The 125,197-nt window shown below is 37.0% G+C and overlaps 2 long non-coding RNA genes across 2 annotated transcripts in view; one reads left to right on the top strand and one right to left on the bottom strand.

The window, feature by feature from the left end:
* Positions 1-3,523: 3,523 nt before the first annotated feature.
* On the bottom strand, positions 3,524-79,610 carry LOC134484279 (uncharacterized). The gene is made up of 6 exons (XR_010061690.1): positions 79,174-79,610; positions 78,125-78,327; positions 68,602-68,684; positions 38,690-38,827; positions 31,274-31,389; positions 3,524-3,696 (listed from the first exon to the last, which is right to left on the bottom strand). It is a non-coding gene; the product is annotated as an uncharacterized LOC134484279 (long non-coding RNA).
* Positions 79,611-120,305: 40,695 nt separating this feature from the next.
* Positions 120,306-125,197, top strand: part of LOC134484390 (uncharacterized) — a 17,837-nt gene continuing 12,945 nt past the window's right edge. The window contains exon 1 of the long non-coding RNA XR_010061829.1: positions 120,306-120,438. This is a non-coding gene — a long non-coding RNA (uncharacterized LOC134484390). The remainder of the gene's footprint in view (positions 120,439-125,197) is intronic.

The following is a 125,197-nucleotide window of genomic DNA, read 5'->3' as shown; positions in this document are numbered from 1 at the left end:
TTCCAAGAGAGGAGTCAGTCTCCAGCATTAAGTTACTTTTCCCCTTGATCTCCAGCATTAAGTTACTTTTCCCCTTCATCATCATTAACATGGAGAGTGCCTTTGATCCTGTCCCCTCAGCAGCCAGTTTCTGCCCCTATGGTAAAAATGCCCCAGATTTGGGGACAGGGGGTGCCTAAAGTAGTTTCAAAAATGTCTACAGCAGAGTATGAGTAACTTTGTCTTTCTAGACAGAACAGGCTTTGCTCTAAGATGATAAGAGGTGAAAGTCTTGGCATAGGCTCTTCACCTTACTCCAATAAGGGGTTGTGACCAAGGTCAAGATTAATGTTTTCTTTTCCATGGGCCTTTAGCCCTCTGAGACAGTTTGATAAAGGGCCACTGTTGAGGTCCTGAAAGTCCCAGGTGAACTGGTTACAATTCTTTTGTCAGTCTTTTGATGAAAAAATCATGTAAAAACATTAAATGACTTTCAAAAGTTACTAGGAAGAATAAATTGAATTTGACCCTATATTAAAATGCCTAAAGTAGATTTACAACCAATCTATGAGATCCTGAAAGGAAATTCTCAGGTTACATCACCCTGTGCTGTAACCAAGGAAGCAAAATTATCCTTGAGAAAAGTAGAAGAAAGACTGGAAAAAGCAATGCTAAGAAGGTAAAAGGAAAAGGAGGTTCTCTTTTTGTGTATACTGAGAACTTTTCGTCAGCCTACAGGAGTGCTATGGCAAAAAGGACCACTACTGTGGATTTATCCCCATATTTCTCCGAATAAAACCCTTGAATATTTTTCCTCTGCTGTCGAACAGCTTGCTATGTTAGGTGTTAAATCTTGTATTCAGCATTTTGTTATTTTGTCCAAGAAAATTATACCATATACTACCACTCAGGTGGAAACATTGTGTGCCCTGATAGATGACTAGGCCATATTATGCTGTAGTTTTGATGGAGAGTTTGAAAATCATTATGCTAAGGATCGTTTGTTACAATTTTTTACTGAACATCCTGTGATCTTTCCTAAATTCGCTACCTCAGAGCCTTTGTCTGGAGCGTTAGATATTTATAGAGATAGCTCCAAAACAGGTGTAGGTGCCTATATGGTTTATTCTCAAGAACCAGTATTAATTCAGTACAGTCCAGGCACCCCCCAAATTGCAGAATGTAAAATTTTATTGGAAGTTTTTAAAAGATTTCATGATTCTTTGAATATAATTTTTGATTCTGCATAAGTAGTTAATGCTCTGCGCTCACTTGAAATTGCAGGGCCAATTATGTCGACTAGTACTGTGGGTCAAATTCTTTTAGTATTACAAAAATTGTTTTGGGCCAGAAAAAATAAGGTTTTCATACAACATATCCGAGCTCATACTAAATTGCCTGGTCCCATGGCCAATAATAACATCCTGATGGATGCTAGTACTCGTAGAGAGTTTATTTTTCATGCTGCTCTGGTTGATCTCGCTAGAGAATTTCATCAAAAGTTTCATGTTCCTGTTTTCACTCTTCAACAAAAATTTAAAATCTCTAGAGCTGCAGCTCGTGATGTTGTATAAAGGTGAGAATTGTGTTCAGTTTCACCTCCTTCCTCATGTGTGAATTAACCCTCGTGGTCTGATCCCGCGAAAATTTTGACAGATGGATGTCACATACATATCTCAATTTGGAAATTTAAAATATGCTCATGTTTCTGTTGATACCTGTTCCCGTATTATACATGCCCCTCTGATGACTGGTGAAAAGGCTCGTAATGCCATTAGTCATTGCTTACAGACATGGGCAGCCTGGGGAAAGCCTGATAGTCTCAATACAGACAACGGTCCTGCCTACACTGTAAACTCCTTTCACACATTTTGCCAGACAGTGCAGGTCAGTCATAGTACTAGATTGCCATACAATCCCCAAGGTCAAAGAATTGTGAAAAGAATAGATCGTACCTTAAAAGAGCTCTTTCAAAAACAAAAAGGGGAAATTGCCAATGGCAGAACACCAAGAGAACAGTTGTCTTTATCTCTTTTTACTCTAAATTTCTTAATTTTAGATGTGCATGGCCGCTCTGCTGCGGATCGCCATGCTGCTACTAAACCTATGGCTAATGCAGACTTAAAGTGGAAGGATGTTTTAACTGGTGAATGGTGTGGCCCAGACTCGTAATTTTGAGATCTAGGGGCGCTGTTTGTGTTTTTCCACAGAATCAAGACAATCCAATATGGGTGCCTGAATATTTGACTTGCAAACTGCCTCCTGCTATTCGTGAAGATGAGACTACGAACCCTACCATTACTGGTGGAAATGGTAATCCAGGTTGATTCACTCACTCTGTGTGCCATTGCCAGATACTGGCCAGTACTTATCCCAATTCACAGCAATTCTACTGTTTTCCAACTTTTTCTGTACATCCTGTTTGCATGATGTTCCTTGTATAGCGCCAAATGTAGAATTGCCCCAACGGTATACTGCCACTAATAATTCTTTGTTACATACATTATGTTTCACTCTTAAAAATTCCTCCCAGCATTTTATATGGTTGTGAAGGACCACATTGGCCAATTGGTTAGATCCTATGAACAATAGTGCTGTGGGCACTGGAACCATCCTGGCTGCTTTGAGTCAAATTGCCCAAGTAGCTTCTTCAGGCAGTGAAAACACATCAATCAATAATTCTGCTAAGTTGAACATTACAACTTTGATTGGGATACATAATTGTAGTTTTTCATGTATTGCTCTTTACAGGTTAACTTTTCTCAGTATTCTAACAGAACAAAGAAATCCCAAATTATCTAAAAGGAAACTGGTCCATGAAAGCAGAGCAATTATCAAGACAATTGCTGATACAGATTCCTGTCCTTAACAATACTAGAATGGAACCCATCACGTTTAGAGATTTCACATCATGGATTACCAATGCTCTCTTTTTTTTAAAGAATGGGCTAGCATTTTGCCTGGAGAGCCATTGTCCTCTTGGGATGTGGAGTATGTCTATGGCTCTTTTGCAGTTTACAACGAGAACATGACAGACACAAAGCGATTGTTTACCAGGCTATGGTTGCCATTGAAATTGGTGCGCCTCCCAATATATGGCAGGCCTCTTTAAAAAATTAAGAGTTTGCCCTAGACTATATTTTGTCACTGTCATGTGAAGTCATTATATCCAGAGACAGACACCATTCCTCAGGTTCAGACCAACCTAAGACAGGGGCTTGGTGTCAATAGGGTTACACAAGGACAAGTAAGGCTGAGTCCTGGAGAAGAACGACCTAAGACAGAAACAATGACATATACTGATGTGACACCAAGATCTAGACAGTCATTTTTAGAAAACAAAAAAGAGGGAGATGTAGGGAGTGTCTAAAGATGGCTCCGACACCTTGTGGTTGTTAGTGATAAACACCTACAATGTGCATGTATTGACATTTCTCCGGCAGTTATCAGACTGGAGTGATATTCACGCTAATAAGGTATTTCATACTCCACCAATCCCCAGAGGACAAATTTACAACCACAGAATTTCTTGTATTTAGGGGGAGTGCCTTTTTTCCCTCGGGGCCCCCCTCATCAAGAATGAGGTTTTCCTGAAATAAAGGCTGTTGAGAAGAATCCAACGGTGATGTGTCTTCCTTGCTGGTCGAGGTGGGCACTACACTAATAGAAGAAAAGATGGGGAAGAGTCTTCAACACATGGGCACTGGAGAAAGTTTCCTGAAAAAAAACAAAAAAAAAAAAAACATGACTTATGCTCTAAGATAAAGAATTGACAAATAGGACCTCATAAAATAGCAAAGTTCTGTAAGGCAAAATACATTGTCATTTAGACAAAACTGCAACCAACAGTTTGGGAAAACATTTTTACCAATCCTATATCTGATAGTGGGTAATATCCAAAATATACAAAGATCCTAAGAAGTTAGACTTTAGAAAGCAAAAACAGAATTAAAAATGGGGTACTGTGAGTTACAAAACATTCTCAGATGCAGGTTATCAAATGGCCAAAAAACACATAAATAAATGTTCAACATCCTTAGTAATCAGGGAAATTCAAATCAAAACAAATCTGAGCGTCTACCTCACACCAATGAGAATGGCTAAGATATAAATCTCAGGTGACAGAAGACGCTGGTGAGGATGTGGAGAATGAGGAACACTCCTCCATTGTTGGTGAGATTTCAGACTTGTACAACCCTTTGGAAAATCACACTGAAGTTTCCTCAGAATATTGGACATTCCATGAATGAGGACGCAGCTACAACTATCCTGAGCATATACCCAAAATATTGTCCAACATACAACCGAGAAATATATTTGTCTGTATTCATAGCAGCCATATTTAAAATAGTTAGAAGCAGGAAAGAACCCAGATGCCCTTCAACAGAAGAATGGATACAGAAATGTGGTACATCTACAAAATGGAATATTACTCAGCTGTAAAAACAATGACTTCATGAAATTCTAGTCATATAAAAGGAACTAGAAAATATCATCCTGAGTGAGGTTACTCAATCACAGAAAAACACACTTGATATGCATTCATTGATAAACAGATATTAGCCAAAAAGCTTGAAATACCCTTCATGCCATACACAGACCACATGAAGCTGAAGAAGGATGACCAAAATGCAGATGCTTCACTCCTTCTTTAAAAGGGGAACCAAAATACCCGTGACAGGGGATAAGGAGGCAAAGTTCATAAGAGTGACTGAAGGACCTGCCATTCAGAGCCTGACTCACATGTAGCCCATATATGTACAGACACCAAAACTAGTTAAGATGGATGAAGTTAAGAAGTGCAGGCTGACAATGACTGGATATTGATCCCTCCTGAGAGACACAGCCAGAATATGTCAAATACACAGGAAAATGGAAACAGCAAACCACTGAACCAAGAACCAGAACCCGGTTGGAGGAATTAGAGAAAGGATTGAAAGAGCTGAAGTGATTTGCAACCCCATAATAATAACATTGCCAACCAACCAGAGATACCAGGACCAAACCACAAGAGAAAGACTATACATAGACAGACCCATGGCTCCAACTGCATATGTAGCAAAGGATGGCCTTGCTGGGAAAAATGTAATGAGAAACTCTTGTTTCTACCAAGGTAGGACCCCCAGTGTTGGGGAAAAAGGGGAAGTGTGGGGAGGCCATGGGTGGGAATGTGAACTCCCTTACAGAAGAGTAGGGGGAAGGGTTAAGGGGCTTATGGACTGAAAACATGGACAGGGAATAACATTTGAAATGTAAACATGAAATCTCCAACAATGAGAGAGAGAGAGAGAGAGAGAGAGAGAGAGAGAGAGAGGGAGGAAGAAGAGGAAGAAGAAGAAGAAGAAGAAGAAGAAGAAGAAGAAGAAGAAGAAGAAGAAGAAGAAGAAGAAGAAGAAGAAGAAGAATTTGAAACAGAAATAGAACTAAAGTTCCATTCTTCTCCATTCCCTCTCTTCGTCAGCTGTTGTTTAGGCAGTAGTTTTAGTGAGATGATATAAGTGTAATTTCTGGTGTTACATTGAGACACCATCTCATAGAAAACTTTAGTCTCTTACAATCTTCATGCTCCCTCTTCGGTAATGTTCCTCAGCCTTGAATCATGTGACATTTTGTAGATATAGTCATTGAGACTGGGCTTGAAATTACTATCCTGCATTTTTTATGGCTGGGATTTTTACTGTGATGTTTGTTCCAGAGACTGTAATTAATTCTGTATATAAGGACACATGGCTTTGATTGTTGTTAGATATGATACTGGCTTAAGTAAGTAAGGGGCTGTACATTCTCCTTCGCACCCACAGCTTCAATAGTCTTATATACATGGCTACATTTCTACTACAAACGATTTTCATTGAACAGGACTTAAGCCAAGTTAGAGAGCTGTTGGCTATCACCAAGCTATTTATGCCATTGCACTGCCCTTATGGTTATACTGCATGTTTATCATTGTGTTTTACAGGCATGATGTGAACAATCATTTGAAACTGACAAGACTGATGATTGTAATAACAGGTTATACTAGAAATTTGACCTGTGCCTGGCACATCTTCCAGTATAAGAATATTGATTTTCTGATAAGTAGGGGGATGTAAAAGTTAAATTTTGTTTAACAAAAAAGAGGAAATTAAAATTTTCCTCCTATAACATGTTTAATTAACTGAAGCAAAATAAAATATATTTACTTGATGTTGGGGAAATATCATTTAACAATATAATTCTAACTCTTTTTTTTAATCTATTAGCCATTTCTGAGTTTTTTGCCTTTTTTGGTAGACTGTCACATTTTAAAAACAATTGTCAAAGTTTCCACTCCTTGGTTAGATTCTAAGAATGAGAATTGGCACATCTCCCTGGAGTAGGTCAGGCATTGCTCTCCTTTTGGGTATTTAGGCTTTCTTTGTGGGAGAGTCATGGGGATTGTAGTGTCAGAAGAGGCTCAACTCTTCTTTTGAGAATTTTTTTTAACTTGAGTGTTTCTTATATACATTTCGAGTGTTATTCCCTTTCCCAATTTCTGGGCAAACATTCCCCTCCCCCCTCTCCTTCCTTATGGGGGTTCCCCTCTCAACCATCCCCCCATTGCCGCCCTCCCAACAACAGTCTAGTTCACTGGGGTTTCAGTCTTAGCAGGACCCACGGCTTCCCCTTCAACTGGTGCTCTCACTAGGATATTCATTGCTACCTATGAGGTCAGAGTCCAGTGTCAGTCCATGTATAGTCTTTAGGTAGTGGCTTTGTCCCTGGAAGCTCTAGTTGCTTGGCATTGTTGTACATATGGGGTCTCAAGCCCCTTCAAGCTCTTCCAGTTCTTTCTCTGATTCCTTCAACGGGTGTCCTATTCTCAGTTCAGTGGTTTGCTGCTGGCATTCGCCTCTGTATTTGCTGAATTCTGGCTGTGTCTCTCAGGAGCGATCTACATCCGGCTCCTGTCTGTCTGCACTTCTTTGCTTCATACTCTAATTGGGTGGCTGTATATGTATGGGCCACATGAGGAGCAGGCTCTGAATGGGTGTACCTTCAGTCTCTGTTTTAATCTTTGCCTCTCTCTTCCCTACCAAGGGTATTCTTTTTCCCCTTTTAAAGAAGGAGTGAAGCATTCACATTTTCACCATCCGTCTTGAGTTTCATTTGTTCTAGGCATCAAGCATTTGGGCTAATAGCAACTTATCAATGAGTGCATACCATGTATATCTTTATGTGATTGGGTTAGCTCACTCAGGATATTTTTCAATTCCAACCATTTTCCTAAGAAATTTCATAAAGTCGTTGTTTTTGATAGCTGAGTAATATTCCATTGTGTAGATGTACCACATTTTCTGTATCCATTCCTCTGTTGAAGGGCATCTGGGCTCTTTCCAGCTTCTGGCTATTATAAATAAGGCTGTGATGAACATAATAGGGCATGTGTCTTTTTTATATGTTGGGGCATCTTTTGGGTATATGCCCAAGAGAGGTATAGATGGAACCTCAGGCAGTTCAATGTCCAATTTTCTGAGGAACCTCCAGACTGATTTCCAGAATGGTTGTACCAGTCTGCAATTCCACCAACAATGGTGGAGTGTTCCTCTTTCTCCACATCCTCGCCAGCATCTGCTGTCACCTGAGTTTTGAACTTGGTCATTCTCACTGGTGTGAGGTGAAATCTCAGGGTTGTTTTGATTTGTATTTCCCTTATGACTAAAGATGTTGAACATTTCTTTAGGTGTTTCTCAGCCATTCGGCATTCCTCAGCAGTTAATTGTTTGTTTAGCTCTGAACCCCATTTTTTAATAGGGTTATTTGTCTCCCTGCAGTCTAACTTCTTGAGTTCTTTGTATATTTTGGATATATCTGTTGAATATAATTTGGCCATTATCTGTTGTAGGATTGGTAAAGATCTTTTCCCAAACTGTTGGTTGCAGTTTTGGCCTAACAACAGTGTCCTTTGCCTTACAGAAGCTTTGCAGTTTTATGAGATCCCATTTGTCGATTCTTGATCTTAGAGCATAAGCCATTGGTGTTATGTTCAGGAAATTTTTTCCAGTGCCCATGTGTTCCAGATGCTTCCCTAGTTTTCTTCTACTAGTTTGAGTGTGTCTGGTTTGATGTGGAGGTCCTTGATCCACTTGGACTTAATCTTTGTACAGGGTGATAAGCATGGATCGATCTGCATTCTTCTATATGTGGATCTCCAGTTGAACGAGCACCATTTGCTGAAAATGCTATCTTTTTTCCATTGGATGGTTTTGGCTCATTTGTCAAAAATCAAGTGACCATAGGTGTGTGGGTTCATTTCTGGGTCTTCAATTATATTCCATTGGTCTATCTGAATATCTCTGTACCAATACCATGCACTTTTTAATCACTATTGCTTTGTAATACTGCTTGATATCAGGGATAGTGATTCTCCCTGAAGTCCTTTTATTGTTGAGGATAGTTTTAGCTATCCTGGGTTTTTTGTTATTCCAGATGAATTTTCAAATTGTTCTGTCTAACTCTTTGAAGAATTGGATTGGTATTTTGATGGGGATTGCATTGAATCTGTAGATCGCTTTTGGTAAAATGGCCATTTTTACTATATTAATCCCGCCAATCCATGAGCATGGGAGATCTTTCCATCTTCTGAGGTCTTCTTCTATTTCTTTCTTCAGTGTCTTGAAGTTCTTATTGTACAGATCTTTTACTTGCTTGGTTAAAGTCACACCGAGGTACTTTATATTATTTGGGTCTATTATGAAGTGTGTTGTTTCCCTAATTTCTTTCTCGGCTTGTTTCTCTTTTGTGCAGAGGAAGGCTACTGATTTACTTGAGTTAATTTTATACCCAGCCACTTTGCTGAAGTTGTATATCAGCTTTAGTAGTTGTCTGGTGGAACTTTTGTGATCACTTAAATATACTATCATATCATCTGCAAATAGTGATATTTTGACTTCTTCTTTTTGGATCGGAATCCCCTTGACCTCCTTTTGTTGTCTGAATGCTCTGGCCAGAATTTCAAGAACTATATTGAATAAGTAGGGAGAGAGGGGCAGCCTTGTCTAGTCCCTGATTTTAGTGGGATTGTTTCAAATTTCTCTCCATTTAGTTTAATATTAGCAACTGGTTTGCTGTATATGGCTTTTACTATGTTTAGGTATGGGCTTTGAATTCCTATTCTTTCTAGGACTTTTATCATGAAGGGGTGTTGAATTTTATCAAATGCTTTCTCAGCATGAAATGAAATGATCATGTTGTTTTGTTCTTTCAGTTTGTTTATATAATTGATCACATTGATGGTTTTTCGTATATTAAACCATCCCTGCAAACCTGGGATGAAGCCTACTTGATCATGGTGGACGATTGTTTTGATGTGCTCTCGGATTCGGTTTGCCAGATATTTATTGAGTTTTTTAGCGTTGATATTCATAAGGGAAATTGGTCTGAAGTTCTCTCTTTGTTGGGTCTTTGTGTGGTTTAGGTATAAAAGTAATTGTGGCTTCATAGAAGGAATTCGGTAGTGATCCATCTGTTTCAATTTTGTGGAATAGTTTGGATAATTTTGGTATGAGGTCTTCTATGAAGGTTTGATAGAATTCTGCATTAAACCTGTCTGGACCTGGGCTCATTTTGGTTGGGAGACCTTTAATGACTGCTTCTGTTTCCTTAGGAGTTATGGGGTTGTTTAACTAATTTATCTGTTCCTGATTTAACTTCATTACCTGGATTCTGTCTAGGAAATGTCCATTTCCTGTAGATTTTCAAGTTTTGTTGAATATAGGCTTTTATAGTAAGATCTGATGATTTTTTGAATTTCCTCTGAATCTGTTGTTATGTCTTGCTTTTAATTTCTGATTTTGTTAATTTGGACGCACTCTCTGTGTCCTCTCGTTAGTCTGGTTAAGGGTTTATCTATCTTGTTGATTTTCTCAAGGAACCAACTTTTGGTTCTGTTGATTCTTTCTATGGTCCTTTTTGTTTCAACTTGGTTGATTAAAGCTCTGAGTTTGATTATTTCCTGCCTTCTACTCCTCCTGGGTGTATTTGCTTCTTTTTGTTCTAGAACTTTTAGGTGTGCTGTCAAGCTGCTGACATATGCTCTTTCCTGTTTCTTTCTGTAGGCACTCAGCGCTATGAGTTTTCCTCTTAGCACAGCTTTCATTGTGTCCCATAAGTTGGGGAATGTTGTACCTTCATTTTCATTAAATTCTAAAAAGTCTTTAATTTCTTTATTTCTTCCTTGACCAGGTTATCATTGAGTAGAGCATTGTTAAATTTCCACGTATATGTGGGCATTCTTCCCTTATTGTTATTGAATAACATTGGCCGTGGTGGTACGATAGCACGCATGGGATAATTTCTATCTTTCTGTACCTGTTGAGGCCCGTTTTTTGACCAATTATATGGTCAATTTTAGAGGAAGTACCATGAGGAGCTGAAGAAGAAGGTATATCCTTTTGCTTTAGGATAGAATGTTCTATAAATATCTGTTAAGTCTATTTGGCTCATGACTTCTCTTAGTCTGTCTACGTCTCTGTTTAATTTCTGTTTCCATGATCTGTCCATTGATGAGAGTGGGGTGTTGAAATCTCCTACTATTATTGTGTGAGGTGCAATGTGTGTTTTGAGCTTTAGTAAGATTTATTTTACATATGTATTGCCCTTATATTTGGGGCACAGATTTATAAGATTGAGAGTTCATTTGGTGGTTTTTCCTTTGATGCATATGAAGTGTCCTTCCTTATCTTTTTTGATGACTTTTAGTTGAAAATTGATTTTATCTGATATTAGAAAGGCTACTCCAGCTTGCTTCTTCCGACCATTTGCTTGGAAAGCTGTTTTTCAGCCTTTCACTCTGAGGTAGTGTCTGTCTTTCTCTCTGAGGTGTGTTTCCTGTAGGCAGCAGAATGCAGGGTCCTCGTTGTGTGTCCAGTTTGTTAATCTATGTCTTTTTATTGGGAAGTTGAGGCCATTGATGTTGAGAGATATTAAGGAATAGTGATTATTGCTTCCTGTTTTATTCATATTTGGATGTGAGGTTATGTTTGTGTGCTTTCATTCTCTTTGTTTTGTTGCCAAGACGATTAGTTTCTTGCTTCTTCTAGGGTATAGCTTGCCCCCTTATGTTGGGCTTTACCATTTATTTTCCTTTGTAGTGCTGGATTTGTAGAATGATATTGTGTAAATTGGTTTTGTCATGGAATATCTTGGTTTCTCTATCTATGTTAATTGATAGTTTTGCAGGATACAGTAACCTGGGCTGGCATTTGTGTTCTCTTAGGGTCTGTATGACATCAGTCCAGGATCTTCTGGCCTTCATGGTTTCTGGCGAAAAGTATGGTGTGATTCTAATAGGTCTGCCTTTATATGTTACTTCAGCTTTTTCTCTTACTGCTTTTAATATTCTTTATTTTGTGCGTTTGGTGTTTTGACAATTATGTGACGGGAGGTGTTTCTTTTCTGGTCCAATCTATTTGGAGTTCTATAGGCTTCTTGTATGCCTATGGGTATCTCTTTTTTTAGCTTAGGGAAGTTTTCTTCTATGATTTTGTTGAAGATATTTACTGGTCCTTTGAACTGGGAGTCTTCCCTCTCTTCTATACCTATTATCCTTATGTTTCATCTTCACATTGAGTCCTGGATTTCCTGTATGTTTTGAACCAGTAGCTTTTTCCGCTTTACGTTATCTTTGACAGTTGAGTCAATGATTTCTATGGAATCATCTGCTCCTGAGATTCTCTCTTCCATCTCTTGTATTCTGTTGGTGAAGCTTGTATCTACAGCTCCTTGTCTCTTCTTTTTGTTTTCTATATCCAGGGTTGTTTCCATGTGTTCTTTCTTGATTGCTTCTATTTCCATTTTTTAATTCCTTCAACTGTTTGATTGCGTTTTCCTGGAATTCTTTCAGGGATTTTTGTGTCTCCTCTCTACGGGCTTCTACTTGTTCTCTAAAGGAGTTCTTCATGTCTTTCTTGAAGTCCTCCAACATCATGATCAAATATGATTTTGAAACTAGATCTTGCTTTTCTGGTGTGTTTGGATATTCCATATTTGTTTTGATGGGAGAATTGGGGTCCGATGATGCCATGTAGTCTTGGTTTCTGTTGCTTGGGTTCCTGCGCTTGCCTCTCGGCATCAGATTATCTCTAGTGTTACTTTGTTCTGCTATTTCTGACAGTGGCTAGACTGCCCTGTAAGCCTGTGTGTCAGGAGTGCTGTAGACCTGTTTCCCTGTTTTCTTTCAGCCTGTTATGCGGACAGAGTGTTCTGCTTTCGGGCGTGTAGTTTTTCCTCTCTACAGGTCTTTAGCTGTTCCTGTGGGCCTGTGTCTTGAGTTCACTAGGCAGGTCTCTTGCAGTAGAGAAGTTGGTCTTACCTGTGGTCCCGAGGCTCAAGTTTGCTCGCGGTGTGCTGCCCACAAGCTTTCTAGGGCGACAGCAACCAGGAAGATCTGTGCCGCCGTTTCTGGGAGCTTCAGTGCACCAGGGTTCCAGATGGCGTTTGGTGTTTTCCTCTGGCGTCCGAGATGTGTGTGCAAAGTGCAGTCTCTTCTGGTTTCCCAGGAGTGTCTGCCTCTCTGAAGGTTTAACTCTCCCTCCCACAGGACTTGGGTGCAGAGAACTGTTTATCTGGTCTGTTTTTTTCTAACTCCTTTTAAATGATTAAAAGTCACAGATAGTTCGTAGCTGTCATACTGTGTAATGATTGTGACGATGATATATTCTCTGTTTTATGCAAATGCATAGTAATAATGAAAAAAATTATGTACCAAGTTTCATGCTTTAGGTATCTAATTGCATGTATTCAATTGTATCTAAGATAATATCATATTAGCTAGGTATCAAATGCATAATAATTATGATTAAATTATTAATTATATATTAAAATAAGCATACTAGAGTTACCAAGTGGAAATGGAAAATAAAATAAATTAGAGTAAACAAAATATATTTATTAAAATCCAAATGACGAAAACATTGTATATATACAAGCACCCTGGAGGTATATGTCACCTTAAAGTTTTATAGTGTGTTCTAGAGAGGTGGCCGAGCAGATAAATTTTCATGCCATGAAAAACCAAGAATCTAAATTTGATACCCACACATATATGTTTTGAAGATTTTCATATTTACTACATGACCTGAGCACATAAAAGCTTAAACAGAATATTAGTAATGAGACTAATAAGAACAATAATAATAAGAAAAAGAAAAAAAACAAAACCCTATTAATATTTTAATACAATAATATATTGTATTGGCCTTAAAAAAGGAAATTCAACACATTTTCTTAGTAGATTAACTCTTCAAAGAAAAACTAAAAGTCTTTTACTTCATTCTATATGAAATAAAAAACACATGAGATGGATTGTGTAAAGGAAGAGAGAACAGCAAACTGTAAAATTAATATAGTCATTGCAGAGGAAAGAAAAAGATACTGAACCCAGGTTATATAAGTAAAAATTTGAAAGATTTACTGCATAATATTGACATATTTAATCTAAAACATCTTAAAAGATAAAGGAAAGAAAACTGGAAAAAAATGCCTGAATGTAGTCTCAGCACCGAGAAGGAGGCAAGATGTCTCAAATACAAAGATACACTGAAATACATGAGAAAATGATAAATAGGTTGATTTTATTATGGAATAAGTATTGTAGTATTGCCTTAGTGGTTAAGAGCACTTATTACTCTTTAGAGCAAACTTGTTAAGTTTACAACACCCATGAAGACACTTGCAACCAGCTGTAAAAGCATCTCCAGGGGATCTGATAACTGATCTCCCCAAGTGCCTGTGTTCATGTGCACAAATCTATACATAGACATTCACACATAACAGATCATTAAAATAAAAGATTCCTAAATATATTTTCTGCACAAATAATAAATAGTAAGCATATGACATATGAAAACACAATTGATGCAATGTAGTAAGAATGGAAAAAATCGCAAATAGTATGAAGAGTAAATTAAGGATTAATGCTTACACAGTTCAGTAAGCGAAAACGCTAAACTTCACAATTGAATTGCAATGTAGATGATAAAAAGAAACTAGCATTTGAATTAATGAGTGAAACTATTTTAAAAATTATTTTATTTATTTACATTCCTGCCATTGTGCTATGTCCTTCCCACAGTTCCTCATCCCATTCCACCTCTTCCTTCCCTGACTCGAGGAGGATTCTCCCCAGATCCTGCCAGGCACCATAATCCCTGTGGCCTCAAGTTTCTCAAGGATTACGCCAGACCAAGCAGTCCTCTGCTATACATGTGTCACGGCCTCCGATCACCTTAGGTGCCCTGCCTGTTTGGTGGATCAGTGTCTGGGAGATCTCAGCGATTCAGATTAGTTGTGACTGCTAGTCTTCCTATAGAGGATGCCCTCCTCTTCAACATGTTCAACCCTTCCACTAATTAAAGAACTGAGAGAAGTTAGAGATTGATACCTTTTTAAAATATGTGTACCATTTAATTTTGAATGGTATAGTATGGTTTCTCATATAAAATTGATGGCAATATATATTTATTAGAGTCTTCTGAAATGGAAACTTGGCAGTATTTATACAAGTATTACATTACTTAACAGTCTTGACATCATTCTAACAATGTGTTTTGTAATTTATACAAAATATAATGTAAATAATCACCATTGAGTAGAGTGCCTGAGTCAGTGTACTTTCTGTAGCGAACTTTAGTTAATGAAAATGAAAATGATCTGAATGGCACAATTAGATTATTATTTAAACAAATGAGTATACTACCATTTATTAAATGCATGATATTCCATGAAGAAATTCCCCATGCACATGTATTCAAGATATATTGTTAATTGAAAAACAAATGACAGAATAATGCATTATTTAATGAAACTTGAAAAACAGAATATTTACATATATTCTATAATTTTGTCAATATTGAGTAAACCTGATAAAAGAGCAGGGGATGCAGGAGACAGAACACTGGCAGTTCTAGGGTAATTTGAGCTACACAATGAGACACAATTTTTAAAACAAATAGAGCAGATTTGAAAGAATATCTCCCAAATTTTCTTTGTGGTTACATTTAGAAGTTTTAAGAAAGGAAGTTATTCTTTGACAATTCCATACATGCACAAAACATGAATGTAAGCCCTCTATACTCTCAACCTCATCCTCCCCAACCAACATAATCTCTTTGGACTAAATCCTGATAGCACGTGAATATCTTTATATTTTCCTTCATGAACCCCTGGATATAACTTGAGCCTTTTTGGTGAACAAGGGCATGAAGCTAAACATTTAACCCCTAGTAAGACACCAGTGGCTACATCATCTTTTATTTTCCAGCACTGCCCTTAGTAACTTTGAATAGGCAGGGTCAACATAATTTAGGGTCTGTTCAGATAGATGTAATTATTGCGAATTCCTGAGTGTCACAACTGAATATTGCTCAGAAGACAACACCTCACAGAACTCGTTACCTGTTAATTAGCCCTTTAAAGAAGCCAAGCCCTGAACATCACCTTATCTCTCAACCAGAAATTATCTCCAATGGGTAATAATTTGAAATGAAAGCATACTTTTCTCCAAGGGACTCTCACTGGGTACACAATTCAATTTTAAGGGTAGACTGCATAAAAAGCACTAAGGGAACTCAAAATTATCTTTGGAGAATCGTTGTCTCATAATCCACCAGGACATTTTCTTCACAATTTCTTTTACCTTATTTTAATTTGTTTAATTATCTATTAATTGCTACTCTGTATGATTTTGTATATATTGTTTCCTGGTTTTATGTTTACTTAGAATTATCCAGTATGTGAATGGAAGTCTGGGTCCCTGTGTCTGTACCTGATTCTTGTGCCTTTTATTGGCTCTTTGCTATCTGCTTGTTTTGTTCTACTCCAGTTCATTAACCTTTACCCTAATTTTGTCCCTTAGATGATTTTTTGTTATCTACTGAGAGTCAGAAGGAATGTAGATACAGGTGACAGGAGAGGTATAGAAGAAGGGGGAGAAATAGAGGGTAGAGGAACCGTAAAAAATATATTGCATAAAAAAGTCTATTTTAAAGAAAAGAATTTTAAAAACATACTTTATATGGCCTGTCTGCTCCCTTTTCTCAAAGTCCTAACTAGTTTCATATCAAAAGTTTTAGTCACTTTCCAACTCACAGAAAGTGATTTGTTTATAGCCAATCTGGAACTGCAACTATATGAGTGAAGCTTCTGCACGCTTAAAGTAATGCAGTCTTTAAATGCTTTCAGAGACATCAATCCATTGGGGTATAGTGGGTATTTCACATGATGGATGTTACACATTTTCAATGTGAAGATATACATTTTTGATACTTCAGTTTTCATGAAACTCTTCAAGTTCAAATTAAAAGTTGTATGGGATATAGGTATGTTCCTTTGAAATTTTCACAGTTTACCAAATAAAACTAAAATACCATTAATAAATCAGAATATATTGTATCCTAAGCCCATATCAATATAGCAATTAAGAAATAGAAGTAGATGTGAATTATTGGATAAAAGCTGTTTCTGGAGAGGCACTATTTTATTTCTGGCACAATTTCACTTCGGTGGTACATGGTTTAAATCAAACTTCTGTTAATGAAGGTCTTGCTGTAGAAGACCATTCTTTCACTAAGGGACTCTCAAAACCAGTTGCAAAGAGCGCTAGCATTTCAATAAATCATATGAAGCAATTTTGGCAATGTCTTTATAACACTAAAATGACTGCACAGGAGTTAGTCTTCATCAATATCTCTGCTTCAAAGGGAATACTCCTCATTTCATTGTGTAATAAAATTTCAAATTCAGTTTCATGTAAATTAGATGATGATGGTGATGATGTCATTGTTGTTGTTGTTGGTGGTGATGAAAATGATGAAGAAGAATTCAAAAAAAGAACTTTTGGGACAGAAAACAAAGCCCATACTATTTTCAGTGTTTTTCCTATCTTTAGTGTATATAAGATCGACAGTGAAAAATAATCTATAGTAAGTGCTATGTTGGGAAGGAAGAGGGTTAAGCTCATCAATAGCCGACAAACCAACAGAAGAGGAAGCACATTTTGTCATGAGAAATTTATAACTATTCTACAAAAAATCATTATCATAACCATAGCAATGAATAAATTTAATTTTGTGAGGGAGCAAATTGACTTTCAGAGTTTAAGCAATATACATAAAGTTATCATGGACAGAGTGCAATCCATAGCTGTCAGGACAAAAGCCCATGAATTTTAGATCTTGGTCTCCTAGGATTTTTAAAATGAATGACATAATGAAGGCAATGTGCAACCCTGAATGTCTTGCCATATAAGTCACAAAGACACCATACTACATGTTGTGTATCAGGATAGACCTTTTTTCTTCACATGTATTCAGAGTTTCAAAGATTAAAATGGTTGAGGTTAAGAAGAGGGCATTTTTCAGGTTGCATTGACCTCTCCAGTGTGCAGTTTGGTTTTGGTGGATCATTACAGTGTTTAATTTTATTTTATTTGAACAGGTGATAGAATTTATCTGTACAGATTAATGACCCTCAGTTTGATATTTCCATAATGCAGACACCATGCACTGAACTAATGTAACATTGACTTTCCTGCAACTTACCAAAAGTGAGGATACTTTTAGGGGAAAAAAGTGACTTGCAGAGGTTACAACAAGTCTTAATAGATTTTCAGAATTTTTTATTTTGGAATTTTTACTTAATCTTCATACATATATACAATGTACCTTGATCACACCTATCCTAAACTTGGTTCTACTCTTTCCAGAACATTCTCATTCCAGTTTCATGTTCTTTATATTTTTTTCTTTTCCTTGTAATCCATTGCTTTACTGAGTACTGCGTGCTGGGATGTTGCCTAATCTTGTCTTAATCATGTGCTGGACTTGTGAATACGAGGGTAGATGCAGTGAGTCCATAGGTCCAATAACTGTGTCATGTCCAGAGGTCACGATTGCATCCTCCCAATCCTCACATTCTTTCTTCTCATTTTCTGCAATGTTTCCCCAGCCGTATGATCAGCTTTCATCTTCTCACAGTCTTAGCACTTATACCAGTTACACATATCAGCAGTAATTGTTGCACAGTACACATACACATTTCTCTGACCACAGCTCATGAAAGCTGTAATCTATGGACAAAAACAATAAGAATTGGAAGACAGTTTGACAACATGGTCATTTAGCAAAACAGGAGTAGTAGGATCCTCTCTACAACCATTTGAGACATGGGAAATTTCGACCATGTTTACAACATGAGATCTGACTTCCCTTCTATAGAAGAGGATTCAAAGTCAAACAAACTGTAGTTGTCTACTTTCATAAGATTAAGGCATTTGTCCTCACAGTTCTATTCTTTTCAATTGGGACAATGATATCTAGCTTCATCAATATCCATTCCAATTATGTAATTTTTCTCTTTATCTGGTTACATAAAGGTCTAGTGTCTATATATGTCATTTATCCAATTTTGTAACATGGATATTGTGAACAGTGAGAAGATAAACTCATTTAATAAAGGTATCATAGAAATATATAGGTAGATACTTTCAGGTACATATTCTTTCAGTGGTACTATTGAATCACAAGTGATTTCAGTTTTTAGTTTCTATATCGATTTCTATAGTAGCTATATTAAAATTTAGTCCGAGCATCTGTATTCTAGGGTACATTTTTCAGCAACACAGTATAAACATTGTCATTTGTATTTATACTTAACCAATGATTTGTGGGTTTAGTATTTTTCCTGTACATTTTGATAATTTTTGTGCTATTATTTTAAGCATTTGTTCTAGTATGTAATATATTTTTGAAGAATAAGTTATTGGGTCTTATTCAATGGATATGATCCCTATGTCAGATAAAGAGTTGGAAAACACCTTCTTTAATGATAAGGTAAATCGCATGGTCATTGCACTGAATCTTCTGCTGAGTTTCAAGTGCTGTTCATGCATATATATATATATATATATATATATATATATATATATATATATATATATATATATATAAACTAGAAATATCTATGGGAAGTTGAAGGAAAGGAAAATGTAAGACCAAAAATATGTTATATGTTATATATATATATATGGAATCTTCTGTTCCTGTATTTGTTCATAATAAAAAGTCATGTTATTAAATGGGAAATAACTTTTCTGTTCACTACTCTAGCTCAATCTTCAATTTTCAGTTATATTTCGTTTGCCTACTCTCCTCGTTTGTGGTACATCTATGCCTGCCTTCTGAAGAAAATTGCAGTGCTAGACCCTTATTTATGACCTCTTGTGATAAGGAAAGTGAAGCTAAACAGCTATCCTAATAGAAGTCCACAAATAGAGATTGGATTTCAACACAGTATTTATCTACAGTGAGACTATAATCTAGGAGATTACTGAAAAAGATGTAGCAAATTTAGTAATTATTTTTTTTAATTTCCATACCAAACGCTGCCCCTCCCTTGTCACTTCCTCACAGAGTCTCTGTCCCACTCCTCTTCTCTCCTAAGATGATGACACACCTAGTTATGTCCCCAACTCTGAAACATCAAATCTCTTTAGAATTAGGCACATCCTCTCCAACTGCAGTTAGACAACGGAACCCTGTCTGGGAACAGATTCCTCGGTCAGGCTACAACTTTCAGGACTTCCCCCACTCAAGTTTTTGCGGAAGCCACATGAAGATTGAACTACATGTCTGCCACATATGCACCAGGGGCCTAGCTACACCCTGTGCATCATCTTTGGTTAGGGCTCAGGCTCTAAGAGTACCCCGGGGTATAAGTTAGTTGACACTGTTGTTCTTCCTGTGCAGTTTCTATTGCCTTTTGGGCCACCAAACTGTCCTCAAGCTCCATCCACTGTTTGGCTGTAGGTGTCTGTATCTGCCTGAGTCTGCTGCTGGGTGGGGTCTCTCAGTACAACATGCGCCTATCTGCGAGTGTAATAGAACAACATTAATAATGCCATGAATTGTTGCTTGACTATGGGATGGATCTCAATTTCACTGGCAAGTCACTCAGTCGCTGATTTTCTTTTAGACTTGACGAATTTTACGTTGAATGCTTTGTGGGTGTACTGGTGTCTTTAACCCTCCACTGGTGGTACTTCCTTGCCACAGGAGTTGACCTCTTCATGTTCCATATCACCAATGTAAGTCACAGCCTAAGAAACCCCCATTGATTCGTGGGTACCTACCCTATCCCAGGACTCTTTCTCACCCTGGATATTTCCCCTACGTCCTCATCACCATAAGTTCAAGATTTCCTTTCCTTCTCATGACTATCTGGCCTTATCTCCTGTCCCTTCCCACACATAATCCATTCTCTTCTCCCTTCCTTCTCCCAACCAGTTCCTTCCCTCAATCTCACTTCAAGACTATTTTATTCCCCATTCTAAGTGAGAGTCAAGTACCTGCATTTAAGCCTTTCTTCTTGTTTATCCTCTTTGGATCTATGAGGTTTGTGGAGGGTGTCCTGAAGTTTATGGATAATATGAACTTATAATTGAGCAATTTCAAAAACCCTGCAGAAACATATTTTTATAGTAGTATATCAACATTGAAAATTATATTTCAGTATGAGTGAATGTCAAGAGGGGCAAAAATTAAGCAAAAAGCAACTTAAAATATAAATCAAATCACATTTTTTCCAGCTGATATTCTTATAATAATAATAATCTTCTACCATAAATAATTATTACCTCACAGGCGATTTTTTAAATGATACCACAATTGGAAGATAAGTGATGTTTTTAACAAATAATTATGCAGAGTATGACTAAGATCAAATAAGATAAATATATTATTTTGATATCACTTGCTGGCATTTTATCTCAAACATGATGTATATTGCATTAAAAAATAAGGTCTTATCCCAGCTCCAAAAAAAAGAAAGAAAAATAAGGTATCAGTTTTCAATTTTAGTATTTATTTTAACCTAACCTATAAAGTGACAGGTTGCCTTATGTCATGTTTGCAGACATTGAACTTCATCCTCCCTCCCTCAGTTCTTTTTCCACACCGCTTCTATGCCTCTCCTACTTATACTATACTGTCTGCATCATTCTTACTTCTACATTCATATCCCACATGCTCGATATATTCCAAACCACACTGTTTTAACCCTACTTTCTAATCTCATGTGACCCATTCCTGTTTAATAAACTCAAACGACCCACAGCTTCACCTAAATGCAATTACATTAAAATTAAATTGCACATCTAAGACCCTAATACCGAGTTGCTGAATGATCTAGTCACATAGCAAGCTCTCTGAAGGAACTGAAAATAACAAATATTTGCTTTCATTACAGGAATAAAGAAAAGGCCAGCTCACTGCACAATCACTTGATATCATGGAACAATTCTGCCAACACTAAAAAGAGAAATCTCATAAAGAGCCCGGTACCCGAGTCCACAGTTTCTTACCTTCTGTTTCATTGTGCACACTCTGGCCACAATTTCATTACAACCAGTTTGAAACCAAAGGTATTCTCTGCACCAAGGATCCATTTCTATTATATTGTCATATTCAGCCATGTTCAGTTAAATTTAAGCACCGACCACACCAAAGGCCAGGTTTATAAAGTATCAAACAGAAACCTGAGAAGAAATGCTACAAAAATACATTCATAACTAGTAAATAAACAAAAGGTCTTTTACTAGTTTAAACACTGCATCTATCCCTTTACATTGTCTATAATGTTCCTGGGTATATTCACAAGCCAAGAAAAATGTGTTTAAGTCAAGAAACAACTTGTAAGATTTACTTTTCTCTGTCTATTATATAGACTATAAAGACTAAATTTAGATATCAATGCTTAATAGAAAGCAATCTTACCTGTTGTGTCCTTTCACCTGTTTCTCCAATGTTTCTTTTTTATAATTGAAAAAAAATATAGTTAACCCTGTTATTAAAATTTTCCCCGGTCCACTTCAATTTCTACTTCAATTCTGAGTGATAAGTCTAACTGGGATCTGATTACATATATTGGCCACATACGTATTTTTCTTAAAAATCCTGAGGCAATGTTTTATATGCCTGAAAGTATTCTTTTGCGAGAGCAGTATTCTGGAAATTTAGTTCATCACTTTACATGGTTTTCTCTGAATGAATTTATTATTTGCTAATTTGTTTTAAATTTTTAGGAGTATTGTGTGTGTGTGTGTGTGTGTGTGCCTGTGTGTGTGTACATACACACATACATGTATATGTATGCTTGCTAATTCAACTTTAATATGAGCATAGAAATTGCTTGAGTCATATTGATAATTTATGGAGATAGTGTATTTTAGTATATGCTGTACATAAACTTGAAAATACATTATGTATATTTCTTCAAATGCAATGTTTAAATATGTATATTCGATCTAACCTACTAATTGCAGTTTAAGCATTTTCCAACATTTATTTTATCTTATTAGGTGTCTAGAAAGAAATACATGGAATCATGAATCATCTCTTAACTCCAACTGTAGGTAGACTCAATGATATATCTTTTTTTTTGTTGTTTTTTTTTTTTCGGAGCTGGGGACCGAACCCAGGGCCTTGAACTTCCTTGGAAAGCACTCTACCACTGTGCTAAATCACCAACCCCATGATATATCTTGCTTTTATACATGATTGCTCACCTTTGGTTCATTAAGCATATATTTAATTTGCTCTATGTATATTATAATTTGTGCCACATTGTTTATATGTATTCGTTGATAATTTACTTCTGTCAACAAAAATTAAAAATAAATGATTTATATACATTATTTTCAAAATCTAAGATCATTCAGTTTCTTCCATAATCAAATACCATAATGCATAAATATCAGAAACATTTCTTGTTTGTGGCTATTAACAAAAATTATTTGATGTACCATTACTACAAACATATTTGATATTATCCATTGAAGTTTTTTCAAGGAGTTGTCTAACTTTTAATAAAGGGAAGTATAGTAAAATTGTTAGTATCTTTCTTTCTCAAATGATATCAGTATTTTTTCAATCTATATTCCTTTAAATTGAAAAATAGATTTTTGTTTATATAACTCATAACAAAAAGGGACATGTTGGGTATAGACAGCAAAAGAGACCAAAGGAAGTTAATGCCAAACTCTAACATTTGTGCCAATATCAGAAATGGGAAATGATATTTTACTGTATGATTAATTTAATGAGACAAAATGTCATTTTTATCTAATAACTTTCCTGACTATTTTATGTATTTACATTTCAAATGTTTTCTCTTTTCCTCCCTCTCCCATAACCCCCACCAGATACATGGCATCGCTGAAGATGTCCCCATTCCCACCAATCCACTTCAACTTCAATGCCCTGGCATTACCCTACATTGGGAAACAAGTCTTCACAGGATTAAGGGCTTTTCCTTTCAACGATGTTAGACAGTGCAATCCTCTGCCACATATGTGGCTGCACTCATGGGTCCCTCAATCTTTACTCACTAGTTGGTGGTTTGATCCCTCAAATTTCTAGTGGGGTCTGGTTGGTTGATATTATTGTTCTTCCTGGGGTTTTGCAAACCCCTTCAGCTCTCTAACAACTCCATTGAACCCCCCTTGTTCAGTCCAATGTTTAGCTACAATCATCCTCACCAGTGTCAGTAGGGTTCAGTCAGAGTCTCTCAGGAGATATCCTTATCTGAGTCCTGTCAACAAGGGCATGTTTGCATCAGCAATAGTGACTGGTTTGTGTGACTGCATATGGGACAGATCCCAACAAGAGGTAGTCTCTGGTTGACCCTTTCTTCAGTCCCTGGTTAACTCTTTATCCTTGTATTTCCTACCATGAATATTTTTCCCCTTCTAAGAAGGAATGTAACATCTGCATTTTGGTCCTCTTTCTGCTTGGGCTTCATATGACCTGAGAATTCTTTCTTGTGTATTCCACACTTTTGGGCTGATACACACTTCTAATAAATGTTTACCATTTGCATTCTTTTGTGACTGGGTTACCTCACACAGAATGATAATTTCTACTTCCATCTTAAGAATTTTATACAAACTTTGTTTTTGATAACTTAGAAGAACACAGGTGTGTAAATGTACCACATTTCCTTTATCCATTACTATGTGTAGAGACATCTGGTTTCTTTTCAGCTTCTGGCTATTATAAAAAAGAAAGGTGCTCTCAACCTGTAGCATCACGTGTCCTTCTTATATGTTGGAGATCTTTTGGGTATATATCCAAGAAGTGGGTTTGTGGTATCCTCAGGTAGTCCTATATCCAACTTTGTGAGAAAACTCCAGACTGATTTCCAGAGTGGTTGTACAAGCTTGCAATCTGACCAAACATGGAGGAGAGTTTGTCTTTCTCCACCTCCTTGCCAGCATCTGTTGTCATCTCATTTTTTTTACTTTAGCCATTCTAACTGGAGTGCGTGTAACCTTAGAATTTTGTGATTTGCATTATCCTGATGGCTAAGGATGTTGATATTCTTCAGTAGAGAATTCTTTGTTTAGCGCTATACAGCATTTTTGAAAGGACTATTTGAGTCTTTGTATAGATTGATTTTAGCCCTCTATCAGATGGAAGATTGGTAAAGATCTTTTCGTAATTTGTTGATTGTACCTTTTTCCAAATGCCACAGCCCTAGCCCTACAAGAGCTTTATGAAGTCCCATTTGTAGATTCTTGATCTTGGAGTAAAAGCCATTGGTGTTCTGTACAGGAAACTTACCCACTTTTTCTTCTATTAGTTTAAGATTATATGTCATTTTTTGTGGAGAAAGTGATGGCAAGGAAGGATTTCAAACCATAGTCAACTACATAATTGTGGACATTTGTTCCCAAAATTGTGGGTTGTTCCCCAGGACGATAATAGCTGGACTGAATCCACCTTTTATCTATACAAAATGGGGAAGCATGGACCTAATGGGAATAATGAAGACAAAAAAATAAAAAAATATCACAAAAGCGTAAACTAATAGAAGCAAACCATTACCGCAAACTAGCACAAACAATTTTATGTTCTAACCAGAAAAGGCATCAAAACTAAAGTCACATTTGTGCACCCTACGTAAAGACAAAAGTGAGTGGGGCATGGTCTTTTTTCCCTTTTTTGTTTTTCAAGTACCTTACAGAAACAGGAATCTCATACTGCTTTTTCCATGATTTATTAAAGGTTTTTAAGCCCTCATGTATTAAAGTACCATTTGAAAGTATTGATAGCTGCTGCCTAGGTTTTTTTTCAAGTTCACAAACTTCTTGGAATAATGTTCCAAAATGTAACTAGGCCCAACCCTGAGCTATAGAACTATGACAAGACGATAATAACAGATATTTTCAAGGCGCAAGCACTATAGTACTATACAATTGAGTATAGTAATCCAAATTAATTCAAATAGCTCAAGAGAGAAGGAAGATACATCTAAAAAAGGGTTAGAAAAGTGGTGAAGAATGAACTCCTTCATCGTGTATGCCAGCATTCATGGTTCTGCAGTAAGTCCTACGAGGCAGAATCCAAGTAGCAATGAGAGGAAAGAACTCAGGACAAGACAGGGAGATAAACTAGCATGGTGGGAAATGTTAGTGAAAAACTTAGATATGAAAATGTCTTGTAAAATTAAAAAGGGATTTTTTCTTTATTTTCTCATTCCAATCAAAACAGACATCCCTGAATGATTCTCCTCTAAGACTTCCATAAAAGAGGTAAAACAAAAGCCAACATAAACATTAAACGATTGAAAATGAAACAAAAGAAAAAAAAAAAAAACTTCTGTATGTTTCAGAGCAGGATCACAGGAAAATGAGCTGAATCTGGTCAAGAAGAAACCTAGAGTGGCAAGCAGGAACTAGAATTAAGAGCTGCAAGAAATAGGGAGGGGAGCAGTGACAGGAACATGGCCACACCTGAGAGATAAGGCTGGGCCCTTTACAGGGGCACAGAATGAGGTAAGAAAATATTTCAAATAAAGCAGCATCTATCCTTTCTGCTCACCTCAAGTAGCCCATCCTCGAAAAACCCCCATTTAGGGAATAATACAGAAGAGTTGTGGTATGTATGTCACTCACTTCCCATTTCCTTTTAACCCTGTCTCCGAAGTCAGGAAATATGAGCATTTTGTATTTCCAAGAAGAAAAAAACCTCCCCAGGTATAAGGACGTCCTGAGGACCATGTGACAAACTGAAATATGTGAGGGCAGAGAAGGTGGAGACGTCTCATTCCACAGAGCAGAAATGTGACTGCCCAAGTTAAAGGGATAAGGAAACCATATCAGGTAAACCAGGTCTCATAACATTAAACTTATTTATATTATTATTAACTATTCTTAGTTCAAATCCCTTTTCAGCTCAATCCTCATTTTGAATGAAGCTGATTTATCCTGCAATGTGTCTGTACCATTTTCTCTTCCTAGGATTGGCTTTCATCATGGGAATAATAGATGATTGTGGCAGCATAGGTGTTGGTTTTATCCCTATATATCACTTCCTTTACGTACTATATGTGTAGTAACATGTAATGACTTTCATTTGGAGGTATAAATGATTGAGCTAATATATATATGGTTTAAACCTCTATTGACAGTATTTAGAAAATATCAGGTATCCATTCTCTGTAAATAATTGCTTCTCTCATATGATAAGGAAACAATAAAATTTTGTTCTAGACAAAATAATCTCTATAATTTTAATATCTAATGATACAGAAGAACATTAAGATAATGTGGAATATTTAATCAGCTGAACTGCATATCATTTATTTAAGAATAATGAGAATTATTGATATGTTTCTAAATCTAATATAAGAACAAAAACCAAAGCATTAAATAAATAGTGGCAGAAGATCAGGGTCAATTTGTTAAATGTAGCTTACCTTCAGATCCACTGTTTTCTTTTATTTAGTAAAAATTTAAATACTCTTCTTCAGTATTTTTCATCCTGTCATTGACTCTATTTTCAAAGCACTATCCGATAACTATCATGATTGTTAAATTTAAAACCAAGAATTTTGCATGTGTCAATCACTTTCTGCATTTCCTTATTTGCGGTTTATTCTGTTCCCAATGGCCATGTTCGGTAGAACTCATGAAGAATTTCTGGCTCTTCTAATGAAAATTTTCTGAAAGCATATATTATTCATAGTTGTAAAATGCTGTGCATATGTTTAATAGTACTGGATATTATAGTTAAAATCATCTGGATTCAGAATTTCTGCATAACACACTAAAATACTAAATATAAAAACTAGAGGGGTTGGTGATTTAGCTCAGTAGTACAGCGCTTGCCTAAAAAGTGCAAGGCCCTGGGTTCGGTCCCCAGCTCCAAAAAAAAAAAAAAAAGAAAAGAACCAAAAAAAAAAAAAAAAAACTAGAAGAACTAGAATTTATTACATATTTTTTTCTCTTCTAGGGTTTGTAAATTTACAAAAACTAAGCAAATGACTTCTTTCTGTGAAATTCACATTCATGAGCTATTAAATACTAATCAAACAGCCGTGTCAACCCCCATAAACTTGGATTAAATTCTAATTGCAATCTAAAATGTTTGTAGTAAGTAAATGGGCAAATAACTTGCTGAATATACTAAATAAGCATGTAGTATAATCATAGGTTTGCTCTTTATTAAATAAGAACTCCCAGATATAACTTGGTAAATACAGATAATGAATTAAGTTTTTTCTTATATAACAGCTAATAATGCTCTGAGTAATGGCTTAAATCACAAAACCATGAACAGTAAGTAGAAATGTCTAGTGAGTTACAGGTTCTTTCAAGCATCTTGAAGTAAATCGATCTAAAATAAATTCCTTTAAAATTCTTCTAAACCCACTTATCATGAAATATTTCAAATCAGAGTAAATAATCCCAACACCTTTTCATTTGCTCAGAAAAAAGACATTAGCTTTATTTGATTCCTGCCCTCCCCACCCTCATTCTTCTACCAAAAACATCAATTTCCAACATAGCTCTCTGATATGACTCTTTTTCATTATCACTGACACTACTTCCAGATAGACTTCAAAAACAGCCTTCAAATCATTCTCTGTATCATTTCATAATACATAAGTAACCAGAGTCCCTTCCTATATACATAGTGAGTTAAACAAACTTATTTAAAACTATTCAATTATTTCTGAGATATTTTCCATAAATAAAAATTTATATCTCTTATATTGTTTCTGTAAGCCCATATGCTTTATTTGCCTAAGCTTCAGATTTATTTCGTCCTCTCTTCCATCACTTAATCTATACAACCTACTTTCACATTTACTTTTTGTATATGTCAAGCTCTTTTCCTTTATTGACCTTATATTTATTGTAATATTGCCCGAAATATAGTTCAATTATTTTTCATCTTATTTAACTTAACTGTCACTTTCTTAGGACAGTCTCCATGAACTTATTTCTAAAATAGATTCTTGAATTATTTGCATACAATCACCTGCAACACACTGATTTATGCATTCACTTCTTTCTTTTTTCTTATATCTTTATGCAATTTTTATAAAAGAAAGCTCATAATACTTTTTATTCATTCATAATCTATACCACTATTATGGACCCTGGTACATTAATGGAGACTTATTATTTATTACATGATTCAGAAAGTTGTAAAAATAAACTTTATGCTTTTCTTCGTTTTAATGAATATGCATTCCATGCGTTGGTTAAACTATCATGAAGTAATTAAGTGAGTTGATAAATATAATAAAATTCAATTACCTAGATGAAATTGTCTAAACATTTTTATTTGTCAACGATAGTCTATTTCATATTCAACAGCAATGCTTTGTTGACTGAGCAATTATCTCAGTTAGGAATACATTTGACATGTAATACTATGATACCTTATTTTAATGCATAGCACCCATGTAAAAATGCCAGGTGCCACTCATGTGTGGTCCCATCTCTGAAGATACAAAGGGATGATCATTCCTAGGGGCTTACTGGTCACAGAGTCAAATTTCATTTGTGAGCTGTTCCAGTGAAAGATTAAAAATCAAGAGGACCCAAAGCTATGTTTCCAGAGCTGAACCTGTAACTCACCTCTCTGTGCCCAGATACCACCAGGAAATGGTGGGATTTCCAGGAGTACTGACACACTCAAGATCACATTAGAAACTACCACTTCTCAGAGTCTTCAGAACCCAGGAACAGAGGGGCAGTCTGCTACAGGATACTTTTGATTTCTATCTATTCCTTGTAGCTGAACCTGTTCCATAGCTCTTGGTACACAAGATGCTTCAGGAGAGACCTAGTCTCCCTGGAGTGCTGACACACAGGCTTACAGGAGGATCAATCCATTGTCAGAGACAGTAAAACCAGCTAACCCCAGAGATAACGAGATGGCAAGAGGGAAGTATAATAGCCTAAGCAACATAAACCACGGCTACATGACATCATCAGAACTCAGTTCTCACAACAACGCAAGGCTAGGATACCCTCAACAGAACAGAAAAGAAAAAGAAATGTTTGTACTTCAAATCACTTAACATGATGATGTTAAAGGATTTTAAGAAAGACATAAATAACTCCATCAAAGAAATACAGGACAACAGATGTAAAGAGATAGAAGCCCTTGTAGAGGAAACACAAAACTCCCTTAAAGAATTACAGGAGACCATAATCAAACAGGTGGAGGAATTGAACAACCCATCAGGAAAAAAAATATTTAAACAGCAACAACAACAACAACAAAAACACACAAAAAGAGTCACTCTGGATATGGAAAACCTGGGAAAGAAATTAGGATTCAAGAATGCAAGCATCAAACAACAGAACATAAAAGATGAAAAGATTATCAGAGACAGAAAGTACCATAGAAAACATTGACACTACTGTCAAAAAATGCAAAACACAAAAACTCCTAACCCAAAACATCCCAGAAATCTCAGACAAAATGAGTCGATAAAACCTAAGGATTATAGGTATAGAAGAGAATGAAGACTCCCACTTTGAAGGGCCAGTAAATATCTTCAACAAAATTATACTACAAATGTTCCCTAACCTAAAGAAAGAGACAATATATGAGAAGTAAATAGTACTCCAAAAAATTAGACCAGAAAAGAATTTTCTCCCATCATATAATAGTCAAAGTATAAAGTCCACAAATCAAAGAAAAAATATTAAAAGCAGTAAGGCAAAAAGGTCGACTAACATAAAAAGGCAAACCTATCAGAATTCCACCAGACTTTATAAAAGACACAGATCCTGGGCATATATCACACAGATTCTAAAAGAACAAAAATGTCAACCCATGCTACTATAAAAACTCTTAACAACATAGATGGACATATCAAGATATGCCACACAATAGCAAATTTAGAAAATATACTTCCACAAATCCAGTCCTTCAAAAGATAATATATCTAATGTTCCAGAACAAGGAGGGAAACGACACCCCCACACAAAGCAAGAAAATAATCTACTTTGAAAAAACACTAAAGAGTTAAAGAAGATAGCCACAGAAACATAATTTGATATCTAACAAAAAAATTAACAGAAAAATGCAAATATTGGTCCCAAATAAAACAAAACACCAAAGGACTCTATTCTACATAAAGAGTGTGTGTGTGTGTGTGTGTGTGTGTGTGTGTATGCATATATATATATATATATATGTATATATATATATATATATATATATATATATATATATATCCCAGCATTTTGCTGCTTAAACAACACAATCCAATGACAAAGACAAATATATGTTCAGAATGAAAGGTGGGAAAAAAATTTTCCAGCCAATGTTCCCAAGAAAGAACCTGGCGTAACCACTCTAATATCAAATGAAAGAGACTTTCAAGGAAAAGTTATGAAAAATGGTAATGAAGGACATTTCATACTCATCAAATGAAAAATATACCAAGAAAAAATCAATACTGAATAATTATGCTACAAAATGAAGGGCATACTCATTCATCAATTAAACTTTACTAAGCTCAAAGCATACATAATTCCATATACAATACCACACTGTCATAAATGCACAGATCATGGAAAGAGAAACTAAGCAAGGACACAGAGAAACTAACAAGGTATGAACCAAATATTTTTAACAAATACCAATACTACCTTTCATCCTAAAACAAATAATACACCTCCTTGCCATGGGCCAGCCCTAAGATTGATCTTCTTTCTCCTGTTCGTTCTTCTTGAAGAAGCTGAGGATGAAGGGTGTTAGCTGAGGGTAAGACTTTGTCTTACGAAATATGTGGTAAGATTTTGTCTAACAAGATATTTTGGGTTGCTGTATAATAATAAGTTTACTTATCTAAGTTTAAGTTACTAAGTTTCTGTACCTGATTTACTTATCTATGTCCAAGTCAATATGCTGTGCTAGTGTAACTGGTCTGCCTTCTGAGACCAGAAACTGCAGTCTCTGGCACTTACCACCTCATTCTGAAACAGCAGGAGATAAAGTAGAAGATTACTTGCTGGAGCCTTTTCCATTTTGTCCTTATGCTTTTTGCTTGACAGGCTAGGGAGAAGCTTGGAGCCATCAACATCTATTAAACCATGAGAAGTGCATAGCAATTACAGAATTAAAAACTTTTACATAGACAAATATGCATAAATATATAATTTCACACCTGGATTCAATAAATGTGCATTGATACATTTCCCCTGAAATTCAGCTGGGCCCAAATTTCATGCAATCTCACAATTACATTATTTTTTTCTTTTTTATTAACTTGAGTATTTCTTATATACATTTCGAGTGTTATTCCCTTTCCCGTTTTCCGGGCAAACAACCACCTCCCCCCTCCTCTTCCTTATGGGTGTTCACTCCGAACCCTCCCCTCATTGCCACCCTCCTCCCCACAGTCTAGTTCACTGGGGGTTCCGTCTTAGCAGGACCCAGGGCTTCCCCTTCCACTAGTGCTCTTACTAGGATATTCATTGCTACCTATGAGGTTAGAGTCCAGGGTCAGTCCATGTATAGTCTTTAGTTAGTGGCTTAGTCCCTGGAAGCTCTGGTTGCTTGGCATTGTTGTACATATGGGGTCTTGAGCCCCTTCAAGCTCTTCCAATTCTTTCTCTGATTCCTTCAACGGGGGTTCTATTCTCAGTTCAGTGGTATACTGCTGGAATTCGCCTCTGTATTTGCTGTATTCTGGCTGTGTCTCTCAGGAGAGATCTACATCCTGCTCCTGTCAGTCTGCACTTCTTTGCTTCATCCATCTTGTCTAATTGGGTGGCTGTACATGAATGGGCCACATGTGGGGCAGGTACTGACTGGGTGTTCCTTCACTCTCTTTTTTAATCATTGCCTCTCCCTTCCCTCCCAATGGTATTCTTTTTCCTCATTTAAAGAAGGAGTGAAGCATTCACATTTTGATCATCAGTCTTGAGCTTCGTTTGTTCTAGGGATCTAGGGTAATTCAAGCATTTGGGCTAATAGACACTTATCAATGAGTGCATACCATGTATGTCTTTCTGTGATTGGGCAGGATGATATTTTCCAGTTCCAACCATTTGCCTACGAATTTCATAAACTCGTTGTTTTTGATAGCTGAGTAATATTCCATTGTGTAGATGTACCACATTTTCTGTATCCATTCCTCTGTTGAAGGGCATCTGGGCTCTTTCTAGCTTCTGGCTATTATAAATAAGGCTGCGATGAACATAATAGACCATGTGTCTTTTTTATATGTTGGGGCATCTTTTGGTTATATGCCCAAGAGAGGTATAGATGGATCCACAGGCAGTTCAATGTCCAATTTTCTGAGGAACCTCCAGACTGATTTCCAGAATGGTTTTACCAGTCTGCAATCCCACCAACAAAGGAGGAGTGTTCCTCTTTCTCCACATCCTCGCCAGCATCTGCTGTCACCTGAGTTTTTGATCTTAGCCATTCTCACTGGTGTGAGGAGAAATCTCAGGGTTGTTTTGATTTGCATTTCCCTCATGACTAAAGATTTTGAACATTTCTTTAGGTGTTTCTCAGCCATTTGGCATTCCTCAGCTGTGAATTCTTTGTTTAGCTCTGAACCCCTATTTTTAATAGGGTTATTTGTTTCCCTGAAGTCTAACTTCTTGAGTTCTTTGTATATTTTGTATATAAGGCCTCTATCTGTTGTAGGATTGGTAAAGATCTTTTCCCAATCTGTTGGTTGCCGTTTTGTCCTAACCAAAGTGTCCTTTGCCTTACAGAAGATTTGCAGTTTTATGAGATCCCATTTGCCGATTCTTGATCTTAGAGCGTAAGTCATTGGTGTTTTCTTCAGGAAATTTTTTCCAGTGCCCATGTGTTCAAGATGCTTCCCTAGTTTTTCTTCTATTAGTTTGAGTGTGTCTGGTTTGATGTGGAGGACATTGATCCACTTGGACTTAAGCTTTGGATAAGCATGGATCGATCTGCATTCTTCTACATGTTGACCTCCAGTTGAACCAGCATCATTTGCTGAAAATGCTATCATTTTTCCATTGGATGGTTTTGGCTCATTTGTCAAAAATCAAGTGACCATAGGTGTGTGGATTCATTTCTGGGTCCTCAATTCTATTCCATTGGTCTGGCTGTCTGTATCTGTACCAATACCATGCAGTTTTTATCACTATTGCTCTGTAATACTGCTTGAGTTCAGGGATAGTGATTCCCACTGAAGTCCTTTTATTGTTGAGGATAGTTTTAGCAATCCTGGGTTTTTTGTTTTTCCAGATGAATTTGCTAATTGTTCTGTCTAACTCTTTGAAGAATTGGATTGGTATTTTGATGGGGATTGCATTGAATCTGTAGGGCGCTTTTGGTAAAATGGCCATTTTTACTATATTAATCCTGCCAATCCATGAGCATGGGAGATCTTTCCATCTTCTGAAGTCTTCTTCAATTTCTTTCCTCAGTGTCTTGAAGTTCTTATTGTACAGATCTTTTACTTGCTTTGTTAAAGTCACACCGAGGTACTTTATATTATTTAGGTCTATTATGAAGGCTGTCATTTCCCTAATATCTTTCTCGGCTTGTTTCTCTTTTGTATAGAGGAAGGCAACTGGTTTATTTGAGTTAATTTTATACCCAGCCACTTTGCTGAAGTTGTTTATCAGATTTAGTTGTTCTCTGGTGGAATTTATGGTATCACTTAAATATACTATCATATCATCTGCAAATAGTGATATTTTGACCTCTTCTTTTCCGATCTGTATCCCCTTGATCTCCTTTTGTTGTCTGATTGCTCTGGCTAGAACTTCAAGAACTATATTGAATAAGTGGGGAGAGAGTGGGCAGCCTTGTCTAGTCCCGGATTTTAGTGGGATTGCTTCAAGTTTCTCTCCATTTAGTTTAATGTTAGCAACTGGTTTGCTGTATATGGCTTTTACTATGTTTAGGTATGGGCCTTGAATTCCTATTCTTTCCAGGACTTTTATCATGAAGGGGTGTTGAATTTTGTCAAATGCTTTCTCAGCATCTAATGAAATGATCATGTGGTTTTGTTCTTTCAGTTTGTTTATATAATTGATCACATTGATGGTTTTCCGTATATTAAACCATCCCTTCATGCCTGGGATGAAGCCTACTTGATCATGGTGGATGATTGTTTTGATGTGCTCTTGAATTCGGTTTGCCAGAATTTTATTGAGTATTTTAGCGTCGATATTCATAAGGGAAATTGGTCTGAAGTTCTCTTTCTTTGTTGTGTCTTTGTGTGGTTTAGGTATAAGAGTAATTGTGGCTTTGTAGAAGGTATTCGGTAGTGATACATCTGTTTCAATTTTGGGGAATAGTTTGATAATATTGGTATGAGGTCTTCTATGAAGGTTTGATAGAATTCTGCACTAAACCCGTCTGGACCTGGGCTCTTTACGTTGGGAGACCTTTAATGACTGCTTCTATTTCCTTAGGAGTTATGGGGATGTTTAACTGGTTTATCTGTTCCTGCTTTAACTTCGGTTCCTGTTATCTTTCTAGGAAATTGTCCATTTCCTGATGATTTTCAAGTTTTGTTGAATATAGGTTTTTATAGTAAGATCTGATGATTTTTTTTTTGTTGTTCTTTTTTTTTTTTTTCGGAGCTGGGAACCGAACCCAGGGCCTTGCGCTTCCTAGGTAAGCGCTCTACCACTGAGCTAAATCCCCAGCCCCCTGATGATTTTTTTAATTTCCTCTGAATTTGTAGTTATGTCTCCCCTTTCATTTCTGATTTTGTTAATTTGGACGCACTCTCTGTGTCCTCTCTTTAGTCTGGCTAAGGGTTTATCTATCTTGTTGATTTAATCAAAGAACCAAGTTTTGGTACTGTTGATTCTTTCTATGGTCCTTTTTGTTTCTACTTGTTTCTACTTCAGATTTCAGCTCTGAGTTTGATTACTTCCTGCCTTCTACTCCTCCTGGGTGTATTTGCATCTTTTTGTTCTAGGGCTTTTAGGTGTGCTGTCAAGCTGCTGACATATGCCCTTTCCTGTATCTTTCTGTAGGCACTCAGCGCTATGAGTTTTCCTCTTAGCACAGCTTTCATTGTGTCCCATAAGTTTGGGTATGTTGTACCTTCATTTTCATTAAATTCTAAAAAGCTTTTAATTTCTCTCTTTATTTCTTCCTTGACCAGGTTATCATTGAGTAGAGCATTGTTCAATTTCCATGTTAATGTGGGCATTCTTCCCTTATTGTTATTGAAGAACAGTTTTAGGCCGTGGTGCTCCGATAGCACACATGGGACTATTTCTATCCTTCTGTACCTGTTGAGGCCCGTTTTTTGACCAATTATATGGTCAATTTTGGAGAAAGTACCATGAGGAGCTTAGAAGAAGGTATATCCTTTTGCTTTAGGATAGAATATTCTATAAATATCCGTTAAGTCCATTTGACTCATGACTTCTCTTAGTCTGTCGACATCACTGTTTAATTTCTGTTTCCATGATCTGTCCATTGATGAGAGTGGGGTGTTGAAATCTCCCACTATTATTGTGTGAGGTGCAATGTGTGTTTTGAGCTTTAGTAAGGTTTCTTTTACGTATGTAGTTGCCCTTATATTTGGGGCATAGATATTTAGGATTGAGAGTTCATCTTGGTGGATATTCCCGTTGATGAATATGATGTCCTTCCTTATCTTTTTTCATGACTTTTAGTTGAAAATTGATTTTATTTGATATTAGAATGGCTACTCCAGCTTGCTTCTTCTGACCATTTTCTTGGAAAGTTGTTTTCCAGCCTTTCACTCTGAGGTAATGTCTGTCTTTGTCTCTGAGGTGTTTTTCCTGTAGGCAGCAGAATGCAGGGTCCTCGTTGCGTATCCAGTTTGTTAATCTATTTCTTTTTATTGGGGAGTTGAGGCCATTGATGTTGAGAGATATTAAGGAATAGTGATTATTGCTTCCCGTCATATTCATTTTTGGATGTGAGGTTATGTTTGTGTGCTTCCATTCTCTTTGTTTTGCTGCCAAGACGATTAGTTTCTTGCTTCTTCTAGGGTATAGCTTGCCCCCTTATGTTGGGCTTTACCATTTAATATCCTTTGTACTGCTGGATTTGTAGAAAGATATTGTGTAAATTTGGTTTTGTCATGGAATATCTTGGTTTCTCCATCTATGATAATTGAGAGTTTTGCAGGATACAGTAACCTGGGCTGGCATTTGTGTTCTCTTATGGTCTGTATGACATCAGTCCAGGATCGTCTGGCCTTCATAGTTTCTGGCAAGAAGTCTGGTGTGATTCTGATAGGTCTGCCTTTATATGTTACTTGACTTTTTTCCCTTACTGCTTTTAATATTCTTTTTTTATTTTGTGCGTTTGGTGTTTTGACAATTATGTGACAGGAGGTGTTTCTTTTCTGGTCCAATCTATTTGGAGTTCTGTAGGCTTTTTGTATGTCTATGCGTATCTCTTTTTTTAGGTTAGGGAAGTTTTCTTCTATGATTATTTGAAGATATTTACTGGTCCTTTGAGCTGGGAGTCTTCACTCTCTTCTATACCTATTATCCTTAGGTTTGGTCTTCTCATTGAGTCCTGGATTTCCTGTATGTTTTGGACCAGTAGCTTTTTCTGCTTTACATTATCTTTGACAGTTGAGTCAATGATTTCTATGGAATCTTCTGCTCCTGAGATTCTCTCTTCCATCTCTTGTATTCTGTTGGTGAAGCTTGTATCTACAGCTCCTTGTCTCTTCTTTTGGTTTTCTATATCCAGGGTTGTTTCCATGTGTTCTTTCTTGATTGCTTCTATTTCCATTTTTAATTCCTTCAACTGTTTGATTGTGCTTTCCTGGAACTCTTTCAGGGATTTTTGTATCCTCTCTATGGGCATCTACTTGTTTATTTATGTTTTCCTGGAATTCTTTCAGGGATTTTTGTGATTCCTTTCTGTAGGCTTCTACTTGTTTATTAATGTTTTTCTGTGTTTCTCTAAGGGAGTTCTTTATGTCTTTCTTGAAGTCCTCCAGCATCATGATCAAATATGATTTTGAAACTAGATCTTGCTTTTCTGGTGTATTTGGATTTTCCATGTTTTTTTTTTTTTTTTGGTTCTTTTTTTCGGAGCTGGGGATCAAACCCAGGGCCTTGCGCTTCCTAGGTAAGCGCTCTACCACTGAGCTAAATCCCCAGCCCCTTCCATGTTTTTTTTGGTGGGAGAATTGGACTCCGATCATGCCATGTAGTCTTTCTTTCTGTTGCTTGGGTCCTTGCGCTTGCCTCTCGGCATCAGATTATCTCTAGTGTTACTTTGTTCTGCTATTTCTGACAGTGGCTAGACTGTCCTATAAGCCTGTGTGTCAGGAGTGCTGTAGACCTGTTTTCCTCTCTTTCAGTCAGTTATGGTGACAGTGTGTTCTGCTTTTGGGCATGTAGTTTTTCCTCTGTACATGTCTACAGCTGTTCTTGTGGGCCTGTGTCTTGAGTTCACCAGGCAGGTCACTTGCAGCAGAAAAGTTTGTCTTACCTGTGGTCCTGAGGCTCAAGTTCACTCACAGGGTGCTGCCCACGGGCTCTCTGTGACGGCAGCAACCAGGAAGATCTACGCCACCCTTTCCGGGAGCTTCAGTGCATCAGGGTTCCAAATGGCCTTTTGTTTTTACCTCTTGCTTCCGAGATGTATGTGCAGAGAGCAGTCTATTCTGGTTTCCCAGGCTTGTCTGCCTATCTGAACGTTTAGCTTTCCCTCCCACAGGTTTCGGGTGCAGAGAACTGTTTATCCAGTCCGTTTCCTTCAGGTTCTGGCGGTGTCTCAGGCAGGGGTCCTGCCGCTCCTGGGCCCTCCCTCACAGGAGCCCAGAGGCCTTATACAATTTCCTCTTGGGCCAGGGATGTGGGCAGGGGTGGGCAGTGTTGGTGGTCTCTTCAGCTCTGCAGCCTAAGGAGTGCCCACCTGACCAGGCGGTTGGGTCTCTCTCTCACGGGGTCTGGGAGCAGAGTCACAATTACATTCTTACACAAACACACACACACACACACACACACACACACACACACTCACACACACACATGCATACATTCTCATAATTGCATACTTACACAGACATCAATACTTACATATGCATATGGTGCAAAAGACCAAGGACCAGTACAGAAAGATGAACTCCAATCTTTATTACAGAGAGAAAGAAATCGCTTCTACCCTTTTAATGCTAAGTGATTTAAACCCAAGTTTGTAAAAGAAAATGCCTCTTCCTTTTAACAAGACTAATTTTGCATTGCTATTAAGAAATGTCCTTTTCTGTCCCAAGATAAGGAGAAGCCTGCCTGCACCTTCTGTTCTTTCCAGCTTCTTCTTTTGTCCTCTTTTCACCTGCATTCTCTAGATTGCTCTCTTATGTTACATAAGTTATTCCTCTCTACATTACTTCTCAGCCCAGATCTTTTTGTCTTAGTTCTACTTACCTTTGTTCTCCTTATCTCAAACTGGTCTTTTCAGGTCATCCCCTCTCCTGCTCTGTCCATCAGTCTCTGTCCTTCCAGTTCAGACCCTCTGTCTCAGTCCTTCTGTGTGTCTTCTCTTTGTCCTCAGCACCTAAAAATCTTTCAGAATACATGATCAGGTGTTAAATTGTTCACCACAAGTACATATGTAAGATCAAAGCATAAATAGAAATACAAGTTTACAACCGAGAATGTTTACATGGATATCCATCAGGAGTAATTATCTGGCTAAACATTCATCACCAGTGTCAGCTCTACAGGTTCACTGAATGTCTAAAACCATAGTTGTTAGTGAAGTTATTTACAGATAAACACAGTCAATATCTTATCCCCTGTCCTTGCACCTGTAACAAATCGTTTATGACACTTGATAACTGTTTTTGCAACTTCTTGAATTGTGTTCTGAGTAGGAGAAAGTCTGTTTACTGTCTCAGAATAATTAACTGGTGACACCTGGGAGACTGGAGTTGTCACTGGAATTCTGACTATTAGAAAGAGACTTGTAGGAGTTCCACTATATAAGAGCTTAATAACCATTCATATAATTTTAGGAATTATTGTAGGATCATTATTAAGACTAAAGAATTCATCTATTTGTATGAATAGCATCACTACGGGACAGTGCAACTTCGTAGGCCTGCAGAGATCTGCTCCAAAGGGGTGTGCTCTTACTCAATGATTGCTATATATGTCTAATAATAATAACACGAATAGCATTTCAATAGAAGGAAACTTTCCAAAAATGAATCTCTTACAGAATTGCTTAATAAGGGCAAACCAGTTGTGGATTATAAAATAATCCAAGGCTGTCCATCTGAGGATGATCACCTGTTAGTTATGAGCTTGTCCTGATATGGCTCCTGACACTTTCTTCTCAGTCCTACATGGTACCTTCTACAAAACTGATAATATGATCCATCACAAAAAAGGCCTCAAAAGATGCAAGAAGATTGAATTAATTCCATGCAAACTATGAAATCACTAAGAATGGTCTTCAATAACAACAAGAACAACCAAAGTCCCACATATACATGGTAGAATAAGAATGATTTACTTGATGAGAACTTGTTCAAGGAAGAAATAAAGAAAAAAATTAAAGACTTTCTAGAATTTAATGAAAATGAATGCATAAATTGGGAACACAGAAAAGCAATGCTAAGAGGAAAACTCATAGCTCTGAGAGCCTCCACAAAGAAACAGGAGCTATGATACACTCGCAGTTTGTCCGAACACCTGAAATCTCAGAACCAATAAAAATCCAAATACACCAAGAGTACTAGACAGCAGGAAATAATCAAACTCCGTACTGAAATCAACCAAGTAGAAACAAAAGGAATTATGTAGAGAATCAACAAAACCAGGAGCTGGTTCTTTGAAAAATCCAGAAGATAGGTAAATCCTTTGTATTCAAATTAAAAATAACAAAATCAGAATTGAAATAGAGATATAACCATAGAAAATGAGGAAGCTCAAAAAATTATCAGATCCTACTATAAAAGCATATACTTAACAAAACAGGAAAGCAAGGATCAAATGGATAATTTTCTAGACAGATACAAGATACCAAAGTATCTTGAATCACGATCAGATAAACCATCTAAATACTCCCTTTACTTGTAAAGTAGTAGAAGCAGTCATTAAATGTCTCCTAACCAAGAGATCCCAGGATGAGGAAGGTTTAGTACAGAATTCTCTCAGACCTTCATAGAACACCTAATACCAATATTCTCCAAACTCTTCCACAAACTAGAAATAGAAGGAACACTACAGTCTTATTACTTTTCTGACACCAGAGTTATGTAGATTTTGAGAAAGAATTATAAGAGCTGATGCTGAGTTCAACCACATAAGAACAACAATGTCAATGAACTAGTATGTTCTGGATCTAAAAGAATAATCAAAGACTATTCGTGGACAAACCTATGGTTCCAAATGCTTATGTTGCAGAGGATGGCCTTTTTGGGCACTATTGGAATGAGAAGCCCTTAGTCCTCTCTAGGTTTGACTGTTAGTCCAAGGGACAGTAAGGCAGACCAGTTAGGGATCTTATGGACAGAAAAGTGGGAAAGGAAATAACATTTGAAATGTAAATATAGAAATATCCAAATAAAAAAGCAATGTATTTTGTTAAAATATTAAAAAAAATGAAAGAAATAAAAGAAAAGAGAACTTCCAGCTAATCACATCTATGGACTCAGAAATCAAATGGGTCACTGTCAGGGAATGGCAGTCAGAGTAATACTAGTCGAAATATTGAGATGATGAAGTCTGAATTAGAAGCACTTCTCTCTCCCAGATATCAGTGTCAGACACAAACTGCACAATAGGTATCCAAAGCACGGAGGAGTTTACTCTGAGCTGAGGACACAATACTTGTCTGTCTCTTCTTCCTTAGGAGGTTTTTCTTCTGGGCAAAAAGAGTAAAAGCCATGAGCTGTCAGGAAATCAAATGTGCCAAGATGAAAACCTGTCTTTTGGAATAAAGAAAGTAATAATATAAACTCTCTGACTTCCAGGAACCATAAAAACCAGGGATGTCAAGATGCTTCTGAGAGGCTACAATCTCTTTATTCCCATATGTGGAAGGCTCAGGTCTAGGCTATCTCTTCAGCGATTCCACTCAACTCCTACACAGGACTCACTGAGCTTTCCCATGGGCCACGTATTTCTTCCTTTTTTTAATAACAAGACAGAAGGCCAGGTTCCTTTTCCCCATCTCTGATCTCTTCATCATCTTTGTTCTCCTTCCCAAAGGCTGTTTACTCTGAAGTAGAGGCCACTATACTAATCCTAGACGTAAGGAAAGGATATCTGAGAGGCAGGATACAAGAGATTATTCAGGGAGGGACTAATGCTGATGTCACTGAAAGCTGCCATGGCCTACCTGCTGAACAATTTCCTGACCAGATTCAAGGTGCCCTTTCCAGGAGTGACTCCTGGTACACAGTGGAAACCTTCATTTACTAAATCTCCCTAAAGCTAGAGACTTCTCTGTGCTTTATTAGTGGTTACATGCTCTGAATGAAGAATGTTAGTCAGGGGCTTGGCATGGGTAGAAATGATTTAGGAACATGGAGTGGAGGAGATTCTTCCAGATAATATTTTTATTCCCAGTTTTATTACTGTGACATACAGTTCAAATTTCTAGGTTTTCTTTGTTTCCCAAAGGCCATTATTTTGCATACAGACCTTTAATTGAATGAATATGTATTTCACTTTTTTATTGTACAATCCTTGATTGGGGACTTTATAAATATTCCTCAATGTGTACTCAAAAATTCAGTTCTCCAATTCCATTTTCTGCAATGGTTTTGGCAACAAAGTGGGCCCAGCTCTAGAGTGAGTATAACAGTGTAAACATTGTGTACCTACTTCAAATGATAAACTCCCAAATCCTTAATTTATCCAAAGATTACTAGACATCAATACTGCAAAGGATCACATGGACTATAGAATTCAGTTCTCTATTCCCATTTATTATCAGTACTACAATAGCAACCTTAATGTGTTCCTGTGCAGGACTTGAGGGTTGGATATTTTACCATGATTCTTTGTTAAGGCCAAACATAAGATAATGGAGGATGAGCAGGGAGAAGAACGGCTAGAGGAGCAGTGAAACCTCATCTTCCATAGGTTCAAAAGAACAGGAGGGAGTCTATTTGACATTGTCATTTGTGGATTCTACATTCTTGACCTAGTTGCTCAGAATCCAAATTAAAATTCCACATAATGTCACAGCTGTAGGAACCAACAAATTATATATATATACTAAACCAATATTCAAAGACTATACATGGGTAGACCTCGGACTCAATTGCATCTGTAGCAGAGGATGACCTGTTTGGGTCCCAATGGAAAGAGAGGCCCTCGGTCCTCCCTAGTTTTGATCCCAGTTAACGGGAATGTGAAGGCGCAGTAAGTGAGCCTATAGAAGAAGGAGAGTGGGACCGATTAGGGATCTTATGGGCAAGAAATAGGGAAAAGAAATAATATTTTAAATGTAAATATATAAATATCCAATTAAAAGAGCAATATAATTTGTTAAAAAATGATAAAAAATGAAAGAAATAAAAGAAGAGAATCTGCCAGCTAATTAGAACTATTCATTCAGAAACCTAAAGTGTCGTTGTCAGGGAATGGTAGAGTAATACTAGTGGAAAGACTGAGATGACGAAATCTCAGGTAGAAGCACTTGTCTCTTCCAGATATCAGTGACAGACACAAACTGCACTATAGAAATCCAAAGCATGAAAGAGTTTACTCTGAGCTCAGGACACAATTCTTGTCTTTCCCTTCTTCCTAAGGAACTTTTCCTCCTGGCCCAAAAGGACAAAGGCCATGAGCTCTCAGAAAAACAACTTTGCCCTTTCCAACACTTGGCTTTTGGGATATGGAAATTAATGATATAAACTATCTGACTTTCAAGAAAAATAACAACAAGGGAAGTCCAGATGCTTCTGAGAGGCTCCCTGCTCCATATTCCCATATGTGGAAGGGTCAGATAAAGGCTTTCTCTTCAGTTATCCCACTCAATGCCTACCCATGTCTCACTGAGCTATCCCATAAACCACATCTTCCTTCCTTTCTTTATACAAGACAGAAGGCCAGCTTCCTTTGCCCATCTCTTATCTCTTCATTCTCTTTGTTCTCCTTCTCAAATGGCTGTTTACTCTGAATTTGAGGCCAATTCGTAAACCGTAGAGGTACTGAAGGAATATCTGAGAGGCAGTTGCAGTCACAATAGCACTTGTGACATCACAGAAGAAGCTAGGGCTCTCCAGGTTACAAGAGATTTTTCAGGGAGGGCCTAATGATGATGTTACTGAGAACTGCCATGGCCTACCTGCTGAACAGATTTCCTTACATTGACCAGATTTGGAGATGCCCTTTCCTGGAGTGTTTCCTGTGACATAGTGGAAACCTTTACATGCTACATCTCTCTAAGCTAGGGACTTCTCTCTGCTTAATTAGTGGTTACATGCTCTGAATGGAGAAGTTCGTCAGGGGCTTGGCAAGGTTAGAAAAGTAATAGGAACAAGGAGTGAAGGAGATTCTTCTGGCGAACAATTTTATTCCCCGGTCCAATCCTGTGACATTCAGTTCTATTCCCTAGGTTTCCTCAGTTTTCCATGTGCCAGTATTTTCCCTACAGACCTTTAATTGAGTGAACATTGTTTTGCATTATCTGATTGTACATTCATTGACAGGGGACATTATATATATTCCTGCATGTGTACTCAAAATTTCATTTTTCCAATTCCCCCTTTTTTTTTTTGCAATGAATTCGGCAACAAACTTGGCCTGGCTATTGAGTCAATATAGCAGTGGAAATATTCGTACATAATTCTAATGATCAACACACAATTCCTTATTTTATCCAAAAATTACCAGACATCAATAAAACAAAGGACCATATTGACTATAAATTCAGACCTCTAGTCACATTTGATATCTGTACCACACTATCTACCTTCCTGTGTTCCCATGGCCAGACTTGAAGGTTTTAGATATTTTACCATGATTCTTTCTTAAAGCCAAATATAAGAAACAGGAGGATGGGCAGGGTTAAGAAAGCTTGAGGAACAGTGAAACCTGAACTTCAAGTACAGGAGAGAGTCTATTTAATATTGTCATTGTAAAGTCTACATTCTTGACCTAGTTGCACAGAATCCATGTTAACATTCCACCTAACCAAAAAGCTGTAGGCACCAAAAGTGTGTATATATATATATATATATATATATATATATATATATATATATATATATATATCTGTCACCAATTATAATTGATGAAGCTAAGAAGTGCATTCTGCCAGAAAACGGATATAGCTATGTTGTGAGAGACACAGCTAGAGCATATCAAATGCAAAAGTGTATGCTATTGGCAAATCTGTGAAATGAAAATGGACCTCTTGTTGGTAGATTTTGAGAAAGGCTAACAAGAGCTGAGGGGACTTTCAACACCATAAGAACAACATTGCTAATGAATCAAAGTTTTCTGGTATGGGACTAATATTGAAAGACTAAACGTGAACAGACCTATGTCTCCAACTGCATATGTAGCAGAAAACGGCCTTGTTGGGCACCAATGGAAGAAGAACCACTTGATCCTCCCTTGGTTTGATTCACAGTTAAAGAGAATTAGAAGGGACAGTAAGGGAGTTATAGAAGAAGTGGAGAGGGACCAGTTAGTGATCTTATGGGAGGAAACTCTTAAAGGAAATAATATTATAAAGGCGAATATTGAAATATACATTAAAAAAACAAATAAAATTTGTAAAAAAATAAAAAAATAAGAAATAAATGAAAAGAAAACTGCCAGCTAAACACAGCTGTTGACTGAGAAATCTGATGTGTCAATGTCAGGGAATGGTAGTCACAGAAATAATATTGGAAATAGTGAGATGGTGAAGTCTCAATTAGAAGCACCTCTTACTCCCAGATATTGGCAACAAAGGGGGTACAGCTATAGAGTGAACAGAACAGTGAAAATATTGTGTGCCTACTTCAAATAATGAACTCTAAATGCATATTTAATCCAAAAATTATGAGACATCTGTAAAGCAAAGGACAACATGGACTTTAGAAAGCAGATCTGTAGTCCCAATAGATATAAGTTCTATAAATCTACCTTTGGTTTTCCCAGGGCCAGACTTGAGGTTTTTGGATATTTTATCATGGTTCTTTCTTCAGACAAAACATAAGATTCATTTGGATGGTCAGGGAGAGGAATGGCTTGAGGTACAGTTAAACCTCAACTTCAATATGTTCATAAGAACAGGATGGAGTTTATTTGGCATTGTCATTTGTGGATTCTACATTCTTGAACTACTTGCTCAGAATCCATGCTAAAATTCTACTTAACCTCATTGCTGTAGGAGACACTATATATATATATATATATATATATATATATATATATATATATATATATCACCAAAACTAGATATGATTGATGAATGAAGTACATGCTTCCAGGTACCGGATATAGATCTTTCCTGGGAGACACAGCTAAACTTATCAAATACAGAAGTTAATGCTAGTGGCAAACTAGTTTACTGACAACTGATCTGTTGAGATTTTGAGAAAGGATTACAAATGGTGTGTAAGTGAGGGTTCTGAAGGTACCTGGAAGAGAATGTGGGACAAAGGACGCAAGAAGGATGCCAAGACAAGAGCCTGAAAAAGGCATCTATTTTATTTTTCTCCAAGGCTGAATTTATAACATCACAGGGGTTACAGAGGGAGGGGGAAGTAGGAAACATTTACGCAGGGCAAGAACACAGGATTCATTTGGTTATGGAACTGATGTTGAAAGGACGTCAGAAAGTTCACAGGTTTGTTGTATTATTAATCAGCAGGACAACATTATCATATTATTATTTTTCTTGACCACCAGATTTGTATTAGTTTTCTTCAGCTGGCTGGGGATTTTTCATGAACCTAGTTAATTGTTAACTAGGTTAACATGAACCTATTGTTAATTCTAACAATAATAATAACATCTACACAATGGAGGGCTTCAAGGGCATTGCAATGGGTTTCTAGAGGGTCCTCTAGATTCCTTTCTCCTCCTAGAGCACCCTCTAGGGCCTATGGCCTGTGAAAACTAGCAAGTCATCCTGTCACAGCCGTAAGCCCCTAACAGGACCAATAGCGACTACCAAGTGGACTCTCAATCCTCTCCAGTGGTGACTCAAACACTTCAGCCATCAGAGGCAGACAACACAAGTCAACATGAAACAAAAACCAGACATGACACAGAGACAAAACAGAAAGTAACACAGAACACAAAACACAGATTTGCTTGAGCTTACCTCTGATCTCTTCGCCAATTGTGGTCTGGAGGGAACAGAGTTCCCTGTGATGGTCCAAAATGTTGTAAGACCCCATAGTGGACCACTTCTGGAGCACAATCACATAGCACAGATTGACAAAGTGAACACTGCAGTAACATGAGGGTATAAGGTTTTAAATCCACGTACGTGAGGTTGCTCATCCATACAAGTAGAGCCAACCTTGTACCCATAAACCACACAACATTTATTCATTACAGGGGGTAGACTTCAGTAAAAGGGTTAGCCCATCCATCAAACAATCACTAACTCTGTACTATCTTTTGAATCAGTTGTTCCCTCCTGGGGGAACTATGGACAAATATTTTTAGAAAATCTAAGATTTTTTTTAAAAATTTTAACCCTATTTGTGTCCTGAGTGACTCCCTGAGACATGTCACAAAAGATGACTGTAGAATGCTTGTTCCATCACTCAGCAAAAGCTCTGGGATGGGACGGGGGTGGGAGCAAAAGCTCCAAGGGGGAACGAAGGCTTCCACAAACAAAAAGACAGACCAGCCTATTCACAGTGATAGACGTTCTCCTCAAGAACATCTTCAAAGAGCTGCACATTGGTAGCCATTTGTAAGTGAGAGGTCTGAGGGTGCCTGGAATAGAATTGGGGACAAGGGTCGCAAAGAAGGACGTTAAGATAGGAGTCTGATCAAGGCAAATATTTTATTTTCCTCCAAGGATGAATTTATACCATAACTGGGGTAACAGAGGGAGGGGAGAAGTAAGAAACATTTACTCAGGCCAAAGGTACAGTATTGGTGTGGTCAGGGAGTCAGCTGATGTTGACATAATATCAGAAATGTCACAGGTTTGTCATATTATTAGTCAGCAGGACAACTTTGAAATATTATTATTTTTCTTGACCAACAGATGTGTCTTAGTATTCTGCAGCTGGGTGGGGATTTTCCATGAAAATAGTCATACTTAATTCTAACCATAATAATAACATAAACATTGGAGGACGGCAAGGACATGGCTCCAAAGAAATTGAAGGGGCTTTCAACTCCATACTAAAAGCAATTCCAAAGAAACAGAGATCTGGTACTAAACCAATATTCTGTGCATGGACAGAACTATGGCTCCAATATCATATGTTACAGAGGATGGCCCTATTGTGCACCAATGGAAGGAGAAGAACTTTGTCCTTCCCAGGTTTGACTCCCAGTTCAAAGAATGTCAAGGTGCAGTAAGGGAGGTTATAGAAGAAGGGTAGTGGGACCAGTTAGGGGTCTTATTGACAGGAAACTGTGAAAGAAAATAACATTTGAAATGTTAATATAGAAATATCCAATTAAATAAGCAATAAAATTTGCTAAAAAATGAAAAAAATGGAAGAAATAAAAGAAAAGAAACTGCTAGCTTATCTCACCTATTGACTCAGAAATGTAAAGGGTCACTGTAAGGAAATGGTAGTTAGAGTCATACTACTGAAAGACTGAGATGATGAAATCTCAACTAGAAGCACTTCTCTATCCCAGATATCAGTGTCAGACACAAACAGCACTATAGGGATCCAAAGCCTGAAGGAGTTTACTCTGAGCTGAAAATACAATACTTGTTCATCCCTTCTTCCTCAGGACCTTTATCTTCATGACAAAAAGAATAAAAGTCATGAGCTCTCAGGAAACAACTGTGCCCTTCCCAATATTGGCTTGTGGAATAAAGAAATGAATGATATAAACACTCTGACTTCCAGGAACCATAAGAACAGGGAAGTCCAGATGCTTCTGAGAGGCTCTCATCTCCTGATTCCCATATGTGGAAGACTCAGATCAAGGCTGTCTCTTCAGGGAACCAACTAAAAACCTACCCAGGACTAATTTAGCTCTCCAATGGACCACGTATTTCTTCCTTTTTTAACACCAAGACAGAAGGGCATCTTCCTTCTTTCCACCTCTGATCTCTTCATCCTCCTTTTCTCCCTCAAAAATGGCTGTTCACTCTGAATTAAAGGCCAATTAGTAAGCCCTAGAGGTACTGAAGGAATATCTAAGAAGCAAGTGCTGTCACAACAACACTTAATGACCTCACAGAAGGAGCTAGAGCTCTCAAGGTTACAAGAGATTTTTCAGGGAGGGACTAATGATGGTGTCACTGAGAACCTCCACATCCTACCTGCTGAACAGCTTTGCTTTCATTGACCAATTTTGAGAGTGCCTTTTCCAGGTGAGTCTTTTGTGACACAGTGGAAGCCTTTACATACTATATCTCTCTAAATCTAGAGACTTCTCTTGTCTTCAATAGTGGTTACTTACTCTGAATGGAGAAAGTTGGTCAGGGGCTTGGCATGGGTAGAAATGATTTAGGAAAATAAAGTATAGGAGATTCTTCTAGATAATATTTTTATTCCGAGGTTCATTCCTGTGACATACAGTTCAATTTTCTATGTTTTCTCTTTTTCCCGACAGGCAGTATTTTCCGTATAGACCATTAATTTATTGAATATTATATTACACAAATGTGATCGTGTTCTAGTTTTATTTTCTTGCATAGTGCTGAAAAAATGGTACCCAATGCTGTATTAGAACAAATATTACATAGTACACCTAAAGAAATCAAATTCCTCCCAAGGCCAGGGTAACATCATAAGTAATCAATTTCAATTTACAGAGAAATGTTTAAATATTGTATTATTTATCTTTAACAGTACTCAAGAATCTTTAAAAAAAACAGAAATCTAAATATCTGTATAAAAATGTCATATCTGCTTTAAATGATCAGAATGCACATCTGTGATTGGCAATCCTTATTAAAACCTATCAGGAACTGAGGCTAAACCTGGGACAGAAATCAGTCATCAACAGTTCAGCCTTTGTGACAGTCACACCATTAGCCTGTGCCGCCATTGTTCTTGATCCCTGACCTTAAAAGGTCCCAGCCTTTCCAAACCTCAAACTGTTACATAAATTTTTTATTACCTCAGAGTCAGTAGGGACAACATCTTAGTCAGCTTCACAAGCAATTTACTTTTCCAAATGTGTTTTAAGGTTGGCGGTCATCGCTGACCATTCTACATTTCCTCGGGAAATGATGGAAGCACTGATCTGCCCCAGAGGCAAATCCTAAAAGATCTTGACCACTGTTATTGCAAATACCAATGGCGCTGCCCTCTGAGTGGTGTGAAGCTCCATGAGGATTTTCATGCACTTCTTAGATTAAGAGAGATATTAGTGCAAAAACCGAGTGACCCTCTGCATGAAGTCCTCGTTGGGTTCCTGACTCTCCAAGGTCCAACGGGATTGGCGGAAGAGTGGGCCATACTCCAGGAGTTCTAAAGCTGTGCGCCATTCCTCCTTCACAGGCCTTGGCCATACTCCATTTCAGAACCAAATTTGAACCATGCTTTTAACCTGGATAGAATTTCAAATACTATACTGAGTAGGAAGTGTGGGCATCCTTACATTGTCCTTAACTTTAATGGAATTTCTTTATGTTTCTTTCCATTTAGGTTGATGTTGTGTGCTGGCTTGCTGTCCATTGCTTCTACTATGTTTCTGCATAGGACTGGTATCACTGATCTCTCTGATGCTTTTAACATGAAGGGGGGTTGGAATATTTTTGCAAGCTTTTTCAGCACCTAATGAGATTATTATGTGATTTTTTCTTTCAGTCTCATTATATAGTAGATTATATTGATGGATTTTAAGAAATTGAACCGTCCCTGCCTCCCACTAGATATTAATAATTACATAGCATAACCTACAGAAGGGATCTCATATTCTCACGCATACTCTTACAGCTCTCCAAAAAAAAAACCAAAAAACAAAAACATGCAAACAAAAAAAATCATGCACCCTACAGAACAGATCTAATACTCACAAAAACACTCAAACATCCCAATCGAAAAAACAAAAACCAAAAAACATGCAAGCAAAGAAAAAGCACTGCTCCTGTAACATCAAAATAGCATGAACTAAATATCACTTCTCATTAATACCTTTAAGCATTAATGGCCTCTACTCAGCAGTAAAAGGACACAGGCTAATACAGTTGATTTAAAAACAGGATCCATCCTTCTTTTGCACTCAAGAAACACAATCTAGCAACCGAGATAGACACAACCTCAGACTAAGGGATCGGCAAAGTTTTCCAAGCAAATGGACACAAGAAACAAGATGGTGTAGCCATTCTAACATCCGGCAAATCAGAATTTCAACCAAAAGTAATCAAAAGAGATGGGGAAGGACAATTCATATGCTTCAGAAGAAAAAGCCACCAAAATGTCATCTCAGTTCTGGATGTCTATGTGTCAAAGACAAAAGCAGCAACATTGGTGAGAGAAATATTCCTGAAGCTTAAATATCACATCGAACCTCAAATATTAATAGTGGGGAACATCAATGTCCCACTCTCACCAAGGACAGGCCATTGAGACAGAAACTAAAAAAATATAAATGATGTAACTAATACGGGGTTCAATTAGATTGACCTCAATGATATCTACAGAATAGTTTACTCGAACACAAAAGTACACTCTTTCTTTTCAGTACCTCATGGAACCTTATCATAAACTGACCATGTTCTCCCACACTAAACAAGCCAGATCAGATACAGAAAGACTGTGCTAACCATTGGATCTTTTCAGATCACCACGGATTAAAACTGGACTTCAACAATAAGAAAAAGTGTATGAACTCATTGAAATTAAATAGCTCGCAACTGAAAAACAACCAGTTCCGAGAAGACATGAAAAACAAAAAGGGTTCCTAGAATTTAATGAAAATGAAGGCACAGCTTCTTCAAACTTAAGGGACATAAGGAAAGTAGTGCTAAGAGGAACTTGCATATTCAGCACTGGGCACTTTCATAAAGAAACCAGAGAGACCACACACTAGCAACTTCACAGCACACCCTAAATCTCTAAAATAAAAAGAAGCAAATACATATTAAAGGAGGAGACAGCAAGAAATGATCAGACTCGGGGTGAAAGTGATCCATCAGAAACAAAGAGAATACAAAGATCAAAAAAAAAAAAAATAAACAAGAGTTGGTTCCTTGGAACATCAACCTGACAGACAAACACACAGACAGATAATCTAATAGGTTAAGAGAAATCATCCAAATAACAAAAACAGAATTGAACCAGGGAGCCGTATCAATGGACACTGATGAAAGTCACAGAATCTTTAGGTCTCACTTCAAATACCTGCTGTCTCAAAAATTAGAAGCTCTGAACAAAGTGAATGATTGTGTAGACTGATTACACTGATCATAGGTAAATTCAGGTAGGATAAACTATGTAAATAGCTCTATAACAACTAAAGAGACACAAACAGTAATTAAGTTTCCCCACTGAAACAGCCCCAGATTGTTTGAGTACAGACTCGTACCAGATTTTCAAAGAATTCTCAACCTACTCCAAAAAACAGAAACAGGAGGAAAATAGCCAAACTGATTCCATGTCACCACTGTCACCCTGACACTTAAATCACAAACGACTCAACAAGGAAGAATTTCAGACGAATTTCCCTTACGAACATTGGTGGAAAAATTACTAGGTAAAATGTTCCAAAATAATATCCAAGGGCATATCAAAACCGCCATTCAGTGCCATCATGTAGGCTTCCTCTTGAGGTTGCGGGAGTGGATCAATAAGGAAAAACCATCAAAGTGATCCACCATATAAGCAAACAAAACTGAAAAAAAAATATTCTACCCTCAGGATTTTCCATTAACATGCGAGCTCACTTGGAGTTAACTTTGTGGATGTTGCATAGCATGCAGTATATTTATATGTGTGTGTGTGTATATACATATATATATAATATTATATAATAAATTAATATATTAAATTATTATATACTAACATTATAATAATATAAGTAATATTAATATACTATATTAACATTTTAAATTGTTATATATCAAAGTTATGCTAATATATAATAAATATTACTCTAGTATATTAATATATTGAATTATATTATTATAATAAATAATAAATAAAGATATAGTACATTAATATATTGAATTATTAAATATTAATATCATGATTCAATATAATTAATATTTATATATTATGTTAGTATATTAAATTATTATATAGTAATAATACTATACCTCTCTTACCCTATTCTGACTCTCTACCTAACCCCATCCTCCACCCTCCATTATCAAATTTCCTCTCTGGCTCCCTGTCATAGGCTCTAGCATTTACTGAACAATTAAAATAGACAGAAGGTTCATATGTGATCTCCTTAATACATGATAGAGGTCTAGTTAGAGGCATCCTCCTTTGAGGAAGCTGATAAATATAAGGATACAAATACCGTTTGCCGGGGAAGATCAAAACTGAATAATGACATTGCATATCTATTCAGTGGATTCTGAAAGAACGAGGAATATTCTTCCTATAGACCTAGCTGTACTACTCCTGGCCTTATGTCTGAAAAGACATCTGCCATACCGCAAAGACACGTGCTCCATCATGTTCCTAGCTTCATTCTTCATAATGAGTAGAAAATAGAAATAACCGAGATGCCCCTCAATGAAAGAATGGCTACAGAATATGTGGTTCATTTACACTATGGAATACTACGCAGCTATGAAAAATAAGGACATTGTGAAGATGCGGTCAAGTAGATGGAATGGGAAAGTATTGTTCTGAATGAGGTAACTGAGACCCAAAATAACATGTACATGATTAAATTTAAGTGATTAAAAGAGGGTATTAGCCATAAAGTACAGAATTCACACGCTGCGATCTACAGAACCAAAGAGGCTAAACATGAAGAAAGATCCAAGAAAAATGCTTTGATTTCACTCAGAAGGAGGAATAAAATAATGAGAGGAGGCAGATGGAAGGAAAGGATTGGGTGGCTGAGGGGATGGGAAGGGATATGGGGTTTGAGAATCATTTCTTGGGAGAGGCGTGCAAAAGGGACAGAGAGCCAAGAGAATAAACTGAAATCAGTGACTGTCCAGGGTTGGTGCTATCTCTATGATTTGCCTGCAATCTGGGATGGGTGAGGCTACCCTGGCATCGTTGAGGGTGACTTTAGCTGAGACTCGTAGCAATGGGGATACAGATACTGAAATGGTCACTTTCCGTAGCCACGGAGGACCTATGGTGGAAGGTTAAGGACACAAACCACCCCCAAAATTTTGACCCAGAAATTGCCCCCTCTATAAGAAACACAGGGACAGAGATGGAAGAGGAAATGAGGGAATGGTCAAAGGATAAGTGGCCGGATGTGAGACTTATCCTATGGGCAGACGGCAAACCCTGACATTATTAATGGTCCTTTCTTGTGTTTGCAGACAGGAGGGTAGTATTATTTTCCTCTGGAAGGCACAATGGAGCAGCCGACTGAAACAGCTGCACAGATGCACGGCCAAACATTGGATGGAGCTCAGTGAGTTCCACTGGAGAGCTGAGGGAAGGGCTGGAGAAGCAGAGGAGCTTAACGGGCTTCACGATATTCCATGACAAAACCAAATTTACACAGTATCGTTCCACATATCCAGTCCTACAAAGGATAATAAATGGCTAAGTCCAACACATTGTGGCAAAGTAAAACCATAGATAAAGAAAGAAATTAAACTTTTCTCAACAAAACAGAGAAGAGAAGCACACAAACATAAACTAACTTCAAATTATGAAAAAAACAGAAAGCAACCATCACTATTCCTAAATATCTCTAAACATCAAAGAACACAATTGCCCCCTAAAAAGACATAAATTAGCAAACTGGATATGGAATGAGGACCCAGCATTTTGCACTACAGGGAACACAGCTCAGAGAAAAAGACAGACATTACCTCAGACTCCATATTTACACAATGTATGGAGAAGAGTAAATATCCCCTTTCTCCACAGGGGACTCTAGGTCATTCTGTCCAAAAGGAGAGGCTCCAAAATTTTCACATATACATCAGAGAAGCTAGAATTTTCCAAAACTAAGCAGGATTCTCTGAGTAGTACTCTATCTCATTAAGAGACGGTGGGACAAGAAACATATACTAAAGGAATTCTACCCACAGCCACATCTTAGAAACGGCTGGTTGATGTGACACATATACAAAAGATTTTCTTGGACATATTCCATCTGTAGAGAACATTATGGATCCAACTGTATGTGAACCAGGAGTGGTGGAACATGAAATGCAAACACTAGTGGCTGTAGCATCCTTGATATCTGAGGAAATTGATTCCTTGTTTTCCATTTGTGCAAAAGAATGCATATGACCTCTGCAGGTTTCACAGGGGACTATTTGAACTTCCTTATCTCCTCAAGATCAGGCCATCTTCCCCAAATACAGAAGATGCTACGCACTCTTCCAAATATGAACAAATGGTTGCCAGTCCTTTTTTATACCCAAAATCGGGCCCAAAACATCTGCAAAGTACATCAAAGACTTTGGATTTTACCTTATATTCTGAAGGGGCCTTGGACCCTGTTTTGCCTACCAGTCAGGCTTTGGAATCTGCCACTTCTACACAGAACTCTATTTCCACTTCTCCAGCAGAAGAAATTTTTTTGGAACTTCCTCAATTACACAAAAATATCTAGAAACATCCTTATCTGATCATGAGGCTCTCAGCCCTCTCACATATGTCCATGATGCTCTAGGAGAGGTCACATCTTCTGAGGTAGTTCTAATACCTACCCCCCCATTCTGATATCACAGTCAGCATTTCTAAACATATACACAGTACATTAAGACCTTCCTCATCTGAGAAGGATGTCTTAGGATCTACTGCATCTGAAAACCATGCTTTACAACTATCTCCATCTACCCAAGTAGATTTATTTCACATGTCCACTCTGGGGAGAAATAGTCAACATTCTCCCTCTACCAAAATGGACCACAGGCATCCAGTTTCTAGAAACAAAGGGTTAAGATTTGAACCTTCTGATGGACTCTTGAGAAATTTCTCCTCTAAGGAAGACAGTTTCAACATTACCCCTTCTGCCAAAAGGGATCCTTTGCCATCTTCTGCTGCCAAAGAGACACCAAAAGCTAGAATATTCCTCACGTGAGTCCCACCCGTTCTCCATCTGTCCAAAGGGTCTTGAAATTTTCCAAAAATGATGAAGGAATTGTGGAAATCTGCCAATCCTTACAAGGGCATGCTGGATATACCATATTGTCCCAGGATGCTCAAGTACCTCCGCCTTATACCAAAAAGGCATGTTCACCAATCTGCCCTAGGGTTTCAGGGAATTTCTTCACCCCTCTCTAGGGTTCCAGAAAGTGTTCTCCGTCCTCAAAGTAATTTGTCATTGTGAAAATTATACTCCAAAATACAATAACACTTTTTATATTTCCAAAGGAATGATGGAAAGTCCACATCGAAAAAAAATCATTTAGACCTTGTGCCATTAGCCCAAGTATATCAGAAAAATTCCATGATCTCTAAAGCATCAAAAAAATCAATCTGGTTCTATGACTCTTCCTGGGAAACATTTACCATCAGCAATAGAATCCCCAGGACCATCAAAATCTAAAAAGGGGTATCTAGAATATTTATCATCTGCCCAAAGGTCTTTAGGATGTTCAGCAACTTCTCCATGAGCTTGGTTAACCCATAGAACAAAAGAACTAAAGCCATCATCCCAGGGTGTTTTCACAAGAACCACATAGTTTTTCTTTTCTTTTATGCCAAGACATAAGGCCAGCTTCCTTCTCCCCATCTCTGTTTTCTTTACCCTCTTTCTTCTCCCTCCCAAATGGCTGTTTACTCTAAATTAGAGGCCAATTAGTAAACCCTAGAGGTACTGAAGGAATATCCGAGAGACAGTTGCTGTCAGGACAATGCTAGAAACATCACAGAACCAGTTAGGGCTCTCCAGGATACAAGAATATTTCAGGCAGGACCCAGTGATGATGTCAGTGAGAACTTCCATTGCCTACCTGTTAAACAGCTTTCCTTACATTGACCAATTTCGAGGGTGTCTTTTCCATGACTGTCTCCTGTGACACAGTGGAAACCTTTACATACTACATCTCTCCAATGCTAAGTACTTCAATTGTTTCATTAGGGGTTACATTCTCTGAATGGAGAAAGTTAGTTAGGGGCTTGGCATTGGAAGAAAAGATCTAGGAACATGGAGTGGAGGAGATTCTTCTGGATAATAATTTTATTCCCAGGTCCATTCCTGTGACATACACTTCAATTTCCTAGGTTTTCTCTGTATCTCCAAAGCAAGTATTTTCCCTACAGACATTCAATTGAATAAATATTGTATTAACTATTTTGTCTACATTCCTTGAGAGGGGACGTTATACATATTCCTGAATGTGTACTCAAAAATTCTGTTTTCCAATTCAATATTGGCAATGACTTTGTCAACAAAGGGGGCACAGCTAGAGAGTGAGTATAAGAGTGTAAATACTGTGTACCTTCTTCAAATGATAAACTCCCAAAAACTTATTTTATCCAAAAATTACCAGACATCATTAAAGCAAAGGAAAGCATGGACTATAGAATTTGGTTCCCTTGTCCCATTTGATATCAGTTCTGCATTATCTACCTTACTATGTTCCCATGACAAGACTTGAAGGTTTTTGATGTTTTACCCTGATCCTTTCTTCAGGCCAAACATAAGATTCAGGAGGATGTGCAGGATGAGGAATAGAGTGTGGTCCAGTGAAACCTCAGCTTCATTAGGTTCATAAGAACAGGAGAGAGTCTATATAGAACTGTCATTTGTGGATTCTACTTTCTTGATCTTGTATCCCAGAATCCATGTTAAAATTCCATCTAACTTCGTAGCTATAATTTACATATATATATATATATATATATATATATATATGTGTGTGTGTGTGTGTGTGTGTGTGTGTGTATACATATAAATGTGTGTATATAGATGATATAGATATATATTTGTATATATAGATGATATGTAGATATATAGATATATAGATAAACAGATATACAGATATAGATAAACAGATATACAGATATAGATATATAGATAATAGTTATATAGATATATGGATATATAGATATATAGATATATAGATATACAGATTATAGATATGGATATAGATATAGATATAGATAGATATATTAGCCACCAAAATAGATAAGATGGATGAATCTTAGAATTGCATGATTAGAAGAAACAGATATAGGTCTTTCCTGAGAGACACAGTTAGAGCATGTCAAATACAGAAGTGAATGTTAGTGGCAAACCAGTAAACTGAAAACGCATTTGTTGTTGGTAGATTTTGTGAAGGGTTACAACAGCTGAAGGGCCTTTTAATCCTATAAGGAAAACCATGCCATCGAACCAGAGTTTTCTGGTTGTATACAAATATTCAAATATTGTACATGGATAGAACTATGGCTCCCACTTCATATGTAGCGGAGAATGGTTTTGTTGTGCACCAATGGAAGGAGATGCCCTTGGTCTAAACTAGGTTTTATTACCAATTCAAGGGAATTTCAAAGAGCAATAAGAGGGATTATACAAGAAGGGTAGGGGGACTGGTTAGGGATCTTATGGACAGGAAACTGGGAAAGGCAAACATATTTGAAATGTAAATATGGAAAATCAAATTAAAAAAGCAAAAAAATCTTGCTAAAAATAATAAATATTAAATAAGTTAAAGATAAGAAAACTGCCTTCTAATCATACATATTGAATGAGAAATCTAAAGGGTCACAATCAGGCAATGGCAGTCAGAGTAATCCTAGTGGAAAGACTGATATGATGTACTATAAACATGTCTAACTCCCAAATACCAGTATCAGACACAAACTGCACCATAGGTAATCCAATAATTAAGGAGTTTACTCTGAGCTGAGGACACAATAATTTTCTTTCACTTCTTCCTTAGGACCCTTTTCTTTTGGGCAAAAATATAAAAGGCATGAGCTCTAAGGAAAAGAACAGTGCCCTACTCAACACCTGGCTTTTGTGATAAATATATTAATGATATAAACTCTCTGAGTTCAAGGAATCACTAGAAGCAGGGAAGTCCAGTTAGTGTTGACAGGTTCTAAGCTCCTGAACCCATGTGTGGAAGGATCAGATCAGTTGTATCTCTTCAACGTACCTACTCAACTCCTACCAAAGACTCAGTGAGATTTCCCAGGGTCGACATATTTCTTCCTTTTTCTTATACCAAGACAGAAGGCCATATTCTTTCTCCCCATCTCTGAGCTTTTCATACTCTTTGTTCTCACTCCCAAAATGCTGTTTGCTCTGAACTAGAGGCCAATTACTAAATCCTATAGGTACTGAAGGAATATATGAGAGGCATTGCAGACATGACAACATGATATTACAGGAGAAACTAGGGATCTCCAGGATACAAGAGATTTTTTCATGGAGGGCCTAATGATGATGTAACTGAGAATTTCCATGGCCTACCTCTAAACAGCTTTCTTTACATTGAGCAGTTTCGAGAGTGCCGTTTCCAGGTATGTCTCCTGTGACACAGGGGAAAACTTTATTACTCCATCTCTATAAAGCTAGAGACTTCTCTTTTCTTCCATAGTGGTTACATGCTCTGAATGGAGAAAGTTAGTCAGGGTCCTGGTATTGGTAGAAATGATCTGGGAACTTGGAGAGGAGGACTTAATTCCAGGTCCATTCCTGTGATATACTGTTCAATTTTCTAGTTTTCTCTGCCTTGTATAGCCCAGTATATTCCCTACAGACCTTTAGGTGATTGAATATTGTATTTCACTTATCATTTGTACATTCCTTGATAGGGGACTTTATAAATATTCCTGAATGTGTACTCAAAAATCCTGTTTTACTATGCCATTTTCTGCAATGATTTTGGCAATGATGTGGACCCAGCTATAGAGTGAGTATAACAGTGCAAATACTGTGTACCTATTTCAAATGATAAAGTCCCAAATCCTTATTTTATCCAAAGAGTACCAGACAACAATAAAGCAAATGTCCACATGGACTATACATTTCTGTTCTCTAGTCATATTTGATATCGGTACTACACGATCTACCTTACTGTGTTCCCATGGCCAGACTTGAAGGCTGTAGATGTGTTATCATGATTCTTTCTTAAGGCAAAATATAAGAAACAGGAGCATGGAGGAGTTTACTCTGAGCAAGAGACACAATACTTTTCCTTCCTTTCTTCCTTAGGTCCTTTTTCTTCTTGTGAAAAAGAATAAAGGTCATTTGCTCTCAGGAAAACAACAGTGCCCTTCCCATCACTTGGCTTTTCCAATAAAGAAATGAATGATATAAACTCTCTGAATTCCAGGAACCATAAGAACAGAGAAGTCCGGATGCTTCTGAGAGGACCCCAGTTCCTGATTCCCATATGTGGGAGGCTCAGATAGATGCTATCTGTTAAGCAATACCACTCAAAACCTACCGTGGCATCACTGGGCTTTCCCAAGCACACATATTTCTTCCTTTTTTTTTTTGAACAAGACAGAAGGGCAGCTTTCTTCTCCCCATTTCTGATCTCTTCATCCTCTTTGTTCTAACTCCCAGATGGCTGTTTACTTTGAATTAGATGCCAATTACTAAACCCTAGAGGTACTGAAGGAATACCTGAGAGGCAGATGCAGACTTGACAACACTAGAGACATCAAAGAAGAAGATAAAGCTCTCCAGGTTACAAGAGATTTTTCAGGCAGGGCCTAATGATGATGTCTCTGAGAACTGCCATGGCCTACCTGCTAAACAGCTTTCCTTACATTGATCAGATTTGAGGGTGCCCTTTCCTGTTATGTCTCCTGAGATTCAGTGGAAATCTTTATGTACTCCATCTCTCTAAAGCTAGACACTTCTCTTTGCTTTATTAGTGGATACATGCTCTGAATGGAAAAAGTTAGTCAAGGGCTTGGAATGGGTAGAAAAGATTTTGTAACATGGAGTGGAGGAGATTCTTCTGGCTATTAACTTTATTCCCAGGTACAATCTTTGAAATACAGTACAATTTTGTAGGTTTTCTCTATTTCCCAAAGGCCAGTATTTTCCCTACAGACCTTCAATTGAATGATTATTGTATTTCACTTTCTTAATGTACATTTATCGATATGGGACTTAATAAATATTGCTGAATGTGTACTCAAAAATTGTTTTCCAATTCCATTTTCTGCAAAGATTTTGGCAAGAAAGGTGGCCCAGTTATAGAATGAGTATAACAGTGTAAATATTGTGTAGCTACTTGAAATGATCAACTCCCAAGTCCTTATTTTATCCCAAAATTACCAGATATCAGTAAAGCGAAGGCCAACATGGACTATAGAATTAGGTTCTCTAGTCCCATTTGATATCTGTTCTTTATTATCTACCTCACTGTTTTCCCATGGCCAGACTAGAGGGTTGTGGATGTTTTACCATGATATTTTCTTGAGGAATAATAAGATAGAAGAGGAAGGACTGTGAGAGGAATGGCTTGAGGTCCAGTGAAACCTCAAATTCAATAGGTTCATAAGAACAGGAGGGAATCTATTTGGCATTGTCCTTTGTGGATTCTACATTCTTGACTTAGTTACACAGAATCCATATGAAAATTCCCCCTACCCAAGCAGCAGAAGGAGCCACCTACATATATATCACCAAAACCTGATAAGATTGATGAATCTAAGAAGTGCTTTCTGCCAGGAAACAAATATAGATTTTTTCCTCAGAAACACAGCTAGAGCATATTATATACGGAAGTGACTGTATTCTTGTAAAACTATAAAAATAAAAAGTAAATATTTGTTTTATCCTGCTAACTCTGGCACCGAAGTGTCTGAAATTCTCTGCTAGATATCTTGGCATAAACACCTTCCCACTCCTCAGCTACACAGTGTTTCATGCCGTCACACACTCTCCCATACTCAAACCCTCACATAAAAAACACACAGCACAATAATCTTTGATTTAGTTGATTAGATATAATTGCCCACTTAAACACACCACGTAGGGTACTAACCATCCCTTATGAATATTAAAAACGACTTGTAAATACACAGAGCAGAATCTTAAATTCACCTGCCATGGCTTCTCACTCTGTCATCTTACAATCCTCTTTTTTCCTCTAGTGTCCTCCTCTTCCTTCAAACATCTCTACTGACCATTCTTCCTTCTCCTCACAAATTAACCCTCCTTCTGTCCTGTTCCTGCCACTCACTTATACTTTACACATTCAATGGGGAGGTAGTTCTTGTGAAGTAACCTGAGTTCTGAGTACAGGACTATGCACCTGACTTTGAGGCAGTTGAATTAACATCAAACACAGAAAACTGCAGGGAGAACCACAAAATGAACCCTAGTGGCAAACCAGTGAACTGAAAACGAACTTCTTGTTGGTAGATTTTGAAAAAGGATTAGAAGAGTTGAAGGTGCTTTCAAACCCATAAGAACAACAATGCCAATGAAACAGAGCTTTCTGGTAGTAGACCAATATTTAAAGAATGAACATGAATAATCCTATGGCTCTTACTGCATATGTTGCAGAGGATGGCCTTGTTGGGTGATAATGGAAGGAGAACCCGTGGTTCTGCCTAGCTTTGACTCCCAGTTCAAGGGAATATCCAGCGGCAGTAAGGGTGGTTATAAGAGAAGTGTAGGAGGACCGGTAAGGGATCTTTCAGTCAGAAAACTGGGAATGGAAATATTTTAAATGAAAATTTAGATATATCCAATTAAAAAAGCAATAAAATTAGTTAAAAATTTAAAAAAAAATGAAAGACATGAAAGAAAAGAAATCTTCCAGCTATTCACACCTATTGACTCAGAATTTTAAGGGGTCACTGTCAGGGAATGATAGTCAGAGTATTACTAGTTGAAAGACTTATATGATGAAGTCTCATCTAGAAGCACTTCTCCCTTCCAGCTATTAGTGCCAGACACAAACTGCATTATTAGAATACAATGCATGGAGGAATTTACTCTGTGCAGAAGACAAAATACTTGCCTTACCTTTTCTGTTAGGACCTTTTCCTTTTTGACAAAAGGATAAATGCTATGAGCTCTCAGGAAAAACTAGAGTGCCCTTCCCAAAACCTGGCTTTGGGGATAAAGAAATGAATTATATAAACTAACTGACTACCAAGAAAAATAACAAGCAGGGAAGTCCAGATGCTTCTGAGGGTATCCCAGCTCCTGATTCCCATATGTGGAAAGCTCAGATCAAGGCTATCTCTTCAGTGAACCTACTCAACACCTACCCAAGACTCAAGGATCTTTCCCATTGACCACGTGTTTCTTCTTTTTATACCTAGACAGAAGGTCACCTTCTACACCCCATGTCTGATCACTTCATCCTCTATGTTTGCCCTCCCAAATGGCTATTTACAATGCATTAGATGCCAATTTGAAGACCCAAAGGTACTGAAGCAATATCTGATAGGCAGTTGCAGTCAGTACAACAATGGTGACATCACAGAAGAAGCGAGGTCTCTCCAGGATACAAGAGATTTTTCTGGGAGTCCTAATGATGATGTCACTGAGAACTGCCATGGCCTACCTGCTAAACAGCTTTCCTTTCATTGAACAGATTTGGAGTGCAATTTCCAGGAGTTTCTCCTAACAGTGGAAACCTTTACATACTCCATCTCTTTAAAGCTAGAGATTTCTCTTTGCTTCATTAGAGGTTATATATTCTGAATGGACAAAGTTAGTCAGAGGCTTAGCATGGCTTGAAACGAATTAGGAATATAGAGTGGAGGAGATACTTCTAGATAATTTTTGTTTCCCAGGTTCATTCCTGTGATACACAGTTCATATCCCAGGATTTCTCCATTTCCCAAAGGCCAGAATTTTGCCTACAGACCTTAACTGAATGAATATTGTATTTCACTTTCTCATTGTACATTCAATGATAAGATACTTTATTAATATTCCTGTATGTGTACTCAAAACTTCTGTGTCCAATTTAATTTTCAAAAAAGCAAAGGACAAAACAACTATGGAATTCAGTTTCTAGTACTTTTTAATATCGGTACTACACGATCTACCTTTTTGTGTTCCCATTGCTAGACTTGAGGGTCATACATTTTACCATTATTTCTCTGAAGGCCAAACATAAGATACTGGAGGATGGGCAGAAAGAAGAATGGCTTGAGAGCAAGTGAAACCTCAACTTCAATTGGTTCATAAGAACAGGAGGGAGTTTATTTGGCACTGTCGTTTCTGAACTCTATATTCTTGACCTAGTTGCTCAGAATCCATGTTGCCTCCACCCAACCACATAGTTCTTGGAGCCACCTAAAAGAGGATATATGTATATGTATATATCCTCCAAAACTAGATAAGATTGATGTCGCTAAAAAGTGCAATCTGCCAGCAACTGGACATAGATATTTCCTGAGAGACACAGGTAGATAATGTCACCTACAGAAGTTAATGCTAGAGCAAACCAGTGAACTGAAACAGACTTCTTGCTGGCAGATTTTGAGAAAGGATTACAAGAGGTGAAGGAGCTTAAAATCCCGTAAGAACAACAATGTCAATGAACCAGAGCTTTCTGATACTAGACCAACATTCAGTGAATGTACACAGACAGAACTATGGATCAAACTGCATGTGGCAGAGGATGACCTTGTTCATCATGAATGGAAGCCGAAGCTATTGGTCCTCTCTAGGTTTGTCTCCAAGTTCAAGGGAATGTGAAGGCACAGTTGGGGGTGGGGGTTAGAGAAGAAAGGGGAAGGATACGGGTAGGAAACTTTTGGGTAGGAAAATGGGAAATGAAATAACATTAAATGTAAATATAGAAATATCAAGTTAAAAAAAGCAATAAAATTTCTAAAACATAAAAAAATGAAAGAAATAAAAGAAGAAAAAACTGACAGCTAATCATACCTATTGACTCAGAAAAGTAAAGTGGTGGTCAGTGGAAATATTAGTGGGAAGACTGAGATGATGATGTGTCACCTAATAGCATTGCTGCTTCTCAGACTGCACTATAGATATGCAAACATGGAGGTGTTTATTCTGAGCTAGAGACACTATATCTGTCTCTACCTTTTTCCTTAGGACTTTTTTCTTCTTGTCAAAAAGAGTAAAGGCCATGAGCTGTCAGGAAAACAACTGTGCCCTTCACAACACTTGGCCTATTGAATAAAGAAATTAATGATATAAACTCTCTGACTTCCAGGAACAATAAAAACAGGCAAGTCCAGATGCTTCTGAGAGGCTCCCAACTCCTGATTGCCATAGGTGGGAGGCTCAGATCAAGGCAGTCTCTTTCTCAATCCCACTAAATCCCTACCAAGTACTCACTGAGCTGTTCCAAGGACCACTTATTTCTTTTCTTTTTTTTTTTATACCAAGACAGAAGGCCAGCTTCCTTTTTTCTTCCCATATCAGATCTTTTCATCCTCTTTGTTCTCCCTCCCAAAAGGCTGTTTACTCTGAATTAGAGGCCAATTAGTAAACCCTAGAGGTACTGAAGGAATATCTGAGAGGCAGTTGCAGACACAACAACACTTGTGACATCACAGGAGAAGATAGGGATCTCCTGGTTACAAGAGATTTTGGAGGGAGGGATTAATGATGATGTCACTGAGAACTGCCGTGGCCTACCTGCTAAACAGCTTTCCTAACAGTGACCAGTTTTGAGAGTGCCTTTTCCAGAAGTGTCTCCTATGACACAGGGGAATGTTTTATGTACTCTACCTCTTTAAAGCTACAGACTTCTTTTTCCTACATTAGCGTTTTCATGCTTTGAATGGAGAAAGTTAGTCAGGCACATGGCATGGGTAGAAATGATCTAGGAACATGGGGTGGAGGAGTTTATTCTGGATAAGAATTCTATTTCCAGGTCCATTCCTGTGACATACACTCAATTTCCTAGGATTTCTCTCTTTCCCAAAGGCCATTATTTTCCCTACAGACCTTTAATTGATTGAGCATTGTATTTTATTTTCATATTGTACTTTCCTTTATAGGAGAATTTATATATATATATATATATATATATATATATATATATATATATACACACACACATAGTTGTAGAAGACACCATATATATATATATATGTGTATATATATATATATATATATATATATTCCTGAATGTGTACTCAATAATTCCGTTTTGCAATTTCATTTTTTGCAATAAATTAGCAACAAAGCGTGACCAGTTATAGAGTGAATATAACTGTCAATATTGTGTTCCTACTTCAAATAATACTCCCAAATCCTTATTTTATCCAAAAACTATGAGACATTAGTAAAGCACAGGCCATCATGTACTATAGAAGGCAGATCTCTACTCCTATTAGATATCAGTTCTAAAACATGTACCTTCCTGTGTTCCCAGGGTCAGACAAAAGGGTTTAGGTGGTTTTACCACTATTCTTTCTCAGGTGAAACACAAGACTCAGAAGGATGGACAGAAAGAGGAATGGCTTGATGTCCAGAGAAACCTCAACTTCAATAGGTCCATAATAACAGGAAGGAATTTGATTGGCATTTCTACATTTTTGACCTAGTTCTACAGAATCCATCCTAAAATTCCACCAAACCACATAGCTGTAGGAGCCACCAAATATATACATATATACATATATACATATATATATATATGTACATACATACATATATTTATATATATATATATATATATTTAGATAGTTATATATATATATATATTTAGATATATAGATATATATATAGATATAGATATGGATATAGATATAGATAAAGATATATAAATATAAATATAGATAAAGATATACATAAAGATATAGATATAGATAACAAGAGACAGATATAGAGGTAGATAGATAGATAGATGATAGATAGTAGATAGATAGATAGATAGATAGATAGATAGATAGATAGATAGATAGATGGATAGATAGATCTGCCACAAAACTACATAAGATTGATGACGCTAAGACGTGCATGCTGCCAGGAAATGGATATAGATCTTTCCTGAGAGACCCAGGTAGACCATGCCAATTACAGATGTGAAGGTTATTGGCACACCAGTGGAATGCAAACAAACCTCTTGTTTGTAAATTTGGAGAAAGGATTACCAGGACTGAATGGGCTTTCAAGCCCATAACAACAATGCCAACGACCCATAGCTTTCTGGTACTAAACCAATATTCAAAGACTGTACATGGACAGAACTATGGCTTCAAATGTATATGTAGTAGAGGATGGCTTTGTTGGATATCAATGGAAGGAGAGGCTCTTAGGCCTACCAAAGCTGGAACCCCCAGTGTAGGGGAATGTCACGGGTGCTGGGAAAGTGAGTGGTTGGTGAGGGGAACACCTTTATAGAAGAACTGGTTGGGGAAAGGATAGGAGTCTTATGACTGGAAAACTAGAAAGGTGAATAATATTTGAAATTAAACAAAATATTCCATTTTTATAAAAGGAAAAATAAAATTTTAACCAACTGAACAGCCAAAGAGGAATCTCAATCCCACTTGAACGGGAGAAGAAATGAACCTCAGGAGGGAAGAGTGAGGGGCCTGTGTGAGAAAGGAGTCAGTAAGGGAGAGGGGAACATGTTCAAGTGTTGGTAGGGAATTTGACTGAAGTCTTGAGTGCCAGCAGAATGAATGAAAAGAGTCAACCTCATGAACTAAAAGTTTGGAGGTGGGGGTGGCTCTAGAATATTCCAGAGACCTGAGATGTAAGAGACTATCAGGACTCAGTGAAATGTCCAGGAGTAGGTAGAGGGAACTTGTAGAGGCTAACTCCATGACGAAGAGAGAGCATCAAGTGAGGGATAAGGTTGCCATCCACAAATCAAAACTCTGACCCATATTTGTTGCTGTCTGAAAGAATTTAAGGGACAAAACCAGAGAGGAGCCTGAGTAAAAGGAATTCCAGTGTCCCGCGATATCTGGGAACCAGATTAAGTAGAGGCCCCCAAGGCCTGACACTATTACTCATGCTTTGTCATGTTCACAAAACAGACCTGACATGACTGCATTAGCAAAGAAAAAACAAGCAGCTGAAAGAGTCAGATGCAGACATTTACACTCAGCCAATGAACAGAAGCTGCTAAGCCCTGTGGTTGAATTGGGGAAAAGCTGAGGAAGCTGAGTAGGGGAGCAACGCAGTCGGAGGACCAGCAGTGTTAACTAACCTGGACCTCAGTGATTTTTCAGACACTGAGCCATCAATGTGGCATCATGCACCAGCTAATATGAGGCCTCTAAGATTGGAGTGCTGGTTCTGGACACAACAAGAGAAGATGCACTTAACCCTCAAGACACTTGAGTTCCCAGGTAGTGGAGAGGTCTGGTAGACTGAGGGTGGAGTGGGAGACAGCTTCATTCAGTTGGGAATGTGGGGAGAAGGTATGGGATGTAGAACAGAATATGGGCTTTGAGAAGAATGAAATCTGAACTCTAAAATTTTATTAAGTAAAATTTTAAAAGAGAAAATATAAACTATAATAAACACTTTCTTCCCCAACTTGCTTTTTTTCCTCCTTGGTCATGGTATTTCATAAAAGTAATGGAAACTCTGGCTAAGACACAGTATTATGGGCAAAATTGTGCAAATGCTAGTTAGAGAAGTATGACATCTCTATGTAGTCCAGTTAGTTTATCAGATTCAAACTTCCTTATTCAGAGATAGCAACTAACAGAGAATTTCTAAGACTAAGTTAATTATCATGCCGTAGTGAACATTTTTAACCAAACCATTATGGGATCTGTGATATCCAAAAAGAAATCAAGAGACTAGGAATACTAAAAGGAATGAATCTTGTTTAAACATTCTTGGAAGAAATGAAATTCATATCTATTAGATTACCATAAAGGGATTGATGCTTTGGATTGTGGCCTGCTACCAAACACAATCCATATTCTCTTTTATTACTTTCAAAGTAATAATAGTTTAATTAATAAGATGTGAACTTAACTCCAAAGATATTACTGTATGTATGGGTGTATTTTGTTTACTACATTTATTATAAAAATAATTTGTGTAAGAATGTCAATTGGAATTGCTTGGAAAAGTTCCTTGAGTTTACAGATATGGTTTTACTTAAATGAGATTTTCTCTAGCAGTGAATTCCATTTGTTTATATCATGGTTCCTTCTACATATACTGATGGAAATGACAATAGTTAGATTATTTCAGAAACACCTGGATAAAATTTCACTTACCTAAGGAAATGATTATTGAAGAAGTGCAGCAATTTTCTTTCTCACTACTGATGTACTTTCTTCATGTACATTGCTATTGGCTTCTGGAAAAAGAAAGCAAAATTCATTTTTTAATGTCTCAAGTTACCAAAGTACTTTAGAAAAAAGTCTATCTTGTCTTATAAAGGAGATATTTATCTAATGCTAAATAAGAGTAAAAAGAATAGCTTTTGGGTTCTTTTTTAACTGTCCTACAAGAAATAAAATAAAATGCTTTTAATATACCATTTTTTATAGTGCTCAGCATCTCTGGTGTGTGTCTCTCACTCCCTCTCTTATCCAGATCTCTTTTAGTTTATGGAGCTGAGATGCCATGCATAGTAAACATCTTCATTCTCTCTCCCCCCAGGCTCTAAACCTCCTGCTTATTACCAGTGTTGAAAAAAACTTTATATTCACTGATATATGCAGGACCAGAAAATACCTGTCTTTTTGCGGTTAACTTGGCATTCTCAGGGTCCTTCCATGCAGGATACACCAAATGCTTGAGTGATATTACACCCCAAGGAGAGCCCACAGCTGATATCTCTTCAAACTAAAACTTTGTTTTTTCCAAATATCAATATTTGCTGATGCCTCTTAAAAGCTTTAACATCCTTTGTAGCCCTCCTCCCACCCAAGGTAAAAAAAAGAAGGATGGAAGCATTGGGTTTAGTGGTGGTGGCCCTGTTTAAATAGGTTCATTGGAGCAACTCCCATCTGTGTTGTCTGGATAGCAGAATTACATTACACAGTTTAGCAGAGGCAGCTTGTTCCATTAGCAAACATTTCATGAATACACTAGTAGTTCAATTTTGCAGAGTTGTCATAACAAACAGGAAACAGCAGCAGTGGCAGAAATAGAACAGCCAGGCTTCTGTACGTAGCCTGGACAGAGAGAAGTTCTATGCTGTGATTCTCTCAGGGAATTGAAATCAGCAGAGACTCAAGATCCACAAACATTGTTGCTGCTGCTTCATTTGTTTGCCATAGTCTGTGTAGCCAACTTTCCCTTGGAAAAAATAGCATATGTTTGAAATGTTTGCTGCTGCTACAAATACATTACTGTAGCTGAGTAATCCTGTACATTATTTTCTCTTCAGAGTGATTGACACTATCCAAATCCTTTACAGTTATTGCTGCTAATTTTGAAACGGGTAATCCAATATGTGATCAGTTGAGAAAATTCAAAACAGTGTACCTGCTTTGACCATGTTTCCAATATAAAAATTTAAAAACACTTACAACCTATGAGCTGTAATGGTACTGGAAACCCTTAACAACCATCTCAATAGCAGTTACATATTCTTACTCTTGTATAAAAAATAGAATTAATTGGCAAAAGGTGATAACAATTTGTTTTTGAATGGGCTAGCCTGTCGGTGATTTTGGTCAAGATGATAATTATCAAAAGCATGATTTCAAGCAAGTTTATAAAATAATGTGTTTAAGATATGGAGCTCATTTGCAAATTTTCCTATCCTGTTTGGCCAAATGCACATGCCATCTAGTTGTAGGGATTAATCTGGTTTATATTGTAGAAACTCAACCTAAATATACATGTTTTTTCATGCATCTACCAGCAGGGTCACAAACCCACAGTTTTATTTCAATTGTCATCTATAAAATTCCATCCGTTACAAACAACTGTCCCATGGTTGTTGGGAATCGGTGGTAGAGTTTTTATTTTTTTTTCTAGTTCTATGTTAAATGTAAAGATATGAAAGGTAATAAGTGTGTGGAAAAACAATTTGGAATTGTATCTTAATAATATATTTCCCTTGGATTTTACTTTGTTTTATGTTTTATTAAGAAAATTATTGAACTTGGTGACTCAAGACAGCAAGTATAATACATTTTTTTTCTATTTTCTTTTTTTCGGAGCTGGGGACCGAACCAAGGGCCTTCCGCTTGCTAGGCAAGTGCTCTACTACTGAGCTAAATCCCCAACCCCATATAATACATTTTTAAAAATGATTTTAAGCAATATATTATGTGAACTTGAATTTTAACTCCAGTACTCCTGATTCTCAAGGGGACTTTTTCACACTTTTCTTTCTTGAATTTGAAAAATGAAGTGTACTTATACGTAAATCGAGTTTTAGAGGAGCAAAATGATATAATTTGAAGGAAATACTTAGTGTAGATTATAGGATTAATAAATAATGATATTTGACTATATCCTCCCTAGATGGTGAAGCCCTTGAAGGAAAGCAGAAACTTCATTTTTTTATAAACCTATTTTCTAGACATGTACTGGAAACATAATAAGTAATCACTTATTTTTGGAGTAAGAGTTTGAATGAGTTAGAGTAGTACATATAATCTCCAATTACCAAAAGTCAGATTTGTAGAACCATCATCATGTTAAAAAAGAAGAAATGAATACTCAAACAGAGTCATTTGACAATAACATCATTTTTCTCTTATTTGACTAAACCATATACATTATGCCTAGGCAATTTCTTTCAAAAGCAAAGTTTTTGGTTAGTAAAGAATGTATGTATGTATATATGTATATGTGTATACATTTGTATATGTGTATGTGTACATAGGGACACACACACACACACACACACATATATATATATATATATATATATATAATTGTGTATGTGTACTTAAGGGCATATGTATATATGTTTATATGTATATATGTATATACGTGTAGGTGGACACATTTATATATATATATATATATATATATTTGTTTGTATGTGTATATGTGTTTATATATATATTTATGTAACATAAAATGCACTCTACTTTCTAACTTTATGCAACTTTTCACAGCTATACATTAGTACTCAAGATTTTTAAAAGCTGTTTCATAAATTTTGATTCATTGTAAAGTTACAGTTCAGAAAAGAGATTCAAGGTAGCTAATTAATTTTTATAATATCAAATTTCCTCATCTATTTCATAAAACACAAAGATTTAGTTTGGTAATGTGACTGTATATGGGTTTTAGCATGAGACATATCTAATTAACTTTTCCATCATGTGATGTAATTTCAGGATACTAAAGGACCTATGTGAGTTAGAAAATATAACAAATGGACTGCTATATGTGATAGATCAGAATGATAGAAAGATACATACATACATACATATTTACATACATGAAAGATCACAGATAAGTAGATTAATATCACATACTCAGAATCATCAATCATGAAATAATTATTAAATGTGAAATATCTTCTTATATGAAGCACAATTTTAAATGTGAATTATGTTCATATCTTAATACCTAAAGGAACATTTATCAGCCGTAATTTTAAAATAAAATGTCTATTTAACACTTCCACTCAGGTAATTAACAGAGATGAAATACTTAGATTCCTTTACATTAATCTGTCAAATTCTCCCATCATCTCGTCTTTGTTACTTAAAGGCATAACATCATACTTTGTCTCTATTTGCAAATCTTCAGCTACTTTCCACCCTGCTCTGCATTCTACCTCAAATCTTATCACTATATTTAAGTCTCTAAGAGATCCTCATGTGCTATCATGAAATTTAATCATGATCCATCATTTTTTATCTTTACTAACATTGCTCTCATATAGGTAATTATTATTTCTCTGTCACAAATGAGATCACTACCGCTTCCGTGTTTTCAGTACTATTTTCAACATCAACCATTTTATAATTGCTCTTTAAATGAGATAATAAAATGATCTATTTTCCCCCAATAAATTTCCACCAACAGTTTGTTCCATTGAATCTTTAGACAAGAAAAACAAAGTTGTTACAAAGTTCTAGTTCTACTCAGATTTAAAACAGAAAGCTGGCTATGTGACAAGAATCATAGGAAGAATACTTCTGGAAGAGAAAGCAGAGCTTGGAGAAGACCTCATGCAGAGAAGTGCTTCATGCAATTTTAAACAAAAAGTGTGAAAGACCTGAACTTGCATATTGAATATTATTTGTTGAATAATATTTACAAGTGATTCTGAGTGGACTACATAAGCATGTTTATTTATAAATCCATGGTAAATGCTAAAAAAAAATGACATCGACGTGTAATAGAGCAGAAAAGGAAATAAAGTGGAAATTTGGTACAGGTTACATTATGGATGTTATCAGTTTAAACATGCTGATTTCATGTGATGAATATCACAGATATACTAACAGTATTGCATGACTCTATAGTGAAATTACACAGAGTGAGAACACTAACAATAACCTGTGACAAAAATGGCTATATGCTTTAATATTTCTTTTTGAAAACATTCATTTCAATTAAGAAAATTCAATAAAGGAACCAAAGATAACTCTTTTCATCTTTTGCATATCCAATCTTTAAACAGACAGGAGTATACTGGATGAATTTTCTTCAAGCATTTTGCTACTCCAGTTATTATTAATTTAAAACAATATGCAGATCAGGGTGTCATACTTGTGGGTATTGGTTACTAAGACCCAATAATCTCCTCAGAAGGACATCCATATAAAGGAATCTAAAATAATTTCCATTTAAATATTAAAAATCTTAAATATGAAGACTGCTTATCATTTTCACAATACATACACCATTTGTAATTACTTCATTTTTACGTATCAGTATCAGTCACTCTACCTCTCTTATTTTGATATATGACAAGCTTAACAAAGAGCAGACCCTATGTTTCTCAGCATGCCTCACATTTCACCAATTTTCCACTGCATCTGGGCCATATTACAATCAATATAATTAATATTTTCAAGTAAATGATAATGGGATACAAATGCATATTTTGATATTTCCTACAGTAAAACAAGTAAAAAGATCCAATAAAAGAATAGGTACAGAATTTGTTTATATGAAAACAGTAGGTTAATAATACCTTATAATATCCACCCTAATTCATATTGAGTCAGTGCTGAAGTATATGTGTCAATGTTTATGAAAAGATTAAATATCTTTTATGTATCTTTCTAAAAACAATTGGACATAGTCAATAAAAAAGTGTCAGGCTCAGATAAGGTTTAGAAATAATTAAAATAAGTTCCAAAAAATATTCTAAAAGACAGTTATACAACATATAAGTTTAATTCTCAGGCTCCATAACTAGATAATATAGTACTGAGCAATTGTATTCAATTTGCACATACAATTTTAATTTACATAGGAAATAAATGTTTAAAATCTCAAAAGCTATATTTATTCAACAGTAAGATTTCAGAAGTGTAAGTTTATTCTTTTTTTTCATTTTCATTAAATAGGGTATTTCTCATTTGTATTTCAAATGTTTTTATCTTTCCTGGGTTCCTCTTCATCACCCCTAGTCTCTCCCACTCCCTCATTTTAGTGATTGTCTCCTCCACATGGACACTCCCTTCCTTACTGTCCCAGACAACCAAATATCCAAACTTTTAAAATGGGTTAGAGAGCTAAACCAAGAATCCTTAACTGATGTAACTCAATATCTGAGAAACATATCAAGAAATGTTCAACATCCAGAGTTATGAGAAAAAAGGAAATCAAAATGAACCAGAGATTCTACATTACACCAATCAGAATGACTAAGATAAAAAACTGATGCAGTAGCAGAGTGGTCTAGGATGTAGACAAAGTGGAACACTACTCCACTGCTGGTGGGATTAGTAGCTCTATAGCCACTTTGGATATCAAGGTGGAGGGTCAGAGAAAATTGCAAATAGCTTTACTGAAGACCCAGCTTTACCACTCACTTCAACACATATACCCACACTTGATCCACATATAACAAGGACATGTGCTTGAACATGTTCAAAGCAGTCTTACTCATATTAGTCAAATGCTGGAACCAATCGTGAAATATGTCATCCCCACTGAGGAATAAATAGAGAACGTGTGCTATAATAAAACAAAGGAACACGACTCAGGTATTAAAAATGAGGACACCAAGAACACTGTACACAAAGGGAAGAAACTGGAAAATAGTGAAGTAACAGAGTACAAAAAGGTCATATCATGGAATGTACTTAGGGACAATTGGATGTTAGCCACAAAGTTAAGAATACCCAGTATTCAAATCCTTTATCACATGGAGGGTAACATGAAAGAAATCCAATTATGGATGCTTGCAACAAACTTAGAAGGCAGAGGGATGAAGGGACCTAGGTAGAGGTAGAGAAGGATAGACAAAGTGGGGAGGGGGATAGCAACAATGAAAAGAGAAAAGAGAGAAATCCAGAGGAAAAGTGGAATAAATAACAATAATCATCAATGGTGGGTGGTGAACTTGGGTATCCCCAGGAAAGTCCCAGATTTCAAAAATGCAAAAGGCTCCTATACACCTACTGGGATGATAGTAGTTTAAATACTAAGCAGCAAAGAGATAGAACAACTAGAGACTGCCTCTTGTAGCTACAAATGACCCAAGTGAAGGTATGGTGCTACCCATGCAGCTCAAAATTTTTAACCTATAAATATGCAAGGCCTAAAAAAAAGTAAAAGAAAAGAGCAGAGAATGAAGAAAGCCCCTTCAGAGACTACCTCACCATAAGAATCATTTCATCCACAGACCTTAAATCCTCTAACTATTCCTGATGTCAAGATGTGCTTGCAGATAAGACCCTAATATGTCTGTCCTCTGAGGGGCTCTGCCATCATCTGACTGAGACAGATGCTGATACAGCTAAACATTTGACAGAAAACTGACAGCCACATAAGATGAGTTAGTCTAATGCCTAAAGGATCTTAAGGGGATTGGAAACAAATATGAAACACAAGAGTATCAAATAAGTTTATCCTTCAGAGTCTCAGGAAATTTACCAACGAGAGTATACTTGGCCAGTACATGGTTACTGCTATATAGATAGCAAAGCATATGGAGAAGACAACTGTCCAATCTTTAATCTCTGGAAAGGAAGGCAATCGGTCTTGTGGAAATGTCATATCCCAGAGAAGGGGGATGTTAGATGGCTAAAGTGAAGTGGGCATGTAGATGGAGGATCACCATCATAGAAACAAACAGCATCGGAAAGGCTTGGGGGATTCAAGAAAGAAAGAAGAGTTTGGGAAATGACTTTGAAATGTAAACAAATACATAGATTATTTTGCACTTCCAATGTTTATAATATAAGATATGTATGTTTCCAACAGAGATGTTCACATCTCTCTCCTTAATGAATATACAGTCAGTATTTGTAACATAGGTTTACTGAAAGTTGAAATCCAAAATTGTTGTGACTTACTTATTATTCGAATTTCACATAGATAAACCCATTCAATATTTTATCTTCTGCCCATGTAACTATAGCAAATATTTAGTTACTTGATAGAAAATTAAAAAAAAAATTGTCTTTCTACTCCATTAGTTTTCCATTCAATGCCTCAAATGTCTCTCAATTTAACTGTATGTACTACATTCCCTTCATTGTTGCTCTTTTCCCTGTCTCTTCACAGTTGATATTCCTGTTCCTGACTGTGTCCTTCAGCAATACATAAGTACACTTGCACTTCTCAAAATATATACAGCCTGTTTCACTAGACTCTTACACAAAATGATCATACAGATACACAGTTTAGAGAATTAACATTCAGATTAAAGTGAATATGTAATTCATTTTTTACTTTTTGATCTGGATTAACTCATCTAGGATGGCATTCACAAGAGGAATTCTGATTTATTTTCATTGATATTGGGTTTAAAATACTTGTGCATTATATACTTCCTACCTTGGATTAGTCCGGCATACCACACACAGAACAGAACAAATCAATTAATTGTAGGATATGTGCATGTATGTGTCTAGGTCATTCCACAGTAACTCATGCTAAATGTTTGAGTAGCAAATCTGTTCAAAGATAGAATGACCTCCCTTTTTTGCATGTTTCTTAAACATACCAAATCACCTCACATTGCACCAATTATTTATACCTCTGGGCTACAGATTAAATTCATTATATCTACCATTAATCTCTCCATAGGGATTAAGAGCTTATTGATAAATAATTTTGTAGTCTTTAGATTAGAATTTTGTCCCAAAACTCATTAAGTATTTATTGTTCTGTAAATTCAAACCTAAGTGGTATTTCAGAAATTTGAGTTTCATGGTCAGACTTCGTCAGCTAAATGCACTCTGTCCATTGTTGGCAAGTTCAAGCTATGCTTCCTGAATGTCATGTTTGCTGTGACTACCTAGTTGTATAGTCATGGGATACGCAAGTGAGTTCTCATATAGTTTTCTCAATACTAAATTGATCTGATCAGAATCTGTGAAGTGACGAATCAATCTCTTTGTGCTGAATGTAGGTTGCCAAACTCCCTCTGGATAATTTTTGAATAGCATCTTGTACTTATGCATATGCTTTTTAGGTGGTTTCTCATTATCTATTAACACTCCACATAGATCTGGAGCATTATATTATTGTAAGTTTCCAAGCCAAGTGATTACCTGTCCTGGATTAGAATCGTCTGTGAGTTTCTAGATCAATGTGTGTAATCCTAAGGGATTCTTCTTGATATATTATCATCTATGGATGGTGTAATATCTACAACGTTTGATACACAGCCTTTGATACACCTTCCTTCTGCTGTGTAAAATAAAATTATTTACAGCAATGGGATCCTGTAATATTTAGGCTACTACATGAATCCTTTAGTAAAATATATCTATGCATGCTTATTCATGCCCAAAAAGATCCATGGGGAGACCAACCTGGCTAAAAATGTCAATTGCTACTCAGATGTCCACTATGTATACAGTCTGAGGAAGAGTCAGTTCAGTTCAGGTGTGGAACTGAAGAATACTCAGCCATTTTCCAAACGAAAAAAAAATCAAGTGACTAAGATAAGGATTGTGGGAATGCTTTCATCTATGTAGAACATTAATTTTAGACTCACATACAAATGTGTGATGTGCAGTATTAACAACACTTTATTTCAGTAGGAATTATATACTTTTGGGTATGGTCTCTCTGGACTATTGTATGATATCAATATAGTTTGCTGTGACAGATTTTCAAGTACATATGAAATATGAGGACTCCAGCAGAGTAACTCTTGCTCAAGTAATACCCTTCATGTTATTTGTGACCCTCACTGGGAACACTTACTGCTATGTATCAGAGTTCTGATTCAATTTTAAGTCTTTTTTTTTGTTCTCATGCTAACTTTTGATGTTTCCTTTCTCCAATAGAATAGTTAGTCAATGAGCCTGTATACCAGACATCAGATGCAATATCAAGCATTGGTTGCAGCTTGCCCCTCTGCTGAATTCACAGCTATGAGGAAGTGTTTCTTATGAGAAGTAATTGATCTCTACAATGAAGATTATTGTTGTCTGTGTTTTTCTCTGACTTCCTCAGTACTCTTAAGGGTCATATGAGGGAAGAAATCACAATGAGAGTGAGAAGCGATCTTTCTGGATCCCAGGATAGACAAAATACACCAAAGTTTCCTTGCAAGATATAAGAACATAGTGGACAGGGTTTGTATTCAACTTAGTCAATGAAATGCTCTCCCTTTATACCCTGTATATGTACAAATATTTACACAATTGGATTGGCTTGTTAGCTATGCCTACTTACCCAGCCTGCCCAGTTTTCAGGCTGTGAAGAGGAGACTTTGTTCTCAGCAAGGGATCACCTGGTGGACAAACATCTTACTCTTGCTCACTGTTTCCCTGTTCCTCCAAGTTAAGCAGCTTCTTTCAAATGGATCGCCATTGTCCATATTATCCCTGACTTCAGGTCTGAAGCTATGAGCCCAGTCAACAAGAAAATCTCCATAGCTAAGAAAAAGTAAAATTTTTCATTTTTTAATGCTGAGGTCGAGGGGCAGATATTATGGTGACTTTCTTTATTCTAAGATCTTCTTCAAACAGGGAAGGGGGAAGAGCATTAGAGGAGGGTAAGTTTTGATCTATCTAGGGTTGCTTAACAATAATAGTAATAATAATAATAATAATAATAATAATAATAATAATAAGTAGTAGTAGTAGTAGTAGTAGTAGTAGTAGTAGTAGTAGTAGTAGTAGTAGTTTAGACTAGGAAGTTTATTCAGCATTTAAGAACACTGCCTGTCTTTCCAAATGTCATGAGTTCAATTCCAAGTGTACTCATCGTGGCATCCAACCATTCATAATGACAGGTGAGTCTGGTGAGTCTGACAGGTACAGTATACTCATAAAAATCAAATAAAATAAATCTTTAAAATAAATAAAAAAACAAAAGTTTACTTATCTAAGTTTAAGTTACTGTGCTTCTGTAGCTGACCAACTTTCTGTGTTCCTCTGAGGACAGAAAATGCATCTCTCTCTATTAAAATCCAGGATGAGAGCTCACACACTGCTTGCCATATCTCGTCTGTTATTTAAACACAGCTTCTGCTTTTCTGAGAAATGAAATAGCTTCCATTACACTCCTATCGTACCTTCAAGTTCTACTTTTGAGAGGCACATCAGAAAAGTGTGTTTGTGCATGAGGACGTTGGAGTTGCAGTTTCTTCTGATGTGAGAATACTGGGTTTAACACAGAGGGGTCAAGACGATCAAGGAATGACTGGGTGTAATAACTATCTTTTGTTCAAATTCTGCTGATGCCATGGGTCAGTATTCCTGGAAGTTTACCCAACTCACAGGTTTTCTTCTTGAGCTCAATAGTCAGTTTCTCCTACTTCTTAATCTGCTGAACTTGCTCATTGATGGTGGAAGGTTGGCATGATGCCTTCCCAGCAGACCCTGTAGATAAACACAAGGGAACATGCATATTAATGGCCCAGTCACAGGAGAGACCATTCTGAGTCCCCCAACAAAGCATGAGGAAAGGGGAAATCTACAGACACTTTGAAGCACTGAGAGAGTAAGAAAGCTCTTTTCAAGTTGGACCTATTAGCTACTCTCCTGCCTCCAACGATGATTGCTAGACATATGCAGGTAAGTTCTGTAGTCCATAGTTCTTAGGACAACCAAGCCCTAATCATGTATGTTCAAGAAAAATGAGTCTGAAATCTTGATACATTTCCAGGGGAGTATCCCTCTCTCTCTCTCCTTGTCACAACATGTCAATGACTTGAACAATAATCGTCTGTAGATGAAGTCCTATACTCTACCCTGAGAGTAGAAGATTTATCTGTGTGGCTCCTATTGGATATCTTTCTCATTCAGAGTGTAATTAAGGAACTCATAGCAAACTAACTGCATGCTTGTCAATTTCTGGCTGTCTGCCAAATATTCATCAGATATTCTTGTCGCTTGGTCCCTTCTTTAAAAGTTCAGATGTTTCAGACCATAAGTCCTGCTCCTAGAAGGTCTGACCCAAGCACAGCTTCTCCAGGAAGATCCCCAGTACTGGCTCAGGGCTTACTCTCTCTGCTTTACACCAGATTATTTATTTTGCATATTTACAACAAGAAAGAAGTCCTAATATCATTTTTTTCTCTCTCATCTCTCCATGCACTCTGTTTTTCCTGTAAATAACTCGATAATCCTAGAAAACATGTCTGTGTCTAAAACAATAAGCATTAACAAAATACCACAAGGGCAGCTTCTGTTTCCATAACACTAGTGACATCACAAAGAATACCATGGAATTCCAGGCATGCAATAGTGTACCAGAGGAGTGTCCCCTTCAACAGTACATAACTATCCATTAACCAGATATTCTCCAAGTCAACAAGCCAAGTTGGCCTTTCCAGTACCTTTGCTGAGACACAAGGGAAGACTTTCCATCACTCTACCTTCTAAAAATGGAGATATGACTGATTAATTGAATTTTTTCCTACCTTCATGTACAGATACTGAAGCCTAAACTTGCAAACAAAGCTCAGAAATTGTTCATCCCGACCTTACTATGCACACTGAAAATGACAATGAAGAAAGGAAGTTGAGAACTTAGGTCAGTATGATTGTCATTTATGCAACGATTCTAAACAGTTAATCACTCTAAGCGGACATCTTCTTTAGCTAAATGATCATTTTATCCAATTTCCTCATCCATTGCTCCTCCTAACTAATTCTGGAGAGTTGGGATTATGCCTTCCTTGTAGAGCTGGTACATAGATAAATACAAGTAAGCAACGACTTTGGAAAGATCCACAGAGAAGTACAGTTTAGTTGAGGGAGTAAAAAAATTGGAATAATTATGTAAATTCAGGCAAAAACATTGTTCAGAGCCTCAAAAATAACATGTTTAGTCATGGGGTTCTTTATGATGTGAGCAGCAGTTCACAGATCAGGCTACAGGTGCATTGCTTAACATAGGTGCAATTTGAGACCTCAAAAACAGAGGAAGCATGATGAGTCAACCTTGGAATGCAATTAAGAAGTCATGCTGTACTATGGAGAGGTATCCTGTGGAGGAAAGAGACAGACAGAGACAAAGACAGACAGACAGACAGACACAGACACAGACACACACACACACACACTCACACACACACACACACACCAAAACAAAGCATCAGTCATGGGGACAAGTATGTTGTAGATCAATCATAAGGAGCTTCACCCATAGAATAAAAGTCAAATTCTTCTGTTGGGTGCCACATGTGACAACGTCTATACTCTTGAAAGGGTGTCACTACTACATTTCTGGAAAGCATCTATTAGAAACATACAGACAGGGAATGGTAAAGTAGGGTAGAGTCTAGGTATTATTAAACTATACATGTTTATTAAAGCCCCATGTAACCTTTGTCATGATGCTGGCAGTCTCAGCAAAGAGAAGCCTGACATGCATTTCTTGAATATCTAAAAATTTTCTTTTTATACATGTGTATTGGACTCTATGCTTGTTGGGGGTTGTTGAATATTCTGCATCTTCACAGTTGTTCTTGTCTAGTAGATTTGGATGTCAACTCTATTTCTAATTGTGGTTCTCCAGAGGACTCCAAGTTCAGATTACCCTGGGGTTTATGAGATAAGGAAGGGCATAAACTGGCAAGAAATACATTAACATTAGTAAAGACTGTTGTAGGATAGAGGAAAAAATTATGACAGAGAGGAAGAGAGAGAGACACACACAGAGAGAATGAAAGAATATGCCTTATGTACATGAAGCCAGAAAAGAATTTGTGAATCTAGAAGACAAGGTATGATAGACTGCCTGTAAATCCCAGTAACTAAGAAAGGACCTTGGATCCAGTTTTGATATTGAGGCTTCATACAGCTTGGCCTTTGCCAATGTGAGACACACGATTTCAATGAGCAAATCCATAGCCTGGAAAATGTAGTTATGGTGGTCCAGAAAAAAAAAACAACACAGAATTGTCCCCTCTGTCTGCTTCTCATTACTCTGGTCTCCCGTGTCACAGGAGGCTTAATGGTCTTCCACATACCCTCAGATGCTGCTCACAAGGAAGAGCAAATTTCTTCAACAGTACTTCATCTGAGCCTACCCTTTAGGTACTCAGGTGGATGGTACTCAGGAAGTGAACTGATAAGTTATACTTTTCCTAGCTGGGTGTTAAAGTTCAGACTTGAGCATCCCACTCTGTGATTTTTCAACAGTTACATGTATCCATTGGGATGGCAGTGTCACAATGACTGCAACTGTCTTGTCACGCCTTTCACATGCTTCATGTGACCGAGTTGAAAGTCTGTCTTAGCTTATTTACAGATCCACGGGATGCAGCTTGGCTTCAAAGGCCACAAGTCTGACCACAGAAAACAAGAAAACAATGTCACAGTTCACAGTTATAATGTAGACATGTCGGGGTATTTCCTCCAAATTTTGTTTAAAAGCGGATTTTTTTTCTTTATTATCTTGAGCATTTCTTATTTACATTTCAATTGTTATTCCCTTTCCCGGTTTCCTGGCCAACATTCCCCTATCCCTGCTTTTTTACCCCTAAACCCCTTTGTATATGGGTGTTCCAATCCCTATCCTCCCCCCATTACCGCCCTCCCCCCAACAATCACGTTCACTGGGGGTTCAGTGTTAGCAGGAACAATGGTTTGCCTTTCCACTGGTGCTCATACAAGGTTATTCATTGCTCCCTTTGAGGTGGGAGCCCAGGATCAGTCCACGTATTGTCTTTAGGTAGTGGCTTGGTACCTGGAAGCTATGGTTCCTTGGCATTGTTGTTCATATAGGGTCTCAAGCCCCTTCAAGCCTTTCCAAGCCTGTCTCTCATTCCTTCAACGGGATTCTCGTTCTCAGTTTAGTGGTTTGCTGCTGGCATTCGCCTATGTATTTGCTGTATTTTGGCTGTGTCTCTCAGGAGAGATCTACATCAAGTTCCTTTCAGTCTGCACTTCTTTGTCAAGCATATTCTTTTACTGAAGATTATGCTACTCTTTCTAGAAGGCCACTTTATGGCAGAACATTTGGATTATGCCCCATCCACACTTTATAGATTTCTTACATAGACTTCTTTCAGTGACAAGGTTTCTGTAAATTGCATATAAACTAACCATTTAAGGACACAAACACAAACACATACACACAAAAGATACACAGGTACACAATGACACACACACACACAGTGTGCAGGGATAATAGAGATGTGCATGTTGAAAAAGTTAGGACAGTGGATCTAGAATATAAAATGTGAAGGGTTCCACCAAAATCTAAGACCCTAGGATGGAGGATCGGAAAAAATTGTGAGGTGTGCTTTCCCTACAACTTGAATACATTAACAATGAAATATGAGGCATCAGAACTGCATGGTCAAACAAAGACGAGAAACATACACAGTCAAATGAGTGCAAATACAGCTCATCTCTCTGATATCTAATGGAAGAGTTCAAGTGTTTCTCACACATCTCCTGCATAGTATTTATTTGCAGTCCAATTCTAGAACACCAAAGGATATTCAAGAACATATAAAGAGCTGAAGCCAGAATGTCAGCATTCCCAGAGATCAGAAGAGAAGGGAGTTCTGTTTTCCTCTGCTTCCCTTAACTATGCTTCAGAAAACCAAGGAGACAGCCTCCTCAGGCATATGCACATCTGCAGAGGTTGTAGTTTGGCTTTAGAACATCTTAGCCTGTAGTTACACAAGCCAGGATGAAAACTACAAACTACATCAGCATACAGTTGATGTGCCCAGGATCACTCCTAAGTCTCTCTAGACCTACAAGTGTAGATAAACATGCCTTATAGGAATAGAACATGGTTGTATAGTTCCCTCAATTACTGTTCAGGACAGGTACAGAAGACAGGAAGGAGCCAGTCCCTCTTCAATTTCTCTAATTGATATTTCTTCAATGTAGTATAAAACTGCCTGCCAAGGAGACTGTCATTAGGACAAAACAGCCGGAAACAGATTGGGAAAAATTCTACACCAATCCTACATCTGACAGAGGGCTATTACCTAATAAAAACAAAGAACTAAAGAAATAATGATTCAGAGAGAAAATAATCCTATTAAAATTGTGCTACAGGACTAAGCAAAGATTTCTCAACTGAGGAATATCAAATATCTGAGAAGGATCTAAAGAAATGTTCGTCATATTTAGTCATTAAGGAAATGTAAATGAAAACAACCCTGAGATTCCACCACATACATGTAAGTATTGCTGAAATAAAAATTCAGGAGACAGCAGAAGTTGATAAGGATCTCAAGAGAGAGGAATGCTCCTTTTTTTGGTGGCACAAAGAACTGGTTCAACCACTCCAGAAATCAGTCTGGAGATTCCTCAAAAAATTGGAAATTGCAGTGCTTGAGGAACCAGATATACATCTTTTGGCATATAACCAAAAGATGCTCCAACATACAAAAAGACACATCCACAATTATGTTCATAGCTGGCTTATTTATAATACCCAGAAGCTAGAAGAAACCCTAATGGCATTCATCAGAGTAATTGTTAGGAAAATGTGGTACATTTACACAATGGTGTACTACTCGGCTATCAAAACCAATTATCTCAAGAAAGTCATAGACAAATGGAATGATCTAGAAAATATCATACTGATTGAGGTTACCCAATCACAGAATGGTATGAAATCACACATGGTATGAAATCACCGAAAGTGAATATTGCCACAAAAGCTCAAATTACCCAAGATGCGGTTCTCAGACAACTGGAAGCTCAAGAAAGGACATACAAAATGTGCATGCTCTACTCCTTTTTAAAAGGTGGACCAATAATATATATGAATTTAGAGCAGAGACTGAGGGAATCCCATTCAGAGCATGCCATACATGTGGAAATATATATACACATCAGTCACCAAAACTAGAAAAGATTGATAGAGCTAAGAAGTGCATGCTGCCTGGGACTGTATATAGATCTTCCCTGTGAGACACAGCTAGAGTATATCAAATACAGAAGTGAATTCTAGAGGCAAATATGTGAACTGAAAATGGACAGTAAGGGGAGTTATAGAAAAAGAGGAGTGGGGCCGGTTAGGGATCATATGGGCAAGTAATAGGGAAAGGAAATAACATTTGAAATGTAAATATAGAAATACCCAAATAAAAAGGAATAAAATTTGCTAAAACTAAAAAAATTAAAGAAATTAAAAAAATAACAGTGCCAGGCATTCACAGCTATTGACTCAGAAATGTAAAGCTCATTGTCAGGGAATGATAGCAGAGTAATACTAGTGGAAAGACAGAGATGATGAAGACTCAAGTAGAAACACTTCTCTGTCCCAGATATCAGTGTCAGACACAAACTGCACTATAGGGATCCAAAGCATGGAAGAGTTTACTCTGAGTGGAGTACACAATACTTGTCTTTCCCTTCTTTGTTAGGACCTTATTCTTCTTGACATAAAGAATAAAGGTTATGAGCTATCAGGAAATCAACTATTCTCTGCCCATCACTTGGTTTTGGAATACAAAAAAAATTATATAAACACTCTGACTTCCAGGAACGATAAGAACAAGGAAGTCCAGATGCTTTTGAGCTCCCAGCTCCTGATTCCCATATGTGTAAGCCTCACATCAAGGCAAACTCTTTAAATATCCCACTCAATTCCTACTAAGGACTCTCTGAGCTATCCCAAGTATCACATATTTCTTCCTTTTTTTATACAAAGACAGAAGGCCAGCTTCCTTCTCCCCTTCACTGTTGTCATTATCCTCTTTGTTCTCCCTCCCATATGGCTGCTTACTCTGAATTAGAGGTCAATTAGTAAACCCTAGAGGTACTGCAGGAATATCTGAGAGGCAGTTGCAGCCACAACAACACTTGTGACATCGCAGAAGAAGTTAGGGGAGTCCAGGTTACAAGATATACTTGAGGGAGAGCCTAATAATGATGTAACTGTGAACTGCCATGTCCTACCTGCTAAACAGATTTCCTTACATTGATCAGATTTGGCGTGCCCTCTCCAGGTATCTCTCTTGTGACTCTGTGGAAAGCTTTATGTTGTCCATCTCTCTAAAGCTATAGAAATCTCTTTGCTTCATTAGTGGTTACATGCTTTGAATGGAGTAAGTTAGCCAGGGGCTTGACATGGGAATAAAAGATTTAGGAAGATGGAGTGGGGGAGATTCTTCTAGATAATAATTTTTCCCAGGATCATTCCTGTGACATACAGAAAAATTTTGTAGGTTTTCTCTTTTTCCTAAAGGTCAGTATTCTCCCTACAGACCTTTAATTGAATGAATATTGTATTTCACTTTCTTACTGTACATTCCTTGATAGGGGACTTTATAAATATTCCAGAATGTGTACTCAAAAATTCTGTTTTACGATTCCATTTTTTGCCATTATTTTGGCAACAAAGAGGGCCCAACAATAGAGTGAATATAACAGTGTAAATATTGTGTACCTACCTCAAATGATAAACTCCCAAATCCTTATTTTATCCAAAAATCAAGAGACACCAGTAAAGCAAAGGATAACATCTACTCTAGAATGTGGTTCTGTAGTCCCAAAAGATAATCAGTTCTCTGATATCTACATTCCTTATTTCCAAGGTTCAGACTTGAGGGTTGAGAGTGTATTGCCATGATTCTTTATTCAGGCCATACGTAAGGTTCAGGAGGATGGGCAGAGAGAGGAATGTCTTGAGGTCCAGGGAAAGCTTATCTTCAATAGTTTCATAAGTACAGAATGGAATCTTTTTGGCATTGTCAATTGTAGATTCTACATTCTTGACCTAGTTGTGTATAATCCATGTTAAAATTCCACCTAACCTCATAGGTGTAGGAGACACGAGAACTACATAAGATTGGTGAAGGTAAGAGGTGCATGCTGCCAAGAACTGGAGAAAGATCGTTCCAGAGAGACACAGTTAGAGCATGTTAAATACAGAAGTGAGTACTAGTGGAAAACCAGATGTTCATGATGCTTCCCCACTTTTCTTCTATTAGTTGGAGTGTATCTGGTTTAATGTGGTGGTACTTGATCCAGTTGGACTAAAGGTTTCTACAAGGCAGTAAGAATGGATCAATTTGCCTTCTTCTACATAATGACCTCCAGTTGAACCAGCACCATATGCTGAAAATGCTATCTTTTTTTCCATTGGATAGTTTTGGCTCCTTTCTCAAAAATTAAGTGACCATTGGTGTATGGGTTCATTTCTTGTCTTTAGTTCAGTTCCACTGCTTTATTTGCCTGCCTCTGTCTCAATGCCACACAGTTTTTATCACTGTTGCTCTGTAATACTGCTTAAGTTCAGGGATAGTGATTCCCAAGGAAGTCCTTTTATTGTTGAGGACAGTTTTAGCTATTCTGTGTTTTTTGTTATTCCAGATGAATTTATGAATTTTTCTGTCTAACTCTATGAAGAATTGGATTGGAAATTTGATGGGGATAGGAATGAATCCGTAGGTTGCTTTTTGTATAATGGCCATTTTTACTGTATTAATCCTGCAAGTCCATGAGCATGGGAAATCTTTCCATCTTCTGAAATCTCCTTCAGTTTCTTCAGAGACTTGAAGTTCTGCTCATATGCTCATATATTTTACTTGCTTGGATAAAGTCACCCGAGATATTTTGTATCATTTAGGGGTATTGTGAAGGGTGTCGTATCCCTAGTTTCTTTCTCCACTTGTTTAGCTTTTGTTCAGTGTTATATTTATACCCAGCCACTTTCCTGATATTGTTTATCAGGCTTAGTAATTCTCTGGTGGTACTTTTGAGGTCTCTAAGTATACTTTCATATCATCTAAAACAATGCTATTTTGAATTCCTCCTTTCCAATCCAATCTAAGTAGACTCCTTTAGTGTATGCTTGCTCTGGCTAAGATGTCTAGAACCATATTGAATAAGTTGTGAGAGAGTGGGCAGCCTGTCTACTCCCTGATTTCAGTGTGATTGCTTTAAGTTTCTCTCCACTTAGTTTAATGTTAGCTATGGATTTGCTGTATATGTTTAGGAATGGGCCTTAAATTCCTGTACTTTCCAGGACCTTTATCATGAAGGGGTGTTGAATTTTATCAAATGCCTTCTCAGTATCTAATGAAATGATCATTGGGTTTTTATCTTTGTGTGTGATTACATAATAGATTACATTGATGGTTTCCATATACAAAACCATCCCTGCATGCCTGGGATAAAGCCTACTTGATCATCATGGATGATTATTTTGATGTGTTCTTGGATTCGGTTTGCAAGACTTATATAGTATTTTTGCATCGATATTCATAAGGGAAATTGGTCTGAAGTTTTCTTTCTTTGCTGGGTCTTTGTGTGGTTTAGGTATAAGAGTAATTGTGGCTTCATGAAAGGAATTATGTAGTGCTCTGTCTCATTTTTGTGGAATAGTTTGCAAAGTACTAGTATGAAATTTTCTATGAATTTTGGATAGATTTCTTCACTAAATCCTTCTGATCCTGGACTCTTTTTGATTGGGAGGCGTTTATTGATTTCTTCTAATTCTATAGAAGTTACTGGTTTTTTAAATGGCTTTTCTGTTCCTGGTTTAGCTTTGGTACCTGACATTCATCAAGAAAATTGTCCTTTTCTCCAGATTTTCAAGTTTTGTTGAACATAGGCTTTTGTAGGATGATCTGATGACTTTTTTAATTTGTTCTAATTCTGCTGTTTTGTATCCCTTTTCATTTCTTATTTTGTTAATTTGGACACACTCTGTGTGCCCTCTGATTAGTCTGGTTATGGGTTAATGTAATCAGTTGATTTTCTTAAAGATCCAGCTTTTAGTTCTGTTGATTCTTTGTATGATCCCCATTTTTCTACTTGATTTCACCTCTGAGTTTGATTATTTCCTGCCTTCTACTACTCCTGCATGTATTTGGTTCTTTTTGTTCTAAAGGTTTTAGGTGTACTGTCAAGGTGCTGTTGTATGCTCTCTCCAGTTTCTTTCTGCAGGCACTCAGAGGTATGAGTTTTCCTTTTAGCACAGCTTTCATTGTGTTCCAAAATTTTGGGTATTTTGTACTTTCATTTTCATTAAATTCTAAGAAGTCTTTAATTTCTTTCTTCATTTCTTCCTTGACAAAGTTATCATTGAGTAGAGCATTGTTCAACTTTCATGTATATGTTGGTGTTCTTTCCTCATTGTTATTGAAGAACAGCCTTAGCCCATGGTGGTCTCATAGAATGCATTGGATTATTTCTATCGTTCTGTATCATTTGAGGCCTGCTTTTTGACTGATTATATGATAAAATTCGGAGAAAATGCCATGAAGTGGTGAGAAGAAGTTATATCCTTTTGTTTTATGATAGAATTTTCTAAAGTATCTGTTAAGACCATTTGGTTTATAACTTCGGTTAGTCTGACTATGTCTCTGTTTAATTTCTGTTTCCATGATCTGTCTCGTGATGAGAGTAGGGAGTTGAAATCCCCTGCTATTATTATTTCCGGTGCCATATGTTCTTTGAGCTTTAGTAAGGTTTCTTTTATGTATGTAGGTGCCCTTGTATTTGGCGCGTAGATATTTTAGTTTTCGAGCTCATCTTTGTGGATTTTTGCTTTGATGAATATGAAGTGTCCTTCCTTATGGTTTTTGATGACATTTCATTGAAAGTCGATTTTATATGATATTAGAATGGCTACTCCAGCTTGTTTCTTGCGAAATTTTGCTTGGAAATTATTTTTCCATCCTTTTACTCTGAGGTAGTGTCTCTCTTTGTCTCTGATATGTGTTTCCTGTAGTGCAAAATGCTGTGTCCGCATTACATATCCAGTGTGTCAATCTGTGTATTTTTAGTGGGGAATTGAGTCCATTGATGTTGAGAGATATTAAGGAATAGCGATGATCACTTTCTCTTATTTTCATAATTGGAGGATAGTTAATGTTTGTGTGCTTCCCTTCTCTTTATTTTGTTGTGAAAAGATTAATTCTTGCTTTATGATTTTACTTGCTTCCTTTTTTTGGGATTTGCCAGTTAGTGTCCTTGGAATTACTAGATATATAGAAAGATATTGTGTAAATTTGGGTTTGTCATGGAATATCTTGGTTTCTCCATCATGTTAATTGAAAATTTTGCTGTTTAAAGTAGCCTAGCATGGTGTTTCTGTTCTCTTAGGGTCTGTATGATTTCTGTCCAGGATCTTCTGGCTTTCATAGTCTCTAGTGAAAATTCTGGCGTAATTCTGATAGGTTTGCCTTTATATGTTATTTTACATATAATTACTTATTTTAATATTTTTTATTTGTTTTGTGTATTTACTGTTTTTACTATTATGTGATGGGAGGGTTTCCTTTTCTGGTCCAGTCTATTTGTAGTTCTGTAGGCTTTGTGTATGTTTATGGGCATCTCTTTCTTCGGATTAGGGAATTTTTATTCTATAATTTTGTTGAAGATATTACTGTCCCTTGATGTTAGCAGTCTTCACCCTCTTCTATACCTGTTATCCTTAGGTTTGATCTTCTTGTTGTGTACTTGATTTCCTGTATGTTTTGGACTAGGAGTTTTTTTTTCTTTTCTTTTTTCCATTATCTTTGACAGTTGTGTCAATGTTTTCTAAGGAATCTTCTGCTCCTTAGATTATTTCTTCCATCTCTTTTACCCTGTTGGTGACGCTCACATCTATGACTCCTGGTCTCTTCTCTAGGTTTTGCATCTCCAGGGTTGTCTTCCTTTGTGCTTTTCTTATAGTTTCTTTTTCCATTTTTAACTCCTGGATTTTTTGTTCATTTTCTTCTCCTGTTTTTTTTTTTCATTAGTTCTTTAAGGTACTTTTGTGTTCCCTCTTTCTGGGATTCTACTTGTTTATATCTGAATTTTCTGTTGTCCTGTACTTTCCCAAGGGAGTTATTTATGACGTCCTTAACATCCTCGATGATCATGATAAAATGTGAACTTAAATTTAGATCTTGCTTTTCTGGTGTGTTTGGATATCCAGTGTTTGCATTGTTGGGAGATTTGGACTCTGATGAGGCCAAGTAGTCTTGATGTCTGTTGTTTGAATTCCTGTTATTGCCTCTAGCCATCAGGTTGTCTCTGGAGTTAGCGTGTCTTACTCTTTCTGAGAGTGACTTGACCATCCTGTAGGCTCATGTGTCAGGACTGCTGTAGACATGTTTTCCTATTTTTTTTTTTACCCAGTTATGGGAACAGAGTATTCTTACCTCATGCATGCAGTTTTTCCTGTCCACTGGCTTTCAGCTGTCCTTGTGGGCTGGAACCAGAAGGAACTTCACATATTTCTCTTATATCCTTCTTTGGGGGAGAGGGATCACAGAAGGCACAAGGTGTTTTCCTATTGAGTCAGGAATCTGGGCAGAGAGTAGTCTCCTCTGGTTTCCCAGGAATGCCCACTCCTCTGAAGTTCTAGTTCTTCCACCTTCAGGATTTGTATGCAGGGAACTGTTTGACCAGTTCTGTTCAGATCCAGGCACACTCTGGAAAATGGTGCCCCTGCAGTTTTACTCCTCCAATATCCCTGGGTCCAGAGGCACTATGCTGCTTTGTCTTCGGCCAGAGATGTGGGTAATGGTGGGCAGAAGTTGCGGTCTCTGTGCCTTGTATGCACAGTATTGCCCAGACTCCTGGGTGATCAGCTCTCTCTCCCACATCGTCTAGGAGCAGGGAGCTCTGGGCCAGGATCAGCAAGGTTCGGGAGCCAGCTAGAAACTGGAAGTGCCTGGTCCCAGAGGAGTTCTGGTTTTGCATGTCCTGAATCCACTAGTCAGGTCACTTAGTGCAGAATAGTTGTATTCACCTCTGGTCTCAGGCCTGAAGTTGCTTCTCAGGCTGCCATTCAGCTCTCAATGAGAGTTGCAACCAGAAATGTCTACTAGGTCACTATGAACAGGAGGCCCAGATGGAGCTAGGTGGTTTTTTTTTTGTTTTGTTTTTTTTTTTTTTTTTTGTCAGGAATGTGAGCAGAGTTCTCAGGAGTTTCTGCCCTTCTGATGATCTAAGTGTTCCCCATCCCACAGAAGATTTGTGTGTAGGATATTGTTTGGACCAGTTCCGATCCATATGCCATTTGTACTGCAGGACTCCTACAGCTTGACTGCTCCTATATTCATGTGTCCAGCGGCACTATGCAGTTACCTCTTGGGCTAGGGATGTGGGCACAGGTGGGCAGAAGTGGCAGTCTCTCCATCCCTGAAGTCTAAGTACTGCCCAGAATTCTGGGTGATCAGCTCTCTGTCCGACAGAGTTTCCAAAGGAGTTTCAAATGTTCATTCCCTATCCTACAGGTCTCCAGTCTTTCCAATTCTCCTCCAAATGTTTTGGAGAAGACATCTCTTGTCAAGGCGAGGTACAACAGGCCCCATCAGACAAAGAGGGCTGCAAAATTTCTATTTTTAAAGGTAATCTCAATGATTTCTCATATTCCACAAATAGATTAAGTCCTGCCCCCTCTCCACATGTGACTTTAATACCTTCGCCAGCTGCAAACCATGGGAGAAAGCTATGTCCACTCACAAAGACAGTCAAAGATGTCCCCCATCTCCACCAAAGTGCCTTATGCAAACTGCTTCACCCACCAAAACTAGATAACAATGATGAAGCATAGAATTGCATGATTAGAAGAAAGGGATATAAGTCTTTCCTGAGAGACACAGCTAGAGCATGTCAAATACAGAAGTGAATGGTAGTGGCAAACCAGTGAACTGAAAACAGATCTCTTGTTGGTAGATTTTGAGAAAGAATGTCAAGAGCTGAAGGAGCTTTCAATCCAATAAGAAAAACAATGCCAACGAACCAGAGTTCCCTGGTACTATACGAATATTCAAAGATTGTTCATGGACAGACCTATGGCTACAACTGCATATGTAGCAGAGAATGGCCTTATTGGCCACCAATGGAAGGAGATTCCCTTGGTCTAAACTAGGTTCCATTACCAAATCAAGGGAATGTCAAAGCGCAGTAAGGGGGATTATACAAGAAAGGTAGGGGGACTGGTTAGGGATCTTATAGGCAGGAAACTGGGAAAGGCATAAATATTTGAAATGTAAATATGGAAAAATCAAATTAATAAAGCAAAAAAATTGCTAAAAAGCAAAAAAAAAATAAATAAGGTAAAGATAAGACTGCCATCTATTCACACACATTGACTGAGAAATATTAAGGGTCACTATCAGACAAAGGGAGTCAGAGTACTACTAGTGGAAAGACTGATATGATGAACTAGAAACATGTCTCTCTCCTAAACACCGGTATCAGACACAAACTGCACAATAGGTATCTAAATAACAAGGAGTTTATTCTGAGCTGTGGACACAATAGTTGTCATTAACTTTTTCCTTAGGACCTATTTCTTCTGGGCAAAAAAAAATAAATAAAAGCCATGAGCTCTAAGGAAAGAACTGTGCCCTTCCAAACACCTGCCCTTTGGGATAAAGATATTAATGATATAAACTCTCTGACTTACAGGATCCACTAGAAGCAGGGAATTCCAGATGCTTCTGACATGCTCTGAGCTCCTGATTCCAGGTGTGGAAGGTTCAGATCAATTCTATCTCTTCTTCTTACCTACTCAACACCTACCAAGGACTCAATGACATTCCCCAGGGTCGCCATATTTCTTCCTTTTTTTTTATACCAAGACAGAAGGCCATCTTCGTTCTCAACATCTCTGAGCTTTACATTCTCTTTGTTCTCAATCCCAAATTGATGTTTCCTCTGAACTAGAGGCCAATTAGTAAACCCTATATGTACTGAATGAATATACAAGAGGCATTTGCAGACACGACAACACTTGTGACAACACAGGAAAAGATAGGGCTCTCCAGGATACAAGAGATTTTTCATGGAAGGCCTAATGATGATATCACTGAGAACCGCCATGGCCTGCCTACAAACAGCTTTCTTTACACTGACCAGATGTGAGAGTGCCTTTTCCAGGTATGTCTCCTGTGACACAGGAAAAACCTTTATGTACTCCATCTCTCGAAAGCTAGAGACTTCTCTTTGCTTCAATAGTGTTTACATGCTCTGAATGGAGAAAGTTATTCAGGGTCCTGGCATGGGTAGAAATGATCTAGGAACGTGGAGCAGAGAAGATTCTTCTGGATATTATTTTTATTCCCAGGTCCAAACCTGTGACATACCGTTCAATTTTCTAGGTTTTCTTTCTCTTGTAAAGGCCAGTATTTTCCCTTCAGACCTTTAGATGAAGGAATATTGTATTTCTCTGTTTTATTGTACATTCTTTGATAGGTGACTTTATAAATATTCCTGAATATGTACTCAAAAATTATGTTTGAATTCCATTTTCTGTCATGTTTTTGGCAACAAATGGGCCCCAGCTATAGAGTAAGTATAACAGTGTAAATACTGTGTACCTACTTCAAATGATAAACTCCCAAATCCTTATTTTATCCAAATATTACCAGACATCAATAAAGCAAAGGACCACATGACTATACATTTCAGTTCTTACTCATATTTGATATCTGTTCGACACTATCTACCTTCCTGTATTCTCATGACCTGACTTAAAGATTTAGATGTGTTTCTGTGATTCTTTCTTAAGGCCAAATATAAGAAACAGGAGGATGGGCAGGGAGAAGATAGACTTGAGGAACAGTGAATCCTCAACTTCAATACCTTCATAAGTACAGGGGGGAATCTATTTGACATTGTCATTTCTAAATTCTACATTCTTGACCTATTTGTGCAGAATCCATGTTAACATTCAACCTAACCACCTAAGCAAATAGTTGTAGGAGCTACCAAAATACACACACACACACACACACACACACACACACACACACACACATCAGCCTCCAAAACTAGATAAGTGTGATGAAGCTAAGAAGTGCATTCTGCCAGGAATCAGATATAGGTATGTCCTGAGAGACACACCTAGATCATGTCAAATAAAGAAGTGTATGTTAGTGGCAATCCAGTGAACCGTAAAGGACCTCTTTTTTGTAGATTCTGAGAAAGGATAACAAGAGCAGAAGGTGCTTTCAACCCCATAAGAACAACAGTCAATGAACCAGAGCTTTCTGGTACTAAACCAATATTCAAAGACTGTACTTTGACAGACCTATGCATCCAACTGCATATATAGCAGAGGATGGCCTTGTTGGTCATTAATGGAAGTAGAAGCCCTTGGTCCTCCCTTGGTTTGACTCCCAGTTAACGAAAATGTGAAGGGAGAGAAGAAATGGAGAGGGATCAGTTTGGGATCTTATGGGAGGAACTCTTAAAGGAAATAATATTTTAATATGAATATAGAAATTAGTTTGTTTAATAAAACAAATAAAATTTGTAATATATATATATATGTATATATATATATATATATATATATATATATGAAGTAAATAAAAAAAACTGCCAGCTAAAAACAGCTGTTTACTCAGTAATGAAATTTGTCACTGTCAGAAAATGGTAGTCAGAGATATAATAGTGGAAACAGTGAGATGGTGATGTCTCAACTAGAAGCACTTCTCTCTTGCAGATATCACTGTTAGACCCAAACTGCACAATAGATATCTAAAGCATGGAGGAGTTTACTCTGAGCTACGGATATAATACTTGTCCTTCCTTTCTTCCTTAGGGCCTTTTTCTTCTTGTCAAAAAGAATAAAGGCCATGTGCTCTCAGGAAAACAACTGTGCCCTTCCCATTACCTGGCTTTTGGAATAATGAAATGAATGGTATAAACTCTCTGACTTCCAGAAACCATAAGAACAGAGAAGTCCAGAAGCTTCTGAGAGGACCCCAGCTCCTGATTCCCATATGTGGAAGGCTCAGATCAATGCTGTCTGTTCAGCAATACCACTCAGCCCCTACCAAGGAGTCACTGAACTTTCAAAAGCACACATATTTCTTCCTTTTTTTAGACAAGGACAGAAGGGCCTCTTCCTTATCCCCACTTCTGATCTCATCATCCTCTTTGTTCTCACTCCCAAATAGCTGTTTTCTCTGAATTAGATTCCAATTACTAAACACTACAGGTACTAAAAGAAAACCTGAGAGGAAATGCAGTCATGACAACACTTGTGACATCAAAGAAGAAGTAAAGCTCTCCAGGTTACAAGAGATCTTTCAGGCAGGATCTCATGATGACGTTACTGAGAACTGTCATGGCCTCCCTGCTAAACAGCTTTCCTTACATGGACCAGATTTGAGGTTGCCCTTTCCAGCAGTGTCTCCTGTTACACAGTGGAATACTTTATGCACTCCATCTCTCTAAATCTAGAGACTTCTCTTTGCTTTATTAGTGGTTACATGCTCTGCTCTGAATGGAAAAAAGTTAGTCAAGGGCATAGAATGGGTAGAAAAGTTCTTGTAACATGGAGTGGAAGACATTCTTCTGGATATTAATTTTATTCCCAGGTACATTTCGTAAAATACAGTTCAATTTTGTAGGTTTTCTCTGTTTCCCAAAGGTCAGTATTTACCCTACAGATCTTCATTCGAATGAACATTGTATTTAACTTTCTTATTGTGCATTCCTCCATATGGGACTTTGCAAATATTGCTGAATGTGTACTCAAAAATTCTGTTTTCCAATTCCATTTTCTACAATGATTTTGGCAACAAATGTGCCCAGATATAGAATGATTATAACAATGTAAATATGGTGTACCTACTTACAATGATAAACACCCAAATCCTTACTTCATCCCAAAATTACCAGACATCAGCAATGCAAAGGACAACATGGACTATGGAATTCACTGGTTCTCTAGTCCCATTTGATATCAGTTTGGATTATCTACCTTATTGTGTTCCAGTAAAGAGACTTGAGGGTTTTGGATGTTTTACCATGATTCATTTTTCAGGCCAAACATAAGATTCAGGAGGATGTGGAGGATGAGGAATAGCTTGAGGTCCAGTGAAACCTCAGCTTCATTAGGTTCATAAGAACTGGAGAGAGTCTATTTGGCACTGTCATTTGTGGATTCTACTTTCTTGACCTTGTTTCCCAGAACCCATGTTAAAATTCCATCTAAGCTCATAGCTATAGGATATATATATATATATATTTATATTTAGATATATATATATATATTATATATATATATTTAGATAGAGATAGATATAGATATATAGATATACATATACATATACATATGCATATGCATATACATATACATATACATCATATACATATACATATACATATACATATACATATACATATACATATAGATAGATATATTAGCCACCAAAACTAGATAAGATTGACGAATCTTAGAAGTGCATGATTAGAAGAAACATATATAGGTATTTCCTGAGAGACACAGCCAGAGCATGTCAAATACGGGAGTGAATGATAGTGGCAAAGCAGTGAACTGAAAACAGATCTCTTGTTGGTAGATTTTGGGGAAGGATAACAAGAGCTGAAGGGGCTTTTAATCTGATAAGAAAAACAATGCCAAAAAACAGTTTTCTGGTACTAAACGAATATTGAAAGATTGTACATGGATCGCCTATGGCTCCAACTGCATTTGTAGCAGAGAATGGCCTTGTTGGGCACCAATGGAACAAGATGTCTTTAGTCTGTACTAGGTTTTATTACCAATTCAAGAGAATGTCAAAGGGCAGTAAGGGGGATTATACAAGAAGAGCAGGGGAACCGGTTAGGGATCTTATGGACAGGAAACTGGGAAAGGCAAAAATATTTGTAATGTAAATATGCAAAAACCAAATAAAAATTGCTAAAAAATAAAACAAATAAGTTATAGATAAGAAAAGTGCCATATAATCAAACCTATTGACTGAGAAATCTAAAGGGTCACAATCAGGCAATGGGATTCAGCAATACTATCGGAAAGACTGATATGATGAACTAGAAACACGTCTCTCTCCTAAATACCAGTATCAGACACAAACTGCACTATAGGTATCCAAATAATCAAGGAGTTTACCCTGAGATGAGTACACAATACTTATCTTTCACTTCTTACTTAGGACCTTTTTCTCCTGAGCAAAAACATTAAAGGTCATGAGTTCTAAGGAAAAGAACAGTGCCCTTCCCAACACCTGGCTTTTGGAATTAATATATTAATGATATAAACTCTCTGACTTACAAGAACCTCTAGAAGCAGTGGAGTCCACATGCTTCTGACAGTCTCTGAGCTCCTGATTCCATGTGTGGAAGGCTCAGATTAATTTTATTTCTTCTAAGTACCTACTCAACTCCTACCAAGGACTCAATGAGATTTCTTAGTGTTCACATATTTTTTTTCTTTTTTTTTTATACCAAGACATGGCTGAGTTTTACATCCCCTTCATTGTCACTCCCAAATGGCTGTTTACTGTGAAATAGAGGCCAATTAGTAAACCCTGTAGGTACTGAAGGAATATCTGAGAGTTACTTGCAGATAGGACAACACTTGTGACATCACAAGAGAAGCTAGGGCCCTCCAGGATACAAGAGATTTTTCATGGAAGGCCTAATGATGATGTCTGTGAGAACTGCAATGGCCTACCTGCAAACAGCTTTCCTTACATTGACCAGTTTCTAGAGTGCTTTTTCCAGGTATGTCTCCTGTGACACAGGGGAAACCTTTATGTACTCCTTCTCTTTAAAGCTAGAGACTTCTCTTTACTTCACTTGTGGTTACATGCTCTGAATGGAGTAAGTTCATCAGGTTCCTGGCATGGGTAGAAATGATCTAGGAACTTGAAGTGGAAGAGATTCTTCTGTATAATATTTTCTATTCCCATGTTCATTCCCATGACATACATTTCAATTTTCTAGGTTTTCTCTGTTTGTAAAGGCCCGAATTTTCCGACCTGTACTTTTTGTAAACGAATATGATATTCCACTTTCTTATTGTATATTCCTTGATAGAAGGCTTTGTAAATATTCATGAATGTGTACTCAGAAATTCTGATTTCCAATTCCACTTCCTGCTATGATTTTGGCATCAAAGGGGGCCCACCAATAGAATGAGTATAAAAGTGTAAATACTGTGTACCTATTTCAAATGATAAACTCCATAATCCTTATTTTATCCAAAGATTACCAGACCTCAATAAAGCAAAGGACCACATGGGCCATACATTTCTGTTCTCTAGTCACATTTGATATCTGTACTACACTATCTACCTTTCTGTGTTCCCATGGCCAGACTTGAAGACTTTAGATGTGTGACCATGATTCTTTCTTAAGACAAATATAAGAAGCAGGAGGATGGGCAGAGAGATGAAAGGCTTGAACAGTGAATCCTCAACTTCAATACCTTCATAAGTACAGGAGGGAGTCTATTTGACATTGTTATTTGTAAATTTTACATTTTTGACCTAGATGCGCTGAATCCATGTTAACATTCCACCTAACCAAACCAAATAGCTCTAGGAGGCACCAAAAGTATATATATGCACATACATATGTGTGTGTTTACACACAAACACACACACACACACACACACACACACACACACACACATATATATATATATATATATATATATATATATATATATATATATATATATATATATATATATATCAGCCAACAAAACTAGATAAGAGTGATGAAGCTAAGAAGTGCAGTTTTTCTCTGTTTCCCAAAGGCCAATATTTTCCCTACAGACCTTTAATTGATTGAATATTGTACTTCATTTTTGTATCGTACTTTTCTTTATAGGAGACATTATATGTATATATTCCTGAATATGTACTCAAAAATTCTGTTTTGCAATTCCATTTTTTGCAATGAATTAGCAATAAAGCCTGCCCAGCTATAGAGGGAATATAACAGTATAAATATTGTTTACATAATTCAAATGATAATTCCCAAATCCTTATTTTATCCAGAAATTATGAGACATCAGTAAACAAAGGACATCATGGACTATATAATGCAGATATCTAGTCCCATTAGATATCAGTTTTATAATATCTACCTTCCTGTGTTCTCAGCACCAGACTTAAGGGTTTTGGCGTTTTTACCAGGATTCTTTCTTCATGCCAAACACAAGAATCAGGAGGATGGGCAGGAAGAGGAATAGCTTGATGTCCAGAGAATCCTCAACTTCAGTAGTTTCATAATAACAGGAGGGAGTCTGGCTGGAATTGACATTTGCTAATTCCACTTTTTTTTTACCTAGTTTCACAGAATCCATCCTAAAATTCAACCATTCAACCTAACCACATAGCTGTAGGAACCACCAAAATACATACATACATAGAGAGAGAGAGAGAGAGAGAGAGAGAGAGAGAGAGAGAGAGAGAGAGACAGATTGATAGATTAAGATAGAAAGATGGTGATATATATATATATATATATATATATATATATATATATATATATATATAGATAGATAGGTAGATAGATAGAAAGAACAATCTGCCACAAAACTACATAACACTGATGACGCTAAGAAGTGCATGCTACCAGGAAACGGATCTAGATCTTTTTTGAGAGACCCAGGTAGAGCATGTCAATTACAGAAGTGAAGGTTATTTGCAAACCAGTGGAATGCAAACGAACCTCTTGTTAGTAAATTTGGAGAAAGGATTACCAGGACTGAATGGGCTTCAAGCACATAAGAACAACAATGCCAATGACCTATAGTTTTCGGTTGCTAAACCAATAATCAAAGAATGTACATGGACACAACTATTGGGCCAACTGCAAATGTAGCAGGGAATGGCCTGGTTATGCATCAATGGGAGGAGAAGCTCTGAGGCCTACCAAAGCTGGAACCCCAGTGGAGGGGAATGTCAGGGGGTGATGGAAAAGAGATGGTTATGAGGGGGAACACCTTTATAGAAGAACTGGTGTGGAAAGGAATAGGTTTCTTATGACTGGAAAACTGGGAAAGTGAATAATATTTGAAATGTAAACAAAAATATCTAATTTTTATAAAAGGAAAAATAAAAGTTTTACAAGCTGAACAGCAAAAGTGAGGAATCTCAATCCCACTTGAGAGGGAGAAGAAATGAACCTCAGGAGGGAAGAGTGAGGGACCTGGGTGAGAAAGGAGACAGTAATGGAAAGAGGGGAACATGGTCAGTTATTGGTGGAGAGTAGGACTGAAACCCTGAGTGTCAGCAGAATGAATGGAAACAGGCAACCTCAGAAGCTCAGGTGTTGGAGGTAGGTGGTGGCTCTAGAATATTCCAGAGACCTGAGAGATAAGAGACTATCAGGACTCAGTGAAATGTCCGGGAGTGGGTAGAGGGAACTTGAAGAGTCTACCTCTATGAGGAAATGAGATCATCAAGTGAGGGATAAGGTGGCCATCCACAAATCAATTCTCTGACACATATTTGTTCCTGTCTGAAAGAGCTTCAGGGACAAAACCAGAGAAGAGCCTGAGTAAAAGGAATCCCAGTGACCAGCCATATCTGGGAACCAAATTAAGTAGAGTCCCACAAGGCCTGACACTATTACTCATGCTTTGCCATGTTCACAAAATGGAACTGACATGACTACCTTCTGAAATACCTAACAAGCAGCTGAAAAGTCAGATGCAGACAATTACACTCAGTCAATGAACATAAGCTGCTAAGCCCTGTGGTCAAACTAGGGAAAAGCCCGAGGAAGCTGAGGAGGGGAGCAACCCTGTAGGAAGACCAGCAGTGTTAACTAACCTGGACCACAGTGTTTTTTTTTCAGACACTGTGCCATCAATGAGGCATCATGCACCAGCTAATATGAGGCCTCTAAGAAAGGAGTTCTGTTTCTGGACACAACAAGAGAAGATGCACATAACAGTCAAGAGACTTGAGTTCCCAGGGAGTGTAGAGGGCTGGTAGACTAGGGGTGGAGTGGGAGACATCTTCATTCAGATGGGCTTGTGGGTAGTAGGAATGGGATGTAGAACAGTCAGAATATGGGCTGGGAGAGGGATGAGATCTGGATTGTAAAATTCTATTAAATAAATTTTAAAAAAGAAAAGGTAAACTAAAATAAACACTTTCTTTCCCAACTTTTTTTTTCCTTTTGGTCATGGTATTTTATAACAGCAATAGAAACTCTGGCTAAGACATGGTATTTTGGACAAAAGTGTGCAAATGCTAACTAGAGAAGGATGACATCTCTGTGGAGTCAAGTTGCATGATCTGATTAAAACATCCTTATTCAGAGGTAGCAACTAACAGGGAATTTCTAAGACTAAGTTTCCTATCATGACAGTGAATCCTTTTTAGTCCAACCATTATGGGATTCGTGATATCTGGAAACAAATCAAAAGACTGGGAATATTAAAAGGGAAGTATCTTGGTGAACCATTCATGGAAGATTACCACAAACTGGTTGATACTTATAAGTTCTTGTTATATGAGATAATAAAATGATCTTTTTTTTTTTTTCGGAACTGTGGACCAAACCCAGGTCCTTGTGCTTGCTAGGCACGCACTCTACCAATGAGCTAAATCCCAAACCCAAAATTATCTATTTTTGCCCTAATAAATTGTGTGCCAACAGTTTGTTCCAATGAAACTTTAGAGAAGAAAAACAAAGTTGTTACAAAGTACTAGTTCTACTCAGACCTAAAATTGAAAGCTGTCTATGTGACAGGAAGCATAGGAGGAACACTTGTGAAAAAGAAAGCAGAGTTTGTAGAAGACCTCATGCAGGGAAGTGCTTCATGCAATTGTAAAAAAAAAAAAGTGTAAAAGACCTGAACTTTCATATTGAGTGAAAGTTGTTGAAGAATATTTCAAGTGACTCTGAGTGGATTACATAAGCAGGTTTATTTAAAAATCCATGGTAAATACTAGAAAAAATGGCACCAAAGTGTAATAGAGAAGAAAAAAAATAAAGTTGAATTTTGGTACAGGTTACAATATGGATATTTTTAACTTGAACATTCTGAAGGTTATTGGATGATTTAATGTGATGAATGACTCAGATAAACTAACAATATTGCACGACTCTTTAATGAAATTGCTCTATACTGAGAACACAACAATTATCTGTGACAAAAATCTATTCAATTATGGTTATATTCTTTAATATTTCTTTTTGAAAACATTCATTTAATTAAATAAAATTCAATAAGGAAGCAAAGATATCCCTTTTCATCTCTGACATATCCAATCTCTAAACAGGGGTATAGTGGATGAAACTTCATACAGCATTTGCCTACTCCAGGTATCATTAATTTAAAATAATAAGCAGAGGAGTGTATCATATTTGTAGTCATTTGTTACTAAGATCTAATAATCTCCTCTGAAAGACCTCCAATAAAAGCAATCTAAAATAACTTGCCCATTTAAATATTAAAAATCTTAAATATGAAGCTTGCTTATCTTTTTCACAACATATACACCATTTGTTATTATTTCATTTTTACATATGACTTTTAGTCACTCTACCCTTCTGATTTTGATATATGCCAAGCTTCACAAGGAGGAGACTGAACACTTCTCAGCAGTCCTCATTTTTCCTCCCATTTTCCACTGCATTTGGGCCATATTACAATCAATGAAATTAATATTTTAAATAAATGATAATGGGATGCAAATGTAGATTTTGATATTTCATACAATGAAACAAATAAAAAGAGGCAATAAACAACCAAGTACAGATTTTGCTTTTATATGAAATCAATGTTAATAATATCTTATAATATCAACCCTAATTTATATTGAGTCAATGCTGAAATATATGTGACATTTTTTTTGAAAAGATTAAGTGACTTTTCTGTATCTTTGTAAAAACAATTGGACATATTCAACAAAGAAGTGTCAGGCTCAGTTATTTTGTAGAAATAATTAAAAAAAACATTCCTCAAAATATTCTAATAGGTAGATCCAAAACACAAGTTTAATTCTCAGGCTCCAGATAACCAGCTCACATAGTGCTGAGCACTAGCCTTCCCTGTGCATATACAATTTTAATTTCCATAGGAAATATTTTTTTAAATCTCAAAAGCTATATTTACTTAACAGTAAGATTGTAGAAGAGGAAGATTACTTTTTCCATTTTTATTAAATTGGGTATTTATTTGCATTTCAATTGTTTTTATCTTTCCTGTCCACACGCCTAACCTCTTCCCCTCACCCTTTATTGTGGTTTTCCCCCCCATATTGATATCCCCTTCCTTACTGTCCCAGACAACCAAATATCCAAACTTTTATAATTGGGTAGAGAGCCAAACCAAGAATTCTCAACTGAGGTATCTCAATAGCTGAGAAAGACATCAAGAAATGTTCAGCATCCATAGTTCTCATAAAAAGGCAAATCAAAATTAGCCAGAGATTCTATATTACACCAATCAGAATGACTAAGATAAAAAAACTTATGAAGTAGCAGAGTAGGCTACGATGTAGACAAAGTGGAACACTACTCCACTTGGATAGAAATGTGGAGGTTCAGAGAAAATTGCAAATAGCTTTACCTATTTGAAACCTATAGAAAACCCAGTTTACCACTCACTTCACCACATACACACAAACTTGATCCACATACAACAAGACATGTGGTTGAACAGGTTCACAGCAGCCTTACTTAAAATAGTCGAATGCTGGAAACAAGCGTGATTTACTTCAACTCCACTGAGGAATAAATAGAGAAAACATATGTGCTTTATTTAAATAAAGGAACACTACTCAGGTATTAAAAATGAGGACACCAAGAACTTTGTAGGCAAAGGGATGTAGCTGGAAATTAGTGAAGTAACAGAGATCAAAAAGAAAATAACATGGGATGAACTTAGTGACAAATCGATTTTAACCCCATATCTCAGAATGCCCACTATACAGAGCATTTATCATATGAAGGATAACATGTTAGAAGGTCAAATTGTGGATGCTTGCAACCAACTTAGAAGGGAGAACAAAATAATCATGAAAGGCAGAGGGATGGCAGGACTTATTTATAGGTAGAGAATGATGAACAAAGTGAGGTTAGTTGCAACAATGAAAAGAGAAACGAGAGGATTCCAGAGGAAAATTGGAATAAATGACAATAAGTAAATCAGTGGTGGGTGGTGAACTTGGGTATCCCCAGGAAAGTCCCAGGTGCCAGAGATGCAAGAGGTTCCCATAAACCTAATGGGATAATGGTAGTTGAAATACCAAGCAGCAAAGAGGTAGAACCACTAGAGACTGCCTCCTATAGCTAGACATGCCCACCTGTGAAGGAATGGTGCTGCACGCACAGTTCAATATCTTTATCCTATAAATATCCAAGGCCTACAAAAATGCAAATACAAAAACAGAGCAAAGACTGAAGAGAAGAGCCTTAGGAGACCTCCACACCATAAGAACCATTTAATCCACAGACTCTAAATCCTGGCCTTATTACTGATTTCAAGATGTGCTTGCAGATAATACCCTAATATGTCTGTCCTCTGAGGGCTCCACCATCACCTGACCATGACAGATGTAGATACAGCTAACCTTTTGAAAGAACCTGATAGCCAGAAATGAAGAGTTAGGGGAATGCCTGAAAGATCTGAAGGGGATTGAGCCTAAAATGAATAACAACAGGATCATTAAGTTTACACTTTCGAGGCTCAGGAAATTTATTACCAAATAGAATATACTTGGGTCAGTCAAAGGGTTCTGCTACATAGGTCATAGAGCATATGGAGAAGACAACTGCCTCATTTGCCATATCTGGGAAGGGAGACAATTGGTCCTGTGGAGACATCATATCCCAGAGAAGGGGGATGTTGGAGGGCTAAAGTGAAGTGGCAAGGAGATGGGGGAGCACCACATTAGAAACGCAAAGGCTCAGAATGGGGAATCAAGAAAAAGACCAGTTTGAGCAATGACATTCAAAATGTAAAAAAAAACGAAGAGATTATATTACCACACATACTGTTTATAATATAAGATATTTATGTTTACAATAGAGATGTTCACATCTGTTCTCCTTAAGGATTATATATTCATTATCTGTACTGTTTCAGGTTTACTGAAAGTTGAAATCCATAATTTTCATAAATTACTTAGTATTGAAATTTCACAAAGATAAACAAAATTAAAGTTTTATCTTTTGTCCTTATAGCTATAAAACTTTAGTTACCTCGATGTTAAATTAAAAAAAAAAAAAACAAACATATTTTGTATTTCTATCCCATTAGGTTTCCATTCCATGCCTCAAATGTCTCTCAGTCTTTGCTGTACTTCTCTATATTCCCTCCATTGTCACCCTCTGTTTCTTCACATTTGACATTCCTGTTCCTGACTGTGTCCCTCAGCAATCCATAAGTTCATTTGTACTTCCTAAAATGGAGACAGTCTGGACCATGTCCCTTGACACTTACACTAAACTGGTCATACAGATACACAGTTTGGAGAATTAACATTCAGATTATAGCGAATTTGTATCCCATTTTTCCTTTTTGATCTGGATTACCTCATTTATGATGACTTTCACAAGATCCATACCTGTCCTGAAAATTCCATGCTTTCCTTTTTCTGATCTGTAAAAGCATCCATTTTTTTATGTCTTCATTTGTTAAGGAAGAACTTGAATATTTTCACATTATGAAGGGTCTACATACTAGGATGAATCAACATTTGGATTTATACCCTCGAGTTATATCATTAGGCATATTCATTTCCATATTGCTGAAGAAACATCATATTGATTTCAAAAGTTGTTATAGAATTTTTCCTTCCCACCAGGAGAATAGGAATGCTCCTCTCTCTCGATAATACAGTAAAGATCAGTTGGCCCATGTGTTATTAACCTAGGTTTTCTGAAAGGGATGAAAAAATCTCAGAATAATTTTGTTTTGCATTTCCATAACGTATAAGGATGATACATATTTGCCATTAGATTCTTATTGATTTGAGTTCTTCAATTGTGAATTTTTTGTTTAGATATGTAGCCCAATTTAATTATTTTTCCTTGATATATAGTTCTTTAGTTTTTTATTTTGGTTTATAGAAGCTCATTGCTCAACGTGTACATGTAAACAATGCTTAGTATTTTTAAAATAGCCACTTTAATTTAAATTTGCTAAGGTCAAATCATATAATGTGCTCCCATTAAACTCACAGAATTGGCAGATCTGTTATAGCTAAGAAAATTCATTAAGGTCACTTTATGAAACATCCCTATATCATAAAACATACTCTATGTACATAAAATTGTAGAATATACTTTAATTTTTTAATTTTCTGAGAATTTCCACCAAAGTATTTTGAGGACATTTTACCCATTTATTTTGTCAACATCACTCTATTTCTTTTAATCCTACTTTTCTGTAACTTCTACAGTAAAATACTGTTTAATAATCTCATGATAATCCCTTACAAAAAATTTTTCAATCCTCCAACAAAAGACACTAACTGTCCACAGTGTGTCAGTTAGGAGGAACAGCTTTCAGGCATTTATACTGCATTCTGGACTGTTGACTGGCTTGAAGCTGTGCAGGAAACCACAGCTGCTATGTGACATGAGAGTAGCACTTCTTGTATCCAGACGACGCTCTTTATGTCTGATCCCACCCACAATTTGGGCACCTACAGTCTCTTAGCACCTTGTTTCAGGATGGCTTTTTAGCCTTGGGGTATAACATGCATATCCAACTCGTTATGGCTGAAATCAATAAAATGTAGACAACTATATAATGAATGAAAGGAAGAGGTCACTCCTGGAAAGTATTAACAAGATTATCATAACCTCTGGCCTTGTTAGGTAATGAAAGCTTTGAATTAATAAAATGAAAGAGAATATAGGAAACATGGAGAAAACACAGATTATTTAGATTTACAGTCCAAAATCTAGAATATATTTTAAAGCATTTGTGATTTACTGTGGGGAGCGGGTGTAGTGGCAATCCCAAGTTGGAGCCCGGGACTGCTGCAGAGTTTCAAGACTAGCACCTTAAATTAAGCCACGGCCAATCGTGAGAGCTGCCCAGGCGCACCATGAGGATAAATCAGGCCATGTGACGTGGACCTATGAATGGAGGTTACGCAGACTAGACGGTTGAGGTGGTTGAGGGAGGATATAAGGGAGTGGGCTCAGGGGCTGGATGAAGGCATTGTTCATGCTTGCAGACAAAAGGGTTCCTGAATATACTGCTTTGAGAAGAATGTGGGGTGTCACTCCTTTCCTGATGGTCGGGGTTGGAAGTGACAATAAATACTAGATGTATTCGATTTATCAATATTAAATCAGCTCATTTTTTATAATTTAAACAGCTCTATACTAAACAATTACATTGAATCAGGTATTTAATTTCTCCCACCTCAAATATCATAGGACCACATGTATTCAGTTGAAAAGAAATGAATATACATTTAAATAGCATTTAAAGTGTCTAAGACTATTTCATAAAGTAGAGAAAAGGATTGAATACATTAAAATTATATTTTTGAATCTGGTTTTATCTAACAATGACAAAGAATATAAGGAGAGAGAGTGAGACAGGGGGACAATGAGGCAAAAGGGAAGGTAATGAGAGAGGGAGAAAAAGTTACAGACGACTGACACAAAGAGAGGAAGAGAGAGTATTACACGCTAATTTACACCTATACACACATATTCTCAATAAAATACTTGTGAACAGATTCAAGTCAACATTAAAAATAATCTTCAACCAGATAAGCTTTCTTCAAATCCCAGACATACAAGTTTGATTAGTCCTGGGGAAGCTGTAGGTATGGAGGATATAGTTCAACATAATAAAGGCAAGGTACAAGAAGCCTACCAAAATCATCTTGCTAAAGAGAGAAAAATCAAATGCAGTTCCACTACAAGCAGGAGAAGACAAGAATATACACTGGTTTCATACCTATGTATTATAGTATTTGTAATTTTAGTTAGAACAATATTACAACTGAAGAAGATCCAGGGAATACAAATGAAAAACGAAGAAATCAAAATGTTCTCATTTGCAGATGTTGTGATACCATTTTAAAAACTCTAAAAATGTATCAGTCTCTTAAGACTGAAAAATAGGGTCATAAAAGCAGAACATCATATGAACACACAAAATTCCTTAGCTTTACTTTTTGCCAATACAAACCATACTGTGAGAAAATATGGGTAAAATTCCCCTCACAATAATCTGAAAATATAAAATTAAATATTGTGGATAAAAATATTTAAAATGCAAAGACCACTATGAATTAGATAGAAGTTATCCTGAATAGAGACAATTGTTCTCTAAAAGATTAAGTTTCTTAAAGTTGAAAATACATGCATAAATAGTAGAATTCAAAGTGATTACTCAGAACACATTATCTTTCCTGTTTTCCAATTTCAGGCAATGGGAGAAAAATCAGGGAAATATTACACTTGAAACACTCTTAAAATATATAACAAAATACCCTGGATTAGCAAAGTTATAAAGCATACTATTAAAATTAGAAGACATATGAAGTAATGATGATCCATCCAGAATATATATGGAAATGTTCCAGCTGATGTTCTGAAGGACCTTAAAGACTTGAATCAATCAAAGCTTTTATATTTTTAAGTATAAGCAGATAATATAGTAATGTCAATTGTTAATTAATTAATAAAGCTAATGCAATAAATATTGATTAGAAAATTTTACTACAATAAATCACCCACTTATATGAAACTCAAGAATTTGACTATAATTATTCTACTATGGGACAGAGGACAACTTTAAAGTGCTAAGTGCTAGCATGATTAGGGAGATAATTTTAAAGAGAAACAAAGAGGGAGGAAAAATATCATGAGATTAAAAAAAATGTAAGGGTTACATACACAATGTAATGTTGTTGGCAGAGTGAGTATTTCAAAAGATTGGAGCGTCCAGATTTATTTATTGATTTAAAAGGTGAGGTTACATAGCAACAGGAGTCTAGACTATCAGATCAGATCTCCAGAAAATGCCAAATGTTATTGTTAGTACTACTATGTTAATGTAATCATAAAAATACCAAGGTGGGAAATTGAAGGTTTTTTTCACCTCACAAGTTACAGTTCATAATGGAACACAAGAAAAGGACACATGGAAGCAGCATGAAAATTAAGAGGAACTCTGCTTACTAATCTGCTCAGCTACCTTTTCTCTATAACCTCCTCAGATTACTAATGTTGGTACCATCCACAGTGGGCAATGTCCCCATACATCATCTAGCCATCAAGAAAATGCAAAATACTGATGCCTACAAGCCATTCTGATGGAGTCAGTTGCTCAATAATGCATCATTTAGACAGCCACAATAAGCAATCACAGCAAGCCATAAAAGGAAAATAGAAAACTTAGCCAACAAAAGAGTACCCCTTCATGAATGGAATTTGAGATCAAAAGTGAAGTTCTATATGAGGAAGAATTTAGAAGGATTATGCCAGAAATCACACTTTATTTAAAATAAAAAGTGACAACAAGACAAAGCCACAAATAAAATATTGTGAAGTTTGACATTTTGAAACCTCTTCTGGAGATTGCAGGGTAGACTCAGGACATGGTTTTTGGCTGGCAACAACATTGACGATCCAGTGTTTTGGTGGAGGATTTTCCATCAGATGCCATGGCTTTACTACAGATGCTAGTCCAAATTACAAATCATAGTCAGTCAAGTGTTTGCCACATCTTGTTCTCCAAAGAAAAGAAGCAGTTCATTTAGTGATGATTTGGTGATGACTCTAACTCATATCAGAGTCATAGATATTGCCAGCATATAGAAAACCACAAGACCCATTGTCAAACACGTATTCTCCGCATTGCCCACAGTCACCATAGTAATATCAGTGGTGAGCTGTACAGTATGATTTGTTTCTGTTTTCTGTTTTTGCATCGTATAAACCTTTTTTCTTTGACCCAAAGAGAAGTTTCAAATAAAATAAGGAATAATTTTTGCATTGAAAGATATTGGTGGCTTGTAGTTGTAGTTGAAAATGAGAACCTCAAACAATCTTCACTCGATCCTCTTTTTTTAGAAATGGGGTTGATTTGCTTTTGCTTTTGCGTTTTGTTACATTTTGTTGATTTTTTATTTTATTTTGTTTTCTTTTTCTTTTTATTCTTTTCTACATGCAGAGATCAATAATTGGTCGGAAGAATTTCAAGTACAAATTCAGATGGCCGGAAAAAGCCCAGCCTTTCTGACAGGTCCACATTGTTGGCTGTAGTATGTTTTTTTTTGTTTTTGTTTTTGTTTTTGTTTTTTCTTTTGCCTTTAATGTTACCCATTTACACTTTCTTGGATCCTTTTTTCCTGGCATAACTAATGCTACATATATATTATAATTATTTGAATTTCAACTCTGAAATTCTAACTGCTCTATCTCCCTTCCAAAACCGGAGACATGTATTGAGTATTGTATGGTCTCGTTTTGATTCTTAGATCAGGAATCATCCTGCGAACACTGAAGGTCCTGTTTCCAAATTGTTTCTGTATAGTTCAATAAAGATGCTCTTGGCCAACCAGTTGTGTGGATATCTAGTATTCCTGCAGGCAGGTTAGAAGACACAAGGGTGGAGAAAGTATTTAGTACTTCAGATGGAGTAAGAGCTACCAGTCATGTGAGACCTAGTATGGAGTGGCAATTGGTGTAGCAGGCAGGATGTTAGAAACACAGTAAGATGAGAGCATACTTGGGGTGGTGAGAAATGACTAATGTCAACTGAGCAACTGAGCTAGGACAGATTTAGAGGTGTTGAGTAGGGAGTAAAAATGGTAGCCTGCTGTTTGGTAGAGGCTTAAAAAAAAACTGAAAATAGAGCTAAAGCACATCAAAAGTTCCTCAGCGTATTTGGCTTTCAAGTGCATTCTAAGGGAACTTGATCAGCTCTGGTGGCTTGGTCTTCCTGGAGCTTAAAGTGAGGCAGTAGGAACAACCTTCTGCAGAGTCTTATGAGAGCAATCCATGACCATAATGAGTGTGTCCAAAGTCACCTAGACCATGAGAGTTAGAGCTGAACCACATGTATCTTTTGATTATAACCATTTCTTTTTTTGTGATCTTTTAGTGTTCCATTTGCTCAAAACTATTAGTGAAGAGGGTAAAATGATTCTAAAGGCTATTCTTGGTTGTCAACTATTCATCTGAGATTAATTAAACTCCAACGACAAAGGGAATATGTGTCGAATTTCTGCATAAAGGCAAGGTCAAATGTACTTCTTATATGGATCTTCGGAGTAGGATGTTGCATGTTTAACCTAGAACTTTATCAGGATCTAATTGTTATATATATTTTTTCAGGCATCTGCAGATACATTCATTTGAGGAATGTATCCTTCTCACTGGAGACCATAGAGGGGACCTGCATATCAATAATAAATGTCACTTCAAGACATCAAAGCAAAATATCAAAGTGAGAATGGAATAAATTTATTAGGACAGTGTTTTGCAAACAACTTCTTTCACAAACAGCCTTGGAAGGAGAGTTCTGAAATTTTAAATTTCATATTTGGCTTTGCTGGTCCTCTGACAGAATCAACTCACAACTGTTTGGGACTTTATGGGCAATTAAACACTACAAACAGAGCTGAATGCATCATATGCTCTGCCGTCTGTGTTAATATGGGTACAGTGAAGAACAACTATAATAAATCTATTCATATGTTTTTCAAACAGCATCCTCATACAATTGTGGACTTCTGTGGGTTGTAGGATGGCTGAGAGCTGCAAATGCAGAAGTGGGATGGTACATGCTTTGGGTGTGAAAGGCCTGTGTGTAGATCATAAACAACTTCACAATATTCATTCCTTTAATAATTACTAGGAAGTGGACTTCTGTAAAATGACTTCAGCAGATCAGAATGGTAGAGAAACAGTAACTGATTCTCTGTAGATTTAAATGCATTGGATTGTGGAACATAGACTTAGAGGTAGAGACATGTCAGCACATGTAGACTGAATAATCAAACCTCTGTTGCCCCTTAAATTTCCCTACCACAATTTTTGACGCAAACAGCAACCGATTTTTGCCCTGAGTAATAGAATAAAAGCCAATTTGTTGAAAATGTCAATCATAAGAAAATGCTGACATCTTCTGTGACGCACATCAACTCTCTGCCTGGCTTCAGGATGGCTGAATGTCTCCTGTCAGCATGGGCTTTTACTGCCACCCCTTTTATAAGTGCAGAGCTCCAATCTGCTTCAGGCACATCATCAGCTCCCCATTCTTTTGCAGGTAGATTAGATCACTGTGTCTGCCTATGCATTCTTTCTCTACATATAAAGAACCAAGGAACTATTCTCACTCCAGTGAGCTTTTGCAAGTAATCTTGAATCCCATTTGTGTTGTTAGTAGATGTAATGTCTTCAAATCTCAGAAGACCATGTTTGCAAAGGAGTTGATTGAGGAAGTCTTGGATATTTCTGTAATAGGGGCAATTGGGATTGATGAACAGGACTGCCTTCCCACACAAGATCTTGCAGTTCACATACACATGAGCCATGCTGACAGGATGCATCTTCCCAGAAAATAATGTTTAGTTGAAGATACTGGTCTGTTTGAGAATGGCAATCCCAATGTATTCTTAACCATGCATTCTATTTGAATCCCCATAGAAAACATGGAAGAAAGAAGCTTTTACCTTTCCTGCTTGCAGTCACATTGCTACCAAACCCTCACAGACATTAGAACCTACATACTGAAGATTTATCCATATACCAATGACCAGATGAGACATCTAGCCTATTGGACTAATAAACTAATAAAACATTCTAGGACTTTACAAATAGTCAGCCATTGTTAAATTATGTGGTCCATAGTCTGTGATCATTGTGACTAGTCTGATTCCTCTGTAGAGAGATATTCATCCTTTAGTATCTGTTGGGGAACAACAACTACTACACCAGGTATCTATAGAAGACCTTCTACAGCAGTTTGTCTCTAGTAAGATTTTCAGCTCAGTTACAAATGTCCAATGGCCACATTCCCTTAGTCTGATTTTCATATGATGCTTTGATACAGTTATTCTTATTTTCTATAGTTCTTGGCAAGAGAATTAAAATAGCAATAATAACGTATCAATGAAATGCACAGTAATTTATTTCCATGAGTGCATCAGAGAGAAGGATTATAGGATAAACAAGAATTGGAAAACAAGATGTCTTTCCCTCTGAGGACCAAGACCATGAAACCTGAACTAAATAAAATCTGAGACACGTTGTCTGAAGTTTGGTCTTTCCTTCAATCATGGGTCTCCTAGTGAAGGAGCTCAGGTCTCAAGAGTTGGCAAAAATTACCTTTATTGCTGAGTCAGGTCAACTGCTGAATACCTCATTCATGGACCTGAAGAAACTCTGTATCCATCCTGTTATAATGTGTATATATCTATGTATCATTCATAGAATGGACACTTTATGGTTGGTTTGAAAGCAACAGTTTGTCCCTGGAGAGACACAGATTTCTTCTTTAACACATTATTTCACAGGCTAATGGTGGGTCTCATAAGTTCGTTCCTGGAGTTGCTTTACAATAATCATTCATTTATCTGGAAGAAACACTTTTTAATGTTGTGAGATCTACTAGAACAATATCAACCATAATTTTCCCTTCCCAGTTTAGTACTGAATCATACTCCACTAAAGGTCTGTGGTCTCTGATGAAGGCAGCATCTCCCCAGACTAGTCTGAATATTGTTCTTGGCACTGCATTTATGATACATCAATGTGATTTCCTTTTCACTTTCATCATCAGGAGAGTTTTTTAATTCTTCATTTCATCTAATGGGTCTAATCTACATCGTCATCCAGGATGAGATTTGAGAGTTTTGCTAAAAAAAATTAAAAAATTAAAGAAATAAAAGAAAGGAAAACTGCAAGCTTATCTCACCAATTGACTGAGAAATCTAAAGTGTTAGTCAGTGTAAATAGTAGTGGAAAGACTGATATGTTGAAATCTCAACTAGAAGCACTTCTTTCTCCCAGACATTAGTATAAGAAACAAACTGCACTATTGGCATCCAAAGCATAGAGAAGTTTACACTGACCAGAGGACACAATACTTGTCTTTTCCTTCTTACTTAGGACTTTTTTATAATTGACAGAAAGAATGAATGCCATGAGCTCTCAAGAAAACATCTGTTATCTTCCAAACACTTGGCTTTTGGAATAAAGAAATGAATGATATAAAATCTCTGACTTCCAGAAGCCATAAGAACTGAGAAGTCTTGATGTTTCTGAGAGGCTCGCAGCTCTTGATGTGGAAGACTCAGGTCAAGGCTTTCTCTTCCGCATTCCCATTCAATCTATACCAAGGTCTCACTGAGTTTTCCCAAGGACCATGTATTTCTTCCTTTTTTTTAGACCAAGACAGAAGACCAACTTCCTTCTCCCCTTCTCTGATCTTTTCATGTTCTTTGTTCTCCCTCTCAAATGGCTGTTTACTCTGAATTACAGGATTATTTGTAAACGCTAGAGGTCCTGAAGGAATATCTGAAAGGGAGTTTCATTAGAAACAACACTTCGGACATCACAGAAAAAGCTAGGGATCTCCAGGTTACAATAGAGTTTTCAAGGAGGGCCTAATGATGATGTCACTGACACCAGCCATAGCCTATATGCTCAACAGCTTTCCTTACATGGACCAGATACAAGGGTGACATTTCCTGGTATGTCTCCTGTGACACAGTGGAAAACTTTAGGAACTCCATCTCTCTAAAGCTGCAAACTGTTCTTTGCTTCATTATTGGTTACATGCTCTGAATGGTGAAATTTGGTCAGGGACTTGGCATGGATAGAAAAGATTTAGGAACATGGGATATTAGAGATTCTCCTAGATAATATTTTGTTCCCACGTTCATTACTATGAAATACAGTTCAATTTCTATGATTTCTCTGTCCTCCAAAGGTCAGTATTTTCTCTACAGACCCTTAGTTGAATGAATATTGTATTTCACTTCTTATTGTATATTCCTTGATAGGTGATTTTATAAATGTTCCTGAATGTGTACTCAAAAATTCGCATTTCCACTTCCATTTTTTGCAATGATTTCTCAACAAAGGCGCACAGCTACAGACTGAGTATAACAGTGTAAATATGGTGTACCGACATCAAATGATAAACTTTGAAATCCTATTTTATTCAAAATTTCCAGATATCAGTAAAGCAAAGGACCACATGGAGCACAGAATTCTCTTCTTTAGTCGCTTTTGATATCATCTGCAATATCTAAATTCCAGTGTCTCACGGTCATATTTAAGGGTTTAGGATGTTTTACCATGATTCTTTCTTAAGACCAAACATAAGATAGAGGAGGATTGGCAGAAAGAAGAATGGCTTCTGGACCAGTGAAACCTCAACTTCAATAGGTTCATAAGAACAGGAGAGAGTCTATTTTGCAATGCCTTTGTGGATTCTACCTTCTTCACCTAGTTGCGCATAATCCATGTTAAAATTCCACCTAACTTCATACTGTAGGAGTCACCAAAAATACTATATATATATATATATATATATATATATATATATATATATATATATATATATATGCCAACAAAACTAGAAAAGATTGATGAAGCTAAGAAGTGCATTCTACCAGAAACCGGATGTAGATACATCCTGAGAGACGCAGCTAGAGCATGTCACATACAGAAGTGAATGCTAGTTGCAAACCAGTGAACTGAAAACCGCCCTCTTGTTGGCAGATTTTGAGAAAGGATTGCAAGAGTTGAAGATGCTTTCAACACCATAAGAACAACTTTGCCAATGAACCAGAGCTTCCTGGTACTAGAACAATATTCAAAGACTTTACATGGACAGACCAATTGCCCTAAATGAATATGTGGCAGAGAATGGCATTAATGGGCACCAATGGAAGGAGAAGCCCTTGATCCAACCTAGGATTATCTTCTAGTTCAAGGGATTGTCAAGGGACCGAAAGTGTGGTTAAAAAGGGATAGTGAGGGGTTGGGGATTTGGCTCAGTGGTAGAGCGCTTGACTTGGAAGCGCAAGGTCCTGGGTTCGGTCCCCAGCCCCGGAAAAAAAAAAAAAAAAGAAAAACGGATAGTGAATATGTAGGGATGTTATGTGAAGGAAAATGAGAAAGAAAATAGTAATTTACATGTAAATATCGAAATATCTAGTTTAAGAAACCACTAAAAGTTCCCAAAAAGTAAATAAAAGAATGATATAAATGATAAGAATACTGTCAACTAATCATGCCTATTGACTCAGAAATCTAAAGTGTTATTCAGAGTAATACTAGTGGAAAGACAGAGATGATGAAGTCTCAACTAGAAGCACTTCTCTCTCCCAAATATCAGAGTCAGATAGATACTGCACTTTTGGAATCCAAAGCATGGAGGAGTTTACTCTGAGCTGAGGACACAATACTTGCCTTTACATTCTTCTGTGGGACCTTTTTCATTTGGACAAAAAGAATGAAAGCCATGAGCTCTCAGGGAAAAACTGTGCCATTCCCAACACTTTCCCTTTGGAATAAAGAAATGAATTATATAAACACTATGCCTTTCAGGAACCATAAGAACAGAGATATCCAGATGCTTCTGAGAGGACCCTAGCTCCTGAATCCCATATGTTGAAGGCTAAGATCAATGTTTTCTGTTCAGCAATACCACTCAACCCTTACCAAGGAGTCACTGAGCTTTTCCAAGCACACATCTTTCTTCCTTTTTTTAGACAAAGAAAGAAAGGCATCTTCCTTCTCTCCATTTCTGATCTCTTCATCCTCTTTGTTTTCACTCCCTAATAGCTGTTTACTCTGAATTAAATGACAATTACTAAACCTTAGAGGTTCTTAAAGAATACCTGAGAGGCAGATGCAAACATGACAAAACTTGTGACATCACAGAAGAAGATAAAGCTCTCCAGCTTGCAAGAGATTTTTCAGGCAGATCCTCATCATGATGTCACTGAGAACTGCCATGCCCTACTGGCTAAACAGCTTTCCTTACATTGACTAGATTTGAGGGTGCCCTTTCCTGGTATGTCTCCCGTGATTCAGTGGAAACCTTTATGTACTCCATCTCTCTAAGGAATATGTTATTCAAGGGTTTGGAAAGGATAGAAAAGATATTGTAACATGGAGAAGAGGAGATTCTTCTGAATAATAATTTTATTCCCAGGTACTTTTCATGAAATACAGTTCAATTTTGTAGGTTTTCTCTGTTTCCCAATGGCAAGTTTTTCCCAACAGACCTTCAATTGAATGAATACTGTATTTTACTTTCTTATTGTACATTCCTTGATATGGGACTTTATAAATATTGCTGAATGTGTACTCAAAATTTCTGTTTTCCAATTCCATTTTCTGCAATGATTTTGGCAACAAATGTTGCCCAGCTATAGAATGAATATAACAGTCCAAATATTGTGTACCTACTTGAAATGATAACCACCTAAATCCCTATTTAATCCCAAAATTACCAGACATCAGTAAAGCAGAGGACAACATGTACTATAGAATACAGTTCTCTAACTATTTGATATCAGTTCTGCTTTATCTACCTTACGGTGTTCCCGTGGCCAGACTTGAATGTTGTGGATCTTATACTATGATTCATTCTTCAGGAATAATAAGATCCTAGACGAAGACAGGGAGAGGTATGGCTTGAGCTCCAGGGAAACCTCAACATCAATATGTTCACAAGAACAGGAGGGAGTCTATTTGTTATTGTCCTTTGTGGATTCTACACTCTTGACTTAGTTGTGCAGAATCCATGGGAAAATCCATGTAGCGGAAGGATCCACCCAAAGGATATATATATACACACACATATATATATATATATATATATATATATATATATATATATATATATCACATAAATTAGGTAATTTTGATGAATCTAAGAAGTGCATTCTGCCAGGAACCAGATATTGATATTTCCTGAGAGACACAGCTAGAGCATATTAAATACAGAAGTGAATGTGTTCTTGTAAATACAAAAATAAAAAAATAAATTTTCTTTACCCTGCTAACTCTGGCACCAAAGAGTCTGAGATTCTCTGCTAGATATCTTGGGAGAAACACCTCACTCCTCAGCTGCGCAATGTTTCATGCCACTGCACATTTTCCAATACTCAAACCCTCACATAAAAAAACACACAACACAATACTCTTTGATCCAGTTGATTCGATATAATTGTCCATTTAAACATACAAACCAGGTACCATCCATTCCTTAGGAACATTAATAATGACGTGTAATTACACAGAGCATAATCTTAAATTCACCTACCATGGCTTCTCACTCTGTCATCTTCCTTTCACTCTTTTTTTTCCTCTAGTATCCTCCTCTCCCTTCAAACTTCTCTCTCGCTCATTCTGCCTTCTCCTCCCATGATAACCCTCCTTCTATCTTGTACCTGCCACTCACATATACTTTACAAATTCAATGGGGTCGTGGTTCTGGTGAAGTAACCTTAGTTCTGAGTACAGGACTATGCAGCTGACCTTGGGGCAGTGGAATTAGCATCAAACACAGATAACTTCAGGGCAAACCACAACATGAACAATAGTGTCAAACCAGTGAACTGAAAACAGACTTATTGTTGGTAGATTTTGAGAAAGGATTAGAAGAGGTGAAGGTGCTTTTAACCCTGTAAGAACAACAATGCCAATGAAACAGAGCTTTCTAGTAGTAGACCAATATTCAAAGAATGTACATGAACAGACCTATGTCTCCAATTGCATATGTTGTAGAGGATGGCCTTGTTGGGTAACAATGGAAATAGAACCCTTGGTCTTGCCTAGGTTTGACTCCCAGTTCAAGTGAATGTCCAGGGGCAGAAAGAGGGGTTATAATGAAAAGCTTAAGGGGACTGGTAAGGGATATTATAGTCAGGAAACTGGGAAAGGAATTAATATTTTAAATGTAAATTTAGAAATATCCAATTAAAAAAGCAATAAAATTTGTTAAAAATTAAAAAGAAATTATGAAAGAAATAAAAGAAAAGAAATCTTCCGGTTAATCACAACTATTGACTCAGAATTTTAAGGGGTTACTGTCAGGTAATGGTATTCAGAGTAATACTAGTGGAAAGACTGATATGATGAAGTCTCATCTAGAAGCACTTGTTCCTCCCAGATATCAGTGACAGACACAAACTACATTATTAGAATTCAATGCATGGAGGAGTTTTCTCTGTGCTGAGGACACAATACTTGCCTTATCTTTCTTCCTTAGGACGTTTTCCTTCAAGGTAAAACGATAAAAGCTATGATCTCTCGGGAAAAATTATAGTGCCCTTCCCAACACCTGGGTTTTGGGATAAAGAAATGAATTATATAAAGTATCTGACTTCCAAGAAAAATAACAAATTATTTTTCAGATCTTCTGAGAAGCATGTCAGATGCTTCTGAGAGACTCCCAGCTCCTGATTCCATATGTGGAAATCTCAGATCAAGGCTATATCTTCAGTGAACCTACTCGACCTCTACCCAAGACTCAAGGACCTTTCCCACTGACCACGTATTTCTTCCCTTTTTATACCAAGACAGAAAGCCAGCTTCATATTCCCCATGTCTGATCACTTCATCCTCTGTTTCTCCCTCCCAAATTGCTGTATACAATGCATTAAAGGACAATTAATAAACCCTAGATGTACTGAAGGGATATCTGAGAGTCAGTTGCAGTCAGGACAACACTTGTGACATCACAGAAGAAGCTCGGGTTCCAGGATACAAGAGATTTTTCAGGGAGGGCCTAATGATGATGTCACTGAGAACTGCCGTAGACTACCTGCTGTACAGATTTCCTTACATTGACCAGATTTGAGGGTGACACTTTCAGAAGAGTCTCCTGTTTAAGAGTGGAAACCTTTACATACTAAATCTCTCTAAAGGTAGAGACTTCTCTTTGTTTCATTAGGGGTTACCTGCTCTCAATGGACAAAGTTAGTTAGGGGTTTAGCATGGCTAGAAAAGATTTAACAACAAAGAGTGAAGGAGATTCTTATAGATAATATTTTATTCCCAGGTTCATTCCTGTGACATAGAGTTCAATATCCCAGGTTTCCTCTATTTCCAAAGGCCAGTATATTGCCTACAGACCTTAATTGAATGAATATTGTATTTCACTTTCTCATTGTCTATTCCATGATAAGAGACTTTAATAATATTCCTGTATGTGTACTCAAAACTTCTGTTTCCAATTTTATTTTCAGCAAAGCAAATGACATAATGACTATAGAATTCAGTTCTCTAGTCCTATTTGATATCAGTACTATACTATCTACTTTCCTGTGCTCCCATTTCTAGACTTGAGTGTTGGATATTTTACAATGATTCTCACTGAAAGCCAAACATAAGATATTGGAGGATGGGCAGAAAGAAGGATGGCTTGAGGACCAGTGAAACCTCAACTTCAATAGGTTCATAATAACTTGAGGGAGTCTATTTGGCACTGTCATTTCTGAACTCTACATTCTTGAACTACTTGCTCAGAATCCATGTCACAATTCCACCTAACCACATAGCTGTAGGAGCCACAAAAGTATATATATATACATCAGCCACCAAAACTAGATAATATTGATGTAGCTAAAAAGTGCCTTCTGCCAGCAACCTGATAAAGATATTTCCTGAGAGACACAGGTAGATCATGTCAACAACAGAAATTAATGCTAGTGGCAAATCATTGAACTGAAACAGACATCTTGTTAGCAGATTTTGAGAAAGGAATTCAAGAGGTGAAGGAGCTTTCAATCCCATAAGAACAACAATGTCAAAGACCCAGAGCTTTCTGGTACTAGAACAATATTCAATGAATGTAGATGGACAGAGCTATGGCTCAAACTGCATGGGGCAGAGGATGACCTTGTTCATCACGAATGGAAGCAGAAGCTATTGGACCACTCTAGGTTTGTCTCCCAGTTCAAGGGAATGTGAATGCACAGTCAGAGGGGTTAAAGAAGAAGGGGAAGGATATGGGTAGGAATCTTATGGGCAGTTAAATGGGAAACAAAATAACATTAAATGTTAATAAAAAACATCAAGTTAAAAAAAGCAATACAAATAAAGCTAAAACATAAAAAAATGAAAGGAATAAATGAAGAGAAAACTGAAAGCTAATCATACCTAGTGACTCAGAGAAGTAAAGTGGTAATCAGTGGAAATATTAGTGGAAAGACTGAGATGATGAAATCTCAACTAATAGCACTGCTGCTTCCCAGACTGCACTATAGATATCCAAAACATGGAGGAATTTACTCTGAGCTAGGGACACAATACCTGTCTCTCCCTTTTTCCTTAGGACATTTTTCTTCTTATCAAAAAGAGTAAAGGTCATGAGCTCTCAGGAAAACAACTGTGCCTTTCCCAACACTTGACTTTTGGAATAAAGAAATTAATGATATAAACTCTCTGATTTCCAGGAACCATAAAATCAGGGAAGTCCAGATTCTTCTGAGAGTATCCCATCTCCTGATTCCCATAGGTGGGAGGCTCAGATAAAGGCTATCTCTTTAGCATTCCCACTAAATCACTACCAAGTACTCACTGAGCTATACCGAGGACCATGTATTCCTTCCTTTTTTATACCAAGACAGATGGCCAGCTTCCTTCGTTCTCCCCATATCTGATCTTTTCATCTCCTTTATTCTCCCTTCCAAATGGCTGTTTACTCTGAATTAGAGGCCAATTAGTAAGTACTAGAGGTACTGAAGGAAAATATGAGAGGCAATTGCAGTCACGACAACACTTGTGACAACACAGAAGAAGATAGGGATCTCCAGGTTGCAAGATATTTTTCAGGCAGGTCCTAATGATGATGTCTCTGAGAACTGCCATGGCCTACCTGCTGAACAGATTTCCTTACATTGACCAGATTTGAGAGTGCCTTTTCCAGGTATCTCTCCTGTAACACAGGGGAAACCATTATGTATTCTATCTCCAAACCTAGTGAGTTTTTTTCCTTCATTAATGGTTTCATGCTCTGAATGGAGAAAGTTAATCAGGCATTTGGCATGGGTAGAAAAGGTCTAGAAACATGGAGTGGAGGAGTTTATTCTGGATAATAATTCTATTCCAAGGTCCATTCCTGTGACATACACTTCAATTTCCTAAGTTTTCTTTGTTTCCCAAAGGCCAATATTTTCCCTCCAGACCTTTAATTGATTGAGTATTGTATTTCATTTTCGTATTGTACTTTCCTTATAGGAGACTTTATATATATATATATATATATATATATATATATATATATATATATATATATATATATATATATTCCAGATTGTGTACACAAAAATTCTGTTTTGCAATTCCATTTTTGCAATTAATAAGCAACAAAGCATGCCAATATATAGAGTGAATATAACAGTGTAAATATTGTATACCTACTTGAAATGATGAAGTCCAAAATCCTTATTTTATCCAAAAATTAGGAGGCAGCATTAAAGCAAAAAGGACATCATAGATTATAGAATGTGGATGTCTAGTCCCATTAGATGTCAGTTCTATAATATCTACCTTCCTGTTCCCAGGGTCAAACTTAAGGGTTTTGGAGGTTTTACCATAATTCTTTATTCAGGCCAAACACAAGACTCAGGAGGATGGGCAGGAAGAAGAATGTCTTGATGTCCAGAGATACCTCAACTTCAATAGGTTCAAAAATAACAGGAGGGAGTCTGATTGGCATTGGCCTTTGCTAATTCTACATTTTTGAACTAGTTGCACAGAATCTATCCTAAAATTCCAACTAACCACATAGCTGTAGGAGCCACCAAATATATACATAAATACATATATACATATATACATATATATATGTGTGTGTGTGTATGTATATGTATATATGTATAAGTATGTATATGTATATATATATATATATATATATATATATATATATATATGATAGAGATAGATAGATAGATAGATAGATAGATAGATAGATAGATAGATAGAGAGATCTGCCACAAACTACATAAGATTGATGATGCTAAGAAGTGCATGCTGCCAGGAAACAGATATAGATCTTTCCTGAGAGACACAGGTAGAGCATGCCAATTATAGAAATGAAGGTTATTGGCAGACCAGTGGAATGTAAACGAATCTATTGTTAGTAAATTTGGAGAAAGGATTACCAGAAGTGAATGGGCTTTCAATACCATAACAACAACAGTACCAATGACCCATAGCTTTCTGGTACTAAAACAATATTCAAAGACTGTACATAGACAGAACTATGGCTGCAGCTGCATATGTATCCTTGTTGGACATCAATGGGAGGAGAAGCTCTTAACCTACCAAAGCTAGTACCCCAGTGTAGGGGAATGTCAGGGTGTGCTGGGAAAGGGAGTGGTTGGTGAGGGGGAACACCTTTATAGAAGAACTGGTGGGGAAAGTGATTGGACCCTTATGACCGGAAAACTGGGAATGTGAATAATATTTGAAATGTAAACAAAAATATCTAATATTTATAAAAGAAAAAATAAAAGTTTAACAAGCTGAACAGCCAAAGTGAGGAGTCTCAATCCCACTAGAGAGGGTGAAGAAATGAACCTCAGGAGGGAAGAGTGAGGGACCTTGGTGAGAAAGGAGACAGTAAGGGAAAGATGGGAACATGGTCAGTTATTGGCGGGGAGTAGGACTGAAACCCTGACTTTCAGCAGAATGAATGGAAACAGGCAATCTCAGGAGCTAAAATGTTGGAGGTAGTTGGTGGCTCTAGAATATTCCAGAGACCTGAGAGGTATGAGACTATCAGGACTCAGTAAAATGCCGGGAGTGTGTAGAGGGACCTTGTAGAGACTACTTCCATGTGGAAGAGAGAGTATGGGTCTTTTTAGTGGGGAATTGAGTCCATTGAAGTTGAGAGATATTAAGGATTAGTGATGGTCACTTTCTCTTATTTTCATAATTGGAGGTTAGTTTATGCTTGTGTGCTTCTGTTTCTTTTGTTGTAAAGATTAATTTCTTGCTTAACTATGATTTTACTTGCCTCCTTGTGTTGGGGCTTGCCAGTTAGTGTCCTTTTTATTAATGGATATGCAGAAAAATATTTTATATCTGAAAAATTCCATGTCTTCTAAAACATCTAAAAATCAATCTGACTCTCAAACTCTTCCTGGGAAACATTTACCATCAGTCATGCAATCCCCAGGACCATCAAAATCTAAAAAGGGGTATCTAGAAACTTAACCATCGTCCCAAAGGTCTTTAGGATGTTCAGCAATTTCTCCAAGAGCTTGGTGCACCTAGAGAACAAAAGAACTAAAGCCATCTTCCCAGGGTGTTTTCCCAAGAACCACATATTTCTTCTTTCCTTTTATACCAAGACAGAATGTCAGCTTCCTTTTCCACATCTCTGATCTCTTCATCCTATTTGTTCTCCCTCCAAAATGGCTCTTTACTCTGAATTATAGGCCAATTAGCAAACCATAGATATAAGGAAGGAATATCTGTGAGGCATTTGCTGTCAAGACGACACTTGTGACATCACAGAAGAAGCTAGGGCTCTCCAGGATACAAGAGCTTTTTCAAGCATTGCCTAATGATGATGTCACTTAGAACTGACATGGCTACCTTCTGAACAGCTTTCCTTACATTGACCAGATTCAAGGGTGTCCTTTCCGGGCGTGTCTCCTGTGACACAGTAGAAAC

Source organism: Rattus norvegicus, chromosome Y (genome assembly GCF_036323735.1).
Source record: "Rattus norvegicus strain BN/NHsdMcwi chromosome Y, GRCr8, whole genome shotgun sequence".
Lineage (NCBI taxonomy): Eukaryota > Metazoa > Chordata > Mammalia > Rodentia > Muridae > Rattus > Rattus norvegicus.
The sequence above is the reverse complement of the archived record's forward strand: the minus strand, read 5'-3'. Positions and strand labels throughout refer to the sequence as shown.